The following is a 141,533-nucleotide window of genomic DNA, read 5'->3' on the forward strand; positions in this document are numbered from 1 at the left end:
CTATAGTTCAAATGCTCTACTCAACAGAGACAATTATTGCAACTCAACAACTTATCTCTCAATAATTGCAGTATTTGTAATCAATGAGAATCGAACTCATGATCTTGACTCTAATACCAGTTGTTAAGATCGAAACCAAAATTTAGAGAGAAGTTAATAAATTTACCCAAAATATATGTTTCGTTTGGGTTAGCAAAACTGAAATTGATTCTTGGTAGAAGAATTTTCAGCAAGTCAAACAGTTGACCTGTGCAGAAGTAGGATTACTGAAAATAGTTGAACAAATGATCATTCGGAACTAAAAAAAATTCTCTACACACTCTTTGCTCTCAAATTTCATCTTTTTGCATATTTAAGAAAGCCTTGTTGCTATTATACTGAAAGATATCAAACACACGCTTCAAGTTTTCTATCAGATCTTCAAAGATCAATTGTGCTACTCAGTATTCACTTTATATTCAAAGTTTCTATTTGTAAAGTGCGAGTGAATTTTGTAACATGCAAAAAAAATCTTTTTGTACATAAATCTCTTAACTATAGTTTTGTTGATGCGTCAAGCCGATGACCGTTCCTATTAACCCAATCAGAGTCTCAAAAACTGAAAGAAAAGAAAAATTTGTGTAATGTTTACTCATCTTCTTCTAAATAACTCAACCGATCCTAACAAAAATAGATCCCATTGTTGGCAACAATTCAATATAAAGGCTAGATACTAAATTTAACACAAGGCTTGGTCCAAAAAAATTTGCAAGGGTTTATATTATGTATAATTTCCCGAAACCTTTCGATTTCCCTGATCTTGAAACATTGCCAGGGTGTATATATGTGTGTAAATATACACGCACATGCCACTGTCATACTTATCAAATCAAGCGTGGCATTCCAATCACTTTATGGATTAGCCGTCTGTCGCATTTTTTCTCCTTTAGAGAAGATTTTTTTTTAATATAAAAGAATTTCAGTATTGAATTCTTTAAAATAATACAATCAAATCATTTTACCCTTTGTTTTATGATTTTTTTAATTTCCTTATATTTTTTAAAAATAAAATATCTCGTTTTTTCCTTTGCATTTACTCATTTATTCAATTTTATCTTATTATATCTAAATATTATTTCTCTATTACTTATAGAATTTCCCATATATTTTTTTATCCAACACCAACTGCACAACCATGAAAAAGAATCCGTATATCTTTGTTTGCGTTCGACCAAAGCTCTTGCGTATTAAATTAACTTTGCTGTTTTTTACAAATCTGGAGGAAAAAAAAAAACCGGTGATGATAATTATTTTTTAATTTGTGGGAAGATATTTCTTGTGAGAGTTTCTCCGATCAACTGTCGGAAGAATCTAAGTTTACATCGTCAGTTCCGATGATTGGTGGTGAAGTTGGAGGTATACGTGGGTACGCCAATTGGCTCAGAAGCATGTGCTTTTATTAAAACCGTTAGCAATGAGTTTTTTTTGGTTTGTTTTGCAATTTGATAGTTGTACATAACAAGAGACCATACAATTTTTATTGATTCAAAAAGCTTAGAATGAAGGGACATCTTCCCGGCCCTCTTCTAACGGTTTTCTTCGTGATTTCAGGCTCAGGACAAATTCGAAACCTGCGGTCTGGACTAGTGACACTTGCTGGAATCGGACCATAAATTTTCCGTGAGTATCAGATAGAATTTGTTGTCATCTTGACACCTCATCGGACTCGAGGGTTGAGGGATTGACCACACCTACAAGACGCAACAAATGTAACAAAATCAGGAAAGTTACATGTAGAACATGCAACCCATCAGATCTTAAGGTCGAGACGGGAAGCAACAAACGATGCAAAGGTACCGGGACATTGCTTCCGATGTTTGCGTCCACCGGAGAAGACGACGGGAACACAAGGGTTTATAGAAAAATTTATGTAAAATGTGTGTTAAATTTATTCATAAATAAAGTACAAAATAACAAAAAAATAGAACATGATCATGTGTTCTTTCCACGCATGTTTTTTTTTTAAAAAAAATTTGTTTTCTAATCACATTAAACTGAAGAGAATATTACAGACGTTCGAATTGGAATTGAGATAATTTATAAATTAGATTTTTATTTTTTAATTCAGATAAAACAAAATGATTAGAGACAAATTAAATTATATTTAAATTTTTAGTAATAGTTGTAATTTAATATTTAATTGTTTTTATTTATTACATTTACTTTTTTTTAATTAAAAAAATGTATTTTTCCCGATTAAATACCCACCCACTATTCTTCCTTCTGCCATCTTCTGATACTTTCCACAATCGTTCGCCGTTAAATCTGTGAGCTCATCTCTTCTAATCTCTTCAATTAGATGATATACTGCTGTAATTGATTGATCGTTAGATCTTTTTCATTGTTTTTCTAATGATATTCTTGTTATATTTACCATATTTTGATTCTAGGCTGAATTTATGGAATTTAAGCCATTTTTTTCCTGTGATTCGTAATCGTTTGTGGATTTCATTCATAAAATCCAACTCTTTTTTTATTTTGAAGTTTTTAAATGCTCTCGATTCCATGTTCATGTTGGAGTTTAAAATTTAAATTTGCTTTTTTGTAAAAAAGGTACATGTACTTTTGCAATTTTCTTTTACGGTATTCTGTTCTGAATTCGTATAATCAAGGTCATGATCTTCCTTTTCTCAGGCTTGTGATTTTCGGTATCGGTTTCTGATTAATTCCAATGTTTACGAAGAAATAATGTGTGGATTTTCCTTGCAGGAAACAGAAGAAGTGGGTTGATTTGTTTGAACGTACATCTCATCTCACAGAGTAGGTATATAGAGTATAGTTTCTGAAATTACTTGGGAATGGCGTGTAAGACTTTTTGGGAGTGCCTCCTGAAGGTTTTAAACTTCTTGTTAATCCTTGTGGGTCTGGCCATGATCGGCTATGGAGTTTACCTCTTTGTGGAGTATAAAAATGATGCTTCCACTGGCAGTGATTCCCCCACTTCATCCCCAAGCATGGAGTTTATACAGCTTGGTCGACCCTTATTGTTGACGGTGTCTGTAGCCGGTAGCATTTTTGATAATCTGCCCAAGGCATGGTATGAAGAGGAGCTGTTATTTAAGTTTTTTTTTTTTTGTGTTCCATACAGCGACCAATTTGTCTTCATGTTTCTTTTATGTGCACTGGGATAGGTTTTGGATTATGAAATTACGTTCTCTTTTGCTTGCATTTAGCTTGTGAGAAAATGGCCATGGAAGAATTGTCATGCTAAAAATAAAGATCTTATTAAGTGTTGTTTAGGTTGTCTATCTGATGGTTTATATGTCTTGACTGTCTGAAATCAGTTTGGTCCACAATCAAGATCGATGGAGTTCTCCCAATTTCAACGGTTTTCTAACATGATAAAAACGGTTCTTTTGTTTTTGTAGAGATTCAAATAAAAACATGTAAAGTGCACAAGAGACACTGTTCGAATTGAATTTTTAGTTACTGTATGATTTTGGTTTCCAGAATATAATTAACAATTGTTGGGCTTCCTTATTTATTATTCATGCGCCTTGATTTAGTGAATCAAATAGATCATCCTTTTCTTTTTCGTTCTTTGGTGGATGCAGCTCATATGCCTTTTTTCCCTGGGAAAAAGGTGTCTTGTGCCTACATCTTCATGCCTATTTAGTTTATCATTTTTTCTTACTAGGATCCACTTATATTCATTTTTGTTTCGGTATGCTTAATCGCTGCAACAGCTTTGAGCATGGTTTGTTAAAGACTTATGTTATGTGGTGAACAACACTCATTTTTAGTCTTATTAAGCATATAAATTGTCATCTGCCCTCCCAAGTTCAAAGGAAAAAGAGGGATAAAAGGAGAGAGAAATTTGGAGAGGGATGATAAAGTCTATCTTTTCAATGAGATGGCAAAGTCAATTTATCAGCTTATCACATTATCAAAAACGGAAATGATATGAATGAAAATGACTAATATCACATAATCACATTCAATTGGTTTCAATCAATTTTTAAGTTAGCTTGTACTAAAATAGCTTGTAATTCCCTTGATATATGCTCAGCAACACTTGAATTATGGTCTTTTTGGGCATTAGAAATATTACCAGTTACTCTCTCTTTCATGTGTTAGTTATGGGTCTTGTGTTTTACTTGTAATACACCTTCTTCTAAGTAGATACTAGTAAATAACAGAGTTAGGTATATAGTTTAGATAATGATTTGAAATTGTCATGTAGACATTTTTCAAAATTTCTTTTGTTTCTACTAAGATGGCTCTTTCCATCAGTTTGGTGGTTTATATGGCTTTATATAGTCCTGAATCTCCTGTCTTCCTCAACTAAATGTGATGAACTTTTATTTATCTTTCTCTTAGCTGGATGGTTTTCTCACAATGATAATGGAAATGGTCGAATACTCTTGCTGTAGGTTTATATATCTTTTCATTGGCATTGGTGTCATACTTGTTGTTGTGGCTTGCTGTGGATGCATCGGCACGTGTGCACGGAATGTGTGCTGCCTTACTTGTGTATCCTTCCTATTGATGTGTTTTTTTTGTCTATGCAAACTATATCTTTCTTTGAGTGAAAGTATGTATGTGCAAGTTATATTGTGATTATTAAATTTATTGGATAGGATGTGAGATAATGATGGATAAATATTAATATGTCTGGTTTGATTGATCATTGACCCTTTAATCATTAAAAATAATATTATATTTGATTTCACATGGTGAGATTGTAATTTGATTGAAAATGAATTATTTTTTTGCAATTCGACAATTAGAATTTAATTTTTGGTTTGACTTATTAATATTGCAACTAAAATTATGAGCTTCTATCATAAAAACCCATGGTTATGTCAACAGTTGATTTGTTCATTTTTTGAGTTTTTGTTTTTTAAGATGGATTTTCTTCCTATATATATATATATATATCATGATGAGTTAGGATTATTGGATAATTTTATCCTTATCATGGTATGTAAACACAATTTTAGGTGATTGGATGCTTCAACTGCTATGTTTAGTTGATCTCGTCGGCAAGCTTTTGCTCCTTGTGGAATGCTAATGTTGCCAAAGTTGAGAATGTAGGAATCTTATTAAAACTGACATTGATCTCTCCCTGGAGATCCTTGAAAATGTGGGTTAATATCTTGATATTGCACTGTGATCATAGATCAGAAGAATGTTATTGATAATATGTTGTTTCCTTGGGATTAAGGTCAATAAAAATTAACTTTGTATAATTTATGTATGTTGTGCATTAGTATTAACTTTTTTATACACCTTATTTCATTGTGGACATTATTATTTTTTTTGTCATGATGATGATTGGGTTCCTTAAGCTGATAAAGTATTCAGTGCTGGTAATCCTTTTGATATTGGTAGAGCTCGGTGTTGCCGCATTTATGTTTTTTGACAAAAACTGGGAAGAGGTATGCTTTACCATGATTACCATCTTTAGTTTCAAAATTATGATTTGTGAATTTGATATCAAGCAAAATATACAGAGTATTCCAGCTGACAGAACTGGAAATTTTGATATGATGTATCAATTTCTGCAAAAGCACTGGAAAATAAGCAGATGGATTGCTCTGGGAATTGTCATATTTGAGGTAATGCTAAAAATAACCTGGTACTTTTGTACACGTGAATTGGTGTGCTTATGAACGTAGAAAAACCTTCTTGTCTATGCATATGGTTACTATCACTTCAAGAAACTGCTTTTTTTTTTGCCATTATGTCTACTATATAACATGTACCTATATTTTGTGGCACCCTACGGTTGTGCCTTCGGTGTGTCACCAAAATCTTCTTTTATACATTGAAACCCTCCGGCTCTCATGCTAGTTAGACTTCAGACATTGCTATGATGTTATCCAGAGGTCCAGGACTCATTTCTATGGTTATTGTGGTTTTTATCCCCTGGTTGTGGGAAAATTTATCAGGTCAATAGATTGAAGCAAAATGATCATTGGTATGAATATTAATGGTGAGATGTGAAATATGGTGAACATTTGTTGTTTGATCCCTTCAGCTTTCCCATTCCTTTTAACCGCCTGTTAAATTGCAGGCCATTATATTTTTGTTGGCACTTGTTGTGAGAGCGACAAATAGACCATCAGACTATGATAGTGATGATGAGTTTGTTGAGCGGCCCAGGCAGCAGATCCGGCAACCATTTATAAACAAGCAATCTGGTCCAGCCACAGGAGCCCCTGCTACTGGTGCTCTTGATCAGCGTCCGAGTAGAAATGATGCTTGGAGTGCACGTATGCGAGAAAAGGTGCAAAATTTCCTTTTTCATCTTTAGCTTTGATATCTTTTTTCCAAATAATCATATTTTGGTTCTTGAATGGTTTCTGTAAATTAATGAAAACGACAATCAAGAATAGAAGCATGAACTCCCATGTTCGCACTGTTCAGCTTAGGATATTCGGGAGTTAACTAGTATGCCCAGAGAACGAACCATTTCTCACCGGGGAAGTACTGTACTCCTACTGAAGTGTGATCGTGTTGTTGGTTGCATTAATTTTTTTATATCTACTAACAATTCTATCTATATGGACGCAAAGTAACTCATTTTCACCTGTTAACAGTATGGTCTTGACACCTCGGAATTTACATACAACCCATCTGAGTCAAACAGGAACCAGCAAGATCCGACGCAACAATCAGAGGAAAGGCGTCGTTGCGTCATAATGTGATTGCTGCATTTGTTGTGCACAAATTGTGATTGTTTTCGGGAATCCCATTAGCGGTTGGCTTGTGTGAAGACATTGTATTTGAGAAATCACTCGTGTCGTGCATATTCTGTAACCGGGGTGAGCGATGGTGTCATGCTATTGCCATATACTATATCTCGAACACTACTGCTTGCTTACCTGTATATCATCAGATTTTGTTGATGTGCTTGTGTTGTGTATTAAATTCAATAGTCTCGCGGTCTTTTAAGTTGACTTGGAGTAAACAGTTCCACCATGCTCTCGTAATGCATTCAATTCAACAGCTTCAGTTTGTGTTTTTTTATGTCCGAACCCAACAAAAATTGGATCGAGTCTGATATAATTCTGAGTTGGGCTTGAATATATAGTGCGACTGAAAGATGAACAGAGCTTGGGATTCCATATGATCAGCCCATTTTTATTCTGATCCCAGAAATATGAATATGTGTGTGTCTTTTTTAATGTAATTATGTGTTATATTAAATTGACCAAGTTTATGCTAATCTGTCCGTATGTTATATCGTAATATTATATTATATCACATATTATAAAAATATGGACAATTAGTAAAGTTTTACACTTTGTCGTTGGTTTGTATATATTTCAAAAAGAATCTCAAAAAATAGGTGGAGATTTTTTTTAAACCAAAACACAATTACATGGGCAAAATAAGAAAACATAACGTCTTATGTTTATATAAAAAATACGCAAGGTACTGCTGATCTTGAATGCAATCCTCCTGCAAATGATGATAATGACTCTGATGATGGGCCTATTGCATTAAGAAAAGGAGTTAGATCTTGTATACATCATCTTACATGTAATTGTCTCTTTTGAACATTTCTCACCTAAGTATCGAGGTTTTGTATCCAGATTAAATAAATTACAAATCCCATTTACAGAGATTGCCCTGCAAGATCCAAAATGGAAAGCTGCTACTCTTGATGAGATATAGGCCCTTGAGTAAAACAATACATGGCTTATCACTGATCTTCCTCTTGGAAAAGGATGCAGATGGATTATTTCTGTTAAACATAAAGCTGATTAGAAGTGTAGAACGATATGGAGGATGGTTGGTTGCAAAAGGGTACACCCAATTTTGTGGTATTGACTACCAAGAAACTTTTGCGATTGCGGCAAGAATGAATGCTATCCGAGTTCTTCTCTCTGTTGCTGCTAATTTGGACTAGCCTTTATATCAGCTTGATGGGAAAAATGCACGCCTCAATGAAGATCTCAAGGAGGAAATTTATATAGATATTCCACCTAGATTTGAGACATTGTCCACAACTAATAAAGTGTGAAAATTAAGAAAATCATTGTATGGCTTAAAGAAATCACCCAGGTCTTGTTCCATTGATCCTCAAATGTTTTGAAAGGGAATGATACACACATGGTCAATCTGATCACTCCATGTTTTTCATACACTCTGAAGAAATAAAGATCTCAATTCTCATTGTCTTTGTTTATTATATTGTCCTCACAAGATATAACGACGAAGAGATGATGTGTCTAAAAATCCTACTCTAAAAAGAACTTGAAACGAAAGATCTCGTACATCTTAAATACTTTCTGGGATTGAAATAGAATATCATCTCTTGGTATTTCTATATCTCAAAGGAAGTACGTGATTGATGATATCTTAAAGAAAATTGTAATGTTTGGGAGTAAACTTGTAGAGACAAAGATTGATGCAAATGCAAAGCTTGAGGCAAGAAATAATTGTTCGTTAGTTAAAAAAATTGTTGTACTTGTTAACGTTAGTAGCATTGAAACAAAATGTCGAGCACCGTCACTTGGATGCAAGGAATGTGGCTGAAAAGATTGATCGATAAATCGTAGTTAGATGAGAATCAATCAGTGGAAGTTCCATAAGCATAGCCAAAAATCTAGTCCACATGATCGAACTAAGCACATTGAAGTGGATTGACAGTTCATAAGCTAAAAGATCGAGAAGAAATTCATTGAACTCAGCTGCTTTTCCACACACATGCAACTCGCAGAGATCTTAACAAAGTCCTTTTATCATTCTATTTTTGACGACCTAAGTTTCAAGCCGGGTATGAACAACATATATTACCCAAGTTGAGGGAGAATGTTGGATAATAAATTATAAATCATTATCTAATTACCAAATAGGCGTTTATGTTTCAAATTCTTGTTTTGATTATATTTTTATTTGATTAGGGATCCCTTGATATTTGGAAGTTAGGTTGACAAAATTCTATTTACTTGTATCTCATTTATTGATGAGTAAATTTCTTGTGAGACGATCTCACGAATCTTTATCTGTGAGACGGGTCAACCCTACATATATTCACAATAAAAAATACTATTAACATAAAAAGTAATACTTTTTCATGGATGATCCAAATAAGATATTCATCTCACAAAATACGATCCGTGAGACCGTTTCACACAAGTTTTTGCTTTTATTGATATCAGAAAATGATATTTCTATTCTATACTTTTATTATAAGACATAGCCAATTAATTATTTTTAATGCCTTCATTTTAAGTTTTTTTTAAGCTTTTATTTAAATTTCTTCACTCAAAAGCCAAAATTTACTTCCGGTTTTTCTGCCTTATATTTAAAATTCCACTTTTTTTTTAATTTACCTTCAAACTTTTTATTTAAGCTTATCCCACAAACACACAAAGACACAAGTCATTCAAAAAAATCTATACTATATCATTAAATATGAGACCTTTAAAGTAACTAAATTTTGGTGTCATGGTCTGTTTTATTAATTATATATATTAATAAAGTGTTAAAAATTCAATACAAACCACATGTAGCTTAGTGGATTGAGCCTTTGTATTTTAAACTTCAAGTTGTAGGTTCGATTTCTACTGAGAATGCAAACACGGTCGCGTACGACTCATGATGCCCAAGAGGAGGATGGGCGCCCTCCTCGCCCTACTCCAACTCGCCCGCAGCAGGAGGAGTTCCTGATCACGTCCGAGGTTCTGAAGGCATTGATGGAGGAAGCAGCATCTCGGGCTGCAGCCGAGGCCGTGGCGCAATACCTCACGACTCGGCAGCAGGACCGCGAGAACAGGGGAGCGCACGGCGAAGGAGCCCATTCGCATCATTCAGAGAGAATCTTGCTAGAGAGAGAGGTAGTTGGGACCAAAAACGTGCCACCGACAAACCTAAAGAAGGGGACTGCACTTCAAGATGACGAGGCTCATAGCCAGGCACCTCCTTCCTGTCAGAAACTCCACGCCAAGAGAGGAGAAGAGGTTGCAATGACAATTTCACCTGCACGACGTAGCCCTTTCACCACAGCCGTACTAGCGGAAATGATGCCGGTTGGATTAAAGATAGCAAACCTACCTGAGTATAAAGGAGAAAGGGATCCGCAAGATCACCTCGACAAATTTTATGCAAAGGCGGACCTTTATGACATCAGCGACGCTGCTTACTGTAAAATCTTTCGAACTACCCTATCAGGACAAGCCCTTATTTGGTTCAACAAGCTACCCCCGGGGACAGTAGGCAGCCTGGAGGAACTCACCAGACGTTTTCTTCAACAATTCTCCATTAATAGGAAGTATCCCAAACAACATCTTATTTGTTCACCATAGTCCAAAGAGAGGGAGAGAGCCTGAGAGAGTTCGTACAGCGATTCACTCAGGCCGTTCATGAGGTCCCGTATGTCAATCACGATTTACTGGCAGGAATCATGCAGCAGAACCTCCGTCACCGGAGATTCAAAGAGTCAATAGCGGGAAAACCCCCGAATACTTTGGAAGAATTACTTGAAAGAGCAGAAAAGTACATTCGCATCGAAGAAGCTGTAGAACCTCGTTATCTTGTGAAAAGAAAGAGAGAGGATGAGAAATTTGGAGTCAAGAAGGAAGAAAGGCGGGTAACTCAGGCCATCTCCATTCCACTGCACTACATTCTGCACTACATTGGTGTTACACTAAAATCATCTCCAACCACATTGCACTACATTTTACACTACAATAGAATATTCCAAGAATTAATTATTTCATATTAACAAAATAATTATTTGATTTACGGGACATTCGAAATCGTCGTCGAAACAAACTTTCATGAAATCTTGGATTTTCAGAAAAATAGTCGTTGAACAAATTACGATCCGCTATTTCTCTATCGCGTCGGATTACAACATGGTTTTGACGTAATTTTTTTTATGTTTTTTGACGTAATTTTTTTTTATGTTTTCAGAAATCTTTTTTTGACGTAATTTTTTTTATGTTTCGTAATTTTATGGTTTGTTAGTTGTCGTAGTTTGTTTATTGTTTCGTAATTTTTGTTGTTTTTTGTTCACAATTTGTACCATTTTAACGCATTATTAATTTAATCTGTGTTTTTTTTATTTTTTATTTTTACACTTAATTAATTTCTAATCAGAATATTAAAAATTTTATAATTAAAATTTCAAAAATATTAATTAATTAAATATTAAACACTTATATTAAATTAATCAAATTAAAAACTAAAAAAAAAATAAAAAAAAAATAAAAGGCGCAGCAACATGTGGAGCAGCTTGTAGAGCTGCTCCAATCCAACGCCAGTTTTGGTGCTGGATTGGAGTGAAAAATCATGGCACCACAATGGTGTGGCACCAATGTGGTGCCATGATTGGAGATGGTCTCAGAGCCCTCATCTCCAGCACATCCCGCTCAACTCACGCTTGACAGACATATTAGTGGTAGCCGAGAAGCAAGGTCTTTTGCAGCCCCCTCGCCCTATGAAAGAGAACTCGAAAAGACAACAATCTGACAAATATTGTCGTTTTCACAAGGACAAAGGTCATACCACAGAAGACTATTTTGTCCTGCGAGCAGAAATAGAGAAACTCATCAAGCGAGGATACTGGGGTAGTTTCGTGGATAAGTCACGAAATCAGCAGGACAATAAGCGCCCGGAGTTCCAGCGCAAGCCCAGCCCTCTGAGAGGAAACAACAACCGAGGGAAACGACCCGAAAGGATAGAGGAGAACCTGCTTACTGGAGGAGTCATCGCAGTAATTTCTGGAGGCCCGACATGTGGGGATTCAAACAGGGCGAGAAAAACCTTGATTCACGCAGCATTGCAAGAACTTCCATCTGCGATTAGTACCAAATCACACACCGTGCTCAAGATAGTCCAGTCAAAGGAAGATATGGTATTCGGTGACAGTGACCTGGAGTTCCCTCGTGGGGAACACAATGACGCCCTAGTCATCTCCGCCACCATTTCCAATTTCTGGGTGAGAAAGATACTAGTGGATTCAGGAAGTTTTGCAGACATCATTTTTTATAGCGCTTTTGTAAAACTAGGAATTGACAATGCCCTACTAGCCCCGATAAATACCCCTCTGGTTGGATTTGCGGGGGAGGTAGTTGAGGCGTTGGGAGAGGTTACGCTTCCCCTTTCCTTGGGGTCTTACCCACTAAGGACCACAAAGATGGTAAGGTTTCTCGTAGTGAAGTCTCTGTCAGCATACAACATTATTTTGGGACGACCTAGCTTAAATTTGTTTCAGGCAATAGGCTCTACGTATCACATGAAACTTAAGTTCCCCACACCCGAAGGAATAGCGGAGGCAACCGGTGATAGCCGATTGGGTAGAGAGTGTCATGCCATCACCTTGCAGGGGACAACAAGTCACCGAAAGAGGCAGGCTGCCCCAAAGGACTCATCACCCAGAAGTAAGCAGAAGTTGGAGCATCATCCGAAAAACAACGAGGTTCATGTTGTTGAAAGCGAATCAAGAAGAGACGAGAGACTTAAAGCCGCAGAAATACTGAAGAGTTTAGAAGTAATACCAAGAAATTCCGAGAGCAAGGTCAAGGTTGGAACGGGTCTGCCAACTAATTTAGAAGAAGCCCTGACAGCTTTTCTGAGAAATAACGCAGATGTGTTTGCCTGGAAGGATGAAGCATTGCCCGGAATACCCAGGAGTATGCGCTCCATAATCTCAAAGCAGACCCAAAGATAAAACCAATCAAGCAAAAGAAAAGAACGTTCGGTCTCGAAAGAGCAGACATATCAGTGAAGAAGTAGAGAAGCTATTAAGAGCCAAGTATATCCGCTCAGTCATGTATCCAGAGTGGTTGTCAAATGTCGTACTCGTACCGAAGCCGGGCAACAAATGGCGTTTGTGCATAGATTTCACTGATCTGAGTAAAGCATGCCCTAAGGATCCTTTCCCGTTGCCGAGGATCGATTCATTGGTAGACTCCACCGCCGGGTGCGAAATGCTTAGCTTCTTAGATGCATATCAAGGCTACAATCAAATTCGGCTAGCACCTGAGGATCAGGAAAAAACAAGCTTTGTAACTGATCGAGGGATTTACTGCTTCGAGGTGATGCCGTTCGGATTAAAAACGCCGGGGCAACTTACCAGCGGTTGGTAAACAAGATGTTTGAAAAAACAATCGGGCGCAACATGGAAGTGTATATAGACGACATGCTTGTCAAGAGCATACGGGCTTCGACCCACACAGAAGATCTCAAAGAATGCTTTGGCGTTCTGAGAAAGTATAAAATGAAGTTAAACCCTGAAAAGTGCACATTCGGAGTCGGAGGATGGAAATTCCTAGGTTATATGGTCTCAGTTAGAGGGATAGAAGCTAATCCCGAGAAGATCAATGCAGTTTTGAACATGTCTCCTCCGAAGACGTTGAAAGGAATACAAGAGTTAACAGGACGGATCGCCGCTCTTAATCGATTCATCTCTCGGTCGGCAGATAAAGGCCTGCCATTCTTCAAAGTGCTTAGACAAGGAAGTAGATTCAAATGGACGGACGAGTGTCAACAAGCCTTCAACAGCTTGAAAAGGTACTTGACCACCTCACCCTTACTTATGAAACCGTGTGAAGGAGATACGTTGTTCCTTTATCTAGCAGTCTCGGCCGAAGCAGTCAGCGCAGTGCTAACTTTAGAAGAAGGGCGCGAGCATAAGCCAATATATTATGCGAGCAAAACATTGCAGGGTGCAGAACTTTGGTACACCAATATCGAAAAACTGGCCCTGGCGCTAGTCACTGCTGGAAAGAAACTACGTCCTTCTTACCTCCAATCGCATCAGGTAGTAGTGTTGACCAACCATCCCTTGAAGAAGGTACTCTTCAGCCCTGACGCATGGTCAAATGGGCGGTGGAGTTGAGCAAGTACGGCTTGGAGTACCAACCGCGCCCAACGGTCAAGGCCCAGGTTCTGGCAGATTTCATAGTGGAAATGGAGATAATGGGGGCAAAATGTTCCATCCCCGCTTGGACACTTTTTGTTGATGGATCTTCCACCGCATCAGGAAGTGGAGCTGGGATATTATTAGAAAATCCTCAGGGTGACAAGTTTCAGTATTCCATAAGGCTTCAATTTTCGGCATCAAATAACGAAGCAGAATACGAGACTATTATAGCAGTATTAAAGCTGGCTTTAGCCGCAGAAGCAAGAAAGTTGATAGCGCACAGTGACTCCCAGCTTGTGGTTAACCAACTTCAAGGGACTTATGTGGCTAAGGAGGAGAAGATGGCCAAATACGTGCTCCGGGACAATGAGTTGCTCTCGTGTCTAGAAAACTATGAGATAAAGCAGGTACCCAGGGCTCAGAATGAAGTAGCAGATAAGTTAGCTAAGATGGCAAGTTCTATGGCAAATATTGATAGTAGAAGGGTCACCTTTCTAGCAATTACTAAGGAAGAGGCGGAGGGACCAACTCTTGACATTTTGTGCGCTGGAGAGGGTGAACCAAGCTGGAAAGATGAAATCATCAGCTTCCTGATACAAGGACGCCTACCACAAGATCCATCTACAGCCCGAAAGCTTCGGATAAGAGCCGCTCGATTTACAATAATAGATAATGAGTTGTACAAGAGAGGTTACTCCTTACCGTACTTGAAGTGTCTTGCTCCCAGTAATGCTAACTACGTACTTCGAGAGATTAACGAAGAAATTTGTGGGAATCATTTAGGAGGAAGGGCATTGGCCGGAAAAGCTATGCGACAAGGATATTTCTGGCCCACAATGAGGCGTGACGTAGAAAAGTTGGTAAGACACTGTCATGCATGCCAAGAGCACGCAAATATCAATCATCAGCCAGCTACGATCTTACAACCCTTGGAGAGCCCCTTGCCTTTCGCGCAATGGGGAATGGATATCATGGGACCATTTTCAGTAGCTTCTGGGCAGAGAAAGTTCTTTCTTGTTGCCGTCGATTACTTCACGAAGTGGGTAGAAGCTGAACCTTTAGCTAAGATAGCTGAAAAAGACATAATAAACTTTGTGTGGAAGAATATAATCTGTAGGTTTGGAATACCACAAGCCTTCGTCTCGGATAATGGAGCACAATTCTCAGGTTCTAAATTAAGAAAGTGGTGTGAGGGGTTTTCCATCAAGAAATTTTTCACCTCCGTAGGAAACCCCCAAGCAAATGGACAGACTGAAGTTACAAATCGTACTATCTTGCAGAACCTCAAAACCCGATTAGGAGCAGCCAAAGGCAAATGGGTGGATGGATTGCCGAGTGCCCTCTGGGCATATAGGACGACGTCACGCACCTCTACCGGAGAATCACCCTTCAACTTGGTTTATGGGGCAGAAGCAGTGGCTCCCGCAGAAATAGGAGAACCTTCCATGAGAGTCCAGAATTATACTCTAGCGGATAATGAAAGAGCAATGAGGTTATCTTTGGATCTCGTAGACTGAGCTTAGGGAAGAGGCATCACTCCGTGCAGAAAGGTGCAGAGCGCAAATGGCCAGAGCGTACAATAACAAGGTTAAGCATAGGTCATTTCAAGCTAGGGGACTTAGTCTTGAGGAGGGCAGAAATCTTGCGGCAGGTAGGTAAACTTGATCCAAAATGGGAAGGCCCGTACAAAGTGATCGAGATAATCAAAGGAGGAGCATATCGTCTTCAGCGACCAGATGGGAAGAACTTACCAAGAACATGGAACATTGCGAACTTAAAGAAATTTTACGTATAGACTCCGTGTTTCTATTTGTTTTTACTTGAAGAACCATCAGTGGCAAGATGTTGTTTCCTGAGTTACGTTTATCAATAAATTTAAAAGTTTTTTTTTCTTGCATTTATCATCTTATCATTTTATTTAATTAAAGACCCAAACCATTTATATATATATATATATATATATATGTATGTATGTATGTATGTATATATATATGTATGTATGTATGTATATAGCACACGCAAAAACCATCGCAAGAACCAAGATGTCACAGAGAGCCACCAAAGCATAAGAGGTTTGGCCAGCCCAGTGGGAAAGTACTCGGACACTATAAGAGGTCACCAAAATAGAGTCCCGGGATACCTACACTAGGGTAATAACTTCCCGTCGAGACCATAGAGGCTTAATTATGCCTAAATTCATATTCAACTGAGCAGCAAGCATAGAGTATGACCGAAAGAAAACATAAATTAATGCCCAGATGACATAGTAATCAATATAAACCTCGATCGAATAAAATAGTTGTGCAAAAATTGCGATCTCAGAATAAAGGTCAGCCAAGTCTAGTGGCAAAGGCAAAAATCATCCATCCTCGATAGCTTCGTCAGCAGGGAGCAAGTGCAGTGCACCAATGACCTCGCAGTCAGCGTCCCCCACTGGAGGAAACTCTGGCAGAGGGTCAACCTGAGCGGGGTCATCCAACTCTGGCACATGAGGTGAAATCCTCATAACCACCTCCTCAGGAACCAAGCTTGTCAAACGAAGCTGGCGACGACAGTCTCGCACCACCTCATCATGGAGACCAAAAGCGTGACTGTAAACCTCATCAGCAAAGGCCGGAGAAGCACGAAAGGCTGCTAGTGCTTTCTCCTCAACACCCGTCACGAAAGACTTCCCCATCTTAGAAGCCAAGAACATCCCTCCAGTCTTCACCTCGGTATGGTGCTTGTCATAGAGGGAACCAATCTCTATACGCAATTCCTCATCATCTCTGGTCTTTTCTTCACATCTCTTTGTCAAGCAAGAAAGATCGTCTTGGAACTTCATGTTCTCCGATCGAAGGCGTTCATTTTCTTCCTTTAATTGGGAAAGCTCTCGGCAAAATCGAGCCTCCTCAGCTCGACCTCTCTCCTCTCGAGCCTGGTAAGCACAGGCCAGAGACACAGCTTGAAAAGAAAGAAACAATTGGTTACATCACATAAACATCCCTGCAGACAAGGCAATGAGGGGCGAGGAAAGCACCTGGCAGCCTATCAAACCCAGGGAGTGGGATAGAGCAGCGGGGGGTTGAGGGACCAGATGGGCCATGTCATAATCACATATCATCTCCCTTCCCTTTCTCCATCCCATATCAGGATCGTCTGTATCCAAGAAAGACCCCACTCTCTCCTTAGCATTAACTCCTTCCAAGAATAGAGAGTTCTTCCGAGGACCTCGAGAAGACGATATCGGATCTCCACGACCTTTCTTAAAGTTTGGCGGGGTGGCCACTTCGCCCTTCCTCTTGCCATCATCGTGTCCTCTAGTACACTGGTCCTTTTTTTTATCCACAACAGCTCCCGGATCATGGCTGTCAGTGGACATAGGGTGAGGCCCCTGACGACCCTGAGAACTAGACCCTCCTCCACGACCAGACTGGGGGTGCAACCCCGAAGTAGGGATAGAGGGTCGAGGAGCGGGAGGGTAGCGCCGGTCATCAACTCTTTTCTTTTCTCCAGTAGAAAGAGGCCTCCCCATAGTGTCTTCGCGAGCTTGAAGGGTGGCCAAGTTCACGCGCAACCCTACAAGGAAAATAGGGGGCAATGAAGCATCAAAAATTCATAAATCAAACGTAAAAGCTAAAAATAGTGAATATCAAAGATGTGCAAAAAGACAATTAGAGCAACAAAAGAGATACCACGGGCCAACAAACTCATAGGATCGAATAAATCATCAAAAAACCCCAGGGTTTGACACTAAACTTGCAAATGTTGATGAATCATTCTCATTTTCACAACACTACAACTAGAGCTCCAAGTTGAAGGTACGTCCCACCCACTATCTTTTACAAAAAGAAAATGGGACCGCCAATCCCCTCGAGTCGAGCGTAGTCTGACCATAAACTTGCAACCAGCACGAGGTTGAAAATAGACAGAGTAGTCAGGCCTAAGGCATCGTACTGAGAAAAGAGAATGGAAAAAAGAAGTAGTAGCCTGAATTTGAAACTAGTTTGCTCGATGACAGAATCCCAGGAAATAAGTAAGTGAGTTTGGGGACAATTGACTGAAGCTTACACCTAAAGTATGAGTCACCTCGACTAGTAAGGAATGAGGAGGGATAGAAAACCCACTATTAAAATGGGCCAGGGTCACGGTGAAATACCCTGCGGGTGGGTTGTGATAAGAATCCCCCAGGCCAGGAGCCTTAAACTCATAGTCAGATGAAATTTCCAGTTTACCACTCAAACACTTCACATCCTGAGGAGTCAGAAGGCTCCGATCTAGGTCCCCGAGAATAACTTCTTGATCAGGACTATCACCAAGCGAGGAACCGTGAAGGCAAGGTAAAGGCACTTGGGGGATGGGAGTGGAACAACTCTCAAGATCATCCATTAAATCGTCATCACCCAAAGAACCCAAGTCACCAAGGAGGGTAAGATCACCCAAAGAACCCAAATCGCTCAAGAGGGACGGAGTGTCAGAGTGGTAGGAGTAAGTGTCTGAAGCTTCGTCCCGACTAAAATCACTCGGAAGAGGAGATTTGTGCATACGACTAGCCATTAATAAGGAGTACTCCTTACCACGCGGCGCACACCCTGCAAGAAGTTTTAAAATTTATCAGCTACCCCGAGAAAAGTAGCGTCAGGCACAACCCAAATCCATTCCACAAATAATACTAGCCCAATCCTTGACCCAAAACAACCCAACCCAAATCCATCCCACAAATAATACTAGCCCAATACCTATCCCAATTCACCACAACCCAAACCCATTGCACAAAACTACCCAACCCAACTCTTGGCAAACTGCTCCAGCCCAAACCCAAGCGGCGGCACCCTCATACTGCGAAAAGAACTAGCAACTCCTACAACCGCATGCTGCGAGGAGAACTAGCGAGCTTGCGCCATCGCATGACTACACCACGTCAACCAATCTGCCTACGAGAGTTCATAGACCAGCACCTGCCCCAGCCCAGCCCATGACGGTCACGAACCGAAGGTCCCATTAAAATCAAGAATACCATCATCGAGCATAAGCAAGCAAGTAGCAGGGAAGAGGAAAAGTGTTAGTTTTATAAAAATTTATGCAAGAAAAAGCGTTAACAGAATAAAAGGGAGAGTTCCGGAGTGGTCACAAAATTACGAAAGTAAACCAAATAAAAGGAAGAAGAGAGACGATTGCCTCATGCAGGACATATTCAAAAGATAATGGGAAAGCATGTGAATATATGTATATAATATAAAAACAAGAACAATGACTCATAAAGGGAGGAAGCAAAGCAGGAGGGGTACATGACATGGCGGCGGGGAAATAGAGAAAAGTGAGGTGTGTGGGACCCTTAAATAGGGAGGTAGATTTGACCTAGTGGCAGGATTAGAATGAAGAGAAAATAGAATTTTCTGTATCTTATTTTATTAGGGGCGTGGGGAAGAAATTTTTTTTAAATTAGTACTCTCGTTCACCTTCAGTAAAGTGTAGGTATTCGAGAGTGGGGGGCTTATGATGGGTATTAGTCTAGAGAATTGTTTAGTTTTGTGGATATTAGTTTGGCATAATTAGAATTTAATTAAGGTTGTAAAGATTGTCATGGACCATTAATTAAGGAAAATGGGCTCAATAAAGAGCCCATGGTATTCAAGCCCAGGGCCCATCATGGAAGTCTATAAATGGGAGCTATCTCTCCATTTTAGGGGGATTCACATTATCTCATTATATGCTCCAAAAGTCCCTAGCTTTTGTGAGTACATATCTTGGGGTGTTTGCTAACTTGAGGGTTGGAGGATTTTCTTTTGGCTGGGTATCTCTCGATACCTTTAACCTCAATTCGTGACATAGGTGGCGACCCCGAGATTTACTGGTGTGGACGCAAGAATAGCGGATAGTCTTTCATAATAACGTGTTCACTCGAGTAGACTGATCACCTGAATTTCGTGCAGCATCATTCCTCACAAGAGATAACGACGAAGAGATGATGCGTCTGAAAATCCTACTCTAAAAAGAACTTGAAACGAAAGATCTCGTACATCTTAAATACTTTCTGGGATTGGAAATAGAATATCATCTCTTGGTATTTCTATATCTCAAAGGAAGTACGTGATTGATGATATCTTAAAGAAAACTGTAATGTTTGGTAGTAAACTTGTAGAGACAAAGATTGATGCAAATGCAAAGCTTGAGGCAAGAAATAATTGTTCGTTAGTTAAAAAAATTGTTGTACTTGTTAACGTTAGTAGCATTGAAACAAAATGTCGAGCACCGTCACTTGGTATATGCAAGGAATGTGGCTGAAAATATTGATCGATAAATCGTAGTTAGATGAGAATCGATAAGTGGAAGTTCCATAAGCATAGCCAAAAATCTAGTCCACATGATCGAACTAAGCACATTGAAGTGGATTGACAGTTAAGCTAAAAGATCGAGAAGAAATTCATTGAACTCAGCTGCTTTTCCACACACATGCAACTCGCAGAGATCTTAACAAAGTCCTTTTATCATTCTATTTTTGACGACCTAAGTTTCAAGCCGGGTATGAACAACATATATTACCCAAGTTGAGGGAGAATGTTGGATAATAAATTATAAATCATTATCTAATTACCAAATAGACGTTTATGTTTCAAATTCTTGTTTTGATTATATTTTTATTTGATTAGGGATCCCTTGATCTATGGAAGTTAGGTTGACAAAATTCTATTTACTTGTATCTCATTTATTGATGAGTAAATTTCCTGTGAGACGATCTCACGAATGTTTATCTATGAGACGGGTCAACCCTACAGATATTCACAATAAAAAATACTATTAACATAAAAAGTAATACTTTTTCATGGATGATCCAAATAAGATATTCATCTCACAAAATACGATCCGTGAGACCGTTTCACACAAGTTTTTGCTTTTATTGATATCAGAAAATGATATTTCTATTCTATACTTTTATTATAAGACATAGCCAATTAATTATTTTTAATGCCTTCATTTTAAGTTTTTTTTAAGCTTTTATTTAAATTTCTTCACTCAAAAGCCAAAATTTACTTCCGGTTTTTCTGCCTTATATTTAAAATTCCACTTTTTTTTTAATTTACCTTCAAACTTTTTATTTAAGCTTATCCCACAAACACACAAAGACACAAGTCGTTCAAAAAAATCTATACTATATTATTAAATATGAGACCTTTAAAGTAACTAAATTTTGGTGTTATGGTCTGTTTTATTAATTATATATATTAATAAAGTGTTAAAATTCAATACAAACCACATGTAGCTTAGTGGATTGAGCCTTTGTATTTTAAACTTCAAGTTGTAGGTTCGATTTCTACTTTGTTTATATATTTATATATATATATATATATATATATATTAAATTTATATATCAAAATTATAGTTTAGTCTCTCGCTATTTCTTATAATTACATTTGGAAAAGGAGGAGAAAAGTTCGACCCTGGATCATTCTTATCTGAATCAAAAGATTCTCATGGAATTTTCCAATCCCCGATGACATTTCAAACCATATCAACTTAAATATCAAAGACAAATGTGATTCTTTTCTTTAACACAACGATTAAATATATGTGGGTGTTTGATCATATGTTAACATATTTCATACGTTTTTTTTAAATGAATATTGTGGAGTGTTTGTCGTTCATTTGGTCATGTGCATGTGTTTCAGGCATGTGCAATGTGTGTTTCGAGTGCATGTTTCGTGCAGGAGAAAATTAATCATATTCCTGAATATAATATGCTCGAGCATGGATCCAACTAGTCCTTTTTTTAGTGAATATAGCTCTTCAAGTGCAGATATCTGTGAACGTATCATCTTAATTCTCTTTTTTTGCTTTGACAGCTTATCTATCAATTCCACAATCAGAATCACTATCACTATGTTAGACTGATCTAGAAAGGCTAACATAATTTTCACTTTGAGATGAAAAACAAGCTGTCCGCAAAACCCTAGGTAGAGAGAACCCTAGGTAGAGAGAAGGGGTTGGCCGAAAACTTTAGAAGAGAGAGGATATAATTTTTCTTGAATTGCAAGTTATGTTATGAAAAGACATGTCTCAAATAGCCTATTTATATTTAGTCTTGTTGAGACTTATAATTCTAGTAGGACTCTACTTATTAAGTGGAATGGTCTTAGATTATCTATACCCATCATCTTTCGAGCCACACACCCAAGCCCATGGGATCTAGCCCAATCGTTGGTATATTATTGTGGTGTCATCGTAACATCAATCGATGTCCACTATAATTGATGTAAAGACTATAAATATCTTGTTATTATGCATTTAAGTTTGAATTATCAACCCAATAATACTAAGGTACCGTTTGGTTCGTGTGATAGGATAAGTAAATGATATATAATAAGAGTGATTATTAAATAACAAGTAAGGATAAACAACACATTATGACAAATTATAGGATGTTTGATATGATTTTAACTTGCTTGATTATTATTTTTAATTATTTACTAAAATGCCATCATCATATATTAATTAGTAATATATTCTTCTTTGAAAATTTTGATGAAGAAAATTTTTAGGGAGGAAGAATAAGTTTGGAGTGATTGAATGTGTTTATGAAGTCATATTTATAGGGTAAAAACTAACCGTTTATGATCGTTACAAATTCTTAAAAAATAAATGTATGTATATGTAGATTTTATGGTAATAATATGATGTATATAATGTTAATCGTCTTTAAATAATTATGTATATCATATCACAATATTATAATGAGATGTCAGAGACTCTTTTTATATAATACTATGACATTATACAAATATATATATATATATATATATATTTATTTATTATATAACACAATAAAAATATATAAACAGTGAAATAATCACATCATGTTATTATAATGAGGTGTCATAGACTCCTTTTATATAATAACATGATATTATTCAAATATATATATACAATAAATAAATAATAACACAATAAATTATATAAGCAGTATAATAATATAATCACATCACGTTATTATAATGAGGTGTCATAGACTCATTATATATAATAACATGATATTATATATTAAATATATACACAATAAAAATAAATAAACAGTAAAGTAAATACTTTTACATTTGAATATTGTTACCTTTTTCTTGTGTTTTGGAGTTTGAAAAAATATGGAGAAACCGAAACTTCGAGTATTGTGCTGATAACGTGTTAAAAGTAAAAATTTACGGTAAAAAGTAAAATCTCAAACTCTAAAAATTTACAAAACTACACAGTTTATAAAATTTTCTCTCTACTCAATTGTGATTTTCTTCACACATTGAGAGACTTACTTATAGAATTTCTTTGGAAATAATCCAAAAATAAATACATTATTACATACATCATCACACACTAATTTTAAATATTTACAACTTTTATTTTTAACATTCAACTTTCTTATTTTCAACATTCAAATATTACAACTCATATTTTTCAACAAGAACCAATTATAAAAGATAAAAATTGCAATTTCTCATATACTAAAACTTTTATCCTGACTTCTTGTAGTCCATCAAAATAAGAAATTAGTGTTGCGGGAGAAGTATTATTTTGGACATAAAATATTTTGGCCTCTCTTCTTTAACGTTACAACTTATTATTTCAAACAATTATAGTCCCCAAATTCGATTCATTTGTACCTAGAGATGACAAGGGAGTGGGGTGAGGAACATTTTGTCATTCCCATCCTCGTCATCGTCCTCAAGTTTCATCCTCGCCTTCGTATCTATCTCGATTTCAGCTTTTTCAGGTTTGAGGATTCTCCTATTTCAAAAATATTACTGGAGCAAGACGAGACGAGTTTGGAGAATCCTCGAACTTATTATCATATTGTTATTATTAATGATAATATTAATATTAATATCAATAATAATAATAATAATATCATTAATATTTTCAAAAAGTTTAATATTAATATGAATATTAATAATATCAATATTATTTAATAATATTAGAACAAGTTCGAGGACGGAAATAGTATCCCTATACCCCCTAATTATTTAGGAGATTTTTAATCTCAGAACATTAACTCAAAAAAATCGAAAATCCCCGTCCTTATGAGGGCCGGTGCCAATGGCCAGTGGGTTTCACGTTCTCAATTGCTACCAAAATTTAGGTAAGCTTTTAATCAGTATAATTACTATTCCACCTCTGTTGGTTATAACCAAAATCGCTTTGGACCTTATTTTCCAATATATGGTTTTCCATCAGTACTAACGATCGATATCAAAATATCCAAAATTCACAAGTAAAAGGACCATTTTTTAATATCCCATATAACATGACCTACACAGTTTTAGGTTAAAAAAAATCATAAAAGGACTTTTTTTAATATCCCATATAACATGACCTACACAGTAAGGCTGTGTTTGGTTCATGAGATTAGGTGGGTTTATGATTATTAAACCCATCTAATCAAGCATTTGGTACGATTTTTATTTAACCAACTCAATCCCTCCTATAAATGATTATGTTATATTAGATAGGTTAAAATAATACCTCCTCACCCCCTAGGATTATTTATCTCACTCTTAATCCATCTCATTTTTCCAATTTTATCCTTCTCCTAAATCCAAACTCACCACCACTTCCTTCCACCGACCGCCCACCGCCAACCCCTGCTGCCGGCCGATTGTCGCCGACACTTCCGGCCGACCGCCGCCTCCTCTTTCGGCCGATCGCCTCCTCCTCCGGCCGACCGCCGCCGCCACTTCCGGCCTACCACCCACGCCGCTTCCAGCCGACCGCCGACGCTTCCGACCGACCGGCCGACCGCCGCCCCCGTCGCCGCCCCCGCCGACACACAAATCGAAGGGCAATTTTGTCAATTCATCAAAAAATTATTAATTATCACATTTTTATCTATCATACCAAACATAATATTATTTTATCATTATATATTATATTTCTACTTCAATCATTCTTTTTATCATTTCTCTCTTAATCATTTCATTATCCTATCCTTCAAACCAAACGCAGCCTTATAGGTTTAAAAATCATACATAGATAAAACAACGTAATTATCCCCATTTTGACACACAAAAAAGAAGTCTAATGAGAGACAGCTTGCATACATGAAATATTGCAAAACATCATCGAAACAGATATGTTATTCCAAAAGCAATTAACAAAATTTAATGTATAAAACAACAATATGTTGGAGAACGTTAAAAAGAAATCAAAGATCAAAGGTTCACAATTGGATCAAACCCCAGCTCACTGCCTAGCAGTAAGACATCACAACAAGATCACTGTAATAAGTCTATAGGTGAAACTAGATTCACCCTTCATGACAAAATTAGACTCTCCTTCCCCCTTTCTACCTACCGTGCCAAACCTCCGACATGCAGTGGTTTTATTACACAAGATAAACAGATATAAACGAAAAACTTATGTCTAAATTAGGTTTACCGAGCAAGCTTCTTCTAGTGACATCAATCAGCCCATTACTTTGCGAACCTGAATATGGTGGGTAGATTCTCGACGCCAGATTGGTTGAGCGCCGCTTTGTACCAGAGTGACAGTATTGCCCTTCAATCACTAAGCCCTTAGTCTGCAGAACAAAGGAAAAACAAGATTCTTTTATGGTATCACCTGCTTGGCATAAAATAAAGTACGCCCACGAAAGAAAGTTGCACGAATCTTATTTACCAATAAAAGCTTCAAAGCTTGAGAAAATGTTTCCTCCACATCATCTGTAAACTTCATGTATATGGGCATCACACCATGATAAAGGATCAAACGTTGCTTCACTCTTTCTCTGTCCATTTGAAAATAAAATCACAGTCACAATTAAAGGGCAGAATATGAAGATATGGAAAACTCTGGAAAAAATGAATGTGGAGAAAATTCAAACCAGTCATGCTTCACCCTTCACCACAGAAATAGCCAAAACAAATATCACACACATGACCATGATGCTAACGTCTTCCACATATAAGATGATCAAATGTATTCACACAATGATTGTTTCTAGACAGTGTAATAGAAGGAAACATCATGAAGAAACCTCTTTAGTCCTTGAGTTTATGTATGCTTTTATCAAATAAATATCAGTTGCTAAATGTTAGATATTATTGAGAATAAAATCCTATCACCTAGCACGACAGTGGATAGAATAGCACAAGAACTTACACATTTGTGAAAGCAAATATGGTTGATGACGGGCGGTAGTGACTCAAAGTTACAGCCATGGATCCTGTTCTGGTGAAAACTATGATGGGAGTAGCTAGAGTGTTCGCCATTGTGGTGGCATGGAAAGCAAACATATCACCCATTTGGCTCTGCAAATTATTTCCATGAGTTACAGAGTTATAACCAAATAAGAAAAAAATAAAAGGCAGAAAACAGAGAAGATGGAAGAAAAGAAAGTGATCAAAATGGTCAGGACAAATATTTCATTTTTTATTTAAATTTTTTTACTTGATGCACGCACCTTGTAGACTGAAAATTGGCCTGATGGGCTGATAGAGATCGGGAGACTAGACTCGGTCCTCAATGCTACAGTGTGCATCACTTTGACGGCCTTCAATGGAAATCTAAGGACAATAAAGAAAAAAATTATGAATCATACACTAGTTAAATGATTGATATAAGTTGAAAACTAATTATAGTATTGAAAATTCAAGGGGTACGCAATGTTCTTTGTAACAAAGGTAGGAATGGCACAGGGAAGGCACTTGTAGCAAATCACTGTAAACCAAATCACCGAAGCAAAAATAAGTAAAGCAGGAAATAATTGAGACCCATACAAAATTACAAAAATAGACGCCGTCACGCCAACCATTTTAGAGCTACAGAAATCAAAATAGAAAGAAAAAAGAAGAATATATAAAAGAAATTTCACAAATTTAAGTGGAGACTAACTTTTTCCAACTTATAGGTCAATAGTTCATGCAACGAAGAGTTTTGAACTTACGGTTAATAACTGGGGAAAGCCCAGCAATCATGATGCACACTTGAGACAAACAAAAACAATTGTGAAGATCCAATTCGAGAAATGCTAAATGTTGACAACATAAGCCTAAACCGGTTATCCAAAATTTAGTCATACAACATCTCACAGCGACCAAAAGAAATGTGCTTTAACAGAGTCCAGCACAAGTGTGCATGCATAGTGAACCATGTGAATCCAAAGCTAAATTTAGAATTCATAAATATTGCACAAAGTTCAACTAGCGAAACTTTAACAGTCAATGTGTTTAATTTAGGAAAAAATCTGGTAGGTAAAGAACATGGAAAAAAGTGGTATAATGCCTTCCATGACTAAGATGGCTTACTTCCCATGGGCAGTTTCTCCTGAAAGCATAATTGCATCAGCACCTTCACGTACTGCAATTGCAATGTCAGAAACTTCAGCCCTTGTTGGAGTTGGGTGATCAATCATACTCTCTAGCATATTTGTAGCTACTATAACTGGTTTTTGCATGCTCCTGCACCTTCTTATGATGTCCGCCTGTTTGCAAAGTGAAATAACAAAGTTTTGACCTAAGTGCTGATTTGGAGGTCTATCACTCCTCGTTAGGTAAATTTTTTCTCACATACTAGTGAAAATAATAAAACAGTTCCACGAAAAACGTCGGAAATTGGATCACATAATCTTGAATACAGAGGAATCTAGAAATACCATATGAACGGGACGGGGCTGGTTGAGGTAAATTTTTCCCTTGAAAATTAAGTGAACTGGACATATTCGATTTTACTCTCTTTTACTTATGTTTTACCTCTTTCTTCAATTTTTACTTTATAGTAAAACAGAGATACTTTATTTTTTTCTGGTTCTACTATTACACTACCTCTTTCTTTGTTAATTTTTTTTCCCTTTCTTTTGATAAATTTCATGCATGGAGAAGAATATGTTAACAAAAAACTTCTCGCATGAGGTATGATGTGATCCACATAATGATCAACAATCAAGATAATGGTGGACAATTCAAGTATCTTGATGCTTACAAATTAAAGAGCATGAAAGAAGTTAAATATCGAAAGATTGACTATTTGAAGAAATTCCAGAAGTTGAAAGTTTATGCTTGAAAGTTTAAATTATTTGGTTTATTGGTCATGTAAATAATGGTTGTTAATTAGAGGCCTATTTTGTTAGCTTTAATCTCGTTAGTTTATTTTAATGTTAGGATTTAGTTAGCTAGTATATGATATGGGCCAGGAATTTCAATATTTTAAGCTCATACAACTATTTTAATTTTTACGTAAGTTATCTTGTATGTCTTATAGACGAGAATTGTACACAAAAAATCATATTTGAGTTTTCAATAACATAATGGAGAGTTTTTTCATCTTTAATATATCAAACCTATCAAGACTTTTATTTTGTGGCATTTGTAGAACTTATCAAGGTGTGATCCTACTATCCTAGTGACATTCAAAATATCGACTTATTACCATCTTGTGCTTCGTGTACGCGTGTGTGGCGTCTTCACTAATCCATCATAAACCAAGATTCGTGCTATTCTAAACATTGGGTCGAGGTTTTTAACACATCATTCGAATTCAAAGCTTCAAGCCTAAATTCAACATATCTTGTTTTGTGTTTTTATTCTGAGTGTTTTTTTTTAAAAGATACTTTTATTTGTTTATTCCACTTTGTTACTCGAATTTTATGTTTTCTAGGCAAATAATATTAAAATATCATTCTCGTGTGCCACTGATTTGATTCTGTCAAACGATGAATGATAAAAGATTGAAAGATTATGCTTGTTAAACATGGCAAGTGGCGTCTCAACTAGTATCATGTCAAGGTACCTGTAGCAAAGGGACTTCTTCAATGGGGAGTTCAGCTCCAAGATCACCACGAGCCACCATGGCCTATCATCATAAATGATAATAACAAGAATTACATAGCGCCATCTGGTCCTACATAATATTATTAGCTACTCAACTCAAGATTGTAAACCTGTCACATGTACTGTGGGAAAGTTTGCTTGAAGCAGCTACATCCACCAGTTAATAACCCTTCTCCCTCATTAACTTCAAATAGTATATATTTTCTTAGTTTTATGTTTACCAGTATCCACAAAGATTTTCTAAATATCACCAAGTTCAACAAAAAGTTGACTAACTAATTCCTCTCCATCAACTATGTATCATATGACTTATCTTTATATAACAGAATATGTGCAACTATGTATTTAAAAAGCTAAGGTCAAAACCACCATAACCAAAATAAGCAGAATAGTATCAGGAAAAAAAAGTGAGATGAATGCAGCATAGATACTTTAAAAGAGTGTTGCAGGGTTTAGAGGTGGTTTACTCAGGTGCAATTTGTTGGAGATATCTATCAGATTATTATCTGGTTAGGATTGAACTTTATATTTTTATATTAAGTAAGTTATTTGATCGACTTATCTTCTAAAATATGGGAAGTTTGGTAGATAGAACTCAATAAATACTGCTTGTATCACTTATATTCTACCCTAGGGGTGGTTTACTTGTGTTTAGTTCAACACCATTATTCTACCTTATTTTACGACACAATTTATTTATGCAAACAATGCCATATTATGAAAAGGTCCAAAAGGCAATAGAACTAAACAATGGGGTTTTTGGCCGAAAGCATTTCCCCCCAGAAAATGATACTTGTAAAATAACCATGTTTTTTTGTCAGAGATCATTACCACCTCCCCCCTAGATTTATACTGTTAAGCCAACCCCGAAACCAAAAAAATGGTTATAAGACAGTTGAGAACAATGATAAGTCCAACTTTCTTCATAATTCTGTGCTGCTTAATTTATGAGAAGCATACAAGCCTGAGCATTAAATACTTATGTTGCACAAACACAAACACGAAATTTACTGAGAAGATGTCAAAATTACTAAACTGACCCCATCAGATGCAGAAATGATAGAATGAAGATTTTGAATAGAATCAGCACTCTCTATCTTCACAATTACATGAATATCAGCATTGCACCCTGCAGATCAAAATCTTTAAAGCCTAGAGAAAATAAACTAACAAGAACACAAAGAAATCCATCCTATGAAGGAAGAGATGATCAAACAGCAACCTTTTAGATAATCTTTCAATTCATGGACGACCTTAGCATCCTTTACAAATGAAACTGCATAGAAATCAACTTGATTGTCTACTCCAAACTTGATATCTTCCCAGTCTTTTTCTGTAAAGATACTTAATTTCATGTACACTTCACGATTTCCACAACTAAAATTTTTGAAATAATAATGAAAATTATAAGAGTGCTATGATGTTTGTAAACCTGTTATCGATGGCAGAGTTGCACTTTTTCCACGTACATTTAAGTGTCGCCTTGATTTTAGTTCTCCACCATCAATTACATTACATTTCACCAAATCACGTGTCTTTGATTTCACAGCTAATGACATCATTCCACCTGTAGAAGAGAAACAAGTAAACTTGTCACTCAAATCGTTGGAGTCAGGTTCATCTAATGCCAACAATCAAATGTGGACACACGAGTCACAAATTCACCAGCTTCAGCATTTAGAGAGGATGGTACTCACCATCAACAAGTAGAATGTCCCCAACCTCAACATCATTTATAAAGTCGTCATAGTTAACACTGACTGTATCTTCTGTGTTTATCCCTCTTCTAATTGTAAAATTGAACTCTTGTCCCTCCTTCAAAAGGATTGGCTTTGACACATCTCCACTTCTAACCTCAGGTCCCTGAATGAAGAACAATAAGACAATAAAATATGAACATGGAATAGAGCAACCAGGAACACACATTAGAGTGCGCATAGGGAGATTTCTTTTTTCGAAGGATTTGGACAAGATAAACTTCAATGACCAGTATAAAACAACTTTCATCAAAAAATGTAATTCAGAATATCAGTGAAGAATCGGATATAAACTTCAATAGCTGGCGTTAACAGGTTGTTGGAAAATATATTTCTCATCTGGAAATTTTTTTCAGATTTAGTTAAAATTAATTAGAATTCTTCTAATTATGTTAGGATTCATATTTTCCGGGTTTCATTCTAGATTAGGGATTCTCTGTCCATATTTACTCATTAAAAACCTATAAGGAACACATGAATAACATACACTGATCCCAAATTCCCGACTTACAAGACCATAAATATTGAAGGTTGAAACTTGAAACTTCTGTTAATAATTGATTCAATTGCTGATAGACTTGGTATTATAGTATCAATACAGCTATCAGTATGCATGAGCAACTGAAGTCCTGAGAGAAAAAGTAAGATGGAAATAGAGTGACAAGTAAATATGATGCTATAACATGGATATCAAATGTCAGATATGAATGAATTTAAAAAATTGGAAAAAAATCAATTGGTGACGTAATTAACATATCTACATATGACCAAGGAAATTATTCGCTGTTTGTCTGCAACTATGAAGAATAACATATAAGTTGCAAGAAACATAGAAAATAATATTATGCCCTGTGTTCATCATGGACGTGTCAGCATTTCAGGCTTTTTTAGACTTAACTCTTACGTTAAATTAACCAATTTATTTATACTTCATCTATATTCTCTTGGTTATTTGATTTTATATTGATCAGTTCCTGAAAAATTTAGTTCTCATCACAGAAACTCAAGTCTGCATCATGAGCCTATCAAAATGATTATACGTACTCCTATCTCCATCTTTCACATGGTGTTATTCCATCTTTCATATGGTGTTATTCCATATGAAGAGACAAAAAGTATCAAGACCTAGGGTCACTGAGGCGGAGGCAGTCATGTAGCCCTTAATTTAGCACCTTTAACAAAAGTGAAGAAACAAACCCCTCTTTTTCATATCCAGTTCATCCACCACCTTGATGCTTAAGCCTTTCAGCTATTTGACATAGAGGGAAGTGTAGTTTGATGAAATAAAGTAAAAGAAGCTCTATGTCACACACAAGCAAAAGAAAGGATCTCGACGAGAAAAGATACACAAGTATTCATATACTTTACGAGAATATTGAGCTCTCGGGTACCATTATAACTCCAGCTTCAATTTCTCAATATCCCTACATCTATTCATCACCCATTTTACTCTCCCCTTTTGTTACAACAGATGAGGAGAGCATCATGAAGCGACAATCCTTAGAGATAGAATGGCCTGTAAATCATAACCAGACAGAAAGAAACATCTAACACTTTGGACTACCAGGCTTTGGACATATTGCACCGTGGAACTAGGCCAATTTTCCACTTTGGTACACCAAATAATTTCTTTGGAAGATCACACCATCAAAACCAATAATCTTCCTGTTCTACGCGCATGCGCACACACCGACACAGACACACACACAGACACACACTTTGTCATGTAAATCAGTGAACCTCGTCATAATATATGAATATTAGCTTATGTTATTTTGTAAAAAAAAATGTAAAAACGCATGCAAGCTCCAGGTGGATGCAATTTTTTCATAAGTGCGATTAGCTAACATAATTTAGGCCAAAAACCAACAGTGATTTTCATATTTTGTGATATATGCCAATTGAAATCACAAAAATCCCCTGGACATGGCTAGTAACAACATCCCACGTAGATTCCAGCTTCAAATTGAAAAAAGTAGCAAAACACCAATAATATCAGGTTTCAATGGTGAAACCTGCCAAAAAATAATGATGTATTGGTCAATTACACAAAAATATCTGATCCATCATCACATGAACCAACCATATGAATTTAAAACTCTAGAGTGGTTGATGAAGTAATTAAGTCTTCGACAAAATAATATAACATGAATTTTTCTATTCTTTATCCACAGTCCAGGCATACACACTTTTTAACATCGAGGGTGTGTTAACACTTTATGATATGACTTTTTAACATATACCATTCTAATATGAAAAAAAAAGTCTAATTAGTTGGACTCAACTGGGATTCTCCTTAAATGCTAACACTTTATGATGACTTATTTCATGGTGTCCCAGCCAATAAAATTGTAATTTCTTAATCCTTGATAATACTAATATATCAAGAACTATTAGACATATAAAATTCTCTCGAATTCTCCACTTCTTGTAGAGGGGATTCAAATTTAGTGCGATAAACTGTCAAGAAGCATACCTTGGTATCTAACATAACAGCCACAACCTTCTCTTCAAATTGAACATTGTATTCTTTAACCAGATCTATGGTTTTCTGGTGAGATGCATGATCTCCATGAGACATATTTAAACGTGCCACATTCATTCCAGTTTCCGCCAGTTTCCAGATCATTTCCCTTGAGCTCGTGGAAGGACCAATAGTACAGATTATCTTGGTTTTTCTTTGAGAATTGAAATTAACCCGTGTGAACCCCGGCGCATCAATACTTGACTGAAAATCAAAATAATGAACACAAATCTTATCAGGTAAAAAAGGAATGCATGTATTGGTCAGTCAAGTGAGACAAAGGGAAATCCAAATCCAAAATTTCTTCCATTTACGAAAGTTCTAAAAACTAAAATATATATCTGATTAAGTTCTCCAAAGATAAGGTTACCACGCCAAGTTTCTCAAACTTCTTTCTTTGATTCGAAAGTTCTTAAAGAGTTCTCATGTTTGGCGAATAGACTGAAACATTAACATCATTTTTCAATCCACACATTAGTAAGGGAGAGTGCAAGAAAAAAACACAATCAAGATGAAATAGATTATGCAATTTCAATGTCTAAATTATTTCAAATGCAGTTCAATAAATGCACAACAAAATATGAAAGGATGCATTAACAACAAACAATATCAAATTTTTAACATGGTGCCCACCATCAGACACGATTCAACACTCATGAAAGGCAAGTCGTGTGAAAGAGCGAGAGAGAGAGAGAGCTCACGGAGTTTGCAGAGCCATTAGGCGAAAACAGGGCAGTAGCAACTTCAGAATCACTATTTCCATAACCGCGACAAGTGATAATCTTGCTTCGTTTGTATGTTTGAAAAGGGCGGCTAAATCTTCTATTAGACCAGCTTAATTCACATTGAAAGAAGAAGTCTTTGACGTTCCTTGCAGAGCAGAGACGATCTCTTTGAGGGCTGAAAGTGGGCATCCCAGCTTGCAGATTCATCGCTGACGCCATTGAAACTCAAAATCTTGCTGAACCTACGAGTGAATGGATTGATGGATACAGAAAAGTCGGAGGAAACGGAAGGATTTGATGAAGTTTTGTGCGAATAAAATCAGGTGGAAGTAACTGAATCAGTCAGTCGGCCATTAAAATCTCGGGAAATTCTGTACCCTACGGCTTACATTTGGCAAGGCTTGGGGCCACATACAAATATATACCACACACTGCCTCCTTTTGTTATACGTACAAGTTGAGAATATACCATATGTCTAATACATTTTAATTTTTTTGAGATTTAATATATTCTATTATTAATAAAAAAAATGAAATTAATAATTTCAAGGAATAAAAAAAACAATATTGTCACTAACCTGAAATTAAATGATAATATAAGTAATTTGAATTGAAGATGGATTTGAAATAATACTTAAAGTAACATTACACCAAAATGGACGAAGAGATGATTTGAAATTCACACGACATAAATTCATTCAGGATGCATTTGGGAGATGAATTTGAAGTTCGTAGATTTCGATTGTAGTATAACTGTTAATAATATACAAAATTTTAAATTCTTTTTTTCCAATTTAATTTTTCACCTCTCTTTCCCCTCAAACTACGAAAAAATATTCAGAGGGGCTCAATAGGACATCCATCCGTCGAAACAAACTTAAGGTTCTCATAGACGAGAACAATGTTAATGTCATTTTTCCATTTTAAAATTTTTTCACCATTCAACTTCTTATTAAGTAAATCAAAAACAAGACTAGAAGACATGATTGCTGAAAAATTAAAACACAAACCGACACTTAATTAATCGAATAAACACCATAGACAACAAATAAATTAATTTAGAAATCATAAATATGAATCATGATACATGTTCATTTATCCTACCAATTCGAAGAAAATTTAATCTCACGTTTAATAAGTTGCCTTAAGGTCGGCCGAATTAAATGACGATTAACTCGAGACTATCTCTATTCATAAGTAAAACACAAAGATACCTCAAATCTCCATTTTTATTTATTAATTATCATTTACTTTAGTTTGGATACATTTAAACTATTTAGTTACATTCTTTAAGTGAGACCCACTACTTTGGGTTTTAAGACCTTGGATGCTGATTCAAATGAAAACCTTAATCAGGGAGGATGTTCTGAGTATCACTAGGCACCATTTAAGCCTTACATAGTTAAAGATTTTCAAACTTTAATTATTTAATTAAAGCATTTGATGATTTAATTGTTAAAATCTTATTGTTCTTAAAATAATATTTTAATATTATCACATAATAAACATCATAACATTTAAATCTAATACAATATATAAAGAGTAGGTCTCTTGTGAGATAGTCTTACGAATCTTTATCTGTGAGACGGGTCAACTCTACCGATATTCACAATAAAAAGTAATACTCTTAGCATAAAAGTAATACTTTTTCATGGATGACCCAAATAAGAGATTCGTATCACAAAATACGACCCGTGAGACCGTCTCACACAAGTTTTTGCCATATATAAAAACATAAAAGTGAGATATAGTGAAATTCATAGTTTTTAATCGTGTCTTTCTAATTGCAATTTAATTGAAACAAAAAATAAAAAATAAAATAAAACAACTCTATTTAATTTAAATAATTTAATTTGTAAAATAAGTATTTTACACTCGATATATTAAAATTCATATTTTTGATCAATTAAAATAAATTAGACCAAACATGTTAATATTTTTAAAAAATTTAATGGGACTGCCTAAAAAAGTCCAAAAAATAAAAACACCTTTTTATATTATATTGGACTGGCCCAATTCGAAACTGAGCATGTCCCTACTCATGCGAACTAGCTGGTTAGTTCAATACTAGGCTAGAATCAAAGAAAGACTTTTTGTTATTTTAATTATGTTTGGCCCAACCCAAAATATTTTGGGTTGGGCCACCCATGATTGTAGCCCAACTCGGAGGGATTCGCATAAGTGGCTCCTTAGTACAAAGCCTTCATCTTTCTTGTTGTTGTACTGTAACTCGTCTTGTGAGCCACTTTACCCATGCAACCTGTGCTCGAGCTAGTGAGAAAAAGTGGTTGAGCCAGCTGGCGTGAGTCGTGGTGGTCGAACACTACACCGTTCCGCACCGCTGTTCCACTGCTCCGACAATCTCCAAGCTTTGTCGTCGACGTGATTCGAAGAGTTTGTTGGAAATATTATTGTATAAAATTACAATAAAAATAAATCACAATTGAGATAAAACTAGGAATTCAATTAAATAATATAAACAAATAATAGAATGCTAATTATCTTATTGGCTAAGCCTATCAATTTGAAGTGTAGCCAAAATATTTAAACTCGAACATAAATTGAGTGTTGAACCATTAGAATAATAGTTCTTAAAAAATATCAGTAGAGATTCAATAGAGGCAAAACTTCAGCTAGTATCAATTATCTGTTGAGCAATATAGACCTACACTTTAGTAAATAAAAACATATACTCGAAGCAAAATAAATTATCAATACCAATGCCTCTAAAACTCACAGTTTAACTTAAAACATATTCGTCGTTTCACACGGGTGCTTTAAAAATCAATTAGTTGTTTCTTATGATACAAAACTAGTAACAATTAACCACAAATTGTTATTTCAGGGCAGACTAAAAACATAACAGAATGTTATCACTTTGAACACGATGAATCAAAAGTGAGGAACAATGAAGCAAATTTTGAGAGAATATACGTGAATTGCTTAGAAAACAAGTATTTGAATTGTGAAAATTGACTCTCTATTTTTAGATTTGAAAGTGAGACGTTAACACCTCCACTAACTCACATCCAAAAGTACTGAAAGCCCAATCTCCTGCAACCATATATTGATGGTCGTAACTTAATCACATCATTAAAATGTGAATCATATAGAGGTGAAAAGGTGAAGGTTCTCCTCTAATTAAAAATCAGACCCTTGATTTGTATATTAGTTAAATTATAATCCTTCATAATTCAAGACACAATTTACATGGACAAGTTCAATATTTTCCAACAATCCCCCACGAAGACAGTTTCTACCGTTTCTTCATTTTTCTTCTAATTCCAATGGATCTGAGCGAGAGAATCCCTTTATTGATCTTTATTGTAGCTACCATGGAAGGAAGCATACTATTGAGCAGTGTCAGTATGTTTGGTGCATGTTATTACTGTGGTTAGGAAGACCAATTTTCACGTGTTTGTACGAATTGAAGTATAAAGTTTTCCCACCTCAGCAAGGATTTCGAGGTGGCCCCTGATACTATGAAATGTTTGTATCTATTTGGTTTCAATCATTTGTGAGCATATTTTATATTGTGATATGTTTAGTCGAGACTTTATTTATTATAATTACATTTGTCACATTTTGGGCTTATTGTAAAACAAAATATAACTTATTTTTTCGCTGTAATTAATTAACTATAATCGAATAGTATATTAATAATGATTAGGAGTTAAGCCCTCCTTCTAAAAAATTAGGTGTTCTCAATCCCAAAGAGAAAAAAAAAGTGAGATTACTCATTGACAGCCATGAAAAAACTTCTTGTACCTGTTCATTGGTATATTAAGTGAGTTCTCATTCTCCATTTGCTTAAATGTCTCAGGTACAACCTTTACCTACTCCTGGATCAGATCATGGATTCAAGATCCACTGACCTTATGATCAACTCTCCGCCACGTGTTCTCTACTCATTACCCACGTCCAAGCAACATGAAAATAGCTAACACCAATGATTTCTTAACCACTATGGCAGGTATAGGAAATGTTACCATTAATCTATCTTTAACCTTAGAAAATGTCCATCCAAAAACTTGCTCGATATTTACAATGTATTGTGGTAGTTTATCATGATTATTGTTTGTTTCATGAGAAAGGATTTGGGGAGGATGATTTGATTGGACAAGCTAGAGAATGGGATGGACTCTACTAACTTGAAACACCAAGCCAATCAAGCATACTCAAACTCCCATTCCTCCATTCATTTTTTTAATAATCTGTTTTTTTTTTTCTAATAAGGATAAAGTATGACTTCATCATCTTATAATTTGACATCCATCATGTGGGACTCTTAAGTTTTTGTTCCCTTCACTTTATCTTAGTTTAAATGTTGATGATTTTCACTGCGATGTGTGTGAACTTGATAAACACAAGCGTGTTCTTCTCAAGAAAGTAATAAAAGAAGTATTGTTCTTTTTTATCTCATACACAGTGATTTGTGGGGTCTTTTTACCGTTCCCAACATTTCCGAGGCAAGATAGTTTATGTCCTTTGTTGATGAATGTACTCATGTTACATGGATTTTTTCTGATAACAAACAATTCCAATGTTACTGCTTAATTTCTGTTTCATGATTAAAAACTAATTTTCGGAAGTACGTCATTTGTCCATATTCACGGACAAAACAAGGGGAAATTGGACACATGGGTAAATGTATCTTTGTGGGATATTCTTTAACTCAAAAAGGGTACAAGAGTTACTACCCTCCTTAAAAGCAATTTTATATCTGGTTAGATGTCACTTTTAAAGAAGATGGGTCTTACTTTACCATACACTACCTTCTACTAGTTCATCCTCTATTCCTGAACCAGCCCCTACATTGGATAACTCCAGCTTACCAAGTTCTGAAAAATCAGCCTCCACACCTGAACCAACTGTGATTGAAAATTCTAATATTGATTGTGATAAGTTTCGTAAATATGGCTGCTGTTGGATCTCTCCATTGTCCAACATCATTCTAGATAGACTATTTGATGTAACAACTTTTGACTCTTCATTACAAGATGAAACTAAAAATGAAACCCTTGATCAAGATCTTCCCATTGTTGTAAGAAAAGAAACAAGGGGGTTCACCAAACTACCTATGTACCACTTTATAATTTTCTATCCTTTAAGCAATTTTCACCTTCCCATAAAGACTTCCTTGTTAATCTAAAAACCATTGATATTCTCAAAAATATATCTAAGGACCAAAAGGAATGGAAACAAGCCATGAATGAGTAACTTGAGGCATTAAAGAAGAATAAAACATAGGAGTTGATAAAGTTAGATAAAGAAAAGAAACACATAGGATGTTAGTGGGTTTATAATGTGAAGTATAGAGCAGATGAATCATTGGAAAGGTACAAGGTACGGCTTGTAGCCAAAGACTTTACTCCAACTTATGACATCGATTATTTAGAAATTTTGCTCAAGTAGCAATGATGAACATTGTTAGAATAATATTGTAATTAACAACTATTTATGGGTGGGGAATGACAACAATTTGATGGCAAGAATGTTTTTTTGCATGGAGAATTGGAAGAAGTGATTTATATGGATGTTCCACCAGGTTAATTAAATAACTTGGCTGTTGATGCAACGTGTAAGCTTAAGAAAGCTTTGTATGGACTTAAGCAATCACCACAAGCTTGTTTTGACAAATTTGCAGGAGCTATGTTTGCTATGGGGTATAAACAAAGCCAAGGAGATCACATGTTTATTAAAAACTCATCTCAAGGAAAAATCACAGCCCGCTTGGTATTTGCTGATGATATTATTGTAACAAGAAATGATGAATGATAAGGAGAAAGAAGCGCTAAGGTTGCGATTGGCCAAAGAATTTGAAATTAAAGCATTGGGACGGCTAAAATATTTCCTTGGCATTGAAGTGGCTCGCTCTAGATGGTGTATTTTCATCTCCCAACAAAATTTTGTGACAAATCTTCGCAAAGAAACATGCCAGAAATAATGCAAACTAGCTAGCATTCCTATTAACCCAAATATCAAGTTAGGAGAGGAAAAAGAAGATGTTGCAACAGATAAGGGAATGTATTTGCGACTACTTACGAGACGCAATTATTTATCTCATACACGACCGAAAAGAGCATACGTAGAGGGCATAATTAGCTAGTTCATGCAAGAGCACAAAGAAGGTCATCTTCAAGCAGCATATCGGGTACTGCAATACCTGAAAAGAACATCATGAAATGGTACATTGTTTAAACAAAGTGACTAGTTGTTGCTTGAAGTCTACACAGATGCTAATTATGCCGGATCTATTATTGAGAGAAGATCAACCTCAGGGTATTGCACCTTCCTTGGTGAGAATCTAGTGACATGGAGAAGTGAAGTAAGAAACAAAGCATGGAACACGATCTGGTGCAGAAGCTGAATTTCGAGCAATGACGCAAGGAATATGTGAACTAATACAAATAAAAATGTCTTAGATGATATGAAGATTAAGTGGGATGACCAATGATGATTTACTGTGATACTAATCTGCAACCAACATAGCTCACGATCTAGTTCAACGTGATTGAAAGAAGTATATCGAGATTGATTGACACTTCATCAAAGGAAAAACTAGAAAGTGAGTTGGTCTGTACACCATATGTGTCCACACACGACCAGCTGACGGATGTGCTTACCAAAGGATTTAGCAGTTCTTGGTTCCAAAACATTATCTCCAAGCTGGAATGGAAAATATCCATTCACCAGCTTGATGGGAGTGTGGAAAAATATATTTTAATTTGTATTTTATTGAGAGATTTGTAGCAGATTATACTATATCAATAAATTAGAAAGATCGTGCACAATTTTATATTGTTCAGATATCATCCCGGAAGTCATGATATTTGACAAATTTGAAACTCAATTTCTTCTATGATTTTTTCTAAGATTTCTACACAACAATGTAGTTGTATTCTTTCTAATTAAGAGAAAATATCATATTTCTATTCTGCACAATATCTAATCATCCGATTCAAATACAACTTAGTCGTTTTTTGACAACTAAAAACAATATCATGGATAAATTTACGAGTTAAACACATGTCAAAGCAACATCTAAATTTCTCTTGCCATCGGTTTAAAATGATGATGGCGTCAATTATTATTCATTGAGTAGCATTCTAAAACTAAAATTCTTCAGCTTCATCAAGAAAAATCTAGGGATATATAGCTGCATTAGAGAAATTGAGAGCTTTCTTGAGCTTCCGTGGATCAAATATTTCGACTTGAACCAAAAATGTTGAACTGACTGGGCGATGATCAGATAAACTTGTTTCTACTCGCTTGTAAGAAAGTTGTTTAATGTCTTTCCCTAACCAAAGTATTCGGTCGCACCTGCAAAATTTTTAACCATGGTTATTTCGTGTAAAAGTAGTAATGTGCAGCCTTTTGAAGAAAATTTGAACTTACCAAGCTGGAGATCTCTTCTTCTCTCCTTCTTTAGAGCACTCCCCGACGTACTTGTCAGTGTTGACCTCATACTTGTATGTAGGTGCAAATTCAATGGTCCCTTCATTCCACCCATCAAACACTCGCCCATTTCGAAGCTCTTTGATTAACTGCAGTATATTTTTGGCATGTAAGAATGTCTCCTCTCAAAACACAGTACATATCAAGTGACGAAGAAAGAAAAACATCCGGAATAACAGAGTATCCTTCAGATTAGCCCTCATCTAAATCAAAGCCAAAGAAACGTGTTAAATAACGTATCACCCCTTTATCCAGCAACCAACTTAGTTGCTGAAAGAAGAGTTTGCTCAGTTCATGCTTTTTCCAATTCATTTACTTTTAACACTTTACTTGGAAGCGTTCAAAGTAAATACAAACTTATAGATCTCAACACCCCTTGTTCCTAGAGAAGTCTGCCTTTCAGATGTCTAATTCATCAAATCAGTCACCAGAACAAATAACCAAAATCATAACAGGATTATCGTTATAACGAAGGCAACTAGACAGTTGATACGGAAAGTAATATAGCTGCCTAATGATACCTGATCACTGTTGAGAAGTTCTGTCCACCGCTTCTCATTAACAAGCTTCCTCACTTCTTCATCCAACATATTGAGCCGATAATTCAAATCTCCAAACCAGAATATCCGACTGTTGCATCGAAACATTAGGCCACTAATAATTTCAATACAAATTCACTACTATCTATCTGATATTATTTGTTAATCATTTAAGGACACGTTACTAGCTAGGTATTTATTATATCATTTAAGGAAAAAAGAAATGCCAATACAATGGACTAAGCCATTTGGGTCACAGAACTCCCATAAATGTTTTGTGGTTTGGCGAATCAGAATAAGATCAAACATAAGGATGCTTCAAGTACTAGTCCAGTGCAAGAAACAGCTTTTCAGACCAAAGTACTTTTCTCTAAAAAATTCCAATACTAGACTCTGGATAATTCCCACTGGCATATGCCCAGGAACAAAAATAAAACATGATTAAGATGATCTTCAACTACAGAGTGCACTTACTCGTGAGAAGGAATTGTTTGGGGCTGCTCAATGTCAAAGACAGAAGAGAAATGAGTCCGCCGTAAAATCTCACATACATCAGAATTACGCCTTTGCTTATCCCCAAACTTTTGACCCGAAGATAAATGAGAACAAACAAAGCATAGACGAGTTTGAAAAAGGGACATACTGACAGATATCGATCCCTGTACAGAAGCGAAAGAATTTGTAACAATAAATTTGTGCTAGGAATTAATCATGTAACATAAGAGTGCAACACTTTGAATTATTTATAAGTGGGATTTTTCTGGACACAACAATCATATATGATATATCTGGTCTATGCTACATGATATCATAAATCATAGTATCTAATGCTATCATATAATTATGCTTCATGTATGTAAACAAAAAAAGAAACAGAAATAAGAACTATAGATGATAAAGAAAAGGTAGAGGAAGGGAAGGAAAAGAAGGGAAAAGAAGGGAAAAGGAAGTACAGGGAAACACTACCTTATTTCCCATGTATCCCATTAGCCCAATTCCAACCTGAGAAACTTTCAAGTTGTTTATGTGTCTTCTTAATCTTCTGTGCACCCACACTGATATGTATATTCCAACCATCTGCTTGCTAACAATCCGAATATACATCGGCCGTGATTTCAATGCATCCTTTGAAGGTGCATTTTCCTGTTTGACCTCTAACATTTCTACCAACGGATCTTCTTCATCTCCAAAAATTTGTTCTGATTCATCAGAGAGAGAATCTAAAATGTCAAGCTTATCATCCTGGTCCATACAAATTAATCCTAAGTTTCCAGAGCTATGATGCATTTTGTTCAAGACAGAACCACGTTGACCACTACTTTGAGGGCCACAGGCAAGACTGCTATCCATCCATCCAGAACCAATTCTTGCCGAACTGCTTAGAACTCTTCGTAATTTATCTCTAGAAGCTAGAGTTTGAGATGTAGCTTCCAGTGAGTGTTCAGGCCAATCTAATCTGCTATCCCAATCAATGCCATATATTTTACTTATGTGGATATTCTTCCCAACGCTGTTTTTCTCACCATCACTAGTTTTGACTACGCATGTGGAATTTTCTCCAATTATTTCTAGTACGGGAACATCTGCAAGTACATCAGAAGCAGATGAAGTTCTTAAAACAGGAGAGGGTGGTGCACTGTAGCTCTTATGTTTAGTTTCAGGTTCCGAGGACTTGTTTAAAGTCTTTCGGATAATTGCCTCCCATTTGGATATCGGCCGTCTATTTTCTGCTCCAAGTACATTCCCAGCATTCAAAGGAACAACTTCCTGAAAACTGCATACCATAAAATTTGAAGGAAATTCAGAATCGAACTGAATTTGAAAAATAATGCATTATAAAGGATAAATTTAGAGGAAGCTAATTCAAAACGAGAAGTAAAATCCATTCTTCAACTATAAATACAATTGGTAAAGCATAAGTTCAAAAAAAGGAAAAATAAAGTTAATCAAGTTGATAGATTTTGTTTTTGAATCAGTTGGCAGAATATCTTTAAAGGAGAAAATTTGAAAAAATAAACTACGTAAATAAAAGTTAGCATCAGACAATAATTTGGTTGATTCTTCTAACTTCAAGTATTGAGAATAATTCACACTGTTTGAAGATAACTTACCCAAGAATGTACATATCTGCTGGCTCTTGTATGCATAGCCATTCATCAATATCGAGATTGTCATTAGGAAGTCTACCAGAAACATTCCAAGTGCCTATAGTTACTCTGCGGGAAAAAAAAAAGAACAGTTGAGGAATCACATTGTTATGGTACAAAAATGAAAGAGACTGAGACTCAATGAAAGCACGGTCTACTAAAAATCAATCACCAAACCTCACATCTTTTGTGTTAATATACAGGACTCGCAGAGTTTCAGATTTTCCTCTTCTGTGTTTTAAAGAATACTCTTTTGAAGGCATCCCTGGAGAATTAGATTTTCCATCATTAATGATCAATACAAGAACTGAGAATCCAATTTTTCCGATGGTTGATTCCCATCACATAACATATGAACATTTCTATTAATATTTGCTACTATTATGGTTCGCCATCGCGGAGCCAGTTGTTCCACTTCCATTGACATTACGAGGAACAGATGCCGTTTTTGACATAGTTTATTTAAAAATATAAATAAAAATAATTGGATAATTTGGATAATTTTTCTAAAAATTTGGTAAAAAGTTGACGAAAATATTTTAAAAACTTTCCGCACCAGCCTCGAAATCACCGATATTCCAAAGAAAAAATGGCATTATAGTTACGCTTCCGTTTAGCTTGAAACTTTGTCGCGGCAGCTGCCATTCCTTTTAAGTTCTGGCCGTTAATCGACCACGATGGCGAACCATTGCACCAGTTACATTAAAATTAAATAAAATGAACTTCCGAGAAATTTTATAAACAACTTTAGTCCATACTTTCATGCATCACTCTCAGGAACTCCTAATATTCAAAAATCTTGCACAAATTTATTTCTTTGAAATCCAGTGATCATCATCATACAGCCATCTATTTTTCATAAAGCTAGTTGCTATATTGGATTACAAAATCATATGACCAAATTTACTTACTTCCTGTTGCTTCAGTAGAGCATACGGACTGAAATCCTTGTGGTACTCTGACATTATCCTCATGCCTTGTTGCATACTTTGGTGAACAACCTGATAGGAAATTTCAGATATATTAAAACTTAATTCCATCAAGAAAATAATCCCACAAATCAAATTTGCACAGACAATTCAAGAGAAATCAATACCACCATCTTCACTATCCTTGTAAAAACAAAAGCAATAATTTGGAAAGAAAAAAACAAATTTGCACAGAACTCACGAAACTCCACACCATCATCCTCAACCCCAAATCCAATCACTATTTTAAAGCATAAGCTTGAACAAGAAACAATTTCGTTAACAAATACCATCATCCTCGCTTTCCGTATCAACCTCATCTTCACTAAAATCATTAACCTTTGGCTTAATATTCAGCCATTTCTTCATCACAATGGAAGGCCAGAAGGGCTGTCAACAAAGAAACAAACACTATCACCAACTTTACCAGTCAAGCAATTCAACGAACATTTTCATCACATCACATCACTCACCTCAGAACGCTTTACTCTCTGAGTTCTCATGCTCCAATCATCAACCACAAATCCCACAGCCTTAACAACCTGTTCACCACTGTACATGGAGTTTATATACATGGTTTCACGCCATCCCAGTACAAGTTGTACAACGTTAGGCTCCTTCTTGATGCGAAATACAGCGAAGATTCGTGATTTGGACCAAACAATAAATGACAGAAAAAAAATAAGTAATAGTCAAGAAGGAAGAGACATCCACTTCGCAAGTTGCACTGATAATTTTTTATGGTCCTAACACGAATTGTCATCTTTTTCTTGATGTTTGAAAGCATTATTTTAACAACTCGAAAAAAAAAAATTGAAGGAAAAATCAAAATCTTCATATTGTGTAAATAAATAAAGACTAATTTAATAGTCTTTGATTGATGGCGACAACTGCACGGAGCGTCTGTATATACTTCCTGCACGTAGGTTTGTAAACAAACCAAACCGTCTTGAGCTATTCGAAGCTCGATTTGATAAAAGCTCGTTTGAGCTCGTTCAATGAGGCTCGTTAAGATAAACAAACCAAACTCAAGCTTTACAGTATTCGGCTCGTTGGCTCGTGAACATGTTCGTTTGTAAGTTCATGAATAATTTTTTAGATGAGAAAATAATAGTTTTGATATTTGGTTTATTGATTTTGCATATTATTTATGAAATATATAGAAAAATCTATTAAATTTATTTATTATAATAAATTTACAAATTTTAATAAGAATAATATATTTTTCTTTAAATATATAATTTACTTTTTAATTAATTTAATGAAAATTTAAATGTATAATTCATATTTATTAAGTTTGTTTAGGCTCGATAAAGGCTTGAATAAGCTCGTGAGCCATGCATATATTCGTTAAATAAAGCTCGAGCTCGGCTCGATTATAAACGAACCAAGCTCAAACATTCAAGAGTTCGGCTCGGCTCGACTCGATTACATCTTGACTGCACATACACATTCGTTTGGTTTATATTTAAATGAAAATCAAAATATAATTCTAAAAAATAATGACAGATTGTATTGTAATTTTGATATAAAAATTAAAAAAAAATAAAAAAAGAAAGAGAAAAAAATATAAATCGAACCCACAATTTAAAGTTTAAGAAACAAATGTTCTATCCGCTGCATGTGACTTGCATTGAAGTTTTAGAGTAATCTCTTGTCAGACGGTCTCACTATTCTTTATATGTGAGACAAGTCAACCCTATCGATATTCACAATAAAAAGTAATATACTCTTAGCATAAAAAGTAATATTTTTCATAGATGATCCAAATAAGATATCTGTCTCACAAAATACGACCCGTGAGAATCGTCTCACACAAGTTTTTGTCAAAGTTCTAACACTTTATTAATATATATTATCATTAAAACAGATCATGATACCAAAAATTAGTTACTCTAACGATCTCACACTTAATAATATAAATGTTAATTATAGAAACATATCATAAAACTAAAAATTAATTACTCTACAAATCTAACACTTAATAATATAATATATATTATAATAGAGTTGAATCATGATAGGTTCCTGATATAGATTCCATTTTTTAAATAATTTATTAGTTATCAGTAGCGTTGGCATGCGTGTTAAATATTAATTAATTAATAAAAAATATTTGTCGACTTAAAATATTGGTTCACGATTTTTTCAAACTTTTAAATTTTATGTGTGTTAAGATATATATAAAATAAATTATAATATTTAATATTAAAGTTACTTTTGTAACAAATAAGTGATCTATCAAAAGTAATTATTATAATAATCGTAAACTTAATAATATAGTAAGAGATTACTAGATGAATAATATTTTACAAGAAAATTAATTTTTCTCACAAGAAATGATCTTTTTTTTAAACGGTGGTGTTCGATGGGTTTTTATCTTATAAATTAGAACATTTGAAAAGTTTGACTCGCCAAAATTTAATTGTTTTTTAGTGTTTAATTTTGTTTCTCCTCAAAGTATAAAAGAGTTTCAAATACATTTGTGGTGTAATGACATAAACTTGTTCTATTTAGAAAAAAGACGATGATTTGAATTCACCTTTAAGAAAATCCAAATGTTTGACGGACATGTCAAACCGATTTTTAACCATTTCACCGATTCGATACCGTCCTGACCAGTTCTTGAGCGGGTTTAATCGATTCGGCATATAAAACGGCTTTTGTAAGTTGTCCTACCGGATCTGTACCATTTCCTGTTCGAACCGGTTGTCTGTCCCATGTCCGTGCCTGGTTCTCGGTTGAACCGATTAGTCCGATCTGATTTTGAAAATACTGGTTTTGGTATTATGTTGAAGCTCGCACTACAAATGGTCAATCACTATTATGATTAATTCAAGCTCGAATTTGAACGTACGTTAAACCAGAGTTGACTTGTGTCGAATTAATTCGTAGACAAGGATAACAAGAAAGTGAAGCCAAAACCTACCGTAGTCCGTGGATGAAATAATATCTTTAATTAGTCCGACAAATTTACTTTGATTTTTTGCTATAAATTCTTTTCTTTGATTGTCTCCTTTATCAAAACTATTTCTTTTGCTAAACACATCTTTTTGCGGTCGCCTATATATGTTACGATTTTTCCAAGTTTATTTATCATAAATTCATTTTCAATTTTTGTTTAAAGGACTGAAAATAATATAATCAAATCATATTATCTCCAAAACACAGATAACTGTCATTCAAATTATAATAATAATCTCCCTGAAAAAATTGTAATAATAATCATCCTATGACAACTTTCCAGGGAACAAGCTAAAAAAGAACTAATTAATGTGTTGCCGGCAATTAAATATTGTTCATGCAAAGTCGATATTTTTCCCACGCATGCATGAGATCAACGTCATCAACAATGCCAGATATCCAAATTATATACATACATACATATATATATAGACATACATACATATATATATTATAATGAATTCAAGTCAAACGACTTTTATTAAAATCTTGAGTCCATATATGCAGCTGTATGTGCTTAGATAAAACTTGGAGATATATATGGAACTCGTCCTGCCAAAAAACTAGACCCCATATGCGGTTCAAACCTGCCAAATCAGCAGGGTCCAACCAACCTGCCAAACTGTCAGCAAAATATTTAGTCTAGTAGAACGGCTGTTTTAGACGAAATAATTGAATTTCAAACCATGTGTTCAGGCAATGAAATTGTATTGAAGGTTCCTGCGTTCAGACGAGGAATTGCATCTATAAATAGATGCATTCTTTCATAATTCAAATCATCTTTTTTCGAGTTTTCTCTCATCCTATAGCATTTGAATGCTTAGTTCTATAATATTTGTGAGATGTTTGTTCTCCTATATTAAGAGAGTGTGTGTTTTCTTTGGAAACACAGTGAGTGGTTGTACACCGTAAAATATTATAGTGCAATTTTTTTCATCTTGCCCATGGTTTATACCCTAATAATTTTTAGGGGCTTTCCACGTAAATTTCGGTGTCAAATTTATTTTTTTTCATTTTTATAATCTCAAATTACCGCACGTGGAACCAACAAGTTGTGGGGCCCTTAGCTTCTAATCATTATTACAATGCACTTTGATTAGGGTTAACTAATTACAGCGAAAAACGAGTTTAAAATTTCCTTTACAATGAGCCCGAAATATTTCTTCTATAATTTAAATACTAAAAATAGTATTTCATATCACATCATAAACATGCACACACAACTCAAAACCAATCATATACAAACAACTCATATCCTCGGGACATGCCCCGGTATATAAATACATATACATATATACTGGGAACAAAACATAAACCTCAACTCAACTGTGACTCCCTCCAGAAGTACCATCTCCGGTCTCCTGATAACCTAGAGTACCTGCCATTGTCCACACACAAAGACAACAACAGCCCTCCTTGGGGGTGAGCAAAGCTCCGTATGGAACAACCATCATATATACCACAAGTATCTAAACAATGATATATGATATGCAATGCATGTATGTCGTGGAGGTATCGGGTCAAATGCCCATCCACTGAGCACATGTTAGAATCAAACGAATCGCTATCAAATCAATGCTCGAGCTGGCACACCGGCCTCAATAAGGGATACTCGTATGATAGCGTCGACAAAGCGCCATCAAATCCCAAATCTCATGTCCAATTATCGGGGCCACAAATGTCTATGCTTTAAGGGTCATGTAATACCAAACTTAGCATTGTGTTCACAAACCCCAGAATCCAATCAAATCATATCAGGGTATCCAAGGATCATAGCTCAACGTGCATGTCATGTATCGATGTATGCATCAAACGATGTGTGTTAACAAAACATTTATTTTATACATTGATATTCAAATCTCAATGTCATGTATGCCACATAAACTCAACAATTAAGGCATATAGACACATATTCTCAATCTAAGCAGTCAAATCAATCCAACATATATCATATAATACAGATACCTGTCGTATGTTACCCGGTCGCAACATACCTCAATTCTTCGTTTCCAATTGATGTAGCTTGAAGATATCGGTAAAATACTTTATCTATATCAATAACATACTCATTCCAATCAATAACATAATCCAAAATCATTAATGATATTTGAAACTTCAAAAATTCATATCAAATCCAAATCATATCATAATTCAATTCCGACTTCGAATATGAGTTTATTGTCGGTTATTCTACTACATATAGGAAATTCAACTTCAAATACATGCTATTCCAATACTTTGATATTTAGAGCTGCTGGAAACAGAAGAAAATTACCTCAGTCAGAAGCCCTCGACACGAAGATCACAAATATATAATTTGTTTCGCGTTTAGACAGCGTTTCAAAGTCGATTCGGACGAAAGAAAATCAAAATCTCTCGAATTCTCTCTCGAAGGAAATAGTGGAATGAAGAAAGAAAGAACGAAAGTCTAATTCTTATCCTCACCGCCTACGCGCTCGGGCGGTAGAATTCTCGCGCCCGAGCGCGAGAGGTTCTGCCCCCGAGTTTCAAATGCACCGCACTCGGGCGGTCAAAAATTACCGCTCGGGGGCGGCATATTCTGTTCGAGCACTAACATTTTCAACACTGGCGCTCGGGCGGTCATTTTCTACCGCCCGAGCGCCACACGTTCTGTACAAATATTTGATTTTTGTACTATATTGGCGTCCGGCTTCTCCACTTGAGCTCTTACAACGTCAACTCATATTCAATATTCATTTTCTCAATTTCATTGTCATAATATACATCAATTGCATAATCACATATCAAATTCATGAATTATCGATAATCACATAGGATTTACGATAATATGATACACGGTCCTTACACAAGTGGTATCAGAGCCTTCGTTTAAAATTTTTTAAAATTCTGAGTATGCTCTGTGGTTGCAGCCTAGATTGATCTTCCACAACAGAAAAGTTTTTTTGAAATTTTTTATTAAGGCGGGATTATTTTGTCCAGTCTTTTAAAATTGTTGTAGACATAATAGCGGGCAGGTACGAGATAACAAAGTTCAATGGAAACAATTTTATGATGTGAAAAATAATGATACAAACAGTTTTAAGAAAGGAGAATTGTTTGGCGGCTATTGGAGATAGACCGGTGAAAATTACGGACGATGGAAATTGGAATGAAATGAATGATAATGCTATTGCCAATTTACACTTGGCTATAGCAGACTAAGTATTGTCAAGTATCTCCGAGATAAAAACAACAAAAGTTATCTAGGATACTCTGACAAATATGTACGAGATCAAGTCGCTACACAATATGATTTTTCTAAAGAGAAAGTTTTTTACTCTTACGATGGCGGAATCCTCATCGATGACTGACCATATCAACACACTAAATATTCTATTTGCCCAACTTATTTTTATGTGACATAAAATAGAGGAAAATGAACGTGTAGATCTTCTACTTCAAAGTCTACCAGATTCATATGATCAACTTATTATCAACATAACTAACAATATTCTTATGGGCTTTCTAAAATTCGACGATTTCTTAGCTACGGTTCTTGGAGAAAAAAGTCAGCGCAAGAATAAAGAAGATAGGTTGGTAACTTCGAAGCAGGCAGAGACTTTGTCGATGATAAGAGGAAGATTTATGGACCGTGACTCCAGTGGGAGTTAAAGACGAGGTAGATTAAAGTCGAGAAATAAGAAGAAAAATATTTACTGTTTTAAATGTGGTGGTAAAGGGCACTTCAAGAAAAAGTGTACGAGTATCGACAAGAGTTCTCAAGGAAATATGACCAGTACTTCAGACCGTGATGAAATATTTTCAGCGAAGCGGCAAAAATTGCAGAAGACAGACACAAATTTTGTGACACATGGATTATTGATTCAGGAGCGACGTGGCATATGACGTCTCGGAGAGAATGGTTTGATCATTATGAACCGGTCTTAAGAGGATCTGTATTCATGGGAAATGATCATGCCTTGAAAATCGCTGGGGTCGGTACTATCAAAATAAAAATGTTTGATGTCACCATTTGTACGATACATGAGGTACGACATGTGAAGAGACTGACGAAAAATCTTTTATCCTTATGGCAATTGGATGATATCGGGTGCAAAACCCGTATTGAGAACGGAATCATGAAAATTGAGAATAGTGCGCTTGTAATTATGAAAGCGAAAAAATTTGTTGCAAATCTGTATGTACTTTTGGGAGAAACACACAAAGAGGAGGGACTAGCTGTTGCATCAGTTGGTTCAGGAAAAGAATGAACAGTGTTATGGCATAGAAAGCTCGGGCATATATCAGATTAAGGGCTGAAAATTCTCTCAGAACGGAAGCTGCTGTCGGGACTTACAAAAATGTCACTACCTTTTTGTGAGCATTGTGTTACCAGTAAACAACACAGATTAAAGTTTGGCACTTCTAATGCCGGGAGCAAAAGCATATTGTAGATGATTCATTCGGATGTTTGGCAAGCACCAGTTGTATCCCTAGGAGGAGTGAGATACTTTGTCTCGTTCATTGATGATTGCTCTAGGAGATATTGGGTGTATCCAATCAAGAAGAAATCAGATGTTTTCCAGATCTTCAAATATTTCAAAGCGCGGGTTGAACTTGATTCAGAAAAGAAAATCAAGTGTCTGAGGACTGACAATGGAGGGGAATATATTAGTGACGAATTTGATGCATATTGTCAACATGAGGGCATCAAAAGACAATTCACGACGGCTTACACACCTCAACAGAATGGAGTGACGGAGCGGATGAATATAACTTTGTTGGGCAGAACAAGAGCTATGTTGAGGACTGCAGGTCTAGAAAAGTCATTTTGGGCTGAAGCAGTCCAAACCGCTTGTTATAATATCAATTGTTCTCCTTCAGTAGCGATTGATATGAAGACTCCGATGGAGATGTGGACTGGGAAGCCGACAGATTATTCTCATTTGCATACATTTGGAAGTTCTGTGTACGTTCTGTACAATGAGCAATAATGATCGAAGTTGAGCAATAATGATCGAAGTTGGATTCGAAATCCAGAAAATGTATCTTCTTGCATTATGCTGATTGAGTAAATGGGTTTTTCTTGTGGGATTCTACTGTTCACAAGCTTGTCATCAGCAGAGATGTTATCTTCGAGGAAGATAAAGTAAAGGGAGACAAAGGCACACTGAATTCAGAAACTATTATATTTTAGGTGGAAAATAAGACGGACGAATGTCAAATTTCTTGTGAAACAATACCAGAGCATGAATAACAAGAGTCTGAGGTTTCCAATGTGAGGCAGTCAACTCGAGATAGAAGACCACCAGGTTGGCTTTCAGATTATGTCACTGAAAGCAATATTGTATATTGTCTATTATCAGAGGATGGTGAGCCATTGAGTTTACACGAGGCTACTCAAAGCTCGGATGCATCCTTGTAGATGAAAGCAATGCAAGAAGAGTTGGAGCCATTAGACATAAAAAAAACTTGAGATCTTGTTACACTACCACGAGGGAGGAAAGACATTGGAAACAGATGGGTCTATAAGATCAAGCGTGATGGAAATAACCAAGTTGAGCGGTATCATGCTAGATTGGTGCTAAATAGGTATGCTCAGAAAGAAGGCATTGACTTCAATGAAATATTTTCTCCTGTGGTTCGGCTTACAACAGTCAGAGTAGTGTTGGCATTGTCTTCGATGTTTAGCCTACATCTAGAATAGCTAGATATGAAAACGGTGTTTCTTCATGGAGATCTTGAAGAAGAAATCTATATGCTTCATCCATAACGTTTTGCGGAAAAAGGCAAAGAAAACTTGGTTTGCATGTTGAAAAATATATGTAGGGTCTCAAACAGGCGCCGATGTGTTGGTACAAGAGATTTGATTCCTATATCACGAGCCTTGGATACAACAGATTGAGTGCAGACCCTTGTACATATTTCAAGAGGTCTGGTGATCATTATTTTTATTTTGCTATTGTATATGGACGACATGTTGCTAGTAGGCCCCAACAAATATCAGGTCCAAAGATTGAATGCATAGTTGGCTAGGAAATTTGATATGAAGGACTTGGGATCAGCAAATAAGATTCTAGGAATGCAAGTTCACTGAGACAAAAGTAACATACAGAATTGGCTTTCCCAGAAAAATTATTTGAAGAAACTTTTGCAATGCTTCAACATGCAAGATAGCAAACCAATATCGACCCCTCTTTTTGTTTACTTCAAATTATCCTTAGAGATGTGTCCTAACAGTGATGCAGAGAGGATGGAGATGTCTCGAGTACCATATGCATCAGCAGTGGAAAGTTTGATGTTCGTCATGATTTGTACAAGACCAGACATTGTTTCAAGCAGTGGAGTAGTTAGTCGGTACATGGCTAATCCTGGACGAGAGCATTGGAGCACTGTAAAAAGGATTCTTAGATACATTAAGGGTACTTCAAATGCTGCATTATTTTATGGAGGATCGGATTTTACACTCAATGGCTATGTCAATTCAGATTATGTTGGTGATCCTGATAAGAAGAAATCTACTATTGGTTATGTGTTTACAATTGCAGGGGGAGTATTAAGCTGTGTTTCAAAACTGCAAACGATTGTGGCATTATCTACGACAAAGATAGAATACATGGTATTTACTCAAGCATGTAAGGAAGAAATATGGATTAAAAAGTTAATGGAGGAGATCAAACAAAAACAAAAGAAGTTTCTTTGTTTTGTGACAGTCAGAGTGCCTTGCACATCGCAAGAAATCCCGCATTTCATTCCAGGACGAAACACATTGGAGTCCAATTTCACTTTGTACGAGAAGTAGTAGAAGAAGAAAGCGTGGATATGCAGAAGATCCATACAAAAGACAACATAGCTGATTTTTTGACTAAACCAGTTAACATGGAAAAGTTCAAGTGGCGTAGATCCTCAAGTGGCTAGCAGAAACGTAAGCGGCAGTGAATGGCAAGATTGAAAAGATGTGTGGAATTTGTTTGATTCTCAATTAAATCTCCAATTAGGAGAAATGTCGGCAAAATATTTAGTCAAGTAGGGCGGCTACACATTTAGACGGTATAATTGAATTTCAAACCATGTGTTCAGAGAATGAAATTGTGCGGAAGGTTACTGCGTTCAGACGAGGAATTGCATCTATAAATATATGCATTCCTTCACAATTCAAATTATCCATTCTTCGAGTTTTCTCTCATCCTATAGCATTTGAGTGCTTAGTTCTATAATATTTGTAAGGTGTTTGTTCTCCTGTATAGAGAAAGTGTGTGTTCTCTTTGTAAACATAGTAAGTGGTTGTACACCGTAAAATATTATAGTGGAATTCTTTTCATTTTGCCCGTGGTTTTTACCTTAATAATTTTTAGGGGATTTTTTTATGTAAATCTCGGTGTCCAATTTATTCTTTATTTTCATATTCATTATCTCAAATTACTGCACGTTGGACCAACACAAACATGAGGGAAAAAATTAGCAGAAGTCACATTTTGGCATTTTAAACCTTAAAATAAACATAATTCAAGAATCTTTAAGTCAAGAAAACTCACAATTATAAGTTTGCATATTGCAGACATTATAACAAAATAAAATTACTTGAGTCTTATAGTTACAACAAAATTAACTTGAATGGTCAACAAAAAATTCTTCATGATCATCTTCTTCCTCATCAACTGCTCCTATGTCACTCTTCCTACCATCTCAGATAAATTCCACTAGAAAAATTTGATTTATATAACATCTTGTACAAACTCACTCAGCTTAGGACTTACGCTACTGTCTAACTGAACTCTTAGCCTAGACTGAAGGCAGCACCTTCCAGCCAACACTTGATTTAACATCTATGTGTCAACGACTACATACACAAGTTTAATGTCTTTGTGCAAGACTCACTCAACTATTCATTACACTCTATTCTCTGTGTATATGTGAGTGATTGTGTGTGCGTGTGTGAGAACTGATACGAAAGTGTTCTCACACACTGAGGGAAATGTGCTTCTAATATAAGCTGATAACACTTTGAAGTGTTCCCTCAAATCTGGGCGGATTGCTTCTTGTAAGCTGATATACGTTGAGCATGCCGCCTTTCTTCTTTTCTCATGATTTTCACACACTTGTTTGTTGATGGTCTTGATCTTGTATTTATAGAGGCTTCGTAACCGTTCTTCAAGACTCATCAAATATGTTCGTTGTAGTTTGAATATGTTCCTCGATATTTGTGTCTTGTCCTTTCTGACAGCCATTCTGGAACGTCTTAACTTTAAGCTCTGTTGCAACGTTCATTATTGTCCTTTGACTGGACAATTGCTTTGATACCTTTTTGCACAGCTGGATTTCACTTAGATAAGCTTATCGTGTTCTGCAAACTGGTCGGCTCCTAACTGATGTCTTGACTTGTTTGTTGAACTGATCTAAAACTAGTTTGGCGAAATCAGTTGGCTCGTCAGCTGAACTGATTTCACTGCTTCAATTGAACTGGCCAGCTGGGCTCTTCATCAGTTGAGCTCTTCATCAGCTGGTCAGGCTTCTGAAGATCTTCTGCTGAACTACCTATCAGCTGGACAATCAGTTGAACTGGTCTTTGATATATCAGTTGAACTAGTTCAGTTTGAGTAATCAGTTGGCACTTTCAGTTTGCGTCTCGATAGCTTCAGTTTAGGCTCAGTTGCTTTCTGCGCACTTATGTAAATCCATTAGAAACAAAGTAACAAGTTTTGTTAACATAAAAAATCAAGATTGCGAACATTAAATGTTCCAACAGTTTGGCTATCAGTATCCTTCTTATATTTTATCAGTCTGGCTTTGTAATCAGTTAGACTTTTTAATAAAATTCTTCTTATGAAAATTTAGTTTTCCTCCTTGAATTCAGTTCGTTTAGGTTCTATAATTATTTCCTCTTTCTGGTGTTTGACAAAATTATGTCCAATAAAAAATTACCGAATTCATTTATTCTCAAAAGTGTATACTACTGAATATATAGGCACTGTTCTTCATTTATCATCTTTTAAACTGACCAGAGTATTTGTCAATAGGTTTCTTCTGCACATCAGTAGATATAGCTGAATGAAGTTAGTTGACCTTTTCTCTTCTTCTTTTTTGCAACACCAGATGGTAAATTTAGGTAAGAAATAATAGAATCTAACTGGGAACTGACACCGTCAATCTTCTCATTAAAATTTGCTTGAACTTCATCTATCTTGGTGCAAATTTGAATGTTGTTTGCTTGAATTTGCCCACTGCCTGAGCCTTTTTTATCTGCTCCAGCTGATTAAATATGTTGATCATATCCCTGGATAGATCTGATACTTCTTTAAGCATTTTATCTTTGAAAGATTCTAAGTCTTCCTCAGTATTCAGAGTACTTCTTTTAAGAAATGTTATAGAAGATGAGATGACAGCTACACTTGAACTGGTCTGATCCAGAGTCGTTTCATTAGTTAAGTCCAAATAAGCAGATGATGACCTTATTTGTTATAGTTATTTGGATGTAGTAATTGTTAGTCCAAAAGCCTGAATGCTAGAAGGTCTTGCTTGTTCGATCATTAGGACTTTTAATTACGTTTGGCTTATAGGTACCTCAGTCTGTTCCTCTATAGTCACACTAAATTTTTCTTCAGGTCCTAGATCATCTTGCTCAGTCATAACTATCTCAACTACTTTATGTATAATTCCTCGAACAAAAGCAGTTTCGTTAGATTCGATAATAAGTACATCCTCAAATAGGATGACTTCTGCATTAGAGATCACTACATCAGTTTTCTTAGTCAATGAAGATGTGGAAAGTAGTTCGCTCAATAAAAAAATCATCATCATCTTGTTGTTGTTGTGCAATGGATTACACAACTTCCTCAACATTGGCTAGTGTAATCTGCCTTAGAGGTGGAGAGGTGATAGGATCTGACTGAGTATGCAGTTTTCCTTCCTTGGAGTCAATATCAATTGGCTTCTCAGAGACAGACTAGGATAAAGAACCAACCACTCTCTGCTCCTTGGAATCCATTGGCTCAAACAATTTGTGATCAATATCCTAGAATTTGACCTTCATCTGTAGGGAGACTAGTTACATAACCAATTGATTTATTATAGCTATGTCATCAAATGCGGTTGGGCATAAATGATCATAGTTGTATCTTTGTTCGACACAAACTGTTGTCAGCTTTTGAATCTTTATAAAATCTAGAAGATAATATCGTCTTTGAAGAGCTTCATCTATGATCACAGTTTTGACTTGATGTATAACAACTTTTTCTAGTACTATGTACCTTTTCAGCACATCATTTTTCTTCAAATTTGTTGCAAAGATAACTGTTCTAAATTTCACTCATTCATCAAGAATTTGATCTTTTTCTACAGAAAATTCATTAACTTTATCCGTCAACAGGTCTATTTGAGTCTGAATTGCTGATATTTGTACCGAGACTTGAGCTTCAGACACCTTAGCTTTTGTTTTCCACGTGGCTATGGAGAAGGTAAATACCAGTCCTAACATGGTGGATTGGATGAGATATGTGATTATTTATTCTTTTGTTGGTCTTCGAGGAGGGAAATCCATTTACATACTATTTTTCTTGGTGGAGCTGTCACCGCTATCAGTTTCAGTTTTTCTGCTAGCTGGTCAATAGCCTTGTTTCAGTGTCCTCGACTTGTACCTAAGAGATATGTATGGTCTTGATTGGTGTAGGCACTAGTCTGATTTTTATTGTTCTAACCTTTTTCGGAAGAGGAGAATGAGTTGCTACCTCAGATTCACTGGATTGCATAATCAATTTCCTCTTTGACTTGGGTTCAGTTACCTTGCTTCCCTTCTTCGTAATGGGTTTCTTTACAATTTCATGTTATTCTCCAATTTCCTTATTGATAAACAATAGGGGTGATCACGGTGCGATTTTGCGGTTTTTTTAAAAAAATTCAAACCAAATTGGCATATGCGGTCGGTTAGTATTTTGAAAAATTAATCGAAGTTTTACATGAAAAATTAGCCTTACGGTTTTGAGCGGTTTCAAGCGGTTGCGGTCGGTTTACGGTTTTTTTAATGAAAAATATTAGCGTATATTCTAATTTATTTGAAAACAACAACAATATATTGTCTTCAAATATAAAATATAGTTCAAAACATATAAAGATCAAAATAGATAAAATAATAATCAAGATTCAAAACTAAGTTAACAATTTAACAACACAACACATTCACAACAAAAATGACATTGACACTATTTTATCTTTTTTTTAATTTCAAATTTCAAACAAAATATTGCAGCAAAAGAAATAAATACTTTAATAAAAGACTAATATGAAGAATAATTAAGAAAAAGATAATTTTTATTTGTAAGAATAATAATTTTGAAGATAGTTGAGATATAATGAATGATGACTTCTTTATTTGAATATATTGTTTAATAATTATTATAATTCTAGGCTCAATATTATGACAAGTGGTTTAGGCAGTGCGGTTTGGTGCGGTTCTTGGAAAAAAAAAACCGAACCACGTATGCGTTGCGGTTTATGATTAATATTTTTAATCTTTGTTTTTATAAAATATTATGAAAAATGGTGTGGTGCAATTCGGTTCGGGCGATTTGGGCGGTTAATAAAAAAATTTGATCACCCCTTATAAACAACATTATAGAAATATAGATATTCATTGCCTGTCCTTTAGACCTCAGAGAAAGGATATTTGGTGCAGTGAGTGCCTTGAACTTGTGCAAAGTTACAGGTTGCTCAGTAAGGCTCCCGTGTCTTCAAATAATTTGATTAAGGGGATGGCGAACCCAACTGACTACTTCTCATTTTGAGTCATCGCCTTTAGAATATGGAACATGATGATTGACCAGTTAATCTTGAGTCATGTAGCAATGACTGCCATTGTAGTGTAGGCATCAAAAGAGCCTGCCTTCACCAGAATTGGCTTAACCACAACATCAACCAAAAGTTGATATTCCAACTTCATCTCTTTTTTCTATCCAGAAGTCTTGATAATCTCATTGGATAAAAAAAAATTCAGCTTCATGTCATCAACTACTTGCTGAGGTACTAGAGAGAAGTCAGTTAGCCCTTTAGTGGGCAATTGAAACAGTGCGGAGAAATCATCTTTCTCGATTAACATATTGTCCTCTCTCTGAGGCGTCGGTATCTTTCCATCTTCAATTATTATCCCTATTGCGTAGAAACTTTTTAGCTCATCCACGTAGATGTCCTGTTGGAACATTTCATGTTCACAATCTTGATTTTGATGTTAACAAATGTTGCTATTTTGTTTCTAATGATTTACTTTAGTGCGCAGGTAGCTGGAACTGATCAGGTTTCTAACTGATCAGTTAAGCGAAGAAAAACTGAAGCTATCAAGACGATTAACTGATGAGACCAACTGATCGACCAAACTGAATCAGCTCAACTGATATATCAAAGAATGGTTCAACTGATTGTCCAGGTGATATGTAGTTCAGCAGAAGACCTTCAGAAGCCCGACCAGCTGATGATAGCTCAACTGATGAAGAACCCAGCTTACCAGTTCAACTAAAAGAGTGAAATCAGTTCAACTGACAAGTCAACTGATTTCACCAGCCCAACTGAAGATCAGTTCAGATGACCAGTTAGGAACATCAGTGAGGAACCATTCAGTTGCAGATCAAGACAAGCTTAGCTTAGTAGACTCCATCCACGTACAATGATACAAATACATGTACGATCAAAGGTACAATAATGGATGTTGCAACAAAGATTAAAGCCAAAAGATTCCTGGAGGCATGTCAGAAAAGTCAAGACACATATACCAAGGATCGCATTCAAAGCTGCAACGATCGCATGTGATGAGTCTTGAAGTATAGTCTCAATGCCTCTATATATACACGCTCAAGACCATCAGCAAATATAAAAAGAGAGAGCACATACTAGAGGGTGTGAAGATAAAAAGAAAGGGCACGCATATTGCATATCATCTTACAAGAAGCAATCAGCCCAGAGGGAACACTTCATCGTGTTATCAGCTTAGTTTAGAAGCATATTTCTCTCAGTGTGTGAGAAAACTATCGTTTTCTCAGATAGTTTTCAGATATCAGTTCTCACACACACACCACCACCACTCAAATACAGTCTTGCACAAAGACAATAAACTTGTTTATGTAGTCTTTCTAACATAGACGTTAAAAAAGTGTTGACTGGAAGGTGTTGCCTTCAGTCTAGTCTAGGAGTTCAGTTAGGCAGTAGTGTAAGTCCTAAGCTGAGTGGGATTGTACAAAGAGTTGTATAAATCAAAGTCTTATAGTGAATCCTATCCGAGGGGGTAGAAGGGGTGACGTAGGAGCAGCTGAAGTCTCCGAACATCCATAAACATATCTTGTGTATTTTTCTGATTAACTGTTGTTTTCAAACTGTTTAGATCAGTTAGAGTATTCATCAGTTCAGTTGTCACTATAACTGAACTGATGAATGCAAAAACTAATATACCCTTTTTCAGTTATTCAATTACACAGGATATACAAAATATATCAGTGTTTCTTAACGAAAGATTATTTCGAGTGTTTTCCGCTTGGTTTTAACTCCAAACTCGATCTAATTCATCAGTGTATACATTCTTAGAACACGAGCTATTGCAGCTCTTGGAGAATATTTTGTTTGAAAGCACCTCAAGATGCTCTGCAAACGATCCTTCATGTCCAAAGATGAACTAAGAAAAGTCCTGAGTCCAAATGACTCGACGGCTTTGAAGAACATTTTCCATAGAATAAATTGATTCGAAATCGACTGCAAGATTGTTCATGATATAGAAAGTAGTTGCTTGAGCGATCATCTCTGAAATAAGTTTCATGATATAAATTAGATGAGTTTTGAGGTAAAATGGAACAAGAAGTTTAAAAAACAGCAAGTACATTGTACGAAAACCATTTTTTTTTTAAAAAAAACTCTGAGTAATTAAATCACTTATAATGGTTAATAAATGAATTTAAATGAATTATTAAAGACAATATTAAATGATAAAATCAGTTAGATTGAGAACACTTTCTGTCAGTTAGGTTGTGAGACTAACTGTTAGTTTTACAGTCTAAGACTAACTAACAAATGTCTTATCAGTAGGGCTTCTTCATTTAGTAGTCCCCCTAAATTCATGTATTCGTGATAAATCAGTAAGTATTTAAATATTTCTGAAATAAGAAAACTTATTCTCTTAGAGTGGTTTGGTGAAAATATACGATGCTTGTTATTCAACTGATACATACTTCAATCTAATATTGTTCTTCAATACATGATCTCGAATGAAGTGATGAAGAATGTCAATATTCTTAGTCTGAGAGTGAAAAACTGGATTGTATGTGATGACTATCACACTTGTACTGTTGTATAAAATAGATCACTCCTTGGCATCAATTCCAGTCATTTAGTTGTTGAATCCACAGCAGTTGAGCAAAACAGTTCCCAGCAGCTAGGTATTCATCTTCTGTAGTAGAAGTGGCAATTTATGCTTGCTTCTTATTGAACCAAGAAATCAGCCGGTCTCCGAGAAATTGACATGATATGCTTCTACTCTTCCTATCAAGCTTACACCTTGCATAGTTTGTATCAGAATATCTAACTCGATTGAACGATGAGTCTTTAGCATACCATAATCCAACATTTTGAGTTCCCTTATAATATTTAAGAATAATTTTTGTGCCTGAGTAATGAGATTATTTTGGATCAGACTGAAAACATGGACACATACATAGTGAGAACATGATATCAGGTCGATTGGTAGTTAAGTAAAATATTGAACCTATCAAACCTCGATACAATGTTATATCGACTGAAATTCCCCCTTCATCTTTATTAAACTTAATAAATGAGATCATGGGGATTGTTGTTGTTGAACACGACTCCATTAGCAAATTTCTCGCAAAGCTTTGAGTTAGTCGGTTTAAATATAATATCATCAACATAAATCTGAACAAACAATGTATAATAATTTTTAATAATGTGAATAAAGTCTTATCCACTGAGCTTTTTGTAAAATCACAATCAAACAAGAATTGAAAGAGTGTCATGCCAGACACATGGTGCTTGTTTTAATTTATACCCATCAGATTTCATTTACTGTCTGATGAGATGGTCTGGGTACCAAGTACCAAACCTTGTTAATGTCAAACTGATTTAACCCATCCTGCATAGCTTCAATCCAACTGTTATCTAATAAAGCTTCATCGATTTTTTAGGTTCTAATCGTGAAATAAAAGCGGTATATTTATTGTCTAGTTCTGAGAGGTGCAGAAGGGTTACCGATCACCAGTGAAGGTGGATGAGTCTTGTTCCATTTGTAACTTGGTCCAAGTGGATTATAGTCAGAATTAAGTGGAGTAGAATCAGTTATATTCTCTTTATTTTGGTTCCTTTCAGCTAGGTTCTCAATGATTTGACTATCATCAGCTTGGATAACATCAGTCTTGTTCACACCAACTTGGTTTAGATCAGTCTGGTTCATCATTTCTTCATTCTTTTGGATAGTTGACTGATATGATATTTCTCATTCAGGTGGCTGATGGATCATCTTATTTATATTGATTTCTTATTCATTGTCATCTTCCGTATCAATAACTTTCATTGGATTGCTCTAATCAGCTAGATTAGTTTTATCATCGATTAGCTCAGTTTCATCAAAAACACATGAAAAATTCTTCAACATTTAAATTCTTATTTAATACGCGGAAAGCCTTATTAACAGTTGAATATCCAAGAAATATTTAAAAATCAGATTTAACATCAAAAGCAAAAAGACGAATTTTTCCATTATTATGAATGTAACAGTTACAGCCAAAAGCGTAAAAATATGATAAGTTAGGCTTACTCTCATTTCATATTTCATATGGAGTTTTTCCGGTCCTTTTGTTGATCATTGTTGTTCAATGTATAATATGATGTATTGATTGCTTATGTCCAAAATCTTTGTGACATATCATAATCAGCAAGCATTGTCCGTGTAGCTTCTTTCAAAGTCGTGTTTTTTCTTTCATCAATTTCATTTTGTTGAGTTTTTCTTGCTACAAAGTATGCGTGCTGAATTCCTTGATCTGATAAATACTCATCCAGATATTTGTTAGTGAACTTAGTACCTCGATCATTCTTGATCCTAATTACTGAGGTTGATTTTTCATTTTGAACACCCTTATGAAATTTAATCAATTGGGTTCTAATATGATTTTTACCACTAAGAAATGTCGCCCTAGTAAATCGAGAGAAATAATCAACAATAACAAGTGTATATCTCATTCCTCCCAAACTGAATACATGTATTGGCCCAAACAAGCCCATATGCAACAGTTCTAAGCATTTATTAGTCCGTTTCCTACATTTATTCTTAAAAATAGATTGAATATGCTTACTAACTGACTTGATAAAAACACATGATTTTTAACAAATTCAATGCTAGATAACCCATCAGCTATGTTCAATTTATGCAGATTATCAATGGATCTGAATTTGAGATGATTAAGCTTTTATGTCATAGCCACAGTTTATCATTATTAATAGCACAAAAAAGGTTGGCGAGATAAAATAATAATTATTTCCATCGGTTTTGTAAGTGTGAAGGATCGTGTGCTGAGCACCTTGAGGTGCTTCAAACCAAATATTCTCCAAGAGCTGCAATAGCTCGTGTTCTAACAATGTATACACCGATGAATTAGATCATGTTTGGTATTAAACCAAGCGAAAAAAACTCGAAATAATCATTCATTAAGAAACACTGATATATTTTATATCTTGTGTAACTGAATAACTGAAAAATAACATGAATCAGTTGTGACATATATCATTTCAGTTATGGTGAAAAACTGAACCGACGGATGCTCTTACTAATCAAATCAGTTTTAAAACAATAGTTAAACAATTAAATACACAAGATATGTTTATGGATGTTCGAACACTTCAACTGCTCCTACGTCACCCCTTCTATCACCTCGGTTATGATCCACTAGAAGACTTTGATTAATTACAACAAGTGTAATAACCCACCCAGCTTAGGACTTACCCACTGTATAACTGAACTCCTAGACTAGACTGAAGACAACATCTTCCAGTCAACACTTGTTTAACGTCTGTGTGTCAAAGACTATATAAACAAGTTTATTGTCTTTGTGTAAGACTATATTTGAGTAGTGATGTGTGTGCGTGTGTGAGAACTGAACAAGGAATACACCACGAAGGTGTTCTCACACACTGAGGGAAGTAAGCTTCTAAACTAAGCTGATATGAGTTGAGTATTCCCTCTGGGAAAATTGCTTCTTGTAAGCTGATAAGTAAATAAGCGTGCCATTTCTTTGTATCTTCACACACTTTTGTATATTCGTCTTCTTGCTGATGATCTTGAGCTTGTATTTATAGAGGCATTGAGACCGTACTTTAAGACTCATCACAGGTGATCGTTGCAGCTTGAATGCGTTCTTTGATATATGTGTCTTGACTTTTCTGACATGCCTCCAGGAATCTCTCGGCTTTAATCTTAGCTGCAACGTCCATTATTGTACCTTTGATCTTACAGATGCTTTTGTATCTTTGTGCGTAGCTGGAATCCACTTAGATAAGCTTGTCTAGATCTGCAACTGATCGATTCCTAACTGATATTCCTAATTGGTCATCTGAACCGATATTCAGTTGAACTGATCTTCAGTTGGGCCGGTGAAATCAGTTGACTCGTCAGTTGAACTGATTTCACTCTTTCAGTTGAACTGGTCAGCTGTGTTCTTCATCAGTTGAACTCTTCATCAGCTGGCCGGGCTTCTGAAAGTCTTTTGCTGAACCACCTATCAGCTGGACAATCAGTTGAACTGTTCTTTAAAATGTCATTTGAGCTGATTTAGTTTGGTCGATCAGTTGGTGTTTTAAGTTTATGTCTCGATAGCTTCAATTTTACCTCGTTTAACTAATTAGTTCGAAGTCTGATTAGTTCCAGCCTTCTGCGCACTTAGGTAAATCATTAGAAATAAAATAGCAAGTTTTGTTAACATCAAAATCAATATTGCGAACATGAAACATTCTAACAAAGTGTTACCATTTTTAATTACAATTAACAATATTTGATTATTAGCATCCTTGATTAAATAAATGTTTTTAAGAAATTCAACTAGATAGTCATTGTCACAGAGTTGACTAATATTTATCAAATTATAATACATATTTTCAACCAACAAAACATCATTAGTTATCACATTTTCAATCAACAGACATCTAAGATTTCATGGCTTCTTAAAATATGGGCATTTGAGTATTTCCCTAGATTATGAGATTCTTCTGATAATCAGTTTACTTTTTTTTTTGATAACATTTCATTGGTGACTTGTACCCTCCACTCTCAGTCTTAGGCTCTTCCTTGTTGGCATTTTCAGCATTTGACCTTTGATCAACTGGTTCTTCCTATTGGTCCAAACTTGGTTAGCATTGACTTATCCCAGTTTTCTTGGATTAAACATGACCCCAAAGTCTAAGATGAAAATGGTTGTGAGGTCAATCTCATACTGAGAACAAGATAAGTTCATGTAAGACTTATAGTGATAAGGGGCGGTTTCACATATGTTGACTGTGAGAACCGAAAATCTTGCCCTAATGTAATTAATATTTGTAAGGAATTTTTAGGATTTTATTAATATAATTTGGGTACATATATTTTGATAGATATATTGGAATACCTTGGAAATCCAATAATAAGTCATGCATACCATGCATAATTTCGAAATTTGGGGAATATATTGCAAAGATTGGAAGGTAATATACTAGACCTAGAAGACTAAGGCATATATATTGCATATTTTCGAAAATCTCCACTAAGATTTATGCCTAGATATTTTGATGCATGAATGCATAGGACCCTACAAGAAAATTGAAAGCAAATCTCCTCACCTAGCCACCATATTTTTGAAATTATTAAAGGCCATGGATTAAGGAATGAATCTTGCAAATTGGTAGAAAATAAACTCATCATGGAATGATTTTGTAGCAAAAAAATCGTATGACCTTGAAGGCAATTCGGTAAGATTTTGATGCCATGATTAGCTCCTCTCCCTTCCACCTATAAATAAGCAACCACCCTTAATCATTCCCCACACCCCAATTTCGAATCCCCTAGCTGCAATTCTCGAAAATTCCAGCAACTTGTCATAGCCGAAACTCTGCTGAAAAACTTCCAAATTCGTCCAAGAAGCCAAGCCGAAGTGCCGTCGAGTGAAAGGCAAGGAACGATCCACTTCGAGAAGCCAAGCACCTACGTTTTCTTAGCATCAATAATTATTGTATGTGTGCTTGTTTTTAAAATTTAAATTTCAGTTTTATGCATATGAAGTTTTTGGTTTTAAAAATTCGGTCGAGCTCCGTCTTCCGTCTAGACGTTATTACGAAAATTGTTACGTGTATGTGTTGACACTGTGAGGATTACCTGAAAATGGGTTGAATTCCAACATATGGCCCTTAACGGTGGGATACACCATTTTATGGCATCACCTCCTTAGAGGATTAAAACTTAGGGACTGATGTCAGTAAACCGTTGAAAGGTGAAAAATCGCAGTGTTGTTGTGTTACAGATATGATGTTACGATTATGAAAAGCATTTTGTATTTATATGTATGTTTCGAAAATGTTATAAAATTGTTATGTTGTGTTCAATCCCCCATTTATTGAGTATTCCCAAAATACTCACCCCCCTTACAACTCTTCCCAGATAAGGCCGAAGAACAGGTTGAGGATGAAGAGTCTGAGCAGTTTTGGGGTTAGTGATCCGCGAGATCAGTAGTAGTTATATTTCGAATTTATTGCTTATTACTTTGTAAGACGCTTCCGCATTTATTTCCGTTGCTTAGTGATTGTGGTTGTAAAGACAATGTTTATCTCGTTGAAATTATGAATTATAAACTGGTTTCGGTTTATACTGTGCTACAAAGGCTTGTTGTTTCGATTGTGTGATTGTTAAACAACGTCGGTGTCAATCCCGAGTCTCGGGGCGTGACATTTAAGTGGTATCAGAGCCGCCAGGTTCATAATCCGGGTGGGGAAGAAATTTTTCGGGAAAAATTTTCGGTGAGATTTTGAAAATCGGCCAATGCTATCCCCCCTCCGAAACGGCCCAACGAGCGGTTTTCACCACTTTGTCGTGAGGTAGGGCTGAAATCGCGAAATTCCTCCGTTTAGGCCTCCGAAACGTCGTTTTTGCCGTTTTAGGAAATATTCGTAGACCCTATAACTTCTCGTAGGAAATTCCGAATTCGATTCCGTCGATTGTTTTGGAATCCTCTCGACATATTCTTCGAACCCATATGTCTAATTCCAAACTCTCCATTTTTGGAAAAAAAAATATATTTATGTAATTTTCGAAAATTTCATATATATTTCATATTGTCCCTTATTATATACTGTCTCTTTCCGATTCTGAGCATTTCCATTTTTTTTTTATTTCAGGAAATGGCTCCATCTACTCCCATGCGACCCCGCACCCGTGCCCAAGCTGCCATTCGTTTGAAGGAGCTTGCCCTTCACTATCAGTCCCGTCAGATTCAGAGACTTAGAGCCAGACTGAGTGAGAGGCGGAGGGAGGTCGAGACTTTAGCCGCTGAGAAAGAGGAGATTTGGTGCGCCTTAACCAGTCTATCTATCAGGGTGAGCTAGTTAGAGGTGATAACATGGACCTAAAAGATGTCATAGAGCAGTGCAAGTCTCAACATGGAAGGTTACGAGAGGATACAGAGCGTTATCGCAAGGAGCTGGAGGAAGAGAAACAGCAGAATGCCAAAGGTAAGAGAAGACTGGAGAATTCGTGTGAGGCCATGAACAGCCTCGCGTATGTAAGCCAACGTCTGACCCAACAGGTGGAAACTCTAAAGGACCAACTCAAGCAGAAGAAACAGTACCATCTGCAGTATCAGCAGCATTAAAATGACGAGATGGACGCGGCTGATGTGGAGGTACAGGGACTTAAGACACATGTGGCGCAGCTCATGGAAGAGAACGCCCAGCTCAACCATATGGTAGAGATACTGCAAGAGGAAGAGCCAGAGGAAGAACCGGAAGAGGAGGAACCGATAGAGATAGATGAGCCCATAGCAGCAGTTGGTGACGGAGAGATAGATGACTAGGCAATCGTAGTTACCTTTCTTTATTATTAGGAGTTATTTTATCATTGTTGCTATGTTATTCAGTACGATTTATTTCCATTCAGTATGCTTTGATCATTCAATTGTTTCTTTACATTCAAAAATTAATAAAATTATGATTATTTATTAATCTCAGTTGTTCCAGCGTAACTTATTTATTCAATCTTGCCATTATACACAACAAATTCTTAGAAGCGTTTAAATTGTAGGAAATGGCCGGTAGACCACCAAGACAAAACCGCAACCCCCGTTATGTCAATAACAACAATGCCAACAAAGAAGATAATGGGCCACCGCTTGAGCTCAGTCTTAACCCGGCCGACCTGATGGCCATAGCCACGATCGTGGCAACGACACTGCAAGGATTAGTGAACCCGAATGCCAATCAACCACCACCGCCTCCACCGCAGCACGGAGTCAAGTACCACTATGAGTCACTGCGCAAGAACAGGTGTCCAAATTTCAGTGGCGTTGCAGACCCTGAAGTTAGCCAGAGTTGGCTGAAAAGCGTGGAGACCCAGCTGCGACTGTTGGAAGTTCCCGAGGTACTGAAACTGGATGTGATAGTGCCTTTCCTGGAAGATAAATCAGGCAAATAGTGGGAAGCAATCTCGCCAGCCATGTCAGCTGCAGGACCAATCATGTAGCAGCGATTTAAGGACGCCTTACTGAAACAGTATTATCCAGCCGAGGTCAGACTGCAGAAACTGAGTGAGTTTGAAAACTTCATTCAAGCTCCGGATATGTCAGTCGTGGAATACACCTCCCAGTTCAATGCTCTTGGATCTTATGCTCCGACCATCATGGCGGATGAAGCCTTGAAATTGCATCGCTTCAAGAAGGGGTTGAACAGCATAATCCAGTCGGCTTTGGCAGTCTATCAGCCAACGAATTTTTCAGATCTAATGGGTGCAGCTATCCGAGCTAAAACTGATATCCAGCGCAGGGAAAAGGAATTTAAGAACAAGAGGCCTATGAGTAGTCAACCCCCACGTAACGGTCAGACTTTCAAGAGGCCTAACCAGTCAGGTGGACCATCAAAAGGGCCTTCGCCTGCCACAAACGACCAAGCTATTAAGCCTTGCCCAACGTGCCACTTACAACACCTGGGAGAGTGTCGTAGAGCGAGCGGTGTCTGCTTTGGATGTGGGAAACCAGGACACCGTATGGCAGAATGTCCATACGCCACCAACAGAACACCTGGACTGGGTAAAGGAGACAGGTCAAAATCAGGGGTGAACGCCAATAAGCCACGGGAGAACAAACCAAATGCCAGGGTGTTTGCCACAACGCAAGAGGAAGCAGACGACGCGAAAGATGTCGTGTCAGGTACCATATTTATTCAGCAAGTGCCTGGTTATGTGTTTTTTGACTGCGGTGCTACACATTCTTTTATGTCTAAGAGATTTGCTAAGAAGTTAGGATGTAAGCCTGAGAAACTAAATGAGCCCTTTCGAATAGCCAAACCTACAAGTAGGGCCATTGAAACTCACGGAATTTACAGAGATTGTAAGATTAGTATTAGTAATCAGACTTTTAGCGCCGACTTGATACAGTTCATCATGGTCGATTTCGACATCATCTTAGGAATGGATTGGTTAGCCAAGAACAATGCAATGGTAGATTGTAAAGGGAAGAAAGTCAAACTCATAACTCCGAATCAGGAAGAATTCGTGTATCAAGGTCAACCCAAGGAACGGAAATCACTACTTTCCTCATCTCAAGCTTGGAGAGCCATGAAATCCGGAGAAGACATCTACCTAGCAATGGTCAGTGAAGTAAGAGAAGAAGTCGAGATGAAACTGGAGGACATCCTGATAGTGAGAGAGTTCCCAGATGTTTTTCCAGAAGAACTCTCGGGGACGGTCCCGAACCGCGAAGTGGAGTTCGAGATCAATCTGGTTCCCGGTGCTGCACCAATCTCTAAAGCACCTTACAGGATGGAACCAGCCGAACTCAAGGAGCTGAAAGAAAAACTCCAAGAATTGCTAGATAAAAGGCAAATTCGACCGAGTGTGTCCCCATGGGGAGCTCCAGTACTCTTCGTGAAGAAGAAAGACGGGAGTATGAGATTGTGCATCGACTATAGAGAACTAAACAAGATCACAATCAAGAACAGGTACCCTCTACCTCGGATAGATGATTTGTTTGATCAGCTTAAGGGAGCCGCCGTCTTTTCTAAACTGGATCTGAGGACAGATTACCATCAGTTGAAAGTCAGGGCTGAAGATATCCCCAAAACAGCCTTTCGGACCAGATATGGGCATTATTAATTCACAGTGATGCCTTTTGGACTATCCAATGCACCGACAACATTCATGGATCTGATGAACAGAGTATTCAAGCCATTCCTGGATCAGTTCATAGTGGTATTCATCGACGACATCCTTGTCTATTCTCCTGATGAGACGAGCCACAAAGAGCACCTTCACCTTGCTCTGCAAACTTTAAGAGAGAATAAGCTCTATGCCAAGTTTAGCAAGTGTGAATTATGGCTAAGGAGTGTGTCATTTCTAGGACACGTGATATCAAAAGAAGGAGTTTTTTGATTACTTCCACCTTGGCTTTGTCAACCTCAATTCCATTCTTCGAAACCTTGTGTCCTAACACAATCCCCTCTTGAACCATAAAATGACACTTCTCCCAATTCAACACCAAATTGCTCTCCTCACATCTAACTAACACCAAGTTCAAATTCTCTAAACATTCATTAAATGAGGAGCCAAAAATAGAGAAGTCATCCATAAAGATTTCAAGGAAATTTTCAGTCATGTCATGAAAGATAGCGGTCATGCATCTTTGAAATGTTGCAGGTGCATTGCATAAACCAAAGGGCATACGCCTAAACGCAAAAGTACCATAAGGGCAAGTGAAAGTAGTTTTCTCTTGGTCCTCAGGTGCAATTGTGATTTGATTGTATCCCGAGTATCCATCTAAAAAGCAATAAAATTCATGACCTGCTAATCGTTCAATCATTTGATCGATAAATGGCAAGGGAAAGTGATCTTTACGGGTTGCATCATTCAATTTCCTATAATCTATGCATACACGCCAACCCGTAATAGTTCTAGTGGGAATCAACTCATTTTTTTCATTAGCAATAACAGTAATCCCACCCTTTTTAGGCACACATTGTACAGGACTTACCCACGCACTATCAGAGATAGGATAGATAATACCTGCATCCAGAAGTTTAATTGTTTCAGCTTTTACTACCTCTTGCATCTTTGGATTGAGTCTCCTTTGTGGTTGTGCTAGAGGTGAGTATTTATCTTCCATCAGAATTTTGTGCATGCAGATCGAAGGACTTATCCCTTTTATGTCCGAAACCTTCCAAGCGAACGCTCCTTTATGCTCCTTGAGGACTCCCAAGAGCTTACTCTCCATATCATCTGTCAAAGAAGAGGAAATAATAACAGGCAATTTATTATTTTCTCCTAGATATACGTACTTGAGATGTGGAGGTAATGGTTTGAGCTCCAAAGTAGGTGGCTCCTTTAGGCTTGACTTTTGAGGCATTAAATCTTTTCTGTCTCCCAATTCCTCTAGTCTAAGCCTCACTTGCTTTCTCCAAGGTGGAATGGCATTCAAATGAGCTACCATCTCCATCTTTTCCTCGTCTAGCTCGTCCTCCTGCTTTTCAGTAGTGAGAGTGGCCTCCAATGGTTCTTTCAATCCATCCTGCACAAAATCACAAACAAGCGAATCCAAGACATCAATACGAAAGCAACTATCATTGTGCATTGTGTGCTTGAGAGTATTGAAAACATCAAAAATAATTTCTTCTTCTCCAACTCTCAGTCTCAATTTCCCCTCCTCAACATCAATCAGTGCTTTCCCTGTAGCCAGAAACGGTCTCCCTAGGATTAAAGGCATCTCTAAATCTTCCTCCATGTCAAGTACCACAAAGTCTGCAGGAAAAATAAACTTATCCACTTTCACCAGAACATCTTCGATAATCCCACGTGGATACTTGACAGATCTGTCAGCCAGCTGCAACGACATCCTAGTTGGCTTGGGTTCACCTAATCCCAGTCTCCTAAACACAGAAAAAGGCATCAGATTAATGCTCGCACCAAGATCACATAGAGCTTTATGAAAATTAATGTCACCAATAATGCAAGGTATCGAGAAACTCCCTGGATCTTTTTGCTTCGGAGGCATCTTGTTTTGAACTAAAGCGGAGCAATTTTCGGTCAAATTCACCGTCATATGATCTTCTAGCTTCCGCTTATTTTCTAAGATATCTTTCAAGAATTTTGCATAACTTGGCATATTCAATAAAGCATCAGCAAAAAGAATGTTAATATGCAATTTTTTAAATATCTCAAGAAATTTACCAAATTGTGCATCTAATTTAGCTTTCTTCATTGCTGCAGGAAAAGGTGGAGGGATAACAATTTTATTCTGTGCAATAGGTGTAGATGTAGAGTTAGAAGACTTACCTCCTCGATTTTTCACCTCATCCTCACCGTGCTTGGTCTTTTCCTCATTAGACCCGAGTGTTTTTCCACTACGCAATTCCACCGCCTTCACATGTTCTCTTGGGTTAGTTTCCGTGTTGCTTGGTAAAGTTCCTTGCTCCCTATTAGCAATCAGCTTAGCCAATTGTCCAATTTGATTCTCTAACCCCTTTATGGATGCATCTTGGTTCTGAAATCGCATCTCTGTTGCAAAAATAAATTTAGTCATCATTTGCTCTAAATTGGACTTCTCCTCCCGAGACGGTTCTGGCTTGAATCCTTGGTGCATCACATATGGTGGACCTCTTTGTTGGCGATGTTGGTTGTTTTGACCTCCCCATGAAAAGTTTGGGTGATTCCTCCATCCCGGATTATATGTGTTCGAGTAAGGGTCATTTCTAGGACGGTTCTGGAATCCCACTTGTTTTACCGGTGCTCCCTCAGGCACATAGAATGGATTGCCATCTTGGAAATCCCGCACATCATGCTCACCCCCACACTTATCACAGAAAATTTCTTGCAGACGCATAGCCGACCCACTCATGCTCATCCCATCAATATTTCTATTCAAAGACTCTAACTGTGCTAAAACCGCCGACAAATCATTAACTTGATTAACTCCAGCACCTCGTCTCTGCCTATCAGACTGAGGATGATAGCTACTAGCAGCCATCTCCTCCAATAACTCATATCCTTCCTCCGCCGTCTTTCTCAGTAAGTTACCACAGGCAGCAGCATCTATCATAGTACGGTTAGGAGTAAGCAGACCGTAGTAGAAAGTTTGAACAACTAACCCAAGAGGCAGCTCATGGTGTGGACATCTCCTCAACAAGTCCTTGTAGCGCTCCCATGCCTCGTAAAGTGACTCTTGCTCATATTGAGCAAAAGTAGTAATGTCGGCTCTGAGCTTCATAGTCTTCGACGGAGGAAAGTACTTGATCAGGAACGCCTTTGCCATATCTTCCCATGTAGTAATAGACCCTACAGGCAAACAGTTTAACCACGACTTAGCTTTATCTCTCAGTGAAAATGGAAATAAACGCAAACGAACAGCGTCATCAGACACGCCATTAAACTTAAAAGTATCACAAATTTCAAGAAAGTCAGCTATATGAGAATTAGGGTCGTCAAGTGCACTTCCCCCAAATTGGACAGTGTTCTGAATCATCTGAATGATAGCTGGCTTGATCTCAAACTGATTAGCTCGGATGACTGGTCTTACGATGCTTGGACGTGCTCCATCAAGAGACGGCTGTGCATAATCCAACATCGGTATACGCCTTGGCTCCTCTCTTTGTTGATCGCCTTCCATTCTTTCCTTCGCTCTTTGCTGCTGTAGTCGACGTCTAGCTGTGCGTTCGATCTCGGGGTCAAAAGGCTCAAGCTTAAACTCGAGTGATCTTCGCATGCACCACAAGAAAAATCTGCAACACAATGAGAGTATCAAATAACAATAAAATAAATAATACTAAAGAATTTAGATGAAAAATAAAAAATTGTGAATCAACAGTCCCCGGCAACGGCGCCAAAAACTTGATCGAGCAAAACTTGCACAGTGAATAATCCCAAAATTTATTTTATAAATGAAAGCTCGATTTAAATATCGCAAGTGCACGATAGTCAAGTTATAATAAACGTAAGTGAATACGAGTATCGTTCCACAAGGACTGCGTTACACTATTTTTATTTTCAAGTAAAATTTCTTTAGCAACAATAAAATGAGTTGATGATTAAACTAATGTAAATTAAACAACTAAAATAATTAAAATGCAAAGAAAACGTACTCAAGACCGCAATGATTAATTTGGATTAAATCAAATGAGAAATGAATTTGTTGGGAATTAGCAGTTCACCTACCACTCGTGTTTAAATAATCACACTCGACTCTTACTCGTGCGTTCGACGGAATTCCCTAGACTAATTAATATACTCTGTCAAGCTATATTAATACTAATAAAAAACATGCAGTACTCAAGTGTCCTCAAATATTTAACAGTTCAAGATTGCATTACATTCTATGGAATCCACTAGCTTTCATTCGGGTGAACTATCATTATCGACACGTACCCAATTCTGTATATCTACTAAAATTGTAAATCCGTGGTTTATACTATTTGATCGTATTGTTAACTATTCTATCGAACTCATCAACAACATGAAATAATCAAAGGAAGTTAGCTAGGCTTCGATTGAAACAAGAAATAACGATAGCATAAACAAATCACTAATAAAAACGTCGAGAAATAATGTTAAACACCGAGTACGGGGTAGGATCCCCTCAAATCCCAACAAATCTAGAGTTTAGCTACTGAAATTCATGATAAAAACCAACAATCAATGTAAGAAATAAAATACTGAATAATGAAAATACTAAAGATGACGATGGATGACGGCCACGACGCGTGGAAATCTCGAGGTCTTCGAAATCTCATTTGCTCCTAGCCTCTTCTCCAAGAAAAATGATGAAAAGTCTGATAAAGTGTGTCAAAAACGGTTGATCTCGTGTGTTAGGTCTTGGTGTAGGATAGAGTCCCTCAAAATTTGGAAACATCTTTCTCAATCTCGCTTCTCGCTAGGGCGGTATATTTTGACCGCCCTAGCGAAAGGTCCTCGAATAAGCTTCCTCGAGCATGTCCCTGGTTTCGCTGGGGCGGTCACTTTTGACCGCCCTAGCGAGACACTTGCGCAAAACAATCCTCGGCCAGACCACAATGCTCGCTGGGGCGGTCATTTTTGACCGCCCTAGCGAGACCTCTTCGATATTATGCCAAAGTTTCTCCCACTTTTTGGTTCAATTCCTACAAAATAACCACAGAATACACGAGATTAGTCAAATGCTCAATAATGCTAAAAAAATGCAAAATTCAACTAAAACAAACTAATATGATGCATGAACGCGACTCAAAATCAACACTAAAAACACGTAAAAACGAGTCCTATCAAGTGTCAATGATCGAAGGAAAGTAGAGGCAATTACAGAGTGACCAAAACCGAAGAACGCCACCGATATCAGAAGCTTTCTTGGATTAGCAGGTTACTACTGGAAGTTTGTCGAAGGGTTCTCCTCGATAGTCGTGCCACTGACGAAACTCACACAGAAAAATTTTAAATTCATCTGGAATGAGGATTGTGAGAAGAGTTTCCAGACACTGAAAGAGAAACTCGCATCCACGCCAGTATTGATCCTGCCCGCAGAGAATAAAGATTTCACTATTTACAGTGACGCCTCTAAGGACGGTCTGGGATGCGTACTAATGCAAGAAGGAAGAGTGATCGCTTATGCATCAAGACAGTTGAAACCGCACGAGCAGAACTACCTACTCATGATCTGGAGCTGACAGCGGTTGTCTTTACCTTAAAGATTTGGAGGCACTACCTCTATGGTTCCAAATATGAAATCTTCACAGACCATCAGAGCCTCAAGTACCTGTTCACCCAAAAAGAACTTAATATGTAGCAAAGGCGATGGATCGAACTTCTGAAGGACTATGACTTGACCATAAGCTACCATCCGGGTAAAGCAAACAAAATGGCTGATGCGCTAAGTCGGAAAGGCCCAGGCAAGGTAACTCTCGCTTCCCTCTCGGCCCAGCCATGTATGCAGGAGACCGTCAAGTTAAACCAAGATAGAGACCCGGTACTGCTTAAACTTAAGGACCAAGTCAAAGAAGAGAAGTCTCAAGATCATCAGATTGATGATAAGGGAACCTTATGGATGAAAGGAAGACTGTGTGTGCCCGACAGCGACAACCTTCGCCAAGAGATAATGGCAGAGGCGCACAAGTAAAAATTCTCAGTCCATCCAGCTAGTACGAATATGTACAGGGGTCTCAAGAATAATTTCTGGTGGAATGGCATGAAAAGAGATGTAGCAGAACTCGTTTCCTGATGTCAGGTATGTCAGCAAGTCAAGGCAGAACACCAGCGACCTGGAGGGTTGCTGCAACCTCTGGAAATCCCCGAGTGGAAATGAGAGCATATTTCCATGGATTTTGTGGTAGGATTGCCAAAGTCTAGGCAAAGCCACGATGGTAAATGGGTGATCGTAGACAGACTCACTAAGACCGCACACTTCCTACATGTCCATATGAATTACAATCTCGACAAGTTGGCTTTGTTGTACATGGACAACATTGTGAGGCTGCATGGAGTACCAGTGAGCATCTTATCTGATAGAGATCCGAGGTTTGTCTCGCGCTTTTGGAAGAGCTTTCAAGAGGCCATGGGAACGAAAGTGACCCTAAGTACGGCCTATCATCCTCAAACCGATGGGCAAATGGAGAGAACCATCCAAACCTTAGAAGATATGCTGCGAGCATGCGCTCTTGAATTCAGTAGCAACTGGAGCACGCATCTACCCTTAATTTAGTTTGCTTACAACAACAGCTATCACAGCAGCATCGGAATGGCTCCATACGAAGCTCTTTACGGAAGGAAATGTCGATCACCACTTTATTGGGAAGAAGTGGGAGAGAAAACTATAGTGGGACCCGAGCTAGTACAGATGACCGTGGACAAGGTTAAGATCGTTCGGGAAAAGCTCAAGGCAGCTCAAGACCGACAGAAGAGTTGGGCAGATCTGAAGAGAAGGCCTTTAGAGTTCAATGTGAGTGAGAAGGCTTATGTGAAAGTCTCGCCTGTGAGAGGAGTTGTCCGATTCAATAAAGTTGGTAAACTGAACCCTCGTTATGTGAGACCATTCGAAATCCTAGAAAAAGTGGGCACGCTAGCATGCAGGCTGGCACTGCCACCAAACATGTCAAGAATCCACAACGTGTTCCATGTATCCCAACTGAGGAGGTACATTCCAGACCCGAGTCACGTATTAGAAGTAGAACCGCTCTTGATCGAAGGGAACTTGGGAGAAGAACTGAAATACGAAGAAGTCCCTATCAGAATCGTGGACACCAAGGAACAAGTCCTCAGACGACGCATTATTCCCTACGTCAAGGTACAGTGGTCCAACCACACGGAGCGAGAAGCGACTTGGGAAGTTGAAGAGAAGATGCAAAAGGCATATCCCTACCTATTTGGTGACTAGGCCAACTCAAGTTTCGAGGATGAAACTTCTCATAAGGAGGGAGGGATGTGAAAACCGAAAATATTGCACTAATGTAATTAATATTTGCAAGGAATTTTTAGGATTTTATTACTATAATTTGGGTACATATATTTTGATAGATATATTGGAATACCTTGGAAATACAATAATAAGTCATGCATACCATGCATAATTTTGAAATTTGGGGATTATATTGCATAGATTGGAAGGTAATATACTAGACCTAGAAGACTAAGGCATATATATTGCATATTTTCGAAAATCTCCACTAAGATTTATGCCTAGATATTTTGATGCATGAATGCATAGGACCCTACAAGAAAATTGAAAGCAAATCTCCTCACCTAGCCACCATATTTTTGAAATTATTAAAGGCAAGGGATTAAGGAATGAATTTTGCAAATTGGTAGCAAAATAAACTCATCATGGAATGATTTTGTAGCAAAAAAATCGTATGACCTTGAAGGCCATTTGGTAAGATTTTGATGCCATGATTAGCTCCTCTCCCTTCCACCTATAAATAATCAACAACCCTTAATCATTCCCCACACCCCAATTTCGAATCCCCTAGCTGCAATTCTTGAAAATTTCAGCAACTTGTCATAGCCGAAACTCTGCTGATAAACTTCCAAATTCGTCCAAGAAGCCAAGCCGAAGTGCCGTCGAGTGAAGGGCAAGGAACGATCCACTTCGAGAAGCCAAGCACCTACGTTTTCTTAGCATCAATAATTATTGTAAGTGGGCTTGTTTTTAAAATTTAAATTTTGGTTTTATGCATATGAAGTTTTCTGTTTTTTTTTTAAAAAAATTCGGTCGAGCTCCGTCTCCCGTCTATACATTTTTACGAAAATTGTTACGTGTATATGTTGACACTGTGAGGATTCTCTGAAAATAGGAGGAATTCCAACAATGGCCCTTAACGGTGGGATAGAACCGTTTTATGGTCTCTCCCCCTTAGAGGATTAAAACTTAGGGACTGACGTCAGTAAACCGTTAAGGTGAGTGTTGTTATGTTACGGATACGATGTTACGATTATGAAAGCATGCTGTATTTATATGTATGTTTTGAAAATGTTATAAAATTGTTATGTTGTGTTCAATATCCCCCATTTACTGAGTATTTCCAAAATACTCACCCCCTTACAACACTTCCCAGATAAGTCTGAGGAACAGGTTGAGGATGAAGAGTCTGAGTAGTTTTGGGGTTGGTGATCCGCGAGATCAGTAGTAGTTATATTTCGAATTTATTGCTTATTACTTTGTAAGACGCTTCCGCATTTATTTCCGTTGCTTAGTGATTGTGGTTGTAAAGACAATGTTTATCTCGTTGAAATTATGAATTATAACTGATTTCGGTTTATACTGTGCTACAAAGGCTTGTTGTTTCGATTGTGTGATTGTTAAACAAAGCCGGTGTCAATCCCGAGTCTCGAGGCATGACATTGACAATCATTTAGCCTTTAAGATTTACAATCCTTACCTTTTGCACATCGATTGGGTCTTCACCATCAAGTACTTCCTGGATCTCTTTTTTTATACAATATTTCTATCCCATATTGCTTCAAATATCGAAATGGAGGCCTCTCGAAAGACACCGTGAATATGCTTGCTGCTTTACCATGAAAATTTCATGACCAAATTACCGCGACAAATGCAACTGAAACAAATTCCTTCAAACCACGGTGGAGGCATAAATAACAGGATTTAGTTGGTAATATGCCCTTACTTCCCATATGTATTAATCTTCATTTATATATGTTTACTCCATACTATGTTTTTATCATGCTCTCTTGTTGATCTTTCCCAAAAGGTACTCATAAGAAGAATTTGTCCATGAAGAATGTTCTTTTGATCGAGAACTAGCAAAAAATTTGTCCATCAACATGCCACAAGTTGCAGAGTCTTCGAAGAAAGCCAAACCTTCTACAAAAATGTTAAGCAGACCAAAAATGCATATTCTAAGAAAACATTATTTCGGACTATTTTTCGACGATATTCAACTAGTTGTTGCTAAAAACTGGTTTCTGGTTCCAACAATACTTCGAGCAACCCGATTATTCTTGAATATTAATGCCCTTCACCTCTTAACAAAAAATCAAATGAAGAAGTCCCTAGTGAGAAGAACTCTAGTGATGATGAGACCAATGGGGAAGGGGGTGGTGATGACGAAGCTAATGATGCTAAAGAAAGTGACTCTGAGTCCAGTGATGTTGAATTTAAAGTGGAAAATTTGCGAACTCAAGCCTCTAACAGTGAATCTGAGAGTGTACTGAGGATATCAAGCAGCATTTTGGAGGTTTGGTAGTTGGTCATGATGATTCAGCTTCTCTCGCTACTCCACGAGTTGTTTCAACCATTCAACCTCTCCACTCCCCGCATATTGAGACTCATCGACCTATGTAATCTTGTGTATTCAATAAAGTTTTTTATATTTGATCTCTTTTCTTGCTGTATTCAACTTTGATTTTGGTTGATTGGTAGGATCTTACATCCCAAAGGACTAGGCTTATGCTTTTCGGTGAATCAGAGGGCTGATTTGAGTTTTTTAGATAAGATTGCTTCTTTCACTTCAAAACTCGAGAGGCATGCTCCATCTGTGGAGGCTTTGGCACATGCTAAGATGGTTGTTCACAAATTCTTTGACTTGGGCTTGCATCATCTTGGGGAGTCACTAAGATTATCTATTCTTTCATTAGTTTTCATCCTCAGGACTTCTCCTTATTTCTCTGATATTTGGATTTGGCCTAATTGATGATATTTCAGCCATATTTCCTTAGTTTGATGCAGCCCATACTATTAGTACTGACATGACTTCACATCCAAACTCTTACAAGGTCAATCGTGGGAAAAAATAGAAATTTTACATGCAGGACAAGCTATTCGTGACCAAATGTTCGTAGTAGCAGACGATTATGATGTGGAGGAGACGGAAGTTAAGAAATTGGAGGAGAAATTCAGCGGCGAAAAACAAGGATGGCTGCCTTGTTGGACAATGCAGAAGAATTTGAAGTGACCTTGGTTGCCAATAGGAAAGATTCACATGGCCTTGGGCAGCAACTTATGAGCTTTAATAAAATTACCAAATATGGACCGATAACTTCAAGAAGTAAGGCTACTCAGTCAGAGTGCCTGGTCAGTGGGAACAGCTCAGGGTGCTTTTCCATTGACATTGGTGTTTATAGACATTTATTTTGATTAGGATTTTCTTTGACTCTAGTCTTTTGATTTTTGGCTTCTGACCATGGATTTTACGACTTTTTCGATATCAGATTTGGATTTCAGCTTTTCATCCACTTGGGTTATTTTCCGTAATTTTTTTCATGTATTAGCAATAACATGCAACTGCTCTTCTTCGTATATATGCTTCCAGGTTTTTGCGGTGACATGTTGACAAGCCGTGTGTTGGCCTAAACATGTTGTATCACTTGGCCAGAAGTTGGTGGGTTTACATTTGAAGGTAGTCTTATGTGTGTATTTGAAATCTATTTGTTGCATTTCTCCTTGACACCTTTCCCTCATTCCAAGCATCCATTTATGTGCATTACACTTCAGTTAGGCCCATTTCTCACATACATCTTTGTGCATTGTACATCAGACAGGCCCATTCCGCACATACATATCACTGCGCATTACACTTGTATTTGGTGGCTCTAACTTATACATTATGATTGTGATTAGTTTTGTGGCACTGTTGTTGGGTTGAATGTTGTTTGGGAAGTGGTGATGAGTTTGCGTGTGGTGTTGGATAGTTTTCTCATGATTTTTTCCTTTGTTATTATCCAATTAACCAAACAACTTATTTCATGTTTCATTTTTTGTAAACACGTGTTGGATAGTTTTCTCATGATTTCTTCCTTTGTTATGATCCAATTAACCAAACAACTTATTTCATGTTTCATTTTTTGTAAACGCCATAAGTTGGCCTAAAACTCCATATTTCTAAATAGTACATGAGTTTAATTCATAATAAAAAAAACACATCCAACTTGGCCTCTTGGCCTACTTTATTTAAATATTCCGATCATTTAAAAAAATAAAATTCATATATTTACAACAGTGGCTAATGCCCAATTTTGTTAATATCTTAAAAATAAATTGCAAGATATATACAAAAATGGCTTAAAATCTCACTCTACAAATTAGAACTTTGAGAACAAAGAGTTGATATAATCTCTTCATTTATTTTTCTTTATTAACTAACTTTTTCCTTCAATTGGCCACGTACACCCAATTCCCCATTTATATTTCTATTTAATCATCTGATATCCATGACTACGCCCTTTCCAAGTAGCCCGGAGACCCACCCCATGGGTTATCACTGTTCAAACAAAATAGATTCACGAAAGTGGATATAAAGCATACTTTATCCACAATCTTTTATAACATTCAATAAAAATAATAATGAACTCAATGGAAACTGTTGGAACTTTTCAAGTTCGCAATCTTGATTTTGATGATAACAAAACTTGTTAATTGTGTTACTAATAATCTACCTTAGTGTACAGCATCTAGGATCACTCACGAGACGTTTATATCGCGAACTGAAGACCCAACTGATCGCACAAAATGAATTAGTCTAACTGATTAAGTCAATTGAGCAGTCCAGCTGATTGTCCAGTTGATAGGTGATTCAGCAGGAAAATCTCAGAAGCCTGGCCAGCCAAAGGAGTGTTCAACTGATGAAGAAACCCAGCTGATCAGTCCAACTGAACAAGAGTGAAATCAGTTCAACTGACGAGTCAATTGATTTCACCAGCCCAACTGAAGATCAGTTCAACTGAGCAGTTCGAAGCATCAGTCAGAATCTTTCAGTTATGGATAAAGACAAACTCTCTCAAGTGGAATCCAGTTGTACGTAAATGTACAAAGCCATTATCCAGTCAAAGGACAATAATGGACGTTACATCAGAGCATTAAAGACAAAACTTTTCAGAAGAGCAGTCGAAAAGTCGAGACACAAAGTCCAAGAAACGAATTCAAGATGCAACGGATACAACCATTGAGTCTTACTGTACGATCAGTCTTCCCGCCTATATAAAGAGAAGATCAGTGAAGACTCAAGATACATACAATACCATAACAAGAAGAAGAATAAGAAGTGAAAAAGCTTTTAAGCATATACGAGAGAAAAGAAAGGGCACACTCATTGCACATAAGCTTTCAGAAGCAATCAGCCCAGAGGGAACTCTTCACATATATATCAGCTTAGATTAGAAGCGTATTTCCCTCAGTGTGTGAGAACATCCTTGTTTAGTTCTCACACACACAAACACTCTCATTCACTCAAATACAGTCGTGCACAAAGACGTTAAACTTGTGTATGTAGTCTTTCTCACGCAGACATTAAAGTAATGTTGACTGGAAGGTGCTGCCTTCAGTCTAGTCTAGGAGTTCAGTTTTGGCAGTGGGTAAGTCCTAGCTGAGTGGGTTTGTACAAGTGTTTTGTATAAAACAAAGTCTTCTAGTGGATCCTACCCGAGGCGGTAGAAAGGGTGATGTAGGAGCAGTTGAAGTATCCGAACATCCATAAACATATCTTGTGTATTTAACTGTTTAACTATTGTTTTCAAACTGTTTGGATCAGTTAGAGTATCCGTCAGTTCAGTTGTCACCATAACTAAACTGATGAATGCAAAAACTAATCTGTACCTTTTCGGTTATTCAGTTTACATAAGATAAAATGTTTTCTAATATAACAGTCTTCTTCACGAAGGATTACTTTGAGTTTCTTCCGCTTGATTTTTAATCAAACTCGATTTAATTCATCGGTGTTTATATTCTTAGAACACGAGCTATTGCAGCTCATTGGAGAATATTTTGTTTGAAGCATCCCAAAGATGCTTAGCAAACAATCTTTCAGAAACATATGAAAAAATGGTCAAATAGTTAAATCTCTACAAACCATAAGGTCTCTCTGCTTCCTTTAATCACTCTTTTTTTTCTTTTTCTTCCCACACTTGAAAATATGAATTCAATTACTTTTCATTTTTACGTTTTTTATGTGGGTGGTCATCTAAACTTGATAGCCAATTCACATTTCCTTCCAATATCTTGCGAACCTTGAATGACCATTACCAATTAGGAGATCATCTGCCCACCTTCATGTCTTTTGTCCCTAAAGGCAGTGTAGTTTTCTAGACAATCTCTCATTCATGGAAACTTTTTTTTTGTTTTTCTGTTATAGATCCTTGTGACTTTCGATTTTTGTAATCGTAAGGCATTGTAAGATTGTATTCTCAGCTCGTCAACTTCTTTCAATTCCATTATCCTTGTCTCTGTGTAGTAATCAGACAGAGTTTGTTTTTCTTTGCCACTCTCATAGATGGCACCATGATTTTCAATGATAAAACCGCATCATAGAGAAATATCAGGGAAAATAGATTACCCGAGTGTCACTCTTTTTTGAAGTTCTATAAGCCCACAACATTTTTTATAATAAAAATTTTTAACCCTAGGATTCTCTTCCATCATTTTTTGTAAAACATTTATCAAAACATTATCTGATGTTTTTGCCTGGCCATTGGACTGTGGTTAATGAGCTGATGAATTTATCAACTTAATCATATAATCTTTTGTAAACTTCAACTCAGAACCAATGAACATAGTGCCTTGATCCTCAGACTCCCCCAATTTGACTTCCTCTAAAGGATTTTTTACTTCATGATGGTCATCCTATGAAGGATCATTTGCTGAGCATTCTTTCGGATGCTTCAAAAAAAATATTCTCCAATGAGCTGCAATAGCTCGTGTTCTATGAATATTAACACCGATAAATTAAATCGAGTTTGGTTAAGAACCAAGCGAAAAAAACTCGAAGTAATCCTTCGTGAGGAAAACTGTTATATTAGAAAACGTTTTAACTTATGTAAACTGAATAACCAAAAAAAGGTATATTAGTTTTTGCATTCATCATTTCAGTTATGGTGACAACTGAACTGACAGATACTCTAACTGATCCAAACAATTCGAAAACCAAAGTTAACCAGTTAAATACACAAGATATGTTTATGGATGTTCGGAGACTTCAACTGCTCCTATGTCACCCATTCTACCGTCTCGAGTAGGATCCACTAGAAGACTTTGCTTTATACAACTCTTTATACAAACCCACTCAGCTAGGACTTACACTACTGCCTAAACTGAACTCGTAGCTACGACTTAAGGCAGCACCTTTCAGCCAACACTTCTTTAACGTTTATGTGTCAAAGACTACATGCACAAGTTTAACATTCTTTGTGCAAGACTGTATTTGAGTGGTTGAGAGAATTTGTGTGTAAGAACTGAACAAGGATGTTCTCACACACTGAGGGAAAATGGCTTCTAAACTAAGCAGATAACACGTTAAAGTGTTCCTCTGGGCTAAATGCTTCTGAGAGCAGATGTTCAATGTGCGTGCCCTTTCTTTTCTCTCTTGAAGAAGCTTTGAGTATTGAATCTCGATCTTTTTTTTTGCTTCTTCTTGTGGTGTATATTTTTTATCTGTCTTTGAGTCTTCATTGCTCTTCTGTTTATATAGGCGGGAAGACTGAACGTACAGTGAGACTCATTTATTGTATCTGTTGCATCTTGAATTCATTTTTTCGACTTTGTGTTTCTACTTTTCGATTGTCCTTTTGAAACGTTTTGTATTTAATGCTCTGATGCAACGTCCATTATTGTCCTTGGGCTGGACAATGGCTTTGTACCTTCACGTACAGCTGGACTCCATTGAAAGAGATTGTCTTCATCCATAACTGAAAGATTCTGACTGATGCTACGAACTGGTCAGTTGAACTGATTTTACTCTTGTTCAGTTGAGCTGGTCAGCTAGGCTCTTCATCACTTGAACACTCATTTGACTGGCCAGGCTTCTGAGGTTCTCCCGCTGAACCACCTATCAACTGGACAATCAGCTGGGCTGCTCAATCGACGTAACAGTTAGATTGATTCAGTTTGTACGATCAGTTGGGTCTTCAGTTTGCGATGTGAATAGCTCGTGAGTGTTCCTAGATGCTGCACACTAAGGTAGATTATTAGTAACACAATTAACTAGTTTTCTTATCATCAAAATCAATATTTGCGAACTTGAAAAGTTCCAACAATCTCCCCCTCTTTGATGATTACAAAGACTTGAGCAGTTAAGCACAATATATTAAGTTCAAAGATTAGTATATTCAAACATCATTAAAAGCTCCCCCTTTATAACTGAATTTAAAGAAATTTTGAAAAACAAACAAAAACTCCTTCTTCAAAACTGAATTGAAAACCTTTTAAGAGAGATAATCAGAATTAAGAAAATACTTTTCAGTTGATGAAATGAAAGAATTTTTCTCAACAACTGAATTTTAAAATTGATTGACAATAATTTCAGTTTGAGAGAAAAACGAAAAACTCCCCCTCAAAAACTGAATAAAAACCCGTATCTGAAAGATATTTATATAATCATTCATTTATAAATTATAATCATTCAAGCAATGTAGACAAGAGATTTGGAAATATCCACTCAGTCACAATGAAACACAGCTGAACAAATATGATGTTTATTTAAATAAATTTCCTTGTATTTACATCTGAGTACATACATCATTTGAACAAGAAAAATTACTACAACAGTAGCATATATTAAACAACATCAAATATCAGTAGGTTTATGCGACAGAACTGGATATACCATCAACTGGTTGCTTGACTGCTTGAAATGCTGCATCGGTTGTGAGTTCAATTTGCTAGAGAAACGAGTTAAACTGCTTGAACTTGACTTCTTCGCAGACTAATTGGTCGAGCAGACTCTGACTAGGCTCAACTGGAGTACGGCTGGTGATTTAATCAACCAACGTCCCAACATGGATGAGTTTCGTCTGAAGAACAGCTGACCTGGTATGCTTGCAACTGAAAACTTTGTTCAACGAGCAATTTAGCTGTGCATCTTTGCAGATGATTCTCAGTCCCCTGCAGGCTGATTAAAACCCTTAAGCAAAGAGTGTAAAGAAATGACTTCAATATTAGTTGCAGAGCCAATCCTCTCAACTCTTTACTAAAGAGTGACATATAAATATTTTCAAATAGTTTTGAAAATAGTATGAAATACTTTTAAATAGCTTTTAACACTATTTTTAAGTAAAATTTTAAAACACAGTTTTCTTCAAATGTTCTTCTTAGAACAACATGATCTGATACCAATTGAAGGATCATTTGATGAGCATTCTTTTGGATGCTTCAAACAAAATATTCTCCAATGAGCTGCAATAGCTTGTGTTCTAAGAATATTAACCCCGATGAATTAAATAGAGTTTGGTTAAGAATCAAGCGAAAAAAACTCGAAGTAATCCTTCGTGAGAAAAACTGTTATATTAGAAAACGTTTTAACTTATGTAAACTGAATAACCAAAAAAGGGTATATTAGTTTTTGCATTCATCATTTCAGTTATGGTGACAACTGAACTGACATATACTCTAACTGATCCAAACAGTTCGAAAACAAAAGTTAATCAGTTAAATACACAAGATATGTTTATGGATGTTCGGAGACTTCAACTGCTCCTATGTCACCCATTCTACCACCTCGAATAGGATCCATTAGAAGACTTTGCTTTATACAACTCTTTATACAAACCCACTCAGCTAGGACTTACACTACTGCCTAAACTGAACTCGTAGCTACGACTTAAGGCAACACCTTTCAGCCAACACTTCTTTAAAGTTTATGTGTCAAAGACTACATGCACAAGTTTAACATCTTTGTGCAAGACTGTATTTGAGTGGTTGAGAGAATTTGTGTGTAAGAACTGAACAAGGATGTTCTCACACACTGAGGTAAAATGGCTTCTAAACTAAGCAGATAACACGTTAAAGTGTCCCTCTGGGCTAAATGCTTCTGAGAGCAGATGTTCAATGTGCGTGCCCTTTCTTTTCTCTCTTGAAGAAGCTTTGAGTATTGAATCTCGATCTTTTTCTTTTGCTTCTTCTTGTAGTGTATATTTCTTATCTGTCTTTGAGTCTTCATTGATCTTCTCTTTATATAGGCGGGAAGACTGAACGTACAGTGAGAATCATTTATTGTATCTGTTGCATCTTGAATTCATTTTTTCGACTTTGTGTTTCGATTTTTCGATTGCCTTTCTGAAACGTTTTGTATTTAATGCTCTGATGCAACGTCCATTATTGTCCTTGGGCTGGATAGTGGCTTTGTACCTTCACGTACAGCTGGACTCCACTGAAAGAGTTTGTCTTCATCCATAACTGAAAGATTCTGACTGATGCTACGAATTGGTCAGTTGAACTGATCTTCAGTTGGGCTGGTGAAATCAGTTGACTCGTCAGTTGAACTGATTTCACTCTTGTTCAGTTGAGCTAGTCAGCTAGGCTCTTCATCACTTGAACACTCATTTGGCTGGCCAAGCTTCTGAGGTTCTCCCGCTGAACCACCTATCAACTGAACAATCAGCTGGGCTGCTCACTTGACGTAACAGTTAGACTTATTTAGTTTGTGCGATCAGTTGGGTCTTCAGTTTGCGATGTAAACAGCTCGTGTGTTATCTTAGATGCTGCACACTAAGGTAGATTATTAGTAACACAATTAACAAGTTTTATTATCATCAAAATCAAGATTGCGAACTTGAAAAGTTCCAACAACCTACATTTTGGATGACACAGCTACCAATTGTTAGGATCAAGCGCTTACCACTAGACCAAAAGCTATAGCTGTCAGCCAAGGTGCAATTTTATTTCTTTATACTTTTGGCAGCGCAGAGTGCACCTACTTGAGTACTAATGGGTCGGCTGTTAGGTCCATGAGTCCAGAGAGGTACGTGTCTATCTACTGGTGCTGTCTTATATCCCTTAGAGACCAGTCTTACATTTTCTCTACCGTCGGTCCTGTCCCCAGCAGAGACAATATTACCTGTTAAGATCTGGTGTCACTATTTTGCGGCTCACTTAGCCAACCAGATCAAGAGGCGCAATGTCAGCAGCTTGACGCATGAGAAATTCTCAAAAGATCATCCATCCTAGTACTACTCTCATTCATGCACGCTTAACCCAACACATACACTTTCTATATCGAGGTTGCAACTGCCTCTTCATCCCTTTAACTAAACTTAATAATCAATCTCTCAATCAATGGTTGAACCATTAGGTTATATGGCACGACGACAGTTGGCTTGAAGATTCTTTCTAGCAATTGACTTGGAAATGGTGTTTTCATGTACACTAGATTCCATTTTTCTAATTTTTACCACGTACTTTAATGATTCCAAAGTCACTATTATAATAGCTAGACTCTACAGCACTTGCTCTAGCTTAAAACAATTGGGAATTAGTCTCAAGTATTTCAAAATCATCCCCCCATCCAAAATAGCAAAATTTGGTACATCAAAGATGGGACGAACTAATTTGCATGAATCTAATCTTTGCTTAACATTGCTTGAAACTTTCTGATGAATTTACCACAAATAATGCACAAATAGAAGACATACTCCCTACTGTTACATCAGCTAGAAAATCTCCAACCGTCTTTGTTTTCTTCCCTATAAATGAAACAACTGATGCCTCTTTTGGGATTAAATCTTTTTCACTTTTACCCAAACTCCCCAACATTCTCACTGGTAAGACATTGATTGTTGATCCATCATCAATGAGGACTCTAAAGATAGGCTTCTCATTGACACGAACCTTGATATATAGTGGCCTCATATGTTTGGTCATTTCAGGCATGGGATTTCAGTGATCACCTTTTTGGGCTTGTTTGTGTGTTTTTCTTCGATAATCATCCCCGAACCAACCTCGGGGAGTTTACTGCAAGCGGATTCTTCTTGCATTGATACCTCAATCCTTGACTCCCCATCATATTCTTTCATGAGTTTTAAAATTTATGGAAATATAACTACTCATGTTGCACAATCAACTGAAATATAAAACTTAACCAAAAAAAATCAAGTGTTTTATTTTCTTTGATATCATCGTCATTGAGTAAGTCATCATCTTCATCACTTACTTTATCTTTATCGATTGACCAGTCAAATTTTGATTTGCTCTACATTTTACTAAGTTCCTCCCTTCTAGTAGCTGCTCTTTCCCTTACAGTCGTTCTTTACTTGGTCCTTGTGATTGGCCTGGAGAATTTCATATATTGGGTCATTATCCACACATCCCGTTTTTTACTTTTAGAAGAAGAAAAAATGTAATATCCAAGCCTGGTGAACAGTAAGGTTTAAGATTTCATACGTTTATTGACTATTTGGTTAAGTTTAAGTATAGTTTTGATGTTAAGAGTTGTGATTTATGGTTTATAGTATTGTTGGTTATACTTGAAATGTGGTTTTGTTGTAGCATCGTTGCGGTTTAATTCATGGTAATTCGTATGTTGAGCCGATTGGTATGAGGCCAATTGGAGTGGTTAGATAAGACATAGAGGTTCAACTTTCATGTTGAGAGTGTTGCCGAATTATGAGGAGAAGCGACGTTGCGATTCGATTTTAGTTGCAAAAGTTTGTTGTTGGCTACAGAGGTGACCGCACCCGCGGTCAGTTAGACACCGCACCCGCAGTGTTTGGGTAGAGACGACACCGCACCCGCGGTCCAAGAGGCAGCGCACCCGCGGTCGTTCCTTACGGATTTTTGTATGTTGTCCAGTACACTTAGCGCACCCGCGGTGATGAAGCTAGCGCACCCGCGGTGCATGTACAGTAGAAGCGTGTTTTCGGTTTTAAGTGATTAAATACAAGAGTTGGTTCAATATTCCTCATTTCTTCCCCCATTCTCTCGGTTCTTCTTCTCAAGGGGAGGTTAGGGTTCCATTTTCTTTCATTTTCTTCCTTTGATTCAAGCATTTTGTTGGGTATTTGTAGTAAGATCAAGGTCATTGTTGGTTCTAAGAGCTAAGGTAAGCTTATGGCTTTGGTTATTTCTTGGATTTTGATGTTGGGAGATTATGGGTTTGTTGATGGTGTTGATTTTATGGATTTAATGGTATGGGTTTGTGATTATTGAGATGTTGATGGTTCATTTTATGGTTTATTGTTGTAGGAAGTGTACCAAGAGTTTAGAATCAAGGTTTCCAAGTGTAGTAAGTGGAATTCATTTCCTTGTGCTCACATGATAATATATGTATGGTGTTTCAATGGTTCTATTATTTTATTCCCCTCCATTTGATTCATATTATGTATAAATACACTTTGATGTATATGAGAGGCTTTATATGTCTCAATTGTGAAAAAGGGAATACAAAAGAAAAGAGTATGCAAAGTGTTTGGTTTAATGCCCAAAAGAGAGTTCAATGATTTATTGGATTGATAGAGAGATAGTCAGAGATTGTATGCAATTAGTTTATCAACGACCATAGGCTTATATCCCAACATAGTAATCGATTTATATCGATGGGATATAGGTACAGAGACAGAGATACTATTGAAATATCAATCCACCAGAGAAAAGAGAAATATCATCGTTATTGTAATGATATGCTATGATATTTATGTTTCAGAGTTGATGGTATTTAATGATTTCAAAGCCATGTTTTACAGAGTATGATATATGTAGATTGTTATGTAAGAGTTCCACTTGTTGAGTTTTATACTCATTCCAGTTATTTCATGTGATGCAGATAAGAGTGACGGGCCAGGACGTTGATTGGAGCCGAGGTCATATGCATAGAAAATGGAAGGAAGAAGATATTTTGCTAGCATTTTGACATGATCAAAATTGATATTTTGTATTTTGATGCAACATTTGATGGATTATGTTTATACTTTTGATTATATATTGAAATGTATTTCAAATCCTTCTTTCTTTTAAGAAAATTTTAAATTCCGCTGCTATTTTATTAAAACAGGTAAGAGGTGTTACATTTAGTGGTATCAGAGCAATGTTCTTTGGACCAATGCATATGACTTCGTCTACTTTCAACAGTCCGGGTATGTCTTTTTCTTCATCTATTTATTGTTATGGTTGATATGTATTATGTGAGCATATTGTAGGAGTTATGCCTCCTAAGAGAAAAGCTACAGAGGGTGAGGATAGCTCCTCATCGAGAGTTGTCGACGAGTTCGGCAAGTTATTGAAAGAGCAAGCCAAGGTTCACAGTGAACAGATTCAAGAGTTGCTACGTATGCAAGGATCAGGTCAAGGTAGAGGCCAAGTGAGAGGCCAAGTGGTTCAAGCAGTTGGGACTGATGGAATCTTTACTGCTTTCAAGAGGATGGATCCACCTGAGTTTGCAGGAAGCACTGATCCATTAATGGCTGTTGAGTGGATTAAAGCACTTGAGGCGATTTTTGATCATCTCAAATATGAAGACAAGGACAGAGTTGATTGTGCAGTATTCATGTTAGTCAAAGCTGCACGTATTTGGTGGAATGCCACTAAGGTAGGTGTTGATGTTCCGACATTAAATTGGCAAGATTTCACGAATCTTTTCTACGACAAGTACTTCCCAGATGCACTTAGAGCTCGGAAGGTGACTGAATTTTTAGAGCTTCGGCAAGGAGGTCTGAATGTTGATGAGTACATTTTTAAGTTCGAGGAAGGCTGTCTGTTTGCCCCATACATTGCCTCCAATGACAAAGACAAGGGTGCTCATTTCATTAGAGGACTTCGAGCAGAGATCAGAAGGGACATCAATATGTCTAAGGCAGTGACATTTAAAGAGATTGTGGCTAAGGCATTGTTGGCCGAGCAAGATGAGAAAGACATTGCTAGAGAGAGATAGGCTAGGCACCAGGCTATTGCTCAAAGAGGTCAAGGTTCGAGCCAAAGAGAACAAGGCAGTTATAAGGGGAAAGGCAAGATAGAGCCAAGTTCTAAAGCACCGACAGTCCCATTTGATCATGAGAAGCCGTTGTCTCCCAAGTGCAGTAGGCATCATGGGGGAGAGTGCAGATTTGGTACTTACACATGCTACCGATGTGGTACTGCATGCCATATTGCCAAGGACTGTCCGAGAGGCTCGAGTAAAGAGAAGGTGCAGGGTCGCATCTTTACCATGACGAAGGAAGGTATAAACCATGATTCTTCTGTGATCTCTAGCACTATTTTAATTTCAGGCAGAGTAGCTACGACATTGATTGATACAGGTGCTACTCATTCTTTTATGTCTGAACTATTTTTGAGATCTTTGGGTTTAGTTCCTTCTGTTCTTCCCCTCCAGTTTAATGTTTTATTGCCTTCTGGGGATGTGTTTTGTCCGACGTCTATTATGTATGCGTGCTCTGTTCAAATTGATGAACGAGTTGTTTATGCCGATTTGATTGTTATTCCGATGGTTGCGTTTGATATTATACTTGGCATGGATTGGCTATCAACTTACCATGCAGTGATTGATTGCGTTGCCAAGAAGGTGAAATTTGTAGATGATGAAAATAAGGAAGGTATGCTCGCCAGTGCAGGTACTTCGCTGGTCCTTCCTTTTATTTCGTGTCTTGAGGCTAAGAAGTTGTTGTTTAGAGGTTGTGATGGGTTTTTGGCTTCGATTGTTGATATGGATAGAATGGTGAAGTTGAATATTGATGATATTAATATTGTAAGAGAGTTCCCTGATGTATTTGAAGATGATGTGTCGGGTTTACCGCCGGACAGAGATGTAGAGTTTGTGATTGATCTAGTTTCGGGAACGGTTCCTATTTCTAAGGCTCCGTATAGAATGGCCCCGACAGAGATGAAAGAGTTGAAGACGCAATTGCAAGATCTATTGGATAAAGGTTTTATTCGGCCGAGTTCTTCGCCTTGGGGAGCTCCGGTTCTTTTCGTCAAGAAGAAAGATGGGTCTTTGCGACTTTGCATTGACTATAGAGAAATCAACAAAGTGACGATTAAGAATAAATATCCATTGCCACGAATAGACGATCTTTTTGACCAACTGCAGGGGCTACAGTGTTTTCGAAGATTGATCTGCGATCAGGCTATTACCAGTTGAAAGTTAGGGAGTCTGATATCCCTAAGACGACGTTTCGGACCAGGTACGGTCATTACGAATTTCTTGTGATGTCGTTCGGTCTGACTAATGCTCCTTTAGTCTTCATGGATCTTATGAACCGAGTGTTCAAGCCGTATTTGGATAGCTTTGTCATTGTTTTCATCGATGATATATTGATTTATTCCAAGACCAGAGAGCTTCATGCAGAGCACCTCAGAGTTGTTCTTCATTTGTTGAGGGAGAAGAGGTTGTATGCTAAGTTGAAGAAATGTGAGTTCTGGTTGGAGCAGATTTCTTTCTTAGGTCATGTTGTCTCGAAGGATGGTATAGCTGTTGATCTAGCGAAAATAGAGGCAATACAGAAGTGGCCTATCCCTACCACTGTATCAGAGGTACGCAGTTTTCTTGGTTTGGCGGGTTATTATCGTCGTTTTATTTTAGATTTTTCCAAAATTGCCCTATCGTTAACCAATTTGACGAGGAAGACTGTGAAGTTTGAGTGGTCCAATGAATGCCAAATTGGATTTCAAGAGTTGAAAGATAAGTTGACCTCAGCTCCTGTACTTGCATTGCCCAGTGGTTCAGAGGACTGTGTTGTTTATACCGATGCATCGAAGAAGGGTCTTGGTGCAGTGCTGATAAAACGTGGAAAGGTTATAGCCTATGCTTCTCGTCAGCTGAAGGACTACAAGAAGAATTATCCTACGCATGATATGGAACTGGAAGCTGTGGTTTTCGCCCTGAAAATTTGGAGACATTATTTATATGGCGAAAAGTGTGAAATTTTCACGGACCACAAGAGTTTAAAGTATTTGTTTTCTCAGAAAGAACTCAATATGCGACAGAGACGGTGGTTAGAGCTTGTCAAAGATTATGATGTGACGATTAGTTATCACCCAGGGAAGGCGAATGTTGTAGCGGATGCATCGAGCCGTAAGTCAAGTTCCTCTTTGAGTTCTATGATTCAGAAGCCATTGTTGGTAGAGTTGCAACGAGAAGAGATATCTTTAGTAGTACCAGGAACCATTGCTCGCTTTTCAGCGTTGATCATTCGGCCTACATTGACGGACAGGATCCGTAGAGAGCAGGCCAATGATGCACAGTTGATAGAGATGAGAGCCAGAGCAGAAGAGAGAGGTAATTCAGAGTTTGGGATAAATAGATATGGTTTAATGACATTCAGAGGCCGTATATGTATTCCTACTGGTGATGATATTCGACGAGTCATCTTGACAGAGGCACATACCGCGCCATACTCGATACATCCAGGTAGTACCAAGATGTATCAGGATCTTCGTAGACTCTATTGGTGGCCAGATATGAAGAAGGATATTGCCATGTTTAGTTCTCAATGCCTAACTTGTCAGCAGGTGAAAATCGAACATCAGAAACCTGTTGGGACGTTGCAGTCATTGCCGATTCCTCAATGGAAATGGGAGCACATTACAATGGACTTCGTGACTGGTCTTCCCAAAACGCAAAAAGGCTAAAACTCTATTTGGGTTATCGTTGATCGATTGACCAAGTCAGCGCATTTTCTCTCAGTCAAGACAACGTATTCCATGAACCAGTATGCCGAAGAGTACATAGCTGAGATTGTTAGACTTTAGGGTGTTCCTGTGTCGATTGTGTCTGATCGTGACCCTAGATTTACTTCAAAGTTTTGGAAGAGTTTGCACAGAGCTATGGGTACACGGTTAGCATTCAGTACAGCATATCACCCTCAGAGCGATGGTCAATCAGAGAGAGTTATTCAGATTTTAGAGGATATGCTCAGAGCTTGTACTATCGAATACCCTGGTAGTTGGGATTCCAAATTGCCTCTTGTTGAGTTCACGTACAATAATAGCTACCAAGCGACGATTGGCATGGCACCATATGAAGCACTTTATGGCAGAAAGTGTAGATCTCCCTTATATTGGGACGAGATTGGTGAGAGGGAGATGTTGGGTCCAGAGTTGGTCCAACATACAGCTGATGTTGTTGCTGTTATCCAAGAAAGGATGAAGACTGCACAGTCGAGACAGAAGAGTTATGCTGATGTGAGACGAAGGCCGTTGCAGTTTGAGGTTAGTGACCATGTGTTTTTGAAGATTGCACCTCTTAAAGGTGTGATGCAGTTTGGCAAGAAGGGAAAGTTGAGTCCGAGATTTATAGGCCCATTTGAGATTTTGGGCAGAGTTGGTGATCGAGCTTACAGGTTAGCCTTACCGCCAGATCTTGACAGAGTTCATAATGTTTTTCATGTCTCCATGCTCAGGAAGTATATTGCGAATCCTTCCCATGTTCTTCGTCACGAGCCATTGGATTTGACGCCGAATTTAACGTACCAAGAGATTCCAGTTCAGATTCTGGATCGCAAAGTTAAAGTGTTGAGAAACAAAGAGATCGGCATTGTTAAATTCCTTTGGAGGAATCAATTGATTGAAGAAGCCACGTGGGAACCAGAGGATGAGATGAAAGGAAAGTATCCTGAGTTGTTTGTGCAGTGACGTCAATTTCGAGGACAAAATTTCTTTAAGGAGGGGAGATTGTAATATCCAAGCCTGGTGAACAGTACGGTTTAAAGTTTCAAACGTTTATTGACTATTTGGTTAAGTTTAAGTATAGTTTTGATGTTAAGAGTTGTGATTTATAGTTTATAGTATTGTTGGTTATACTTGATATGTGGTTTTGTTGTACCATCGTTGCGGTTTAATTCATGGTAATTCGTATGTTGAGCCGATTGATATGAGGCCAATTGGAGTGGTTAGATAAGACATAGAGGTTCAACTTTCATGTTGAGAGTGTTTCCGAATTATGAGGAGAAACGACGTTGCGATTCGATTTTAGTTGCAAAAGTTTGTTGTTGGCTACAGAGGTGACCGCACCCGCGGTCAGTTAGACACCGCACCCGCGGTGTTTTGGCAGAGACGACACCGCACCCGCGGTCCAAGAGGCAGCGCACCTGCGGTCGTTCCTTACGGATTTTTGTATGTTGTCCAGTACACTCAGCGCACCCGCGGTGATGAAGCTAGCGCACCCACGGTGCATGTACAGTAGAAGCGTGTTTTCGGTTTTAAGTGATTAAATACAAGAGTTGGTTCACTTTTCCTCATTTCTTCCCCCATTCTCTCGGTTCTTCTTCTCAAGGGGAGGTTAGGGTTCCATTTTCTTTCATTTCCTTCCTTTGATTCAAGCATTTTGTTGGGTATTTGTAGTAAGATCAAGGTCATTGTTGGTTCTAAGAGCTAAGGTAAGCTTATGGCTTTGGTTATTTCTTGGATTTTGATGTTGGGAGATTATGGGTTTGTTGATGGTGTTGATTTTATGGATTTAATGGTATGGGTTTGTGATTATTGAGATGTTGATGGTTCATTTTATGGTTTATTGTTGTAGTAAGTGTACCAAGAGTTTAGAATCAAGGTTTCCAAGTATAGTAAGTGGAATTCATTTCCTTTTGCTCACATGATAATATTTGTATGGTGTTTCAATGGTTTTATTATGCTATGCCCTTCCATTTGATTCTTATTATGTATAAATACACTTTGATGTATATGAGAGGCTTTATATGTCTCAATTGTGAAAAAGGGAATACAAAAGAAAAGAGTATGCAAAGTGTTTGGTTTAATGCCCAAAAGAGAGTTCAAATGATTTATTGGATTGATAGAGAGATAGTCAAAGATTGCATGCAATTAGCTGATCAACGACCACGGGCTTATATCCCAACAGAGTAATCGATTTATATCGATGGGATATAGGTACAGAGACAGAGATACTATTGAAATATCAATCCACCAGAGAAAAGAGAAATACCATCGTTATTGTTATGATATGCTATGATATTTATGTTTCAGAGTTGATGGTATTTAATGATTTCAAAGCCATGTTTTACAAAGTATGATATATGTAGATTGTTATGTAAGAGTTCCACTTGCTGAGTTTTATACTCATTCCAGTTATTTCATGTGATGCAGATAAGAGTGACGGGCCAGGACGTTGATTGGAGCCGAGGTCATATGCATAGAAGATGGAAGGAAGAAGATATTTTGCTAGCATTTTGACATGATCAAAAATGATATTTTGTATTTTGATGCAACATTTGATGGATCATGTTTATACTTTTGATTATATATTGAAATGTATTTCAAATCCTTCTTTCTTTTAAGAAAATTTTAAATTCTGCTGCTATTTTATTAAAACGGGTCAGAGGTGTTACAAAAAATCTAGACCTAACTATTTGTCGTCTTGCACTCTTTTCAATGGGATATTTTTCATTTGCTCATGATCTCTTATGCCCTGATATGATAACCTTCTCACATGATCTGACCCTTTTGACTTGGAGTAAAATTAGTCTCTGTTATAAAGGTTATTATCAACCCTCTTGTAAGATGATTCCCCATGGAATCATTGACTCTTTCTTTCCCCGTAAAACAACATACCACTCACTGGTTGTGAGTTTACTGCTCTATTAAGAAATTTTGGTTCATCGATCTGAAGTTTGTGATTCCCCAAACATTTCTGGAATAATTATGGTGGATAGGTTGTCTTCTCACTTCACTGGTATTATCCTCAAAGATTTGCCCTCTGAAATCTAACACTTATTTATTTTCCTCTTGGTGATCACATGTTCCTCATTCTTTTTTCATCCAACAGGGCTCGCAATTTTTAACATTCACATTAATTGACACCATTTGCGGAAACAGATCATCATATGCAGCCATGGTTTCTTAATTTTCATGGAACTTCAGCACTTTCTTGTTGATTCTTTCCTGCAAAATGTTTGTGAAAGCCAAACGTACTTTAGTATAATGGTTAAACAATTTTTTATACTTCCAGTAATTCCAGTAACCACGGCATTTCGACTTATCCTTTGTTGGGACTCGATGATCTGGTGGGAAAGTAATAAAATTTTCTTTCACCAAAAAATCTAATATATCATCGGTCTTTGCAACATCAAATTTACACTGAACAACTTGTGTTGATGGTGCATTATTCTTCCTTTCTGTCTCCACTAGCCTTTTTTTTAGTAGTGGACACACACATGACCCAGTAGAAAGCAATTCATCCAATGCAACTCGCTTGACTTCTTGATAATAAGACCCCATAATTTTTGTTCGTAAGACTCTTCTTTCATTAACTCTTCGTACTCAGCAGCCTTGGCAGAAAATACACATAAGTCCCTAAATTCCATCCCCTGGAATTTCTTCTTAATTCAAAGTTTGAGATCTTTTGTGTACCATTTTCACAAATTTTGTTTCAGGTAAGATTATTTTACACCTCTTTCTCAACTTCTTGAATCTATCAATAAATATATTAGTGAATTCTTCTTTCATTTGAGTGATCCTGGATAAGTCGGCTATAAATACCACGGGTTCGGTTCTGTATCATTGAGTATGAAATTGTCTTTCCATCTCATGCCAACTCACAATTGAGTTCTTGTGGTGTGATGCATACAAAGAAAATGTGGTTCCCGTGAGTGAATTTGGGAATAACTGCACCATCAATTTTTTGAAATTCTCTAGATTTTCCAACTTCCTGCAATGAATAGTGAAAATGGTTATGTGCTCTATTCTGAATTGGCTATCTTCTCCAGAGAACAAACTTAAGTCATGTACTCTATAACCCCTGAGATATGGGTTATTCTTATCTATGTAGTCTGGATATAGTTTGTGAAATTTTGGGATACCTATTCTTCTCAAGCCCGACCCATATAACTTATGTATTTTTTTCTCTCATAACTTCCAGTTCGACCACTTCCATATTCCAAAATGGTAGGGTATGAAGATAGTAATGTGCCCTCGAGTATTCCAACCACTGTCAACTTCCTGAATACGAGGATGCGTAGTATCTTCATATGGTCCAGGTTCATATGCAAGATTGTTTACACTATATACCTTATTCATTGGCTGTCTTGAACCTCCTATCCCATTATTAAGTGGATATGATTGAAATCTCCAACCGACAGGTTCTTCCGTTCTATGTGGTGGTGTTTACCTTTGTTCATGTTTATTGTCGAATGTAAATACAGGGCGGTGAGAATCATTAGACTTTGAACTATCCAATCATTGATCGAGTTCGTTAAGTTGATTAATCCTATGGTTAACTTCCTTGTCATCTGTGTTTTGTTCTCTTTGGATGGATCAACTATTTTCCCATGAAAGTCTTCAAGTAAACAAGAGAAACCTCATACATTGCCTTGGACATTGCTTGTGACATCTTCTCCAACTTCATAGTAGTCAACTCCTCTATCAACTTTTTGAAACTTTAAGCATATGTAGCTGAAATATGATCATGTTGATGATATAACTCCTACTTGACTATTCATCACTAGGTTGTTCTATATGTGGAATTTGAGTATCCTCCTATTTTAGCTGACACTCCCAACTTCTTGGATTGACATTCATTTTTTTTCTCGTCCACTGAGCGTGCCAGGTGTTGTAACAAAACAACATCAATGTTACTGATAAAATATAACTTTTACGAATCAAACGAAAATGAATTTCAAACTTGATTGTTGGTTCTAATCTCCTATGAAAATATGACGCTAAAAACAAAAAAAACTACTATGGAAATTGAAGAAATAAACTTATGACATAATTTGTATTTACAATAATCTACTAGAATTCACAAAACATAAACAAATATAACAACATGCTAAAATTTGGAATGAAATAAACTAGAAAAAAAAAAACCGAAAGATGCTTGAATATCTAAGACTGAAATTTGCAGAGAGTTTGCAAGCATTGTGTGATGTTTGTCTTCTTTTTTGTCAATGCTTCCCTTCTTGTTCATTGTTTTTGGCGGTTCTCCCCACGCTCTGCCACTATCCGCGATCTTGGTTCACGACCTTCTCCTAATTGTCCGCTATTTGATTTATTCAAACTATTTTGAGTTTCTGATGAGATTTTCTTACTATTTGTCTCCTACTTCATTTTTCTTGGATTTGTGCCTAATTAATTTGGTGTTGCCCATATTTAGCCCAAACAGATACAGAAGCAACATTGAGCGGCGACATTGGAGGCACCTGTGGGCTCACGTAATGGGTGCATAGGTTTAGGTCCTTGGGGAGATTTTGAGAGCTAAACATAAAGAATAGATTATTAAAAAAAAAAGTGTGGTTAATTTATGGCCCTAAACCGGAAACCCAAATAGTGTATGAAAAGGGTTATAATTTAAAATATAAAAAATAATTTGGATATATGATCATTAGAAAAATTCTTCCAGAAATCCAATTGGATTAAAATTTTGCCCTAACCCGACTAATTACCCGAACTACCCAAGTCAGTGTCATCGGTCGGGGTCGGGGTCGGGTTCGGGACCCAAACCACCCAACCCATTTGCCCCACCCCTAATCATCCCATCCCATCAAGTCACCACTCGCGATATTCCAAACCAAATAAGAAAAAATTCGCAGTACTTAGATATTGATAAAAATACATATTGTTTTTTAATGTACACATTTATTTTATGGGAATTTCTTATTTTCATTGTCTTACCAACCAAGGAGATTTGCGGAATACTTGGCCCCCTCTCACTGTTTGTTGTTTAGTGATGAAGCAGTAAGAACACATGGACCACAATCTTCATCAGTGTCGTATGTCATTATCATTATTTCAACTTTTAATTTTGACAACTCATGGCGTCTCGCAAATTGAGAAATCACTTATTTCATCAAACAAGCCGGCCAACGACTTTGAAAGCCAACCAAATAAAATTGCAAAAAGGAAACTAAACAGATGGATGACATTTGAAGAAAGTGGACTTAGCTGTCTTTAATTGTGTTCCGATCCAATTACCATTTAATAAACATTTGTTTGTTTCACATGGACGTGTAATTTGTTACGATGTATAAACAAACTTATGTCTAAAGTATAGAAGGTTGTCCTTTACAGACTGTAATGAACGAAAGGTTTGTTTGTTTCATATGGATGTGCGTTTTGTTATGATATATAAGAAAGAGTAAATCTTTTGTTAGACTATTCATATTTATAATTAAAAATAATATTTTTTTATATAAAAGTAATATTATTTTATAGCTCAGATTAATTTAAAAATCTATCTCATAAAATTGACTCGTAACACAATCTGATAAGAGTTTCTGCGTATAATAAAACTTCTATCCGGAACAAGGCACGTTGCCCTATACACATTAGTAATAATTATGTATATCAATTTATTTTTCAAATCTTATTACAATCCAAACATTGGTGTATTTAAGAGCAAAAAGCTGGTGAAAGACTTGGTAGAAGCATTCAACTAAAAAACTAGCTGGACTTTGAAAGCGAAAGGGGAATAAGATAAAACAAAAGTTATTCAAAATGTAATCAAACGTCAAGAAGTGCAGGCTGTTATCATCTGGTAGACGAGCAAAAAGCCAAACAAATATGTTAAAAAGCACACATCGGTCAAAAGTAGCCAATTTTGGGGTCATCCTAGCAAATATCCTGCAGATGGATCTGGTTTTGGTACACAAGCAGAAAGCTAGACGATGAAAGAATGATAGATTATGATAATCGGAAACGTCTGGAGAAATTGACAAAAGACAACGTCTATATTCCAAACAGAGGGAATCAATGGCACCACAAAGAATTTTCCCTTCAATTTTCACCGTAAATACATACCTTCTCAAGTGTGAGAGAAGATGATATAGCCGCATAGCACTCAAATTATAATTCATGAAACAAAATCAATTGCATCAAAGTAAAATATAGATGTTTTGCACGCTTAACTTGAAATGATAGATAAGCAGCTCGTGCAAAGACAAGAGAACCATTACAACACCACCAATTCTGCAAGTCCTAACTAAGGCTTTTAATTACCTTTTTAAACAAAAAATCTCGAACCAAATTTCACGCTTTGCACATCATAGAAGAATAGTTTGTGACAAATAGCATTAATCTTGAATTTGTATTTTGATGCCCCTTGTTTTGATGAATAACATTTACCGTGAACAAGAATAATACAAGATGATGCACAAAGGGAAGCTACATCAAGTTAGGGCAATATGCAATCATGTAGCAAGAGAAAGGACTAATGTCATTGCGCAATATGGACATCCCACGACTACAATAGTTTTAGCACCTAATTTCATATGAACCCGCTTTCGTAATGTAACGGACCCATTCAACTGTATTGTACCCACTCTTTTCCCATACCTGAGAAAAGTCGAACATGGTTACTGTAATCTTATGGTGTTTACCTAAACAGGGGAACCTGCCAAGGAGATTGAAGGGTACCTTTAGGAAACGTACACGCAATCCGGAAGCAGTAAACATAGGAACCTGCCATATTGATTTGTTTTATTGAGAAATACGGGAAAAGATAACTAGGCAGCACCCATTTAAACAAAAGTCTGACTGATTTAATATTGAAATTGAATGTTATACATATCTTCCGACCTCTATTCCAGGTATTTTTATTTTACTGGGAATGGGCATACTCCAAGTATAGGTAGGATTGAATTGAATTTTCCACACGAAGTGGTATATACTCCATTGCCATGATTACTAACTAGTTTCCATGTTTTGGTTTGCCCTGAAATTTGGGTGGCCAATCCTTGTATCATAAAGTTTAACTCCAAATTCTGAGTTTTACAGTCAAACAGAATCTTCCCATCATTTTTCCAGTCAGAATTGTTGAGAATTTTGAGAGGTAATTTGAAAAAATTTGAGATGATGGTTGGATTATAATCTTTGTAGGATAATGCAATAGGTATTGGTATAAGTACAGCGGTTGTGTGATTGGTAATTACAAAATTAGAGATGAAAAAAAGGATGATGGGGTATTAATGAGGATAAAAATATATATTAATTGTGATGACTTATTGATTGAAAAAGGTGAAAATTTTCTGAAGAAGGCGCATTCCACAAAAAAGAAGGAAAAAATTGTTTAGTGATATCTATCGAACACAGCTATATGTTTGTTTTTTCGTTTTGTGTTACTGTTTTCAGAAGGGGCTTGAATCTTCCTACTTCATACACATTCCAGGTCTGTTTTGCTGGCAATAATTTTTTTTTTTTAGCATGAAATGTTGAGTTAGAGCCTTAGAGGTGAAAAAGTATACTGATGAGGTGCTCCGGAGAGAAATTGCAGGGAAAGGGAGAAATCAAAGGGAAAATGAGGGAAAATAAAATATTCACAAACGATAACAATGTATAGCAAACAGCAAAATATGCACAACAACCAGAAGAAAATATATAAAAGCCTATTAGTTAGGGTCATGGAAAGAGTACGCTCCTAGTCTTTTACAATTGTTGATCGGCTATGACACAATATTAATCATTTTCGCAATAAAAGTTCTTATGAGAGATTTGATTTTGTTGGTGGATTGACTGCAAGTGATTTTATTGTACTGGATACAAAACCCATGCCAATCGATGCTAAAACAATGTAACGTACCCAATGATTTCTAATTCTTTTTTTTTTTGTAGATTCTTTTTCATTTTGTTTTTTTATCCATTTAAAACCCCATATATTCCTAGTTAAATCACCCTCAGGTTTCTATTTGTGCCTTCTACATCTTTTCTTCATTGGATGTACATATCGTAATTTTCCCATTAGGCAAAACACTGACAAATTTTTTGAAAATTCAGGAAGCCGTATGCACAACCTCAATCCTCTTCCTACTCCTCTTCAAAAAATGAAATTCCCTTCCTGACCCCTGCCCCCCACCATCAACACACTAAAAGTAATTAAAAAACAACTTCAATAAATAAATCCATCATACCAAGTTATTGTAGTTCACTTGGCGTACATGCAAAATTAGTACACGAAAAAATTGGAAAATAATGAGATGAAGAAAGCCATGTCATTTCTTTTTATTGTTTTTTCATGTAAACATTAAACATTAAGATGACGAGCAGTTGAATACTAACACATCAAATCTATACCTGAAATTCCATCTGAATTGGAGGTCGTGTCCATGACTTCTTTTCGGTCATTGTAGAAATTAGCTCCACTTCAGCACTCAAAGTTGGCTCGGTTTGTCCGGGAAATTTTCTTATCCTGTGGAATAAATACGCCCATGATTCAATTTTATTTCATCGTAATGGTGAACGCTAGGTGTGATTGGCAACAAGAATTGACATTCAAAAGAACTTTGAAGAAATATAATTTATTTCTTTTGTTGTGATCCCATGTATAACATAAGAAAACCAAATGAAATTGGTACAGCTGAATAACAAAGTAAAAGAGAAATGACAATAAAATGCACGCTCATTCTAAAGTAAATAAAACAATACTAAAAATTAGGTGAAACAAAATTATTACATTAAAAATAAAATATGTTTAAAAGTCAACTTCCATGTCGCATTTCCGGATTTGAGCTACTCAATGCAGCTGGCACAGATGTTTAGTCCAAGTCAGGGAGTACAGTGCTACAGTTTGGCTATATTTCATTTAATAATATTGCTTCAAAATAATAGCAAGAAATCTTCACCAAAAAAATCTTTTAGATTGCTTAGAAGTTTTGATTGATTGTCTGTCTACAGGAAAAAATGGCTAAAATCTTCACTTTTGAACTGAAGGATAACTTCATCATTTAACTGAGGTAATAAAACAGGCTTATGTGCAAGTGAGTAGCAGGGTTCAACACAGATATTGAAGAAAACATGCCACGATGCTCCATTCAAACAAACATGTCAAACTCTTACTTCCAAACCAAGCAGTCAATGGATGGATTGTACTTTGCTCGGCCCGATGTCACCTGAAAACTTGTTTTTGCTGTTTGTTTTGGCACCGGTATCTTAACAACCACTCCAAGTGCGAACATTTTTGCCCCAAAAACACTTTTTACCTATTATGATGCACAAACAATAATTTTGTTGTTAGTTACTCGCAGCCATATAGCAACACAAAATTAGATGACCAACCTTCACATTCACTTCCATGCGTGTCCGACCCAATTCCTTGATTGTTGGCAATACTCGAAAAGGGAGATTAACCCCCTCCGTTATACGGTACCTAGAGCAGAAATGCATTCACGCTTGAAAGAAGGCACCTCGATATAACATAAAGAAGTATCGGACATTTATTAATAGATGGTTACTCGTGCGTTTGTACAAAAACTATCACAAAAAGGTTAGAACTGACCAATCACGGGAGTTATATGGTTCCTAAAACCAATGAAATAAATTCTCTGTTGACAGTTTTGCAATAAAATCTCATGTTTGATCGGTAAACAAGATTTATCAAAGTAAAACTCAACAGACAAATCCACACTGAACTGTAAATAGTTTTTTTTAAAAAAAAAATTATATGGGAGGTCCACAAATTTGTTGCATAAGAACTATTCTGGGTGGAATTGTCAAACAAAGGCTGCAAAAAGAGAAGAATAAGAAGTTACAATATAACATCAACTTACTTCATCAATTCAAATTCACCGTCTGGAGGAACAAAGCTAACAGTCTTTTCAGAATTGAATCTTGTCAAGTTCACACATTGATGGAATGTAACGTCATCAAGCTCAATAGTTTTTCCACTGAAAAGATTGGAATGAAAAACTATGATATAGAGGAAACTAAGAAATTCGGGGAGCACCAAATAACCAGAACGTGCTAGCAAAAACAACTGAAACAATCACAGAAGAGAACTATAGAGCATTTAAAAATATTGCAAAACTAAACACCTGAAGCAGGATCATAATCCTCTAATAAAGTTGAGTTATGTATGGTTACAGAACAAATATTGGGTTATGATAGTCAAAGTAGTAAATGTTATGCCCCTTTTAAATTAAGGCAAAAAATTAAGCTACGGAAAAAAACTGACAATCTAATGCTTTTTTAACCAAATAGTATTGCATTTAAAAATTGAGCTTAAACGAGCAAGTCCACAAACTATGCAAGCAATTTTTTTATTCAACTGGTGAAGATTATATTATCTGTGACCCAAAAAGTAAGCATTCCAAAATCCTACACAGAACAAGTAAATGATCAGTATCATTTCCAATAGTATGATCTCGATCCATGAATCTAAAAAACTTGAAGAGCATTTTTTTATCCTCACAAATATCTCTCTATACGAAAGACCAAGCAACCGGTTTGAAACTTTGGCAAAAATCATCTGAAAGACCAAGAATTCTATGGAGAATGGAGTATCAACCTTCCAATACATCACTAACTAGCATGATGTCAAACAAAAATGCACGTTCTTATCATTTAAAACGAAGATCTAACGGAAGAACAGAGATGCCAATGCCCAAAGATGTAAATTGAGAAATACAGTTAACATGATTAACTAAACATCGCATATGTGCTCAGAGAAAATTCTAAAATGTTCAAAAAACTATTTAACATTATTAATTGGAATTAAAAAAAATTTTGTCAATGTAAAATTTATTTAAATAGAGAAGGTTAATCTTTGACGAATATGAACATGGATACAACAATTTATGGTCATAAAGTAGCCATCATCAAATGAATGAAAATTTCAGTAATGATGGTGTTTCTAAGTTAAAAATTCAGCAAAAATAATTTAGTGCCCATGGCAGCCGGCAAACACAAAGCACCACTTTGCAAGAGGATGAAATTACTTACCCCTTAGCATAAAATATTGACCTTGCAGAAAACATATATCTGTATGATGCTACTGACACTATGGGGCAACAGGACCAATTCATTCATGAGGAACAATAAGAAGCTACCTTTTCGTAGGGCGAGACTTGAGCTGTGACTCCTTTTCAAGTCCAATTTTATCATTTAAACCTAACTTCAAATCAGGCATTCCAGAAAGAAAGCATTTCATTAGAATCTTCCCAGTCACATCACATCGTAGGACGCTACCTACACAAACCAAACGGCAAGTGGTAATCGATTAGACATGATTCATGAAAAATCATTTCAGACGACTAAAAATGGACCCACAACATATATTCACAATGAGCATATTGAATTACCTTTCGAAGACATCAAAAGATTAACACTTTCCACAATATCAAGAAACACCTGTCAAGAATTACATCTTAACCCTGAAAGTTCGAATGTTAAAGAATACAATACAAACAGTGTGATTAGTTGGAAGCCTACCTCATTTTTCTTGTAGACCAGACCTTCCCTTCGCCAGCCTACAGCACCAGTAACTTGTAAAGTTGCATTTGGAACTGGTTTTTCGGTAGGCTAGTTGGTGATGAAAACAGTGCAAACCATTATAACATAAGTAACTCAATAGTGCAACTGAATACAGGATTGTTACACAAAGCTGATGTTGACGCGGATATTCAATTGGCTTATAAGAAATTATAGAAGAACCAAATCTAACCTTGGACGAAAATGGGGACCGCACACCTTCTTGGGTTATGTAAAGCTTCAAAATTTCAGGTGACAGGTTTTGGGGGTAACCAAAATCCATAATTTCTGCAAGTAAAGAAACAAACAAAAAAATTTAAATTCAGACTTTCAGCTGGTTTTGCAAGCATAACACTTAATCACAACGGTTCTCTCTCTAGTTTTTGGATGTGAGAAGCAGTGTCAGTGCAAGTGGCTGCAAAAACTTGTCAAGTAACTTAATAAGAGAGTCACCTAGATACAGAACCATAGATCAGATAATCAACTCAGGAGATTTGATCAAAGTTCCATATTAAATGCGAAAAAAACAACAGTATATATGTGTGTGTTGCCGCTAGCTGAGAGTGCTTATCATGTTGTCCTCACAAATATCATTGTAAGTATTTTTGCAAAATTTTCATATCATCGTCATCATAACACATTCACGCTAGTTGCGGTATCGGCTACATGAATGTTAGTTCTCCAAACTAAGTGATTTTCCCACATGTCATCTATTAAATTAAGATATAAAATATCCTACTTAATAAATTTTATCTAAGTTTTTAATGGTATACTCCTCCTTCTACTACTTCCATTAACTTGTCAATCTAAGATATGTCGGATTGGGGCCGTGTTTGGTGTCTTCTTCACATGACAAAACTATGTTAGATGCCAGATCTTATCTTCTATGGAACTACACCTAAATAGTTCATAATCCTTTCATTCCTAATTCTATTATTGTGCCTTTTGGCACACATCCATATAAACATATACATATCTATTACCACCATCTTATGCATATGTAGTCCTGTAGTGACCCATCACTCCAAGCCATAGAGCACAGCTGATCGAACAATAGTTTAATAACATTTTCCTTTCAATCTAACATGCATCCTTCTATCGTATAAGACTCCTAAAGTCATCCTTTATTTCATCCACCTTGCTTTAATCATATGGTTTATATCCTCTCTAATGTCCTCAATCTTTTGGATAGTATATCCTGATTAGCGATAAGTTTCTCGCTCTAGGACTTCTCGAGCGTGAATCTCAATCAGACTACTCATTCGTCTAGATTCAAGACCAGAGTTACAAGCTAAATATTTCGTTTTTGAGTGATTAATTCTAAAACCTTAACTTTTAAGAGCTTCACGTCGTCTATCGAATTTTTTATTACACATTCTTTAATTTGGTCTATCAGGACAATATCATATGCAAACAACATACACCAAGGTACCTCATCCTACATATGTCCCGTTAGCTCATCCATACCAAAGCAGAGAGGTAAAGGCTTCAAGCCGATGATGAAGTCCTACTGTCACAGAAAATTCACATGACATTTCTTCAGCAGACCTAACACTAGTTACGACACATTCAAAAATATCTTTAATGATCTCGATGTAGCATTGAGGCACATGATTCCTTCTAAGTACCCACCAAATTAATTCTCCAGGTACTCTATCATAGGCTTTCTCTAAGTCGATAAAAACCATATACAGGCTCTTCTGTTATCTATATTTCTATTGTTCTATATTTCTCTATCATTTGTCTAATAAAAAAATAACTTCCATTGTAGACCTACCCGGCATAAAACCAAATTTATTATCTGATACATTAGTGATACTCCTAAGTCTCAGCTCTATCACTCGCTCTCATAACTTCAACGTATGGCTCATAAGCTTAATCCAACTTTAGTTTGAGAAGTCCTATATATCTCATTTATTCTTATAAATTGGTACAATACCATGTCAACAAGATTCTGACATTTTCATAATATCTAGAATCCTATTAAATAGCCTAGTCAGCCATTAGATCGCAACTTCCCATAGACACTTCCATAACTCAATTGGTATATTGTCCGATCCAACTGTCTTCCCCAGTTTCATCCTCTTCAAAGCCTCTGTTACTTCCTTAGCACTAGCTCTACTATAAAATACTAGATGCCTTGCTTCCTACATCTCATGTCTACCCAAGCTTAACTCCTCCGTATTTGTCTCATATAGCTTTATCTTGCATTAAAACTCTAACATTAAATTTTCATATAATAAATTAATTTACCACATTGAAATAATGTGCTATGGCAATAATACGTGTAGATTTAATATTGTGATATTTCTTAAGAGTGACCTATTTGTATTATAGGCTACAATTAACAGCATGTATTAAATAAACATTACTGTTAGAAAATCTGAAAATTATATCTGAAGAAAATGTTTTGTATATATTCCCACATTGGCATACCATCCAGCAGTTCATAAATCAAAACAAAATTATTGCGGATGGCATCTTCATCAAAAGCCCCACCAAAATATGATTTAAATAATGCAACTGCCTGCAGAGAAAGAAGGCGAAAGCGTTAAACAAGCTAAAGAAAAATCTTCAAATATATTTGACTCCCATGCGTGGCAATAAAAGATACAATATCATAGGAATGAACACAGAATGAACATATTTAAAGTGAAAGATCAACAAAAACACAGGGATTCAAAATTAATACATTATTTTTTTTTTTTGATAGAAAAAATTAATACATTATCAATCTTCAAAGAACAGTAAGTAGATGAAAAATCTCTCTGCACTTCACAACCGAAACTAGAAATAACTCAGACTAAATACAGAAATGTCTCTTTCAAAGACCAGATGTTAGTGGCATAGTAATGTCATCATATTACCAAATAAGGGGCAAAAAGACATGTTTTCTAACGGGTAAGTTTCTTCAAAAAAATCGAAGACAAACATAATACTTTACAAGGAAAGTTCATGAGCGTAAACTTAAGCATTAAGGATACCTCAACGACAAACTTGAATGCACAAGCAACATTTGCATTGCTGCTTACGACAATCACGATATAAACATTGCTAATTCTCATGTAAAAGAAAGAGCAGCCACCAATCTGCCGTACAGGACACGTGCCAAGTTCCTTTGTTTGCATTATATGCGTTCTAAAAGCATCTACCATGTTTCCCCTGAATAATTTCGGAATTAAAGTGAATAAGACCATACAGCAGATCAGCAAACAAACTAAATGAGTAAACTAAAGAAAATGAAGTTTAATGATATTCAAATGTCGTTTACACAGAGTAAACTATTCAACTAAGATAATAACTTGACACAAGAAATTAAACATGAGTCATGCACCACATTGAGAAAGTGATATAACAAAAATAACATGAATGAGCAAAAAATTTAATGTTCAGGATCCTACCACAACTAATGTTTTACACATTGCAATCGGGATACATGATGAAGAGAACAGAGGCACTCCCAACTAGAAATTAAGGGAAAGTGTGGTTTTATTTTCCAACAATCTCCATTTTCAGGAAATGAAACCAAACATTACATCTTTCTTTCCCAAACATATTCTCTAACATTTAACGTTCCACACTCTTTTACGATATTATATTCTACTCTATTCTGACAAACTATATTTTAGTTTTAAAAAATACAACACACATGATTATTAAAAATCCCTAATGTGACATTACTCACCCGATGTATTCTTACACAACACGATATCTACACAAAAAAATGTATCCTACAGAGAGTAAATAAACAAAACTAACATACATTACATTTTCCAGAAAATTATGTTAGGAAATATTTTTCAAGAAACACGCAAAACAAACCCAAACATAGCCCCGAAGTTCTAACAGATAATAAGATTATGTATTTAGGCGAAACTTGTCAAAAAAGCAGGTTGATTCAAGAGAATAATTGAATAATTGTATGCCAAGTAAGGATATTATACATCAATAAATTAGTCTTCGTTTCCTTCATCTTCTTCTTACAACTCTGAAGATTGGACCAGTTGCGGTGACTGGCGACCAGAGATTGAAAACCAAAGTACACAAGTGTTTCCTTTCTTTCCCAATAATTAATTTCTTTCATCATAATCATACAAATGATGAATCACTGTGGATGGAATCATTGTTTTTATTAGAAAGAGAGATGAGTAAGAAGAATTTGTTGTCATGATTCAAACTTGGCACTTGGCAGCATATAATATTTTGTAAACAATCCTAGATTACCTGTGAAGAAACTTCTATAAATAAAGGCATATTTATGTAATCAAAAAAACTTGAATAGAGGAAATTCTTGGATGGTTGATCAAGGAAATGAAGAGACAAGAGAGAGAGCAACTATAAGTAAATTTCAATCCTTTTTTCTTCCAGGGAAATTAGTTTGAAATATACATCAAGAACACCAAAATTATATTACAAAAAGCTAATGCCACGCGGTGGTAGACAACAAGTAATTTGCTAATGGCTAATAGTTAAAGAAAAATGATTAATATGAAGCTGCAAGTTTAGAAGCCCCTTCCCCTAACCATAACAAGATGACGGCTAATCTGAAGTTGCCCCGAGCAAATAAGCGCCTTGTCCCTGATGGATACTCTCAGTTTTTCAAACATGCGAGTGAGAAGGTTTAAGAATCACCAATTTCAACAATTCAATCTTTATCATTCTCGTTTTTTTAAGAAAGTGGGATTCATGGATATTAGGGATTCGAAACAATCATTCTCTCGAATTCAAGTACAATATATCTTCTAATGCGTACGCTGAAGTAAAAGATGACCGTGTGGATATCATTCCTAAATGCAATTTCAGAACATAATAAAACGTCGACCTATGAATCTCAAAATCAACAATTTACATAACCAATCATGCATATACCTCACTGCAGCTCAATTCAATCTCAAAATACATAAACAGAATACCTAAATTACGGAGAAGATAAATAGGTAAAAGCGCGCGTTCCTGAAAGTGAGAAGGAAGGGGCGGAGAGATAACAAATGCTAAAGGACTAACCCGACATCGTCACGATAGAGACGATTGATGAGGACATCGCCACGAAGATTCAGGAAGTAAATAGCGGAAGCTGCCACGGGCATGGCTACAGATCCGCAGAGCTTTCGATCCAACTCAGATCTACAACAAACAGATCTGCTAGCTCGCTTAAATCAATAGATAATATAATTGATCAAAAGTCCATCGCAAATCATATCCACTGAAAAAAAAATCGATCCGTCGGCGAATTCCGTCACAGTGGCTCCTGCCACACGTCCGCCGTTGAGTATTCTCCGGCGTTTCTAAATGGAACGCGATTACTTACTTTTTTAAAAGTCAATTCTCCTGCCAAAATTAATGAGCTGAATATGTCTGGTCTATTCAATTATAAGGGTAATTTCATTTCGACCCCTCGTGTTTTTTCAAACTCAATTTTAACCCTAGAGGAATCAAATATCGGCCTGGGCCTTTTGAAATGAATGCCAAGTCCAATTACATGTTGCCGGGCTTGTCCAAGAGGGCCAGTGAAGCCCGATATTTTGGAGCCCAATAGTTCAAAGGATTTTATTTGAATTTAAGAAAAAAATTTAAACATATTGTTGGGTCTGAAATTAATTCAGCCCAAGTCCAAGGAAATGGAGTGTCTCTGTAAAAGTCCATCAGTTCGGATAATTTGAATTAACCCGCGAAGTATCAGAAATGGAGATACTACCAAAAAACTGAACTAGGGGAATCGGCAAAGACAGAAATACATCTCAAACACTCGACACATTTGCAAATTCTAGACTTCAACTTTACGCAATTTTAGATATTTTATTAGGTTTTTCAGTCTTTGAAAATGTCTTACATTTCCTGCCAAGTTTTATTATATTTCTATGTTTATGTAAATTCCTTCTGTTTATAATTATAAATAATGACGGGAGTTTGTTTCATCAAGTTTCAGTGTCGTTTCTTTGTTTATGATATTATATTGTATTAGGATATTATAAACAACGATAGAGTTTCGTTTCCAGTATCGTTTGATTTCGTAAAAGTTATATTTTTATTTTATTTTCACACAATTTGATGTTTTTTTAGCTTCTGGCATCACGTAATATAAAAAATTGTGCAAACAAAATTAGCACACTTGATGGGACTATAAATATACTGCCAAGAATAAAATAAAACGTCAATCAAGCAAGTGGGAAATCTTTGCCAAACTAGGAAAAAATTCAGGTTCCACACCCTGAGTAACTTACTGTCGAACAACCAACTGAGGAAGCATCCAAATCGTATTTCGACTATATATGCTCATATTTCAAACTGGTTGGTAGTAGAGTTGGCTGTTATGATGATTGATGAGATATCACGGGCAATGTATAAAGCAATGTCTGACTGTTTGAAGACATTCATGGGTCAATCAAATCAATCCACCTAGGGAGAGCGGAATACAAGTGACAAAGAAGATTAGGGAAGCAATCAACTCAAGGAACTTGACCAGGGAGTGAGAAATTTGAAGGTCGTTTATTCTCACCGTCTAGAGTTCGAACTTCCAAAACAACGTGAGGGGAGTACACACCACCACATATAAGAGAGGAAACCTTAGGTTGGAGAGTCAAATCATATCCACGTGCTAACGGGGCAAGGAATTCAAGGCAACATGTTAATCAAGTTTATGTAACAAATTCTCAACACAAATCAGAACATGACACATGTGTTTTCATGGGGTTGATAGGGTTTTCCCAAGAAGTAATGTTGGCCTCAAGGTTGGACAAATAGGACACACATAATTTTATAAATTGTACCCCGACTACATGGATATCAACAAACCATATCCTAGAGGCTACATAGTACTAGATTTTAGCTTTTTTTCTAGAGAAGACAATAATTCAATTTCAGTATTGAACATATTGTAAGATTCACTATTCAGTGTGGGAAGTTGGCAAACTTGGAGAATTTTACCAACTTTAAGTTGAGATTATTCTCGAATTCACTCATTATTATAGCATTTTCATGGTATGCAGCATTCCCCAATAATTTAATTATGAGTTAGTAAGAGATAGATAAATAATTTTACATTCGGTTTTATAAAATCGAACCTGAGGTGTGTATTGTTCATTTGCCAAGAATGTCTCAGAAAAGAGGGGAAACATCTGATATGTTTGTCGATAGGTTCAAAAAAATGAGGAACAAGTGCAAAGTTTTTCTGCCAGAAACTGATTTGTGAAAATGGCCCAAAAAGGGTAAGATTTTGAATTAAGGAAGAAGTTTCAGGGTACAGAGTTCATAGATGTTTCAATCTTGCTACTAAGGTAAGTAAGTATGAGGAATTGCTAAGAGAAAAGTCAATATAAAATAAAACAACTATGGACTCTTATTACCAGGAGGTGGAGTATATCACATTAGCTGAAATTTAATCAAATGGTTCACGTACGGTTTCTTTTCTCAATAAGAAGTACGATGACATCTACCCGAACCACATCTCTTTGTAAACGAAGATCCAGATTCTTCACAATATTGTAGTGACCATTTGATTACCAGAAGTAATAGAAACTTTGAAACACAATCCCATATCCTCAGGTATAATATTCAGTCGCTTAACGAAAGTCTCGGATATGAAAGAGTGTGTGGCTCCCGAATCCAGCAATGCATAGGTAGCTACACCTAGAATGAATATCCTTCCTACGACGAAAACGCTTTTAAATTCATTCATGTTGAAGTTTAAGGGATTTCTATCATTATTTTCCCAAAATTTTTATGAAGATTAGTGATTGGACACTATTATTTCTAGGAAAATTCACAATTCCCCCCTTATTTTTCGAATAATTGCATTATAACCCTTCATTTTTTTGAAATTTACATTTTAGTCCTCGAGATTTTTGAAAATTGCTATTTGGCCCCTTAGATTTTGGAATTTGCATTTTTGGTCCCTTTTTGTAAATTTCATTTTTGGTCCTTAAACTTTCGAAAATATCAAATCATGCCCAAAGCTTTGATTTTTCTCAGTTTTTAAGCCCTAACACTTTCATTTGGAAATAATTACCTTCCTTAAATAATTAAAGCTCATAATTCAAGTCTAGTTTCTATGGCTTCCATTATCATGTCTTAATTCCAACTAAGATAGAGCATGCAACCTAATTTTCACTAGGTTATTTTTAGTCTCAAATCAATTATAATAACCAATTTAACATTTCATGCAATAAAGGACAATATAAAAACGTTAAATAACTCGGTTACCGGTGATTAGAGTCGTGTCTGGCTCTTCATCAGCTTCCTCGGCATGCATAACATAAGCTCTTCCTACTGTTGGTTCTTTCTTCTTCGGTCAATCAGCAGCTTTATGTCATTCTTCCTTGCATATGAAGCACCTGTAGATCCCCTACATGCAATTGTCATAGTGTAGACGATTACATTCCTTGCATAGTGGCATATCCTCAAATTTTGGTGCTCCAGGTTGTGGTGGTTGTGGTGGTTTTGGTGGTCCTGGCTTCTTCACTTGCCCTTGGGGCTTTTGCTGTCATTGAGGTCTAGGAGGTCACATATATGGCTTCTTATTCGGCTGGAAATTCTGCTGGCGTTTTTGCCTTTTGCGCTGCATCTCAAAATCAATATCTTTCAAGGCTTGCTCGGTTTGGAAAGCATAGGCAGTGGCAGTTGCATAATCCATGGGTCGCATCATCATCACATCACGGCGTATAGTAGGTCGTAGACCATCCAAAAAGTGTCTAAGCTTCTCAGCAGCATCCTTAGCATATAGTAGGTCGTAGACTATCCAAAAAGTGTCTAAGTTTCTCAGCAGCATCCTTAGCAATGAGGGGCATAAAGTGACAACCCCTATCAAACCTCATAACGAACTCAGCCACAGTAGTGTCTTCCTGACAGAGAGTCGTGAATTCCCTCTTCAAGCGTCCTCGGACGTCAGCAGTAAATGATTTCTCATAGAAAATATTCTTGAATTGCTCCCAAGTAAGTGTGGCAAGATCAATACCATGTTCAACTCCTTTCCACCAAAGAGAAGTATCATCTCTAAACATATAAGTAGCACACGTCACGCGGTCAGCATCTCTGATATTTAGGTAGCGAAAGTGTACCTCAAGTTATCGAATCCAACCCACGACAGCAAATGGATCAGTGGTGCCACAAAATTCCTTCGGACCGAGCCTCCGGAGCTGATCATATACTTCATGCTATTGGCTCGAAGCATGCTGAAACTGCTGCTCAAATAAGCGTGTCATGCCCTTTAGTGCACGAATAGCAGCATCTCCACTAGGAGGTGGGGGTGCATTCCCTTGAATATCCCCAACATTCTCAGCTTGTCTATCCATACTAGGTACGCGTCTAGGAGGCATTATATCTGAACATTTTCCAAATTTCTAAACGTAACCAATACGCATTTAAATCTAAGTTTTCTAATCATGCAGCATATACTAATCAATTTTTGAGCAATTTTAAGCATACTTGACATTTATCCTCGCAAAGCTATTAAACATACAATGTAAACATATAATCCATATAATCATGCATGTATTATCATAAAAATCATATAAAGCATTTAAACTTACCGGTTTGAGGTTTGACGACTGAGCTTCCCGGCTCTGACGGTGCCACAACTCTTTACAGGAACATTGCTCTGATACCAACTAAAATGTCCACTGCTTGTTTTTCTTAAAAATACTACAAAATATTTTTTTTTCTATCTAATAATTTCGGCGGAATGCACTAATACATATATATTTTTTAAAATAACTTTGCAACATTTTTAAAAATAAAACAACCAACTATATTTAATAATCCAAATAAAATAATTCAAAACATAAAATCGTCAATCGTTTACCAAACATATCTTAGCAATATCTCAAAATAAAGCTAACATCCTTTCAAAAATCACTCAAAAGGCGTCATAAAAATCTTAAAATCTTTAACGTAAAATTTGAATCATAAATGCGGAAAAACTAGCACTGGTCCTCGGGTTATGTGTACTTTCAGTCCAGTAAGATCAACCATCAAGTCCCTCAACCACATCACTATCATGTCACCTGCATCGATCACGCCTAGTGAGTCTAATAACTCAGCAAACCATAATCTTGGTAACAAGTAACACATATATAATCACATGCAACAGTGAAAATAATTTTACTTAAAATAACATTTCATGAACATACATAAGCTTAAACATTTTCCTTTCATCATAAACATTTTCATTTTCACCATATAAGTATACATTTTCCTTTTCGTTGAATTCAGATCATTAATTGTGACTTTCGTATCAGCTGAAAGTCGGAGTACTAGGCGGCGGGGACATCAGCGACACTCTCACCCGTCAACGGAGCCTTGACCTTACATATCATCATATCATCATAATCATCATATTAGTCACAATTACTTTACCTCCTTCAACTTTTCGTATTTTCATCACTTATAAAAATTCAAACATATATATAAAAATCATTTTTCTTTTAAACCAAACATGCAACATATCTTTTAGCATTAAGTTTCATCACAAAATTCCGAAAACATTTAAAATTAACATATTTTACAGCATTCGGGGCACTGCCAAGGACATTTATTATTTTTCAGGTGTAAAATGACCTGTTTTAACCCTCGACGTAAAATTTCTCGATTTTGATTTTTTCTTACTTTCGTTGACACTAGACCATCCCAAATATTTATTTAAGCTTAAATTAAATTTCTTATATTTTTATTTAGATTAAATTCATGGTTTTTGATTTAATTTCATAATTATTAATTCGTATAGCGTTTTAATCTCGAATTAATTCAAACTTTAATATTAAATTCTCAAATTTTAAACATAAACTTTTTATTCCTAAATTACCCTCGTGAACTATTAATCGACCCCCATGGACCATGGTTCGACCATTTAGCCTATTAACTCCATAAAACCAGTCCCTAGCCCGCTGCAACCTCCTGCACGAAGACAAGAGCATGCGCGAGTTCCTTCATCTTTGCGCCTATGAACCCTATCGCACTAGGACTCCTCGCCCGAGCCACCACTCGAGCCCAGACCCTCGTGACCCTACTAGACCACCCCTAGACCTAGCATGGGCCCCCTGGCCCAGCCGCAATTCCCCTCAACACCGCGCAGCCCTCGGCTGCTTGGGAAGAGTCCCATCGTGCATGGGCTCTTCCCTGGCTATCGGGAGCTAGGAATCTTCTTCATACCTAGCTGCGTCCAACCCAAGCCCTGGTAGAGTCGTGCGCTGGGTTTCTTCTTAACCATGTCCCTTGTGTCCCAACATGCAATAATTCGTTCAAGCCTATTCCAATTCGTGTGCAGCCTTTAACCATGACTCGTGTGACTCCTAACATACTAGAAAATCGTCTCCTCAAGTCACCCTAATATGGCAGCCCCTTCATGTAATAACAACATAAGTTTTTGAATCATGAAAACATAATCTAATAACACTACAAGTTTTCATGCATTCGTGTAGAAAGTATATTATATACATGCAACCATGTACATAATATTCATTTAAGCAATTAAAATCATTAAATTTTCCATTTTTCATTTTTATTAAATTTGCATGCAGTTGGATTACATCATCTTAATTTTGGACCTTACAACAAGATTGCTGTAATTTTCAAAATCAAGTTATGTATATATTTTATATGTTTTTCTATCTATCAATTCTATTTAATTAAGCCACAACCCCCTTTTAAAAACTACTTTGGTGTGTGCTTACACCAATGTAAAATTACATGAATAATTTTTTAAAATAAAATATATTTCATATCTTGATTTGGATTTTTGGTCACAAAATAATAAAAAATAAAAAATTATGCATGAAGTTTTTAAATAAACACAGTAACTACTCTCTCAGCTTCTATGTAGTGTGCAATTATTCTACATTTCAACCCAAGTAAATCCTTGGGTTTATGCTCTAAGCAGATACCCATTTCGAGAAGAACCTATTTCCGTTTCTTAATTTTTTATGGCGTGTCGGATGGATGATGATTTTGTTCTGTCTCAATTGAGGTAGTTATTGTTGTCATTATCATGTAATAAATTTATTTATTTCCGTTAATATAACAATATTCTTCAACGTCGATTGAACTTCTTCAAATTTCTCAGTTAACGTTATGAGCTGATTTTTTTACACAGTTTCCATTCAATTGTTGTTTGTTTTCAAGTACTCTGTCCGCCAAAATGTTGCTTCTTTATTGAATGCTAAGAGATTTACATTGATTCATTTGCATATTAATTATTCAATACATTGTCTGAACAAGAAAATATTTTTGTTGTGTATGATTTGTTCGGTTTTTTTTTAAAAAAAAAATTATTTTTTCCTCTTTTACTTGACTTATGATCCATCATATTTGCTTGCTTTTTTTTTTTAATTAATGTCGTTCATCATACAATTCACTTCACATACAATATATTAGCTTATTTGGTTTTTTTAAAAAAACCTTTTAGCGTGATTTTTTAAAAATAAATATTAATCATCTCTTATTTACTTGTGCTATTTCATGTTGTGTGCCTACATTTTTTAAGCCACAATTTTACATCAAATTGTGAATCATGTATATCAAGTTAATATTTACTCAAATAGTGGTTAAACATTTGCCACCATGCCGTCTACATAATAAAATGCATATCAAGAAATCCATTATTTATGGTGGTTTAATTAATTTGCATTATTCATATTTTCCTGAACTACTTTATGTTGTATGCCATCAAAAAGGAAAAAAAATGTCTTCTTCTCCTTTGCTTTCTACTTCTCATACTAATCACTATGACAAAGAAAGTACTCAATTAAACACAGCTCGACAAAGAACAAACAAGACAATTGATGACAGAAGAACAACGAAAAATATGTCTTGATCTACGTCGATCAGAATACCAAATACGAAGATATGGAAATGCACCAGTAACACATTCAGATGAATCAACCATGAATACATCCAACATTCTTACAAATATGCATTACAATATCAGTTACTTACGTCCATAATTTAGCCAAGAATTCATATGAAAATGCACAATATGCTCTATGGAATTGGCGCTGGTTTAAAGTATTTATATAGAACCGGCCAGAGCTACCTTTTTAATATATATGAATTTTAGTAAAAGAGCTACACTAATGGGAAACTAGAAGTACCTAAAAAGAACTCATAATGAAATAAAAGTACAATATGAGATATGGGCTACCTGGCTAGGCAAAAATAATAAAATTTACATTTTTTTGGATAAGTCGGGGTATGGAAAATCTTATGCCCATATGATCACTGTAGAAGGTGTGAAAACTCTTTGGAGGGTTGTGAGCCCTACACCTATCCAAACATGAGTAAGTAAAACCTAGCAGACATGCCCAACCTCTCCCTAATTTTTCCCCTCCTTTCAAGATTTATATAGGAGCCATAAACCTCGTACCAAAAGAGTGTATTGATTATAATTTGGATATGCTATTTTTGGATCAACCTATTAAGAATATGTCGGCAATAGGTGTGGTCAAAGGTTGCAGACATCATTTAATGTACAATTGGTGCAGACTTCTTTGAATTGGCAAAGTTGGCAAATTTGAATTTCATACTTTGAAGAGGAGAAAGCGTGTTTTTATACGCGTTTTCACACAGACATAAGCTCTATAAATAGAGCTCCCCCTTTCATTCTGAAATCATCCCTTCTTCGAGTTTTCTCTCATCCTATTAGTTCAATAATATTTGTGAAGTGTTTGTTCTCTGTATTAAGAGAGTGTGTGTTCTCTTTGAAAACACAGTGAGTGAGTTATACACCACAAAATATTATAGTGGAATTCTTTTCATCTTAACCGTGATTTTTACCCTAATAATTTTTAGGGGTTTTCCAGGTAAATCTCGGTGTCCAGTTTATTCTTTATTTTCGGATTTATTATCTCAAATTCCGTACGTGGGACCAACAAGTGGTCTCAGAGAAGAAAGCCGGCGCAAGAATAAGGAGGATATGTTGGTAACATCGAAGCAAGCAGAGGCTTTACCGATGATAAGAGGAAGATTTATGGACCGTGACTCCAGTGGGAGCCAAAGACGAGGTAGATCAAAGTTGATAAGTAAGAAGAAAAATATTTACTGCTTCAAATGCAGCGATAAAGGGCACTTCAAGAAAGAGTGTACGAGTATCGTGGAAAGTTCTCAAGGAAATGTGGCCAGGTACTTCAGGCGGTGGTGAAATATTATTCAGCGAAGCAGCAACTGTTGCAGAAGGCAGACACAAATTTTGTGATACATGGAATACGGATTCAGGAGCGACGTGGCACATGACGTCCCGAAGAGAATGGTTTGATCATTATGAACCAGTCAAAGGAGGATCTGTATTCATGGGAAATATCATGCCTTGAAAATCCCTGGGGTTGGTACTATAAAAATTAAAATGTTTGATAGCACCATTCGCACCATACAGGAGGTACGACATGTGAAAGGACTGACGAAGAATCTTTTGTCCTTGGGACAGTTCGATGAAATCGGATGCAAAACACGTATCGAGAACGGGATCATGAAAATTGTGAAGGGTGCGCTTGTGGTTATGAAGGCGGAAAAAGTTGCGGCAAATCTGTTTGTACTTTTATGAGAAACACACAAAGAGACAGAACTAGCTGTTGCATCAATTGATTCAGGAGAAGAATTAACAGTGTTATGACATAGAAAGCTCGGGCATATGTCAGAACGAGGGTTGAAAATTCTCTCATAACAGAAACTGCTGCCGGGACTTACAGAAGTGTCACTACCCTTTTGTGAGCACTGTGTTACCAGTAAACAACATAGATTAAAGTTTTGCACTTCTACTGCCAGGAGCAAAAGCATATTGGAGCTGATTCATTGGGATGTTTGGCAAGCACCGGTTGTATCACTAGGAGGAGCGAGATACTTTGCCTCGTTCATTGATGATTTCTCTAGGAGATGTTGGGTGTATCCAATCAAGAAGAAATCTGATGTTTTTCAGATCTTCAAAGATTTCAAAGCGCGGGTTGAACTTGATTCAGAAAAGAAAATCAATTGTCTAAGGACTGATAATGGAGGAGAATATACCAGTGAGGAATTTGATACATATTGTCAACATGAGGGCATCAAGAGACAATTCACGACGACTTACACACCTCAACAGAATGGAGTGGCGAAGCGGATGAACAGAACCTTGTTGGACAGAACAAGAGCTATGTTGAGGACTGCAGGTCTAGAAAAGTCATTTTGAGTGGAAGCAGTCAAAACTGCTTGTGTTGGAACATTTCATGTTCGCAATATTAATTTTAATGTTAACAAAACTTGTTTATTTGTTTTTTAATAATCTATCTTAGTGCGCAGATAGCTGAAACTGAAATAATCAGTTACGAGCCAAAAATGAAGCTGTCGAAGATGCCAAGTGAAAGCATCAACTGATCAACCAAACTAGACCAGTTCAACTGATGTATCGTAAATGAATTCAACTGATTGTTCAGTTGACAGGTAGTTCAGCATGAGAACCTCAGAAGCCCGGCCAGCTGAAGGAGTGTTCAACTGATGAAGAGCCCAACTGAAACCAGTTCAACAGAACAAGAGTGAAATCAGTTCAACTGACGAGTCAACTGATTTCACCAGACCAACTGAAGACCAGTTCAACTGATCAGTTCAGAACATCAGTTAGGAGCAATCAGTTGCAGATCAAGACAAGCTGAACTAAGTGGAATACAGTTGTACGCAAAGGTACAATAACTTTTGTCCAGTCAAAGGGCAATAATGGACGTTGCATCAGAGCTTAAATACAAAAGTGTTCCAGAAAGAACAAGACAAATTTCGAGGAACAGATTCAAAATGCAACGGATACAATAATTGAGTCTCACTGTACGATCAAACTTCGTGCCAATAAATAGAAGGTGAAGATCAATGAAGATATAAGAAGACATATACAACACAAGAGAGAAAAGAGAAGCGCTCGCTTCAAAGTCATATTAGCTTAAGAGAGAAGCATTCAGCCTAGTCGAGGGAACACTTCAACGTGTTATCAGCTTAGATTAGAAGCTTATTTCCCTCAGTGTGTGAGAACACTTTCGGGTAGTGTTCAAAGATCAGTTCTCACATACACACACGCCACCACTCAAATACAGTCTTGCACAAAGACGTTAAACTTGTGTATGTAGTCTTTCTCACATAGACATTAAAGAAGTGTTGACTGTAAGATGATGCCTTCAGTCTAGTCTAGGAGTTCAGTTTAGGCAGTAGTGTAAGTCCTAGCTGGGTGGGTTTGTACAAGTTGTTGTATAGATCAAATTCTTCTAGTTAATCCTACCTGAGGTGGTAGAAGGGGTGACGTAGGAGCAGTTGAAGTCTCCGAACATCCATAAACATATCTTGTGTACTTTAACTGTTTACCCCTTGCTTTAAATTGACTTGATCAGTTCAAGTATATATTAGTTCAGTTCTCACCATAGCTGAACTGATACATGCGAGAACTGATCCCCCTTGTGTTCAGTTAATAAGTTACACGAGATTAAAAGTTTTAAAATATATCAGTGTTTCTTAACGAAGAATTATTTCGAGTGTTTTCCGTTTGGTTTTAACTCCAAACTCGATCTAATTCATCGGTATATATTTTCTTAGAACACAAACTATTGCAGCTCTTGGAGAATATTTTGTTTGAAGCACCACTAGGTGCTAGGCAGACGATCCTTCAGCTTGTTATATTATCAATCGTTCTCCTTCAGTGGCAATTGATCTGAAGACTCCGATGGAGATGTGGATCGAGAAGCCGATAGATTATTCTCATTTGCATACATTTGGAAGTCATGTGTACGTTCTGTATAATTAGCAAGAAAGATCGAAGTTGGATTCAAAATCTAGAAAATGTATCTTCTTGGGTTATGCTGATGGAGTAAAGGGGTTTCGCTTGTGGGATCCTACTGTTCACAAGCTTGTCATCAGCATGGATGTAATCTTCGAGGAAGATAAAGTAAAGGGAGACAAATGCACATTGAATTCAGAAACTACTATATTTTAGATGGAAAATAAGACGGATGAAGGTCAAGTTTCTTGTAAAGCAATACCGGAGCACGAAGAACAAGAACATGTTGAGTCTGGGGTTTAGAATGTGAGGCAGTCAACTCGAGACAGAAGACCACCAAGTTGGCTTTCAGATTATGTCACTGAAAGTAACATTGCATATTGTCTATTATCAGAGGATAGGTGAGCCATCGAGTTTCCACGAGGCTACTCAAAGCTCGGATGTATCCTTGTGGATGATAGCAATGCAAGAAGAATTAGAGGCATTAGACAGTAATAAAACTTGGGATCTTATTACACTACCACAAGGGAGGAAAGCCATTGGAAAAATGGGTCTATAAGATCAAGCGTGATGGCAATAACAAAGTGGAGTGGTATCGTGCTAGATTGATGGTAAAAAAGTATGCTCAGAAAGAAGGCATTAACTTCAATGAAATATTTTCACATGTTGTTCGACTTACAACAGTCAGAGTAGTGTTGGCATTGTGTGTGATGTTTGACCTACATCTAGAATAGTTAGATGTGAAAACGGCATTTCTTCATGGAGATCTTGAAGAAGAAATCTATATGCTCCGGACAGAAGCTTTTGCGGAAATAGGGCAAAGAGAACTTGGTTTGCAGGTTGAAGAAATCTCTGTACGGTCTCAAACAGGTGCCGAGGTGTTGTTACAAGAGATTTGATTCCTATATCATGTGCCTTGGATACAACTAGAATGAGTGCAGACCCTTGTACGTATTTCAAGAGGTCTGGTGATGATTATATCATTTTGTTGTTGTATGTCGACGATATGTTGGTAGCAGGCCCCAACAAAAATTAGGTCCAAGGATTGAAGGCACAGTTGGCTAGGGAATTTGATATGAAGGACTTGGGACCAGCAAACAAGATTCCAGGGATGCAAGTTCACCGAGATAGAAGTAACAGAAAGATTTGGCTTTTCCAGAAAAATTATTTGAAGAAAGTCTTGCAACGCTTCAACATGCAAGATAGCAAGCCAATATCGACCCCTCTTCCTATTAACTTCAAGTTATCCTCCGATATGTGTCCTAGCAGTGAAGCAGAGAGGATGGAGATGTCTCGAGTACCATATGCATCAGCAGTGGGAATTTTGATGTTCGCCATGATCTGTACAAGACCAGACATTGCTCAAGCAGTGGGAGCAGTTAGTCGATATATGGTGAATCCTGGACTGAGAGCATTGGAGCACTATTAAGAAGATCCTTAGGTACATTAAGGGTACCTCGAATGCTGCATTGTGTAATAGAGGATCGGATTTTACACTCAGGGGTTATGTCGATTCAGATTATGCTGGTGATCCTGACAAGAGGAAATCTACTATTGGTTATGTGTTTACACTTGCAGGGGGAGCAGTAAGCTGGGTTTCAAAACTGCAAACAGTTGTGGCGTTATCTACAACAGAGGTAGAATACATGACAGCTACTCAAGCGTGCAAGGAGGCAATATGGATTAAAAGGTTATTGGAGGAGATCAGGCAAAAACAAGATAATGTTCCTTTATTTTGTGACAATCAGAGTGCCTTGCATATCGCAAGAAATCCAGCCTTTCATTCCAAGACGAAACACATTGGAGTACAATTTCACTTTGTAAGGGAAAGTAGTAGAAGAAGGAAGCGTGGATATGCAGAAGATCCATACGAAGGATAACATAGCTGATTTTCTGACCAAGCCAGTGAACACTGATAAGTTTGAGTGGTGTAGATCCTCAAGTGGACTAGCAGAAACGTAAGCAGCAGGTAATGACAAGATTGAAAGTATGTGTGAAGATGTGTTTGATTATCAATCAAATCTCCAAGTGAGAGAAATGTCGACAATATGTGGTGTCAAAGGTTGCAGACATCATTTAATGTACAATTGGTGTAGACTTCTTTGAATTGGAAAAGTTGGCAAATTTGAATTTCATACTTTGAAGAGGAAAAAACGTGTTTTCACACTGACATAGGCTCTATAAATAGAACTCCCCCTTTCATTCTGAAATCATCCCTTCTTCGAGTTTTCTCTCATCCTATTAGTTCTACAATATTTGTGATGTGTTTGTTCTCCTGTATTAAGAAAGTGTGTGTTCTCTTTGAAAACACAATGAGTGAGTTATACACCACAAAATATTATAGCGGAATTCTTTTCATTTTGCCCATGGTTTTTACCCTAATAATTTTTAGGGGTTTTTCACGTAAATCTCGATGTCCAGTTTATTCTTTATTTTCGGATTTATTATCTCAAATTCCGCACGTGAGACCAACAGAATATGACTACATAATTAGGTTTCATTAAGAAAAATATATAATCCGCCCATAGGGAAGTCCTTCACATAGTACCTACTAATATATAATTTAGTGTCTAATTAGATCGTGAACTTATCCAAATTTAGAACATAAGCTGGATTTGAGCCTCTTTCCCATTAATTACAAAAAAATGAGCCAAGATTCGATTCAGATACGATACAACCAGCTACTCTTAGCTAAGCCTCCTCATAATTAATTTGGGAGAGTCTCCGAGCCATGGAAAAATCATGCTCAGAGCTCGAGGAATGTCCAGAATATGAGGAGGCATCAACGCACTCCACCACCTCCCGAACTTCATAGGGTTGGGACTAGAAATTTTGAAAAAAAAATTAACTTACTAAGAATATGAGGAGAAAAAGGGATAGAAATCGAGCACACAAGTGTGGTCGGGAATTGCTCAGTAGTTCGGCAGCGTAACGACACAAGAAAAAAGAAAGTGAAATTAGGAAGAAGGACCACCTATTTAAAAAAAAATGGCGAATGAAGACAACCCTTGGATCAGGATCCATCCTATGGTCCAGAAGTGGACAAGAATTCGAGCAATCTCCTCGGAAACTGAACCAACATGAAATCTTGTCCGTCCATATTTTTATCAAATGTGAGGAATAAAGGACACACATATTGAAATATCAACTGTTAATTTTCATGGTTCAAATATTGCGAGAACTTGCACAAATCTTGAAATTAACACAAATTTGTTCGGCTCGGCCCCATGTCGAGCCGAGTACTTGGTCTAAACTTCATACTTTTTTAGACCAAAAAATAGAGATATGATACCCCGTGTAATCGGCCCGACCCCATCCGACCAGAACCACTTTAAACCCGAGGCCACACAATAGATTGGGTCTGGCTCATATCTAGCACAATTAAGTAAATCCAAGGACCAATAATCCTCGGAGAACCCGAGCTGATTTCGCCTTAGGAAGCGCTTCAAGCATGTAAAGGGCTCGAGTAGCCAAGCCCATACTACGGTTACCCGAGCCGAGTCCATAGAAATATTAAGATAATTAATTATAAACAAAGTCCTGTAAATATGAAATATGAGTACAAATATTTAGTGATAGGAAAGGATCTTAAAGATATCGAGATACATTCAAAATATATCAATGATAACAAGTACTAGATTTCTTTCCATAAAAGGTATATGGCTCTTCATAACTCTATAAATATCAGGTACACTCTATGATTTTACACATTCACTCATTATTATCACTTCACATTACTTTTACCCTCTCTTAAGTTTTGTCTCAGTACTGACTTAAGCATCTGATGGACTATGCCAGAAATATCTCCGATTCCCTCTAACCCTTGCTTGTTTGTACAGATCTATCTCAAATTCCTGTTCGATTCACATCATAAAGTGAAGACAATTTGGCTCGCCAAACCAAACCCAAAGTAATTTTTTGCTAACATCAAAGGACTATGAAGCCAATTCTTAGAAGTTCTTATGGCTTTCCAAAAACAAATAAAAAAGGTACCCTATGGGGACAAAAGTTTGAAAACAACTTCACAAGACGAGAATATCTGGAAAAAAAATATCTTTCAAAAATAATTGGAAGATGTGGAAAGTTTCTGACTTAATTCAGCTCCCAAACCGTGTGGCCAAGAAATGTAAGTTGATATGTCACCACCATTACAATGAATGTGGTTGGAGTTAAATATTTTGAATGGGCAAAAATCAATCAAGAATCACTTTTTCTGGTTCCTCATCTTATCATACTCATATCGACAAAGTGTGGTTTCAAATTGATGACAAAAATAGAAATAGATTGATAATCACTTCTCTCTCTTAGATATTTCTATAACATATAAATTGTTACATATTATATATTTATAATATGTGTGTGTTTTTACCCGGTTTTTAAAATTTGCCTTCCAAATAATAATTCTAAAAACAATGGTTCTAAAAAATGTGAAACACGTCAAGTTGAAAGCTTTCCAAACTTGAACAACATCCATATGCATAAAAATAATCTTTTTTAGTTTTATTTTTACTATGATTTTATTTACTTTAACTCAAACAATAAATAAAAGAATAAAATTACTACAAATTTAAGATAAAATAAATAATTTTTCAACTTCTAAAGGATATAAATTATTAAAATGCAATAATTAATATTTTCTTTGTTACAGATCTACAAAATAATATAATAAAAATAAGATAATATCAATTAGTGCTTTATATTTATGATTATATATATATATATATATATATAAACATGTTCATAAAAAAAAGAAGAAGAAATCTTGTGTTTAGAAAACGTAACGATTTCGTAATCGAGCTTAAACGAGATTAAATAAGTGTCACTAAAACGGATGTTTTCGAACACCACGAATTTACCACCTCTATCTAAAATTATACAAGACAAAGGTATGCCAATTTCCTTCTTCTTTATTTATTTACTTATTTTTACTGCATTATATATATGTAAATAAAATTATAAAATCTCCCCTTCATGGATTTTTATGATCGTGTTAGACTTTACTAGTAGAGACTACAACTAAAAATGAGTAAATAACTGCATATATTTTCTTGAAAAACCAAATAAAAATGTGTTACGATCGGTGAAATGTTTAGAAAGACATTAAATGAACATTCCCGACTTTTTCTTTTTTCTGCTTCTGAAATATATGCGGTAAACCTTTTCAGGAGTCAATCTCGTCCTTTAAAATTGCAGCGGACTACTTAAAAATGCAGAAACAGTCCACATTACTTGATGAAACTCAAAGACATTAGAAGTTAAAATAACACAAGATTAGTTTCCGCAAGTTCGAAAGATAAAATTCTTCTAAGTCTCTCATTTTTCTATTTCCAGAAAATATCATTAAAAAACTTTTATCAATACATACTTCTACAAACCCACTTCAGTAGGACTTATCATTCCTTACTGAAATTATTAGTATTATAACTCAACACTTGATGAATTTCGATTTTGGGAAAGACTATTTCCACATATTACAAATACTTCACATTTTTCAGGTAGGTAAAAACAATGAAAGAGTAATGTGTAAACAATGATAACACATATGATCTTCTGAATATGATAGAACTTTATAGTGTGTTCTATTTTTGTGGAGTTTCAGTATGATAACCTAGAAGGTGTGAGTGATTTCGTAATTTCACAAAAAGGTTAGTGTTTGTGAACACATCGTGAAGTTTTTTTTTATAAATCATTATCAACATTCGAATGAGAAAGACTCTTTTTTCCGTTACGAATACGTGAATCCAATAATATACTTGTTACTTTTTTTACCCAAAATATTATTGAACAATTAATTATTTGTACGGTTCATTTAATGACTTTAAATAAAGTGTACTCCTGTACATAATGACTACAATAAATAGACACATCCTCTGATAGATAGTACAAATAAAATGAATGTCACTATTATAGTTTGACATATTATCGTAAAAGATTATCTTTCTGACTGCCACTTCAATTTTTGTATTATTCATTTTCAGTTCGAATCTACTGGTATTTCTATTTAAGAGTGTGTCCTGATTCTTGTTAAACAGCTCAATACCAAAAACTATGGTTATGATTTTTCTTAAGAAGAATACTACTTCTGATTTTCTTTAAGAAGAATCATGTTTTTGATTTTCTGTTTTCCTTAAGAATTTTCCTTAAGAATCACATCACCACAATTAAAATTATTCTTATCAATTTCTCTCATTGTGGTGATGCCAAAACCTAGAAAGCTATGGAGAAGACAACAAGATAAGCGCATAAATAAATAAGCAATGTGAGCATCAAATAGTATAAATGATAAATGAAGTAATTGTAGTCAATATCAACGAAAATCTTAAAAAAAATAGAGAATAATAATTTTGCAATCTACTTCTCATGATCATTTATTCCTTCGTCTTTAATGACAACTAGATTCTGTTCTAGTTCTTCATCTGGTTTTGGTTCTGGTTCTAGTTTTGGTTTTGCTTTTGCTTCTGCTCTTCTTCTTGCATCTTCTTCCCCCATTTTGGCAGCATGAGACTTAACCCTCTGAATTCAAATAAGTGTTCAGAGATGCCACCAACTTTTTATCCAAAGTCTGAAGAGATTGAGATTGATTGGTCAATTTGGCATCTAAAACTTCAACCTTGGACTCCATTGCTTCGATGGAATTGGTTTGAGAATATGCAGAAGATGTGAGTTCAGTTTGAGCTAAACTGACATATGCTCGTGTCTTGACAAAACTTGATTTGAGGCCAGAAAGCTTAATGGACATTCTGGTCACCTCTTCGCTGGTAGATAAGACATCTTTAGTCAGACTCAGACGTTTTTTGAATAAATTAGTAGTTTGAGCACCAGCTAGTTCAAATTTAATGTGTCTGATCACGTCAATAATCTTGTTGTAGTTGCGCTTTAACTTCTTCCATTTCAACTTCTAACACAGTTTGATGATTCAGATGTAGGAGAATTTGTTTGCATACGCTCTATAATTTTGATAAGACGAGTAGCACAAGTCAAATTGTTCACTCGATGTGTCATATTAATTTTCAAAAATGAGTACCAGAGCAGCAGATGGAGCAATAATGTGTTCTGGTTTCATGGGCACTGGAATAATAACAATAGACACGTTTTCCCTCATTTCTTGTTGATGTTCAGATGAGAACATTTCAAGATCGGGAAGTGCATATACTTTGGCTGGAGATAGGGGAACAACAATTGTAGTAGTGAGTGAGACAGCAAGTGGAGCAATAGTAGCTATTAGATCATCAATAGCAAACTGAAGGAGTAGCAAGAGTGACATCTATAGCAACATTTTCAACAATAGAATTAATCACTTAATCTAATACGAGGAAATCCCTGACAGAAACCAGTGAAAAAGAGTGCTAAATAGTTGCAACTTGGACCTGAGCTAGAGAATGTGCAGGAGTACTAAAGACTTCATCCCTAGGAGGGATGTTGGTCATTTCCTATACTGACTTAACCTTGAAGGATTCTGGAATTCGAACAACAAATGTTCTTTTAAATTATTCTCTATTACTGTGACTTTCATTTATAAAGTCGTGAGATCAGAAGAAAGATGATTAATCACTGCTTGATCAAGAAAGGCAATGGATCTTGATAATCATAATTGGAGCTTAGAACGACCAGTGTCTCTCGTAGCTTCTGCTTTTTGACTTGGAGAAAGACATAATTTATTCTGTTCATTACTTCAACGACAAAGTTTATTTTGGTGGCAGAAAATACTGTTCTTTCATTTTTTAGGGCTTTAACATATGCATCCTTGGTTTTAAAAGCTGGTAGACGTTGAACTATGCAGATGCAGACCCATTCTTCAAAGTATGTAATATCCTCTGCATCATTTCTTTCAATTCCATCCATGTGAAGGTCCATTTGTGTTTTAACAGAGGATTTGGGACATACAACAACTAGTTCTTCAGAAGCCATATGTATTTTTCCTTTGCCTTTGTCTGTTGAAACTGGTTTTTTAAGTCCATAGTGAGTGGACTATGGCGGTGGATCTTTAATGACCAAGACACTCGTTTGTCTTCGAGCGATAAGAACAGAATCGGAGCTTCCAGCTATTGGTTGTCTTGGTGTTGGAGCAATAGTTTGGGTGGATTTGGGTAGAGGAGCTTTGGAAGCTTGAGATGCAGTATTGACAGTAATATCAACAGGAGTGGATGATAAATCTGACATGGTTGCAGTTTTTGTGATGCGAATAGATGGTTTGGATATCTACTTTCCTGGGGTTGGATTTGGTGGAGATGGGTAGGAGCAGATGCTTCCTCAGAGACAATTTGTTCAAAGTCACTAACCAAAGTGATTACTGGTCTTTGTTTGTCTTTTAGCAGCCTCTTGCTTGGTCCCTATTTCATTTTTTGCTTCAATAAACACAAGGATAGAGGATTTTGGTCGAAGGACAACCACATTATCAACATCAATCATGGTGTCTTAATTACCATCTTTATCAGAAGTGAAACAAACCAGCATCCTTTAGGAGTTTGCTGATTTGCACAACAAAGACGGTACTATTCTTATGGACCATGTCAGATAATGTTTTAAAGAGTAGAGATGCTTAATTTACTATGGTTCCAGAGATAATAGCAGTCATCACTGGACCTTTTCCTTGGTCAGTCTGTCAAAGGTCCTGCTTTTATCAAGATAGCTTTGTCGACAATGTCAGCCAATACTTGAAATTCCATCTTCAGCAGTTTCTTGTAGCAAGATGGAGATAAATCTTCTCCTGAAGCATAAAAAAACTTAAGAAAAGCAACCATATCGTCTTTGGATATGACAGAGAAGACAGTAATCCCAAAAGTGGAAAGATAGAATGTGGAACTGATCATATAAGAATCGATAAGAAGAGTCTTGTCGTCTTGAGAGAAGATAATATTTCCATCCTCAATAAGAGAGTAATTCGCATAGAAGTACAACAATGGTGCCTTGTAGATGATTGTAGGTGATTTCAACAAGGTACGAAGATCAAATGTCTCCAAGGTTTTGAACATGACTACCAGATGAGTGTCTTGAACAGTGTATACTGAAAAAAGTAAACCTGATAAGCATTCAAAGTATATATGCTGACCATTTCTTCAAATTGAGATTTAGAACGATCGAAAGAGATGTTTGAAAAAAATCGTAAGACTTGCAGAGAGAAAACAAAGAGATTGAAAGCGCAAGGGTTACAAAGTGAAAGAAATGAAATGAGGGTTTAAAAAAATATGTACAACCATATGTTGAAACATGAAGATACAGTTCAACATGTTTGCGGTTGATTTTTAAAATTTTGAAAAGACGGTTTGTCAAACGACTAATAATATAAAATTTGTTTGAATAAAAAGCAGCAAGCAGTCCAAATGACCCGTATTAATAATAACGGAATGGAGCATGAATTGAGATATTACATGATAAGGTCCACAAAAAAAAAGAGTCGCTGGAACAAATCCAGTAGCAACGCTAAATCAATAGAGACACCGTATTATCAATATAAATTCTTAATTCAATACGACAAGATTTTTAGAATCTTAACCATATTAAATAATATTCCCCCTAAACTGAGGCTTAAGATAAATCAATGAGGCCTAACATATTATGGAAATAAGATAACTCAGCATCGGGTAATGGTTTTGTAAAGATGTCTACTGCTTGCTGATCGATAGATACGTATTCTAGACGAATGTCTTTCTTCTGCAAAAGATCTCTGATGAAGTGGTGTGTGATGTCAATATGCTTGGTTATGGAGTGCAACACCAAATTTTTAGTTATGATTATTGCACTTGTATCATCAAAGAGGATAGGCGACACAGAAGCATTTATCCCATCGTCTTTCAATTGTTGCTGCATCCTAAGAATTTGAGAATATCAGCTTCCGACAGCTAAGTATTCAGCTTCTGCAATAGAAGTGGTAATGGAGATCTGATTTTTACTAAACTAAAAGATCAGCCTTTTACCAAGAAATTGACAAAATCCAATAGTAATTTTTTAATCCAAATTTCAACCTACATAATCTGCAACTGAATAAACCGAAAGATTAAATGTAGAGTCTTTTTGATACCTATAAATCAACATTCCGAGTACCCTTTAAATATTTCCATACACGCTTGGCAGCTATATAAGGAGATTACTTGGGATCATATTGAAATCTAGCACAGATACATATTGCAAACATTATGTCTAGTCTACTAGTTGTAAGATACAACAAAAAAATAATTAGACCACGATACATGGTTTCTTCTTCTGAAACTCTTCCTTCATCTTTATCGAGCTTAGATAAAGAACTCATTGGAGTTGAGGCAGCAGTGCAAGTTTCCATGCCAATTAAGTAGCTCTTTAGTGTATTTCATATTTCATCTGGTTTATGAAAATTTCATACTCGAGCTGTATAACTTGTATTCTTAGGAAGAATATTAGTTCTCCCATCATATTCATTTCAAATTGATCACGCATCATCTTAAAAAATTTCTCACAAAGTTTGGGGTTAGTTGATCCAAAAAAATATAATCAGCATATATTTGTGCTAATAGGATAAGCTGGTTTTTTTTTAACAGAAGTAACTAGTGTTTTATCAGCTGTTCCAATAGTGAAGTCATGATTAATCAGAAATTGAGACAATGTGTCATATCATGCCCTTGGTGGTAGTTTGAGACCAAACAATGCTTTATATAATTTAAAAACTTGATTCGGAGTGGATTGATCAACAAAACATGGGGGGTTGTTCTGCATAGACTTTTTCTTGTAGTAGACCATTCAGAAAAACACTCATTCACATCCATTTGAAAAACTCTAAATTTCTTGAATGTTGTGAAGGCTAGAAATATTCTGATGGCTTCAAGTCTGTCTACTGGAGCAAAGGTTTCATCATAATATATTCCTTCTTCTTATCTGAATCCTTCAGTCACTAGTCTTGCTTTGTTTCTGACTATTGTCCCTTCCTTATTTATCTTGTTTCTAAATGCTCATCGAGTTTCAATAACTGACAGATGATTTGGTTTAGGTACCAGAATTCAAACTTCATTTCTTTTAAATTGATTGAGCTCTTCTTGCATTACTCCAATCCAGGTTGGATCATTTAGTGTTTCATCAATCTTCTTTGGTTCCTCTAAGATATGACTGCAACATGAATATATTCACTTATCATTTTTCTTCTGGTTCTAAGAGGTGCTGATGGATTATTAATATCCAATAAGGGCGGATGGGTTTTGCTCCATTTATAGCTAGGTTATGAAAAAGTGTTCTCCTGATGTGTTTAGACAACAGGTTGCTCTGCTCTGGAATGTCGTCGTCACAAGCAAGTTCTGGATCTTCTAGGAGAATTTCTAGACTAACTTGAGTCTCAGCTACTAGTTCCTTCTCGGGAACTTCTTGGTTTTGTATTTTGAGAATTATTTCCTCTTGGTACTGTATTATATTCACTTTCTAAATCCAGATGAATCATGTATAGTCTATTACTCAAATTTGAAATATCATAATTTTCAGGAGCATTATTAATTTCATAAAAAACATGTATATTTTCTTCAACATTAATAGTTATATTATAAAATATTCTAAAGGCTTTTCTAACTGCTGAATATCCAAGAAAAATTCCAGCATCTGATGTTGAATCAAAAGCAGCAGATGATTTTTGCTATTATTATTCACATAATATCTGCATCCAAATATATGAAAGTAAAATACATTAGGTTTGCTCCATTTCCATATCTCATATGGAGTCTTTCCATGTCTTCTGTTGACCATGGTTTTGTTTTGTGTATAACAAGCAGTGTTTATTTATTTTCCCCAGAAACGTTGACATATATATGCATCTGCAAGCATTGTTCTTGTTGCTTCTTTAAGAGTTCTGTTTCTTCTCTCGGCTACTCAATTTTGCTTAGGAGTCCTAGCTGCTGAATATTCATGTTGTATGCATTGTTCAATCAAATATATCTCAAGAGTTGTAGTAAATTCAGTACCTCAATCGCTTCTGATTCTATTGATTGAACCAAAATTTTCATTTTGATTTCGTTTTAGAAGCTTGATCAGATGAGTACTGGTATGATCTTTACCACTGAGAAATACAACCCAGGTAAATCTAGAAAAATTATCAAAAATAATTAAACGTACTTAATTCCCCTTAAACTTATTACAAATATAGATCCGAAGAGGTCCACGTGCAGTAGTTCTAAGCATCTTGATGTTGATTTACTTTCTTTGTTTTTGAAGCTTGGTCTTACCTGCTTACCTAGCCGACATGCAAAAAAAAAAACATAATTCTTAATTAAGTTAATATCAAGTAAACCGGTAACCAAGTTCTATTTTCTGATATTGTTGATAAATTTGAAATTCAAGTGATTTAACCTTTTGTGTCATAACCAATGTTTGCCACTCTAAGATGCCATCAAGCATGTAGGATGATCATAATACCAATATTGCAAACAATTTTTTAGGTGTTTCCATCTCTCTTTCCTTGCAAAACAGTAGAACTATGAATATTTTTAATTGCACATGTGTGCTTCTGGAAGGCTACCGAGTATCCATTTTCACATAGAAAAACTAATGGTGATTAGACTATAACATAGATTCTCTACAAAAAGTACATCATTAATAATTACATTTCCGTGAATAATCTTACCCTTACCCACTATTTTACATTTTGAGTGGTCCCCAAAAGTTATTTTTGGTCCACTGCAATTAATTATTTTTTAAAGTAAATTTGTTTAGCTAGTTATATGTCTGGAACAGCCACTGTTCATATACCAGATGGAACTACTGTTTGTAATATTTTTCTTCATTTTCTTCATTCAAAAATTCAATTAATGGTACCCAATATATTTGGGTCTGAAACTGATTAGTTCCTTAGAAACTTATATTTGTACAATCTTGAAAAAATTTGCACTTCGAGTAGCCTCAGGGGTGTATGTAGTAGATGATTTATTCTTAACAAAATGCACTTTAGGATGTTGTTCTTGTTTTCAGTCTATATCGCTTCTGAACAGGCCTACAATTATAGTGTCGGTAGTTTTTAACCTTCATTGAGGATTGTGCTACTTAAAATGATCATTTACTGAATCCAGTGTTCATACGGGATTTCCTCTCAGGTTCAACATTACCGAGACCAACATGTCTGCCTTTGTTCATCTAATTTATAGGTTTCTAAACTTGAATATTAGGTTTCTTGTGTTCATATACCCTGCTGGATTTAATAAAGTGAATATATTTCCCTTTTAACATATTCAGTTTCTGCTGAGCACTAGTTTCAGAAATGCTTTCATGGCTACTGAATCCAAGACTGGTTTTGTTTTTGGATTGCTTATGTAGTTTTTGCATCTTTTTTAATGAAATAAAAGATTTATTCCATGCATTTATAAATAGCGATAACTTCTGATTCTCGATCAGTAGTGATTGGTGATCAGCATTCACTCGTTCATTCTCAATTTTAAACCTATTCACTTCATCTTTCTGATTGTTGTAAATGCTCTGTTGTAAAAAATTAAACTTATTGATTTGATCTAACAAGCCTTGGTTTTCAGTTTTAACGTCCTCGAATGATTGAGATAGCTTTGAGTACTCTTCAACCATGTCATGCAATGCTTTAACTAAGTCATTATGTGTAAATTCTTCCGAATCAAAATCCAATACCTCATCAGTAGTCCAGATTGATAAGTATCTGCCATGAGACACTGAACTTCTTCAGCATCACTTTTATTGGATTGGCTCTCTAAGTTAGAAAGGCTCAGAACCAGAATCTGACCACTTACTTTTGCTTTCTTCAACAATCATTGCATTGTGATCTTTTCGAGATTGCTTGCATTGAGCTTATGTCCTTTCTTCTTTTAACCATCTTTATTGGGCTTAGAACAATCAACAATAAAGTGATCAGTCTTTCCACAGCTGAAACAAGTCATGTCACTAGATGGTGACTCTTTCTTGAAGTTCTTATTGGGGTTCTGATATGTTCCATGACTTATCTTCATTAATATGACAATTTCTTGACAAAAAATGACATATTATTGTCGTTGATTTTCTCAACAGTCCTCTAAGATAGTATTTCAGTAGCAGCAGTAGTTGAAACACTTGAAACAATAGCAGCAACAGTATGAGCTTTAGTTGAATGACTTGATGAAGGCTCTTCACCACTTCTTACTTCCAGTTCAATCTCATAGGCTTTTAAGTCTGCAAACAAAATATGGAGCTTCAGTTTGCTCAAATCCTTTGATTCTCTCATTGTCATTTTCGTAACATTTCATTCTATGGGTAGTGATATCATAACCTTGACTGCAAAGAGCCACTAGCTCGTTGATAATGCTACTGAATATTTTGTCAAAATCGTCTAAAGATTCCCCGACCTTCATTTTAACATTCTCAAAATTCTGTATTTCTATAGAAAGTTTATTTTCCTTTGTCTGGTTATTTTTTTAACATATATGGATCGAATTTTCCCAGATTTCTTTTGCATAAGAATACATCTTGATTTTGCTGAATGCGTTTTTATCTAGAGTCTTGTACAGAATGTCCTTGGCGATATTATGCAGGTTAGCTTTATTTTCGTCTTCGTTGGTCCACTCGCTTCTATGTTTTTCCAGCATTTGTGGAGCTCCTTCTATTATAGTCAATGATTTATTAGCTATCATAATCTTAATGGGATCATCAGTGATGACATACCATATGTCATCGTCTTTTAATGCAAGATGATCTTTCATCCTGATTTTCTAGTCGTCGTAGTCTTCTATAGAGAACATGGAAATCTTGCTGAAAGATTCCATAACTTTTGCAGTAGATGTTTCAGAAAGAGATAAACCCGCTTTTATACCACTTGTTAGGATCGGTGGAGTGTTTAGAAGGAGGTTAGCATAAACATTCCTAACTTTTTCTTATTCTGCTTCTGAAACATGTGCTTCAAACCTTTATAGGAATAGAAGTTGATTTCGATCTTTGAAGTACAGCGGACCACTTAAAAGTACAGAAATAATAAACAATACTTGATGAAACTTAAAGACAATAGAAGTTAAAATAACACAAACTTTGTTTCTGAAAGTTCGAAAGACAAAATCCTTCTACGTCTTCCCTTCTTCTGTTTTCTGAAGGAATCACTAAAACACTTGTACAAACCCACTTCAGTAGGACTTAGCCTTACCTACTAAGCTCTTAGTATTACAATTCAACAATTAATGAACTTGATTCTGGGAAAGAGTCTCTCCACATATTACAAACACTTCACATTTTTCAGTAGATAAATACAACAAAAGATTGTGTAAACAATGATAGCAAAAATGATCTTCCGAATCTGATAGAACTTTATAGCATGTGCTGGTTTTTGTAGACTTTCAATACGATAAGCTAGAATGTATGAGTGATTTCACAATTTCACAAAAAAGTCAGTATTTGTGAACACAATATGAAGCCTTTCTATAATAATCTTCAACGTTCGAATGAGAACGACTCTTTTTTCTATTACGAGCACCTGAATCCAAGAATAGACTTGTAATTTTTTTTGTACCCAAAATGGTAGTGAGCAATTAATGCTTTGTATTGTTGGTTTAATGAATTTAAATAAAGTGTACTATTCTACAACTACAATAAATAGGGACATCCTCTGATAAATAGTACAAAACAAAAAGGATGTTATTAGTGTAATCTGCTAGATTATCGTAAAAGACTATCTTTCTGACAACTGCTTCTGGTTTTGTATTATTTCATTATCTGTTCGATCTACTGGTATTTCTACTTAAGGGTGTGTTCTAATTATCCTTAAATAGCTTAATACCAAAAAATTATGCTTCTAATTTTCCTTAAGATGAATATTGTTTCTGGTTTTTATTATTGAGAGTTTTCCTTAAACACCATATCACCACAATTAAAACTTACATATAACTGTACTTTGCAAAGATTTTAAATTACTATATTATTATTTTTATAATTTTGAATTTTAAGATGATCATATCAATTCTTATAATATAAAAATTAATCTTTAAATTTTTAAATTTTAATATATTCTCCATAATGTTTTCACATAGAATCACTTTATTAAAAAATTTAATGCAGTTATGAATATCTATAACTATATGATTATGTTAATCTATGCATAAAGAACGATGCAGAATATATATATACACGATATACATATGTATTCTTAATACCCCTCTTTAGATGGGAATGATGTGCTTTTCTCATGATGTTTGATGTTCAAGTGGAATAAGTAGCAACTAAATGAGATTAATCGTGAAGCATGAGGAAAAATATTCTGATTTATTCAGAAGCAAGTTGCATGCCATGATTCAATTTTATTTTTATTTTTTTTTTGAGCGATAGAGATATTAGTTATAATTGAATCTCGAATCATAGATCTGATTCAATATATTAAGTGCAGTTAATGTGAAAAAAATAGCCAATTTGTAGTTTTAGAATTAGTATTACATGAATTTAATATTTATTAATTATAATAAAATATTAATATTTTTATTGTTTTTCAAACAATCTAAAATTCTTCCTCAATATTTTTTAAAATTTATCATACAGTTTAACCCATCAATCTTTTTTTATTTGAAATTGCAGTTTACACCTGTTATTTTTTTTATTATGGTGTGACCCATTTATATATAATCATTTTATATTACAACATGACCATTTATTAATAGTTATTATAATAATATTATTTAGTTA

The 141,533-nt window shown here is 36.2% G+C and overlaps 6 protein-coding genes and 1 non-coding gene across 7 annotated transcripts; 3 read left to right on the forward strand and 4 right to left on the reverse strand.

The window, feature by feature from the left end:
- The first annotated feature begins 2,188 nt into the window (after nt 1-2,188).
- Nucleotides 2,189-6,893, forward strand: LOC142526473 (tobamovirus multiplication protein 2A-like). Its single transcript, XM_075630900.1, has 7 exons — nt 2,189-2,306; nt 2,749-3,076; nt 4,413-4,512; nt 5,340-5,420; nt 5,496-5,600; nt 6,059-6,271; nt 6,585-6,893. The coding sequence occupies exons 2-7, from the start codon at nt 2,838-2,840 to the stop codon at nt 6,690-6,692; spliced, it is 846 nt and encodes a 281-aa protein (XP_075487015.1). The 5' UTR covers nt 2,189-2,306; nt 2,749-2,837; the 3' UTR covers nt 6,693-6,893.
- A 9,306-nt stretch (nt 6,894-16,199) lies between these two features.
- Nucleotides 16,200-17,378, reverse strand: LOC142527458 (uncharacterized). Its single transcript, XM_075632272.1, has 2 exons — nt 16,884-17,378; nt 16,200-16,807 (listed from the first exon to the last, which is right to left on the reverse strand). Exons 1-2 carry the CDS (start codon nt 17,376-17,378, stop codon nt 16,721-16,723), a joined length of 582 nt encoding a protein of 193 aa, XP_075488387.1. The 3' UTR covers nt 16,200-16,720.
- Nucleotides 17,379-24,939: 7,561 nt separating this feature from the next.
- Nucleotides 24,940-34,048, reverse strand: LOC142526399 (pyruvate kinase isozyme G, chloroplastic-like). Its single transcript, XM_075630762.1, is given in 13 exon segments — nt 24,940-25,372; nt 25,374-25,400; nt 25,499-25,607; nt 25,982-26,130; nt 26,283-26,385; nt 27,127-27,302; nt 28,607-28,669; nt 29,688-29,776; nt 29,870-29,980; nt 30,080-30,214; nt 30,345-30,510; nt 32,881-33,132; nt 33,630-34,048. Coding segments are annotated over 13 exon segments (1,710 nt in total). The 5' UTR covers nt 33,873-34,048; the 3' UTR covers nt 24,940-25,285.
- A 6,518-nt stretch (nt 34,049-40,566) lies between these two features.
- On the reverse strand, nt 40,567-45,557 carry LOC142526681 (type I inositol polyphosphate 5-phosphatase 2). Its single transcript, XM_075631223.1, has 10 exons — nt 45,239-45,557; nt 45,056-45,155; nt 44,709-44,798; nt 43,975-44,062; nt 43,762-43,866; nt 42,617-43,424; nt 42,125-42,309; nt 41,633-41,741; nt 41,052-41,200; nt 40,567-40,976 (listed from the first exon to the last, which is right to left on the reverse strand). The coding sequence occupies exons 1-10, from the start codon at nt 45,338-45,340 to the stop codon at nt 40,799-40,801; spliced, it is 1,914 nt and encodes a 637-aa protein (XP_075487338.1). The 5' UTR covers nt 45,341-45,557; the 3' UTR covers nt 40,567-40,798.
- Nucleotides 45,558-68,985: 23,428 nt separating this feature from the next.
- LOC142526027 (uncharacterized) lies at nt 68,986-71,046 on the forward strand. The gene is made up of 3 exons (XM_075630302.1): nt 68,986-69,318; nt 69,451-70,674; nt 70,930-71,046. Exons 1-3 carry the CDS (start codon nt 68,986-68,988, stop codon nt 71,044-71,046), a joined length of 1,674 nt encoding a protein of 557 aa, XP_075486417.1.
- Nucleotides 71,047-74,039: 2,993 nt separating this feature from the next.
- LOC142528154 (small nucleolar RNA R71) lies at nt 74,040-74,146 on the forward strand. Its single transcript, XR_012815635.1, has one exon. It is a non-coding gene; the product is annotated as a small nucleolar RNA R71 (small nucleolar RNA).
- Nucleotides 74,147-103,003: 28,857 nt separating this feature from the next.
- LOC142526527 (AP-2 complex subunit mu) lies at nt 103,004-113,577 on the reverse strand. The gene is made up of 13 exons (XM_075630988.1): nt 113,231-113,577; nt 111,211-111,388; nt 110,663-110,753; nt 108,420-108,514; nt 108,188-108,277; nt 108,058-108,106; nt 107,806-107,944; nt 106,528-106,644; nt 106,037-106,127; nt 105,818-105,960; nt 105,056-105,170; nt 103,403-103,447; nt 103,004-103,321 (listed from the first exon to the last, which is right to left on the reverse strand). The coding sequence occupies exons 1-13, from the start codon at nt 113,311-113,313 to the stop codon at nt 103,241-103,243; spliced, it is 1,317 nt and encodes a 438-aa protein (XP_075487103.1). The 5' UTR covers nt 113,314-113,577; the 3' UTR covers nt 103,004-103,240.
- Nucleotides 113,578-141,533: the final 27,956 nt, after the last annotated feature.

The sequence above is a fragment of the Primulina tabacum genome, chromosome 15 (assembly GCF_025594145.1).
Source record: "Primulina tabacum isolate GXHZ01 chromosome 15, ASM2559414v2, whole genome shotgun sequence".
Taxonomy (NCBI): domain Eukaryota; kingdom Viridiplantae; phylum Streptophyta; class Magnoliopsida; order Lamiales; family Gesneriaceae; genus Primulina; species Primulina tabacum.

What these genes read in the sequence shown, in the direction of transcription:
- LOC142526473 (XM_075630900.1), top strand. Translation starts at nt 2,838, where the DNA reads ATGGCGTGTAAGACTTTTTGGGAGTGCCTCCTGAAGGTTTTAAACTTC. An exon ending in ATGTGTGCTGCCTTACTTGT is followed by an intron (nt 4,513 to 5,339) that starts GTATCCTTCCTA and finishes AAGCTGATAAAG; the next exon opens with TATTCAGTGCTGGTAATCCT. An exon ending in GTGCACGTATGCGAGAAAAG is followed by an intron (nt 6,272 to 6,584) that starts GTGCAAAATTTC and finishes ACCTGTTAACAG; the next exon opens with TATGGTCTTGACACCTCGGA.
- LOC142527458 (XM_075632272.1), bottom strand. Translation starts at nt 17,378, where the DNA reads ATGGGGAGGCCTCTTTCTACTGGAGAAAAGAAAAGAGTTGATGACCGG. An exon ending in TGGGTTTGATAGGCTGCCAG is followed by an intron (nt 16,808 to 16,883) that starts GTGCTTTCCTCG and finishes TTTCTTTTCAAG; the next exon opens with CTGTGTCTCTGGCCTGTGCT.
- LOC142526681 (XM_075631223.1), bottom strand. Translation starts at nt 45,340, where the DNA reads ATGTATATAAACTCCATGTACAGTGGTGAACAGGTTGTTAAGGCTGTG. An exon ending in TGGGATACATGGGAAATAAG is followed by an intron (nt 42,310 to 42,616) that starts GTAGTGTTTCCC and finishes GCTTCTGTACAG; the next exon opens with GGATCGATATCTGTCAGTAT. An exon ending in AAGAAGAGATCTCCAGCTTG is followed by an intron (nt 40,977 to 41,051) that starts GTAAGTTCAAAT and finishes AAAATTTTGCAG; the next exon opens with GTGCGACCGAATACTTTGGT.
- LOC142526027 (XM_075630302.1), top strand. Translation starts at nt 68,986, where the DNA reads ATGGCCGGTAGACCACCAAGACAAAACCGCAACCCCCGTTATGTCAAT. An exon ending in GACTGTTGGAAGTTCCCGAG is followed by an intron (nt 69,319 to 69,450) that starts GTACTGAAACTG and finishes TTACTGAAACAG; the next exon opens with TATTATCCAGCCGAGGTCAG. An exon ending in TGGAGTTCGAGATCAATCTG is followed by an intron (nt 70,675 to 70,929) that starts GTTCCCGGTGCT and finishes TTGTTTGATCAG; the next exon opens with CTTAAGGGAGCCGCCGTCTT.
- LOC142526527 (XM_075630988.1), bottom strand. Translation starts at nt 113,313, where the DNA reads ATGCCCGTGGCAGCTTCCGCTATTTACTTCCTGAATCTTCGTGGCGAT. An exon ending in TGGTCTACAAGAAAAATGAG is followed by an intron (nt 108,107 to 108,187) that starts GTAGGCTTCCAA and finishes AATTCTTGACAG; the next exon opens with GTGTTTCTTGATATTGTGGA. An exon ending in ATTGACTGCTTGGTTTGGAA is followed by an intron (nt 105,171 to 105,817) that starts GTAAGAGTTTGA and finishes TTTATTCCACAG; the next exon opens with GATAAGAAAATTTCCCGGAC.